We start from the raw sequence: 142,499 nt of genomic DNA, 5'->3' as shown, positions 1-142,499 counted from the left end.
CTTGTTTTTCTATCAATTCTGTATCTTTTCATTGGAGTATTTATATTTATAAATAAATATAATATACACTTGTTTTTTTACATTTTATACTTTATAAATATAAATGCTTATATTTAAAGTAATTATTGATAGATATGTACTTATTGCCATTTTGTTCATTGTTTGGGGGTTGTTAGGGGTTTTGGTTCCATTCCTTTTTTTTTTTTTTTTTTTTTTTGATCTCTTGTGATCTGATGACTTCTTTAACATTATCTTTGAATTACTTTATCTTTTTTGTGCATGTATCTATTATAGATTTTTGGTTTGTGGTTAGCCAAATCACATGAGGTTTATATGTAGCAATCTATATCTATATCCAGATAGCTAGACAGATATGTTATTATTTTAAGTTATTGATCTCTTAAGTTTGAACACATTTTAACAACCCTGCATTTTTACTCCCCCTCCCAAGTTTACTGCTTTTGGCATCCTATTTTACATACTTTTGTTTTGAGTATCACTTAATTACTTATTGTGTATAGGGATGATTTTACTATTTTTGTCTTTTAACCTTTCTGTTACCTTTATAAGTGGCTGATCTAATACTTTTGCTGCATATTTGCCTTTTCCAATGAGATTTTTTCCTTTTGTAATTTTCATACTCCTAGTTGTGCCCTATCCTTTCTATTTAGAGAAGTCCCTTTAATATTCCTTGTAAAGCTAGTTTTGTGGTGCTGAAATATTTTAGCTATTGCTTGTCTTTTTTCTCACCTTCAAAGCTGAATAATAGCCTTGCTGGGTAGAGTATTCTCGTTTGTAGGTTTTTCCCTTCATCACTTTAAATATGTTGTGCCATTCCCTTCTGGCCTGCAGAGCTTCTGCTGAAAAGTCAGCTGATAGCCTCCTGGGAGTGGCCTTGTGGGTAAGTTGTTGCTTTTCCCTTGATGCTTTTAATATTCTCTCTTAATCTTTAATTTTTGCCATTTTAATTACAGTGTGTTTTGGCGTGGTCCTCTTTGGGTTGATCCTGTTTGGGACTCTCTATGCTTCCTAGACCTGGATGTCTGTTTCCTTCCCCAGGTTAGGAAAGTTTTCAGCTATATGTCTTCACATATGTTTTCTGCCCATTTCTCTCTTCTCCTTTTGGGACCCCAATAATACAAATGTTAGTATACTCGATGCCTCAGAAGTCTCTTAAACTGTTATCATTTTTTAAAATTCTTTTTTCTTTTTTCCTTTCAGCTTGAATGATTTCTACTACTCTGTCTTTCAGTTTGCTGAACATTCCTCTGTATCATCTACTCTACTGTTGATTCCTTTTAGCATATTTTTAATTCCAATTGTTGTGTTTTTCATCTCTATTTTGTCCTTTGTATTTTCTAACTCTTTGTTAAACTTCTCACTGTGTTCATCCAATGTTCTCCCAAGTTCTTTGATTATCATTGTGATCATTACCTGGAACTTTTTATTGGGTATCTTATATCTACTTCACTTAGTTCTTCTCAGATTTTATCTTGTTCCTTTGTCTGGAACATATTCCTCTGTTGCCTCATTTTGCTCTGTTTTTATTTCTATGTATTTTGTAGGTTGGTTATATTTCCCAGTTTTGGAAAAGTGTACTTATGTAGGAAATATCCTATGAGGACCAATAGCACATTCCTCTATGGTCATCAGAGTATATGATCCAGGGGTACCCTCTATGTGGGTGGCATGGGTCATTCTGTTGTGACAGGCTGTCTACTGTGGCTGGCTCCCAGTGCAGTTGGTTGCCAGGCCCTGCCTTGTGTAGAGGCTGCCAGCTGCTGGTGGGTGGCTGCGTCCTGTCTGGCTGGCTATAAGGACTTAGTGGTCCTGGGGTTGATATTCACCTACTTGTGGGTTGGGTTGTGGCTCAGGGGGTCTCAGGCTTGGTGTCTGCCCACTGGTGGGTGAGATTGGACCCTGGGTCTAGTGCTGACCCACCGGTTGACAGAGCTGGGTCCTGGGGTTTCTGGCTGAGAGGCCTGAGGCTCCCAGACTTTGTGTTTACCCACTGGTGGGTGAGGCTGGGTCCGATGGCTGGCTGTGGGGTCCCAGGGGTCCTGGGGTGAATGCTATCCAACTGGTGGGTGAGACCAAGTCTTGGGCCCTCTGGTGGGAGGGACTGAGTCCTGGGGCAGCTGACATCTCAGGGGGTCTTATGGCAGCTGACCTGCTGGTGGGTGGGGCTGGGTCCCTTCCCAGCTAGCTGCTTGGCCTGGAATATCCCAGGACTGGAACCAACCGACTGGTGGACAGGACAGGTCCTGCTGATAAGCTAGAGGAAGGATTCCAAAATGGCACTTGTTAGCACTAGTGTCTTCATTATGTTATGATCTCCCAAAACTGTCTGCTGCCCATGTGTATGTCCCCTCACTGAGTCCCAGCTGCATCCTGCCTCTCTGGGAGGCTCTTCAAAATCAGCAAGTGTTTATGACCCGTGCTCTTTTCACATTACTGCTTCTGTCCAGGGTCCCATAGTGTTTGAGGTTTTATGTGTGCCCTTTATGAGTGGACTCTTTATTTCCCACAGTCCTCTGGCTCTCCTGAAAGTAAGCCCCACTGGCATTCAAAGGCAAATATTCTGGGGGCTCATCTTCCTGGTGAAGGACCCCTGGGTGGCGTGTTCACTGTGGGGTTTGGACCCCTTGCTCCTTGGGGAGAACCTCTGCAATTATGATTATTCTCCCATTTCTGGGTCACCTGCTGGGGGTATGGGTCTTGACTATCCCATGACTCCACTCCTCCTATCCATTTTGTTGTTTCTTCTTTATATCTTTAGTTGTAGAAGATTTTTTCTGCTACTCTTCAGAAAAAGACATCAGTAGCTTCTCTTTAAATAGTTGTAATTTTGGTATGCACATGGAATGAGGTAAGCTCAGAACCTTCCTACTCTGTTATTTTTGCCAATCCCTGAGGAATTCTATTAAATCTATAAGTTAATTTGCAGGCCATTTTTTCTTTACAAATTGAGTCTCCCAATTATTTTCCAGATTTTCTCTTATTCCTTCAGTAAAATGTCATAACCTTATACATTCCTTAATAGATTTGTCCCATAATATATTCTGCTATTTGTTTCTCTTGCAAATGGAATCCTTTTTTCCTGTTAGCTTTATGTGTGTGTTGTAAGGGTTATTGCTGATGTTTATGAAAGTTACTGATTCTTGCATGTTTATCTTCATTGAATTCTCTTGAACTTTCCTCTTACTTCTAATAGCTAGCAATGTGATTCTCTTGTATATGCCTGGTAGACATCATACACAAATAATGACAATTTTGTATTTTTTCATAGATTATTACATATCACTTTTTTTTCTTTACTTACAACCTCCAATAAAATGTTGAAGACTAGTGGTGATAATAGGCATCCTTTTCTTGTTCTTGACTTTAATGGGAGTGTTTCTAGTATTTCACTATTAAATATGATCCTTGATTAAATATATTCCTAGTAAGTCTATGGTGAACACATCCTAATGTGACTCCTCAACACACACATACAATAAGTCACACCTCTGTATCATCTCCATCCCTTGAGTATGCATAGAACCTGTGACTTGCTTTCAACCAAAAGAATAAAGCAAATGAAATGGGCTGTTTCTCTCATAATTATATTATTTAAGACTGTCTTCATGGACTATGGAAATAGAGATTCTCCTGCCAGCCTTGAGGAAGCAAAGTTGTGAACTGTCTATGTAGAGGGTTATGTGGCAGAGAACTGCAGACAGCCTCTAGGACATGAGGGCAGCTTCCAGTCTCCAGCTTCAAGCCAATAAAGAGATGAGTCCTTCAGTCATACAAAAACAAGTAACTGAATTCTGCCAACTCTCTGAATTAGCTTGGAAACAGATTTTCCTCTAGTCAAGCCTCTAAATGAGAATACCTTGATTGCAGCCTTGTGAGACCCTGAGAAGAGGACCCAATTAAGCTGTGCCCAGACTCCTGATCTATGGCACTTGTGAGATAATAAATGTTTCTTTTTTTTTATTCTCTATTTTTAAAATTGAAGTATAGTTGACTTACAATGTTGTGCTAATTTCTGCTGTACAGAAAAGTGACTCAGTTTTACACATATATACATTTTTTTGTATTCTTTTCCATTATGTTTTATCTGAGAAGATTGGATGTAGTTCCCTGTGCTATATAGTAGGACCTTGTTGTCCATCTATTCTAAATGTAATAATTTGCATCTACTAACCCCAAACTCCCAGTCCTTCCCTCCCCTCCCCCCTCCCCCTTGGCAACTACAAGTCTGTTCTCTATGTCTGAGAGCCTGTTTCTGTTTTGTAGATAGGTTCATCTGTGCCGTATTTTAGATTCCACATATAATTGATATTATATGGTATTTGTCTTTCCCTTTCTGAGTTACTTCACTTAGTATGATAATCTCTGTTTGCATTCATGTTGCTGAAAATGGCATTATTTCATTCTTTTTTATGGTTGAGTAGTATTCCATTGTATACATATATACCACATCTTCTTTATCTGTTCATCTGCTGTTGGGCATTTAGGTTGTTTCCATGTCTTGGCTATTGTGAATAGTGCTGCTATGAACATAGGGGTGGGTATAATTTTGTCTAGGTATATGCCCAGGAGTGGGATTTCTGGATCATATGGAGGTTCTATTTTTGGTTTTTTTGAGAAACCTCCATACTGTTTTCCACAGTGGCTACACTAACTTACATTCCTACCAACATTGTAGGAGGGTTCCCTTTTCTCCACACCCTCTCCAACATTTGTTATTTATAGATTTTTTAAATCATGGCCGTGCTGACCAGTGTCAGGTGGTATCTTGTAGTTTTGATTTGCATTTCTCTAATAACTAATGATGTTGAGCATCTTTTCATGTGCTTACTGGCCACCTGTATGTCTTCTTTGGAGAAATATCTATTTGTTGTTGTTGAGTTGTATGAACTGTTTGTATATTTTGGAGATTAAGCCCTTGTTGGTTGCATCTTTTGCAAATATTTTCTCCCATTCCATAGGTTGTCTTTTCTTTTCTTTTTTTTTATGGTTTCCTTCACTGTGTAAAAGCTTGTAAGTTTGGGGCTTCCCTGGTGGCTCAGTGGTTGAGAGTCCGCCTGCCGATGCAGGGGACACGGGTTTGTGCCCCGGTCCAGGAGGATCCCACGTGCCATGGAGTGGCTGGGCTTGTGGGCCATGGCCGCTGGGCCTGCACGTCCGGATACTGTGCTCCGCAGCGGGAGAGGCCACAGCAGTGAGAGACCCGCATACCGCAAAAAAAAAAAAAAGCTTGTAAGTTTGATTAGGTCCCATTTGTTTACTTTTGTTTTTATTTATATTTCCTTGGGAGATTGACCTAAGAAATTGTTGGTACAATTTATGTCAGAGAATATATTGCCTATCCTCTCTTCTAGGAGTTTTATGGTTTCATATCTTATGTTTAAGTCTTTAAGCCATAGTTTATTTTTGTGCATGGTATGAGGGTGTGTTCTAACTTTGTTGATTTATATGCAGGTGTCCAACTTTCAAGCACCACTTGCTGAAGAGACTCTCTTTTTCATATTGTACATTCTTGCCTCCTTTGTCAAAGATTAACTGACCATTGGTCTGTGGGTTTATTTCTGGGCTCTCCATTCTGTTCCACTGATCTGTATGTCTGTTTTTGTGTAAATACCACACTGTTTTGATTACTGTAGCTTTGTAGTATTGTCTGAAGTCTGGGAGAGTTATGCCTCCCACACTGTTTCCCACCCCCCTCAGGACTGCTTTGGCAATTCTGAGTCTTTTATGGTTCCATATAAGGTTTAGTATTATTTGCTCTAGTTCTGTGAAAAATGTTATGGTAATTTGATAGGGATTGCATTAAATCTGTAGACTGCTTTGGGTAGTATTGTCATTTTAACAATATTAATTCTTCCAATCCAAGGGCATGGGATATCTTTCCACTTCTTTGAATCATCTTTAATTTCCTTTATTAATGTTTTATAGTTCTCAGTGTCTTTCACCTGAAAGACTTTCACCAAGTCTTTCACCCCCTTGGACAGGTTTATTCCTAGGTATTTTATTTATTTATTTATTTTTGGGTGCAATTTTAAAAGGTATTTTTTTTTACATTCCCTTTCTGATCTTTCATTGTTATTGTAAAGAGATGCAACCAATTTCTGAATGTTAATCTTGTATCCTGCTACTTTGCTGAATTCATTTATTAAATCTAGTAGTTTTTGTGTGGAGTCCTTAGGGTTTTCTTTATATAGTATCATGTCATCTGCATATAGTAACAATTTTTACCTCCTCTCTTCCAATTTGGATACATTTCATTTCTTTTTCTTGTCTGATTGCTGTGGCAAGGACTTCCAATACTATGTTGAATGGAAGTGGTGAGAGTGGGCATTCTTGTCTTGTTCCAGATTTTAGCAGGAAGGCTTTCAGCTTTCCACCATTGAGTATTACCGTGGCAGTGGGTTTGTCATAAATGGCTTTTATTATGTTGAGATATGTTTCCTCTATACCCACTTTGGTAAGAATTTCTATCATGAATGGATGTTGAATTCTGTGAAATGATTTACTGAAGTTGCTAAATTTAGATAAAAGGAAATCCTGCTGTTTACAACAACATGGCTGGACCTTGAGGATATTATGCTAAGTGAAATAAGTCAGATGCAGAGAATCAGGGTATGTGATCAGCTTGTGCTCAATTCCCTGATTAGCTGATGTCTTGGAATCTCAATTTTCAGTTTTCTGGTTCTAACCAGTCTGAGGGTTGCATGCTGAGGGCATACTGATGCAGGTAACTTCTGGTTAACTTACCGTTAACCTGGTGGGGGTTTTAGTATCTTCAGAACAACTTACGAATGTGCTTCAGACTTATCTTTACCTCTGAAACAGAACTGGGAGTCTTTGTGACTGAGTTATTATGTTTAACTGTTTAAGTTACAGCCATAACTGCTTAAGTTACGGCTACTCTTCTGCCTGTATCTCCTATATTTGTTTCTGCATTCTTTGCTTCCCCAGACATTAACTGCTAAGGGCTATTCTTTGTTCTACATGGAGGGTCTAGGAGGTCATGGTGTATTTCTATAGCTGCTTTTCCCAATCAACAATTAGCAGGGACACAAAAGATTCTGTCACTGGGAAGGTCCCGCAGGGTCTTTCTCAGTTTCAATGTGGGAATTACATGTTCTTCAAAGGCTTAATAGAACATTTTTTGTTTGCAATTTCTTTCCCAAAATTAATTGATGAATTTGTTTGTTTGCTTGGTTTTGGGGATTTGAACTATCATTTATTATTGGTTTATAGTTTTATTATATTGGAATTTATTGAAATGTTATTTTTAGCTTTCCGCATGGTCAATTTTGTGATGGCCCTGTATATAGTTGAGATGTATCTTTTCTATATCTTGGATTCAAAGTTCTATTTAAACATATTTACCAGCTCCTTAAATGTGATAGTCAAATCCATTAAATCCTTGCTTTTTCTTTTGCCTACTATATCTACTGATTTTTCAGAGAGAGCCAGATAATTTAAAAGTCATTTTGATTACTCTGTATGCAGTATGCAATTTTTTCAATTGTAAGTTACCTCAAATCCTTTTAGATTTAGAAACAAATCTATAGAATGTAGTCTTCTGTGAGTTTAAATGAGAACTGGAGGCTTTCCCTCCTCCTTTTCCATAGTTCATAGGTTACTTTGCAACCAAACATGCTTCTATATGTTCTTTCAACAACATCAGAGTGATATCTAAGGAGTCAATACTGTACCAATTAGAAAATGACTCAGAAAACATTAGTTGGTCAACCTCAGCCTTTTTCTTCTCTTAAAAGTATGGAGGGCTTCCCTGGTGGCGCAGTGGTTGAGAGTCTGCCTGCCGATGAAGGGGACATGGGTTCGTGCCCCGGTCCAGGAGGATCCCACATGCTGCGGAGCTGCTGGGCCCGTGAGCCATGGCCTCTGAGCCTGCACATCCGGAGCCTGTGCTCCACAATGGGAGAGACCACAACAGTGAGAGGCCCGCGTACAGCAAAAAAAAAAAAAAAAAAAAAAAAAAGAATACCTTATTTAGAATATAATGAAGGTAAAACATCTGTCTGCCTTACTCTCTTTTAATTATGGGCAGTGTCGTGCCTTTATGGGTATAGGCATTTAAATGTGCCACACACACACTGTGGGTTTAACCCCTGTGGGAGCAACACTTTAATTATTTTTGCTGAACAAAGAAAAATAATACCTGGATTTCATATTACAAACATGAAAAATGACTACCTCACACCAGTCTATAGATGCATCAGGGCTGTTGCAGAGTTTCCTGTAAAAGCATTTCACATCATGATTCTTCACTTCTGGACCAAAGAGTTCCTGTACTGTCACATAAAACTTGTCATAATCAATTGCATCTGCATTGTAACAAAGCACAAGAACATTGTCATAAAATTCAAAGAAATATATTGCATTTTTCAGCTGCTTTTTTCCCCATTTTCTAATCTATTTCATTATTTCAACCTATAAAAACCATATTCTTCTAAAGTTTAAAGATCTTTTCATGGGAACATAACTAGGCTCTTGGCTAGAATATTACTTAGAAGAAAATATTTTACTTTGGTGTTTAGTATCTCCTCCATAGATTTTGTCTCAATTACTTTAGGCATTTTGTTCAGGAATACAAAGATAAGAAAGTGAATTACTTCTTTCCTATTGGGAAAACCTTTTACTAACAGGAGTGTTTGCTAGAGCTAATCTTGGGTGGAAGATAGAAGTGAGCAAAGACCAATTCTTTTTTTGTTGTTTTTCTTTTTCTTGCCAAAATTTTATTATTTTACTTTTTACACGATGTCTTTAATTCATCTCAGCATATTTTTACATATGATGTAAAGTGAGGGTGTTTCATTTTGGATTTTCTAAGAAGCAGACCCCAAAACAGACACAGAATTGCAAGAGATTTATTGGGGGGGAAACTCCTATGAAAAAAGAAGAATGGGAGCAGGAGTAAATGATGAGAGACTTCAGATCATAATAGAGTTCTGATACATATTAAGGGAAAGATAGGTGAATTCATTCAACCCAAGAAAGACAGGTCTCCATACCAGTTTTCAACAGGACGCCCAAAGACCCTGAGCCTTCACTTGCTCCTTACTCCTCTTAGGTCTCAGCAAAGATATTGTTACTGGAAGTGGTGTGGTAAGAACCTACCTGCAGGTTCCTTGGTTCCTAGGATTCTCCTGCCCCTACACCCTTGTAATTCATCATTTTCCACACTTTATCTAGATCCTTTTAATGCAGAGCCTATTCAATAATGTTCTTCATATCTACTGTCATTGTTTGGGTACCTTCCATCTTTCTCTTTACCATTTGAAATTGTACTGTAATCTTTGAAAGGCTCCAATCTCTTTTGCACTATCTCTTCTAAAATCTTTCCCCTTGAAATAATTTTTATTAATGTCAAATTTCCTAAAGCCTTAGATAATATCCGACTTTACCTGACTTTTTATCACTAGCTGCCATATGCTAGACAGAGTAAAAAAAATCTGGACTCTAGCTTTGTCAATTACTGATTTTTGTGAGTCACACTGGTAACTTAATATCTCTGACTTTCCACTTTCCCATCTGTTATATGGGCAAAATTACAATCACTACAAAGAACAATTGTTGATTGATTCTTTGACACTGTAAACAGACATGCACACAAACCACACCATTGACTGAATATTGATTTTGACAAATTTTGTGATTCACTGGGGTATAGCTATTGAGTCTCAGGACCAGAAGGAGTTAGACACAAATATGCATTAAGCAACTGTTATGTGTCAGAACTGAGCTAGACAGTGGTCTTAGAATGGAAAACTAGATAGACAAGACCCCTTCCTCTGTAGTTTACATTCTAGTGGGAGAAACAGAAAATCAACAAGTGAACAAAATATTTACAGATTGTGACAGGCAAGACTAATTACTAGAGATAGACGTTGGATTAGTGGTTATCTGTGTAAAAGGGCATGAGAGAACATTCTGGAATGATAGAAATATTTTGTCTTGATCCGGTTGCTAACTACAGGTATATTAACATATGTCCAAATTTACCGAGTTATACACTTAAGATTACTGCTCTTTCTGTACTTTACTGTATGTAGGCCATACCTTAGTAACAACGTGAGAATCATTAAGTATAGAGTGAGATAAGTGCTCAGAAGGAAACCAATAGAGAGCTGTGATAGAATTATCTAGTGCTGGTGTGTGGGGGTGGACCTGAGGGAATCCCTTTCTAAGGACAGGTAAAAAAAATAAAGCTTAGACCTGATAAGCAAAAGGAGTCAGCCATGTGCAAAGGTAGACAAGAGGATTTTAGGCAGAGGCTGACAAACACAAAGACACTGAGGCAGGAAAGAGCTTGGTGCATTCTGGGAAGGTCAGTGACATGAAGTATAGTGAGGACTGGGGAAAGTACCATGAGGTGAGATCAGAGAGGAAGGAGGGCCAAGCTAGAGTTAGAAGTTTGTATTTTATTCCAAGCATAATGGTGAGCTATCACTAGAGAGTTTGAAAGACACTGGTGGCTGTGAGGATAATAGTGAAAGCTATAAAATCACTGAGGGGCTAGTGCATTTAACCCGGGTTTCAAATGTGGAGGCTTAGGCCCAGATGATACTGAGGGTGATGGTCCATTCTGAGCTGCCATGGAAGTCTCGTTTATGCCTGCTTTCTCAACTTATTATTATTATTATTATTTTTAGGCCATGCCCTGCCACATGTGTGATCTTAGTTCCCTAACCAGGGATCAAACCCATGCCCCCTGCATTGGGAGCATGGAGTCTTAACCACTGGACTGCCAGGGAAGTCCCTCAACTTAATTATTAATAACACCCCCTTTCACTCTTGAAAGTGTCATCAACTGGATGATAGTGGTATAGGCATCAAAGAGATAGCACTGATATGGTGAGATATGGTTGGAAGTAGAATTGCAAAGACTTGCTAATAGCTTGGAAGTTGTTGGGGACCAAGTTGTGATTGAAGGACAGGCTGGATTCTATTGTAATGGTTGCCATTCGGAGTGTTTGTCCTCCCTCTCTCACAGGGCTATTTGGCAACGTCTGCAGACATTTTTTGATTGTTACAACTAAGGATGGGGGTGCTACTGACACCTGGTGGGTAGAGGCCAGAGATGCCACTAAACATTCTGCAATGCACAGGATAGCCTGCCCCACCCCCGGTCTCACACACATACACATATACAGAACAAAGAATTATCCAGCCCCAAATGTCAATGGTGTCAAGTTTGAGAAACCCTGTTCTAGAATGACACTCAGGTTTCTAATTTCAAAACTCAGCAGATGTTGGTACTATTTACCAAAACAGGGGCAAATGAATAAGGACCATAATTCTTAGGGAAAATAAACCATTCAATCTTGGTCATATTAAGTTTGATATTCATATGAGAGATCCAAATAGCTTAGCTGTTTTAAATTCATACCAACTAGTACAAGATAGGTGTTTCACTCTAAATGCCACTGGATGAGTGTTATAAGACTTTCGTTTCCTGGGATGATTTTCATTCTATTGGGTAATTGACAAGCAGATTTAAGAACAATATTGTACAGATGAAATCCTGCAATGTACTTGGTATCATTTTTGAGGTAAACAACTGTTCCATTAGAAATGTTCTCTCTAGTTCTTAGATTCCTGCCTATGGTGAGAGGTAGACCCTATTGTCCTGTATTTATAAGGGAATATGAATGTATGCCAGTATTAGCAGTCTGATCAAAATTCAGATTACATTTCTCCCTTCTCAGCCTTTCAGTTTAGTCGCTGTCATAAAGGTAATTTATCTAGCAGTACTTGGTTTTGATCAAATCTAATATATATACATATACATATAAACTATACTATAGTACATTATAGTATAATTATAATATAATATATTATAAAATATATATCTATGTCTATAATATATATATATATGTTCTCTCTCTCTAAATATATATATATATATATATGTGTGTGTGTATATACAAACATATATACTACAGAAGAAGGAAATTTTCAGTGTGGCTTTGTAATTGCAAGCTTATAAATGTAAGCAAGATTAACTTGTTAATTTAACACACCTTTAAGGCATACTTCCTGGCTTCAGACTCTGGGCTAACCCTGGGGTTACAAAGCCTTCAAAGCACACACAGTTCAATGCAGGAAAGAAGGGGCAGGTATTTAATACTCACATGTATATAAATTTCTGCAGCTTAAGATTAGCAGGTATAGCCTTGTGATGCCAATAAAGTGCATCAAAAGTTCTAAGGGTGGCTTTGCTTAGGGAAAGTTTGGAAGTTTTTATGAAGAAGTGATATTTGATTTGGGTCTTGAAAAATGAGCAAGAGTTTATAGGCACAAAAATGTGAGGAAATGCACTACACATTGCAGGGATGACACGTGCAAAATCAGAGTCATTAAGAGTATGCCATGCTTGGAAATGCTGAGAGATTCATGTTAGGGCAGAGGTGCATGAAGGGAAGTTCCAGGAGCTGAAGCTGGAAAAGTAGGTTAAGGGATGACTGTGAATAGACCTGGATGCCAAGTTAACGTATATGGAATTTAAGGGTGAACTAATAAGCCAGGAATGTGGCAATTCAAAACAGATTTTTAAAGGAAAATCTCCCTGCAGAAGTATACAGAAAGGAATAACTCTTGGCAAGAAGACCATTATATCAAGAGGCTGCTATAATAACCCAAGAGTGAGATACCATAAAATAGTCAAAATTTATACCAAGACACCTGGCTTAGGAGACTAGGTAGATGATGTCTACGCTAGAAGACTGAGAGACAACACAGGCAAAGCTCAAGAAAAAAAGAGACAAAGAAAGAATTACAAGAGGAAAAAATAAGAAGAAAGTGGTGTGATGAGAGACACTGAAGGAGAAAATTTCTAGAAACAGTGGCAGCTAACTGTTAATGTAGTAAAATGGCCAAGTAAGCTGGAAAATATAAACAAGTTATTGAATTTGGCAGGCATATTAGGTGATCGAATACCTAGGTAAAAAGCATTTTTTCAGCAAAGTGATGAGGGAAGCCAGACTTGAGTTGATTGAAAACAAAGTGGTGACACTATGAGGAAATTTAGTGGAGAAGCAAAGGAAAGACATACAGCTTAAAAGGAAGAGAAAGTCAAGGTCAGGACCATGGTTATAATTTTAGTTTTAGAAGACATAGCCAGTGGAAAAGGAGGTTTTGCAGTTGTTGCAGCAAGGTGATAGCTCTGGAGGGGAGGAGGGATGGAAGAAAGTGGAAGAAAGGACAGGTGCTGCTTCAGGTAATTTAGAAGTGGAAGAAAAGGAATTTGAGAGAATTCTTGTCTTTTGGCTTTGCTTTCACTTATGATGTTGGAAGCTTGACTGAGCGGAGGTGAGTTCCTGTAGAGGAATCAGAAAAAGTGGCAAGGGTTTGGAAAATCAGTTATACAGAGAGTTAAAACAAACTGACTAGGGAAAAATGAAAGCTTATTGAGTAGTTTAGAAAGCCCAGCTAAAATTCTCTGTCATCTAACAAAAGCATATCTGAAAGGTCTGAATCAGCTGTAACACTTAGGAATTGAATGACTTGAGAGATGATTTATCCATACCTCTCATTTTTTAACAAATAAAACGGGGATATAGCAATAATAGTAATAGTTGTCTATTAGAATTGTTATGAGAAGTAATTAAATTATATTTATTAAAGTGACTTATAAATTCTTAAATACTATTCAAATAATACCATTTTGGGTTTGAACACCCAAAGTCAATATTTTCACTTATTCATGACTATACAACCTGGCATATTAAGAGGCTGGCCATGCTGACCCTTTAGCAGTTATGTGGGCCCTGCTTCTTTCCTCACAACAGCAGGATTTGTTCTGTTAGCCTTTTACTCTGCTGTTAAGCCTTGCTCTTCACTGCTGTCCTCAATGCTCTGAAGCTACACACTACACCACTTCCCTTCAACCTTGACCATGGAGCTGTACTTTCAGTTCTGTGTTGGTATCAGCTGCTAATAATCCTGGCAGACTACTGTTCACCACCTTTCCCTTACCTTCTCATGCTTGAAATTATTCTAGCTTAAAGACGTGGGGAGAGGCCCAGAGAGTGAATCATGGTGAGGTAGGAAACTTTGCCTTACTTATAGAAGTCTTCATGATCTTGTGATATCGTTAAGTAAAGAGATGTCAGGTGGCTCATGTGGCTTGCTAATGGTCATTATGCACTACTGAGAGTCCCAGGGCAATCAGTGAGCCACCAAACGGTAGATCCCACAGAAGAATGCTTAAATGTCATTTAATCCAACCCCCTAATTTTACACTTGAGTCAACTAACATTCAGAAAAATGAAAAGAGCTTCCTCAAGTCCACTTAGCTATTCAAGGACATATTCAGAATGAGGACTTGAGGGCCCCCATTCAATGTCTTTGCTATTAAGCTATGTTGCTTCTCCATGATGGCTTAAAGCTCTTCCCAGGTCTAATCAATGGACCCAACTGGACTGCCCTGTGATCACTGATCTTACCTTCTTTCTGGATAAAAAAGCCAGCTCTTTCATCTCTTTTCTGAGCTGCTATACGTTCAACCAATTTTTCAAACCCTCTCAAGGCTGTCCTGAAATTGCTAATCTGAAGTGCAAGGTTGAAATGTTTTTCTTCCCTGATATCCATAGGGACATAGGGAATCTTTTATTTCTGTCCAGAAAAACAATGTAAATTTGCCAACTTGGAAAACTTTCCAGTTGTTACAATGCCTCCCTGTTACCTCAGTTTTTGCCCTAGGTCTCATTCCTTTGATCTTAAAATCCCATACTGTGGGTAGGAATAAGAGTTGCTGCCACTAGGAAGTTAGCAGGGAGAAACACTGACTTTGGTCTAATGCATTTCATATAGGCAAACATTTCAGTAAAAATCCTGACCTCATAATTTTACCAGTGTCCTGCATATGGTCCTCATTGCATCATAATATATCTGTAACATCATCCTTCCTTCATAAGGAGGAGATTGAGATTTCTTTCCCCATAAATTGTGCGTGTGTGTGTGTGTGTGTGTGTGTGTGTGTATACACTGCCTAAGAGGGAAGAAAAATGGGTAAAGATCAAGTAAGGAAACTGGGAGGGATAAGTCAAAGGACAAGGGTTAGGGAGCTCAGAGAAGGCCTCATTAATAGAAAGACATCTGGGCACAGACCAGAGGGAGGTAAGGTAGCAAGCCATGTGGGTAAATGGTAGAAGGGAGTTCCAAGAACAGAAGGCATAAAGTCCTGAGATCAAAGTGTGCTTCACGTATCTGAGAAACAATGAAGAGATCATGTGACAAGGGTGATGTGGGATGGGGAAGAGAGGTGGGGAGATAAGGTCAGAGAGTCAGGGGACAGGGAGCAGATCTGTTGTAAGGACAGTCTATACAGTAATCCCTAATCTACTATTGAGTAGAATACTGATATGATCTGATTCACAATTGAGAAGGATTGTTTTAGCTGCTTTGTGGAGGTAAACTGAAGGAAAGAAAGAGTAGAAGCAGGGAAACAAATTAGGTGGCAATTTCAATAATCCAAGTAAGAGTTAATAGTGGTTTAGATTAGGATATTAGTGATGAAGGTAGGGCTAAGATGTCAGATTGCATGAGGGTAAATATGACAGAATTTGCTGATAGATTAGATGACAGTGGGATAGCAAGAGAAGGATCAGGAATAACTCCAGGGATTCTGGAAGGGTAGAGTAGTTACTCATTTTTGGGGAGCAATTCAGTGGGAGAAGCAGATTTGGGGGGAAGAATTAAGAGTTCAATTTGGGATGTGTTAAGTTTGAGATGTCTATTAGATAAACAATTGTGGAGATTGAATAGTCAGATATAGAAGTCCAGGGTTCAGGGGAGAGCTTGAGAATCATCAACATTTAGGTGGTATTCAGAGCCATTGGACTGGATGAGATCTCCTTGAAGAAGCAAAATAACTGAGAACCAAACCCTGAGCATGCCAGTGTTCAGAGGTCAGAGTGCCCAGAAAGAACCACTGACTGAGACTAAGTAGGAGTGGCCAGTGATGTAGAAGAGCCAAGAGAAAGGAGTATTTCAGAAACCAAGAGAAGAAAGTGTTTTGAAAAGGAAGGAGACATTGGAAGGACTATCAGTTTACTCAATAAAGAAATTGCATGGGAAGAAAAAAGAAGGAAGGAGAACCTGCAGGTTAAAAGGAACTTTAAAGATACACCAACTAGTCATAGTATGTGGACTGTACTTAGATCCTGACTCAACAATCAAACTGAAAAGTAATTCCAACATGTCTGAGATAATTGGAAATTAGAACACTGACTAAGATATTTGATGATACTGAGAAGTTACTGTTCATTATTTTAGATGTAATAATTATATATTATATTATATTACTGTTATGTGATATATTTTAGAGTGTGAAATAAAATTCATATTTTATGGCAAGACAATAAAAATTTAACAATAAAATATTTCTCTGCCCTTTGGCCTCCTCTGTGTCCTCTACTGTGCATTGTGTATCTGCATTCTGCATTGACCAAACCTTCCCCATCAGTAGAAATACCTGAAAGAGAAACATTCTCCTAGCACCAAAAAAACAGCTCCTTAAAATATAACATTCCTTTTTCATCTAGTAAGGGGCCACAGTGACACTTAGATCTGAACTGTGTAAACTGTCAATAATATGTCATTTAATGTACAGCCCTCTGTCTCAAAAAACTTCACAAGAACTGTGCCTTGACTTTTAACAGGCAGAAAAGTTCTTGGAGCTTTCTCAGATGCTGTTCCTGGGTTATAATTCTCAAATTTTGCTAAAATTGAAAATTTCCATTTCTTTCATAGATTGACTATTGATTAAATTTCATCGACAAGAGCTACATACTGAAGTATTTATAGATAAGCGTTAAAATACAAAGGAGTGGCAAACTGTGCCAAATACTGATGATAGGCTATATAAGGTGAGGACTGATGATTGACCATTGGAATGTGCATTATGGTGACCTTGAGAAACACTGTCTCAGTGGAATGGTGGATCAAAGAGAGAGTGGGAGGAGGGACAGTGGAAACAGCAAGTATAAATGCATATTATGGCAGTGGCTTTTGGGAACATCTTAGAAGTATAAGCTGGAACAATTCACAATTATTGTGGCCATTTTTTTTTTTTTTTTTTTTTTGTGGTACGTGGGCCTCTCACCGTTGTGGCCTCTCCCATTACGGAGCACAGGCTCCGGACGCGCAGGCCCAGTGGCCATGGCTCACGGGCCCAGCCGCTCCGCGGCATGTGGGATCCTCCCAGACCGGGGCACGAACCAGTGTCCCCTGCATTGGCAGGCGGACTCTCAACCACTGCACCACCAGGGAAGCCCTATTGTGGCCATTTTTAGAGCTACAGGATGCAGTGGTACCTGTATTTTCTCAATTGCAAAAATGACATAACCATCAGTTTAAAGAACTTAAAAGATATCACTCATGTTCCCACCCCTCTTACAAAATTATTGATTTTAGAATATTTCCTTCTAGTCTCAGGCCACATACTTTGATAATTGTATGCAGTTTCAATAGAATCATGCACATTATTTAAATATTAATGTATTCTTTCATAAATCTGTCCCCATGTTTCTAATAACCTTCATAAGTATATATTTTTTCTTTTCCATCTATTTTTCTCAACCAAATATTTAATTATTTTATTAATTGCTTTTTTACATATAAATAATTGTGAAGGTGATTGATATAAAAATTCAGAAGCAAGCACACATCTAGCTGTGTAAGGAAAGAAATAATATTGCCACTCTTAGAGAAAGGGTCTAGTTAAAAAAAATAGTTGGAATGATTTCCCTGAGCTATTTGGCTTCAGCTTCTATGAGTCTTATGAAATCTTGTGTGTGGAAGTCAGTGGCCAAGGCCATGACATAAAGCCCATAGTTAGGTCCTCAGCTGGTCTGTGACGTGGCCCAGGCACCAGCTATCTGATAGTAATCCTGCCAGGAGCAATAGGTTGCTCTGCTTTTTCTGCTTCTGAGTTCACCCTAGTCAACTCTAGTTATCAACATAAGTAAGTGAAGGACCCCTCTGGCATGAAATGAGGATTCTTGACTGGTGCGTGTGGCAGGGCAGGCAGGAGCTTCAACACTGCATGATGTTGGCCAGTCAGGTACTGCTAAGAATCTGGGCCATGTTCACCCAGGTATTTACAGGATAAAAAAATAATACAAGAGCAGAAGATACCTTGATAACTCTCTTCTGCATGTCTGTCTCTTGAGTTACAATGCTACAGTCAAAACCGATGTCATATATATCAGGGCATAGTTGTCATACTGTTATTTCCCTTTGCCATCACTTTGGAAATTCCCTTATCTTTTCTCTTTTATCCTATATCTTACTTTTCCAGGGTTTATTTCCTCATTTTGGTGGCTTGCATCCAGAAATAATTGCCTGGAAGATAAATTTTTGATAACTTACCCATCTGAAAATATTCTTAATCCTCTTTTGCATTGAATGATATTTGGGTAAGTATAGAATTCCAGGCTGGAAATTGCTTTATTTCAGTGTTTTGAAGATAATATTCCACTGTCTTTTTGCTTCTGGTGTTGCTATTAGAAGAAGTCTATTTTGATCAGATTTTGTTGCTGATTATAAGCTCTTCTGATCTCTGATCCTTTGTACATAACTTATTTTATTCACAACGCCTCCACCTCAGGAAACCTATAAATGCTCTCTTTGTCCCCATTGTACCAAAATTTCACTATAATGGATACTGCTGTGGAGAATATATGTAGATATAGCTATAGGTATATATAGACATATAGATAGAGATATAGCTAGAGATAGATATACATTAACCATAACTTCACTAACCAGTTCCTTTAAGAAATTGAATGATTATTCTTCTATAACTCCTTTGTCACCCAAACTCTGCTTTATAGAGCAAGATTATAAATGAGATTCCATTTCTTAAAAAATACTAATTAATTTTTTATTTGGCTGCATCAGGTCTTAGTTGCAGTAGGCAGGATTTTTAGTTGCAGCATACAAACTCTTAGTTGAGGCATGTGGGATCTAGTTCCCTGACCAGGGATTGAACCCGGACCCCTTGCATTAGGATTGCAGAGTCTTAGCCACTGGACCACCAGGGAAGTCCCAAGATTCTATTTTAAAACAAATGTATGTATTTGGGGGGAGGGGAATGTGGACAGATACCCAATTTTCATTAAACTGATTCCTACATCTCACACATCTGAAAAGCTGTATGCACAAAGAGAAATTGACATTCAGAACTTGAAGTTATGCCAGATTTTCTTTTTTGAAAAAGTTCAATATCATTCACTAACTTATGTTTCCTAAGGCAAGAAATTGTTCAGATATATTTGGCCAGATTTTCTTCAAGGCTTTTCTGCTTCTCACTAGGAATCAAAGTTCAGACATGTCAGGGAAGGATGAGTTCCAGCCCTTGGAAGGAGATTACTCAGTTGAGTAAGGGTCGAAGCGTCCTCTTAACTGACATGTGCATGACACAGAAGGCTAAGGGTTATCAGTGATTCCGAGCAAGAGTGGCAGATAAAACCTGTCTCCATTCACACCCTCATACTTTGTAAAAGGTTTTTTTTGGAATATGAGGGTTGTGATGATTTAATGCTCCAGAGTGGGAGAGTATTAAAATGGCCTTCTTTCTGTCTTGTCAGAGGCTCTGCTTGAGGAATCCCCCCATTCTAGAAAAAGTGTTATACAGCCCATGTAGGAGGATGGGCTGAGAAGTGGAGGCACTGACAAACTGATTCTTCACAGATTAGTCTATTCTCACCATCAAAACACTTAAGAGGAGGCAGGTTCATTAAGAGGTTGAGGAGACCCTTGGTGAGCACTTCCTTAGAGAAAAATTTTAGAGTAGTCAAGTGACCATAACTTTTATCCACTTCTTTCTACCCAACTGGCACTGAAGGGGACAGTCTGTGGCCAGTTCTCCAACAGCAGGCCACATCCAGAATTTGGTAGGGCAAGGATGCATATGTATTTCCAGAGGGCCAGATGCAAGACTCTGAGTAGAAGAGCCAAGCTGTGTCATCTTGGCACTGCCTGTATGGTCTAAGGGACCCTAACCAGGATCTGAGAGGGAAACCCAAGGAGCCAGCTGACAGAGACATTGCCCCTGTCGAGGGAATTGTGGGAGAGATATCTCCAGTGACCTCGGGTCCTCTAGAGATCCCACAAATCACCCCAGGAGAGAAAAATACAGCATTGAAAATCTGCTATAATCAGAGGGCACCAACATCAGATGACAACTTTATCAATCAAGGAAGATTTTTCCTCAAAATCTCAGAGGGCTCCAGAGCAGCATCTAAAGGTAGTGGTCAAGGAAATAGGAGAAGCTAAGTTTGTTGTTTCCTCAACCCCCCTCCCCAGAAGTTCTCCAGGCTACAGCAGGCTCTGTCTTGGAGGGTTGACAGATGAGTTTTCCAAGAGTTTTAACATTTCATTACTACAATGTTCTGGACTTTATATTACTTGAAAGTGAGCAGAAAGGCTTTGAGAACTGATAAAATGTCAATGAAGGGCAGTGAAGAATAAGTGGAAAGAATATATTTGAAATGAGTACTGCCAAAGACAGTAAAGTTTTTTGCTAGCACTATACTGAGTCCAGCTCACTCAGTAAATTGGTTACTTTGCAGACACTGTACTTCTCCTACTTCGAGAGAGTGAGATGCAGGAATAATTGGTATAAGCTTTTTATTGTGCTAAAATACACACCACATAAAATTTACCATTTCAACCATTTTAAGTGTACAATTCAGTGGCATTAAGTAATTCACAATTTTGTGCAACCATCACCACTATCCATTTCCAGAAGTTTTGCATCATCTCAAACTGAAGCTCTGTACCCATTAACCACTAACTCCCCATTCCTCCCTCCCCTCAGCCTCTGGCGACTACTATTCTACTCTCTGTCACTATGAATTTGCCTGTTCTAGTTACCCTGTATAAGAGGAATCTGTAATATTTGTCATTTTGTGTCTAGCTTATTTCACTTAGCATAATGTTTTCAAGGTTCATCTATGATGTAGCATGTATTAGAATTTCATTTATTTCTATGACTGAATAATATTCCATTGTATGTACATAACACATTTTGCTTATCCATTTATCTGTTGATGGACATTTGGTCTATATCCACCTTTTGGTTATTGTGAATAATACTGCTATGAACACTGGTGTACAAATACATGTTCCTGTCCCTGCTTTCAATTCTTTTGGCTATACGTCTAGCAGCAGAATTACTGGCTCATATGATAAATCTATGTTTAACATTTTGAGGAATGCCAAGCTGTTTCCACAGTGGCTGCACCATTTTACATTCTCACCAGTGGCACAGCAGGGTTCTAACTTCTCCACATCCTTGTCAACACTTTTTAGTTTCTTTGTTGTTGTTGTTTTTATTTTTTGATAATAGCCATCCTAGTGGGTGTGTGGTTTTGATTTGCATTTCCCTAATAACTAAAGATCATCTTTTCAAGTGCTTATCAGCCATCTGTATGTGTATCTTTGTAGAAATATCTATTCAAGTCCTTTGACGATTTTTGAATTGGGGATGTTTGGCTTTTTGTTGTTGTATTGTATGAGTTATGTGTTCTGGATATTAATCCCTTATCAGATATATTATTTGCAAATATTTTCTCCTATTTTGTGTGTTGTCTTCTTACTCTCTTGATAGTGTACAAAAGTTTTTCATTTTGATGAACAAAAGTACAATTTATTTTTTCTTTTGCTGCCTATGCCTTTGGTGTCATATCCAAGAAATCATTGCTGAACCTAATGTCATGAAGATGTTTTGTTTCTTCGAAGAATTCTATAGTTATAGCATATAAGTTTAGCTCTTTGAGTCAATTTATGTCAATTTATGTATGGTATAAGGTAAGGTTCTAACTTCATTTTTTGCATGTGGATATCCAGTTTTCCCAGTACCATTTATTGAAATGTCCTTTCCCCACTGAGTAGTCTTGGCATCCTTGTTGAAATCTCTATTCATTACATAGTCTGTCCTTATGCCAGTACTGCACTTGCTTTTTAAGTTGTAGTATTTTTGGCATTATCCTACGATTACATAATTCTGAAAATGAATAGAAACATATATCGTTACTGACAAAGTGAATAATATTTGTAGTATCATTACCTGTTTCTGTCAAGTATAATAAATAACCTTAACAGTTGATTGTATTATAAAAGTAAATCTATCAAAATTCTTAAACGTCTGCCAAAAGCCTCTTATTCCCTTTTTATTTCCTTCACTGATACTATTCCTCTTGCTTAGGCATTGCCCTGGACTTTAAAGCCAAAGTCCTTTTACTAAAATAGCCAAGAACCTGCATTATCTGGCCAATCACTGCTCACCTACTTCTCTGCCCTTATTTCATAATTCTCATTCCACTCCAGCCACATTGGTTTCTTTGTTTTTCCTCCAATATGCCAAGCACAGTCCCACCCCATTACATCTACCCTGTGCCTGCAGTACTCAGTGAGGCTATCTGTAACCACACTGTACAAAATAACAACCTCTCCCCTCCCTCCGAAATACCCTTTCTCTGCTTTACTTTTCTTTATGTCACATTTCACAACACTACATATGTACTTATTTGATAATCATCTGTTCTCCCAACACCACCAGAATGTAAGCTTTGTGAGAGCAGGGACTCAGCACCAATGAATGAATGAATGAATGCTTTAGGAAAAAATGAGTCCTTCGTTCATTCAACTAATATTTATTGAGACCTTACTGTAGACTAGTCAGTAAATGCATAAATCTAAAATACAAAATTAAATGAGTTTTTTAAAGAAGTGGGTAGGTCAGTCTCACAGACAAATCCAGATTGGAAGTCTTAGTGACAAATCAAGATTTTAAGGACGGAGCACACTGCCCCTCAGCTATTGCTCAATGCGCCCTGATGATTAGATTTTACCCCCCAAGGAACTTGTAATGGAGGTTCACTGAGGCTAGTCATTCTCTACCGATCTTTTGAATGGAGATGGGAGGAGGCACACACCTTCGTGGAGGGCAATTACTTTGCCCTTGCACAGACACTGTGCTAGCCAGCAGTGACCAGGAAAGGCTGCAGGTCTGGCTAGGGACTGCATCCCCTCGGGCCCTTTTGGGGCCTGTGCAGAGGCAGCATCGCGGCCCTGCAAAGACTGATCAGTTCACGGACCTGTGCTTGACTTGCCCTCTGTTTTCACTGTGTAAAAGGCCAGAGGAAATGTGCTGCTTCAAGTATAGCACCACTTCTGCACCTGCTAGATATGGTCTGGAGATTGAGGGCGCAGCCTGGGGGTCGCCACAGTGAGGGCCTTAGCGACAGTGTGTATCCACTGCTACTTCAGGGAGGACAGGAAGGGCAATATGGGCAGGGCTGGGGTGTGGCCTGGGTTTGCATTAAGTGTGCGACTCTGTTTGGCAGCGGGTCGTAACAGCTTCCTGGGGAGGGAGAAGCCAAGGACGGGGGTCCCTCGTGTAACCCCCTCATGAGCACGTGGTGGGCCAGGAGCCCATAAATGTTCCTGAATGAGTGGGTGGGTGGTGAACGCCAAGAGGCCTTCCAGCTGGGTGAGGGGGAGCTGCGGAGTGAGTAATCACGGTGGTTGATCTGCCTACCGGCTCTCACTGACTGGGCGGGTGGGGCCTGGGTACCGGAAGGAGGCGAGGGAAGGGGAACCTGAAGAGCAGGGACTCAGCTAAGACTGCGAGAAGGGGCGGGGCTACAAGGCGCGTCGCGGCAGGACTACAATGGCGGGAAGGGGCGGGGTTACGAGGAGCGCCGGGGGCGGGGAGGGGGCCCCGAGCGGCATCTAGCTACCCGCGCATTGGCCGGAGGGGGCGACGGGTACCTCGGAGCGCCCTGCGCCCCACCCAGAACCTAGCGCGCCGGCGCCCGGCTTGCACACGTCAAGGCACTGCGGCGGCGGCGGAGCCGGCTGGGAGGGCGGCGAGGGGCTGTGGCCTGGGCAGCCGAGGCTTACGCAGCCTGTCAGCCAGGGTGCCTACGAGCTCCTGGTGCTTCTACTTAGCTCCGTGGGACTGCTGGGCGTCTGCAGCAGCCTGCTGGTGCTCGTCCTCTACTTCAAGTTCCCGTGGCTCCGCAGCCCCGCCCGCCTCTTCCTGCTTCACGTCAGCCTCGGCAACCTGCTACCCTCCGTCCTCCGAGCCGCGCTAGCTTTCGCGTTCCGCCCGAGGGGCGGCGTGGTGGGGGGAGCCACGAACTGCGTGTGGGGCGGCTTCAGCAACAGCCTGTGGGGTGAGTGGCCGGGATAGACCTCCCGCTCCTGCGGCCTCCTGCCCCCGGCCCCGCCCCCTCCCGCTCCTGGACCCCAACCTCGCGGCGGTGCTCGCCTGACTTCACTTCCCCCTACCTCTATTCTTCTGATCTCACTTCCTGCCCTGTGACCTCACCTTCCCCCTGATCTCACCCGCTTCCCCCCACCTCTGCTCCTTCTCCGCCGACCTCTCCTCCTCCAGCACTCGCTGATCTCCCTCCCGCCCTGTGCTCACCAGGCCCCACGCCAACCCAAACCCCAGCCTGTCTGCAGCCCCATCTCCCCTGTGCCCACCTCCTCCATACCCCTTTCTGGCCGCTGTGCAGCTCATCTCACTTCTCTGCTTTCATTTCCTAATTTAATTCAACAGGGCACGAGACAATGGCTTTTACACTTTGAGGAAAGAAATGAGGGGCTGTGGAGTTAAGAGATTCAAAGAAAAAGTGTTTGTTTTGTGAAAGTTGGAGAGGGTGATGAGAAAAGATCTAATTCCTATATTACTTCCCGAAACTGAGAGGTAGAAACCTAACATAGTAGTAATGTGTAAATTCTTTTTAAAATTTGCCCATTAGCAGTTGTAAACCTTTGACTGCTTCCTAGGAAGTGAGATCGTTTTATTCAGGTCCTCAGAATGCAAATTGGCATGTGCCCTATTAGCTATTTTTACTATAATTTCCTCCGTATAGTTTCCAGCACACCAAAATCTAAGGTGCGTTTGCAAATGGCTCAGAGAATCCCATCTCAAATGAACAAATAATTAGCTGTGCAGCCAGTAGATGTCATTAAAGTAGAACTTGATTGTGAATACAATACTCTTAACCCGTATGGAAGATTTAAGTCTCACTGAGACTTGACATTTTGAAGGATGAACCAGCCAGTGTGTCACTGAAGATGTGATTTTTCTAAGATTGGGAAAGTATCTTTTTGTGTATGCTCCAGAATTTCATTTGTACAAAGATTTGAAATAGAAATGTATATTTCTCAGGTCTTAAATTTCCTTTAAAAAGAAAAGAATCCTGAAATCCATTGATAATTTATTACTGCCTTTATCTTGGCAGGTTTATGAGAATAAAATCTTTGTAGTGTTATCAAAAGTATTTTCTTATTCACCAACCTTCTATGTGGTGATAAATCCAAATATTATATTTGTTATGATTCCTTTTTTTATCTCTTGAGGGAAACAAGAAAATGCAATCGAGATCATAATTTTATTTATTTGATTGTCTCAATGATTCTAATATTCTAATACTACCTACCCCTTCCCCAATAACCCCTTATCTGAGAACTTCATTTATACAAATATTTGAAACTTGGGAGGGGGCTGTAGGTGTGTGAAGGTGGTGATATAGATCACACTATGGATTACACTCTTTGTATTAATTTAAATTACCTAACAGGCAATGTTTCAGGCAGGGCTAAGCTTTAAAGAGGGCAATTCAAGCCAAGCCCTAAAGTGTCATCAGTAGCAGAAATTGGGTCACAGACGTTAAAGTTCTTATCTTTAAGAAGTGTTTTATCTGTGCTGGGAAATTCAGCTTCTATCCTGACTCAGGTGCCTGGGAATTTGAAAACGGGTATATTGAGTTTTTTATTAGTACCAGCATTCCCCTTCTTCCTCATCCCTTCTATCTTGTGGCCCCACCCTGCTGTGTCTCCTTGTCTCTTCCATCCTTTTTCCTCCCTCGTCATCCCTGCTTGGGTCACACCTCAATCAGAAGGGATTTTCTAAGACTGCTAGAAATGTTCACCACACAGTATTTTGCCTGACTACTGCTCTTTCTCTGGGCATTTCTTTAGTGCTTTCAACAATGACTTTAATCTGTTTTGAAGTTAGAGGTGGAAACTCTGGGGCAAGAGGTTCTGAGTCTTGTTTAAGCCCTGGGAGACAAGTCAATAGTGGGTTATGGTGGAGCTGAAAAAGTTCTTAGCAAAGATTAAGAATTTCTTTGCCTGGGGTAAATTCCAAAGACTGTGCTTCTAGGTAAGAGTTAAAGATGAAAAGAGGGAGGGTGCTTCCCTCATTGTTATCCCTGAGCAAGAACTAACCAACCATGGAGTACTGAAGGGGCAGAACATTTTAAAATACCAAAAGTGGCTGCTTGCTCCAGAGGCTTCTGGAGAGGCTGCCCTATCAAGTGGAAAGACCACTGGCCTGATGGTGTGAGAGTGGGTCCCACTCTTGATCCTGTGGCTACCCATCATGTGGACTTTCCCAGTCACTTAATTTCTCCAGCCATCAGTTTTCTCATCATTTTTACGGGGTAGTTGAGCTAAATGTGTTAAGGTTGTCCTGTCCTGCCTTGTATTATGAGGACTCCTTTGATACCTATAGGTTAGAAGGTGCCTGGTTTTAGCACTTATAGCTTATATCCTCTCTCTTACTCCCAACCCTCAGCTGTATCCCCTTATAAGCTGAGAATAAGTACATACTATGGTTACACTTCTTCACATACCCTCATGGGTTCTGTCTTCCTCTGCACACCCTGCTGGATGAAAGCAGAATAAGTAACTCAAACGTACTCACATACTTATGTGAGTAGGCCTGGTAGCCACTTCATTCTGTGCTCAGTTCCTTGTTTCTGAGGGAATGTTGAAAGCAAGTGGAATCCCTGATATTCTTGAGGCAGAGACTTTGACTAGACAGGACTATTAAGATTGCCATCTCAAACTGAGCAGTCAGTTCAGTGAATTAGTCAATTTAATCTAAGTTCCAGTTGAATGGCTTGTTTTACAGATGTCTAAGGTAATTAGTCATCTTAGCTTAGGCGGACCCAATATACACTGATCTAGGATAATTAGTCATCTTAGCCTAGGCGGACCCAATATGCACTGATCAGTAAGTATAGTGGTAAGAAAAATCAGAGCTCAAGAAACTCACTCTTGTTGTGCAATGATGAATGACAGAAAGGCCACCTAACATGTATGTAATGCTTTAGCATAAAGACTTCCAGGTGAGTATGCCTTTCAACTCTTTGGCTGTTGCACCTCTGGCCATACCTACCACCACACAGGTGTTCTGCACATGGAGTATAATCAGGATGACGCTGGACAGGAGAGACTTTCTTCACTACCACCTCCTACCCCTTCAAAAACAAGAAAAACAAACAACGTGTTAATCTTGGCAGAGAGTGTTTGGACAGCCCTTTATCTTGGAAGACAGAGATTGAGGGTCTCAGAGCTAGAGTCTCGCAAAATGCAAGTCACCCTATGTTGACTTGGGTTTTAGAAATAGGTGTTATTTCATGTTAAGATATTTTAACATATGGACCCAGGACTTTTCCTTTTTAACTTATACCTAAAAAACACACCTGTGCGTATGTACATTCATATAAGGATTTCTTATAAAAATATTTTCCCTTCAGTAGACCAGTTCTTTCATATACCTAAATATTTTAAAATGCTAGTTGTATTATTGAATTCATCCTTTTTTAATAATCTGAATAGCTAATTCAGTTGAAATAGTCTCATGTTGCTCCCATAAGATTCAAATGGTAGGTGGGACATGGAAAAATCTTCTATTTGTCTGTCCTAGAAGCATCCACAGACTGTATTGTCACAGAAATATGCATAATCATGACAGTGTGCACATTGTATACAGTCTGTTTCCATAAACACAGTGGAGCCACATGTTACTTGCAATTTAATCTCGCAGTTGTATATCATTTATTCAGATATTTAAAAGCAAAAATTATAGAATTATGTTAATTCTTCTTTATTTTTGTGGGATGTTATTATATCTATTCTTCATTGTTGAATTGCCTGATTTGGAGGAGTCTATATCTTTTGTTCATTTTCAGGAAATTAGAAGAGATGTGAGAAAGCATTTAATGACTTGCTTTAGTAGAGGCTCATGTCCTAAAAACAAGTTGGGCTCCATTGGATTGTAATTTATTTTGCATGAAATTACTTTTCTCTTAATATTGTTCACAATTGTATTCTTTCTTGAATTTTCTTCTTTCAGAGAAGAGTTCCAGTCACAAATGCATATGTGATAACATTTTTGACATTCACTGCTAAGATGAAATGCAGAAGTGAACACCACACACTCGTTCTAGTATTCTCAGATATGATTAGATGTACTTTATCATGTTTTTATGCTACTGACCTATAAGAAAAAAATACTAAAAAAGGGTAGCAGTTAAACACCTAGTACCTGCAACTTCAGTACGTCTGGGATGATCTGGAATATCACAAGGAGAGATTTTATTACAGCATATTCACACCTTATCTGAGCCCTCAGCCTAGGTTCATACACATTTCCTTCATTAGAAGTTGTCACCAGACACTTTACCTCCCAGGATGGACAACAGTCTCCCAACAGAGTTTGATGTGGTTGTAATTGGGACAGGTTTGCCTGAATCCATCCTTGCAGCTGCATGTTCCAGAAGTGGTCAGAGGGTTCTGCATCTTGATTCAAGAAGTTACTATGGAGGAAACTGGGCTAGTTTCAGCTTTTCAGGATTGCTCTCCTGGTTGAAGGAATATCAGCAAAACAGTGACATTGGGGAAGAAAGTACTGCTGCATGGCAAGACATGATCCATGAAACAGAAGAAGGCATCACTCTTCGCAAGAAGGATGAAACCATTCAACACACAGAAGTTTTTTGTTATGCCAGTCAGGATATGGATGACAATATTGAAGAGATTGATGATCTGCAGAAAAATCCTTCCTGGGTAGCATCTAGTACCCTCATTAAGCCTCTGGATTCTACATGCTTGTCTGAAGAAATGCACCCGTTACATGTTTCTAGCTATGAAGTGCCTGCAAAAGGCACTCCAGAAAACAATGGAGAAGTAACTGATACGGCAGAAACCTTGGTGAAAGAAGAATATTGTGGATATAAAACTTATAAACACAGAGTTTCAGATGGTGCTAAAGACGAAATCAAACCTATATTGGAAGACAACAGTGATCCACCAAAGAGAAACAGGATTACTTACTCTCAAATAGTTGAAGAAGGCAGGAGGTTTAATATTGACTTGGTATCAAAGCTGCTTTATTCCCAGGGACTGTTAATTGATCTTTTAATCAAATCAAATGTTAGTCGTTATGCAGAATTTAAAAATGTCACTAGGATTCTTGCATTTCGAGAAGGAAAAGTAGAGCAGGTGCCTTGCTCCAGAGCAGATGTCTTTAATAGCAAAGAGCTCACTATGGTTGAAAAGAGGATGCTAATGAAATTTCTTACATTTTGTTTAGACTATGAACAACATCCTGATGAATACCAAGCTTTCATGCAATGCTCATTTTCAGAGTACTTAAAAACCAAAAAATTAACCCCCAGCCTCCAACATTTTGTACTACACTCAATTGCAATGATGCCAGAGTCATCTTGCACAACAATAGAAGGCCTTAAAGCAACAAAAAACTTTCTTCAGTGTCTTGGAAGGTTTGGCAACACTCCCTTTTTATTTCCCTTGTATGGCCAAGGAGAAATTCCCCAGTGTTTCTGCAGGATGTGTGCAGTTTTTGGTGGAATATATTGTCTTCGCCATAAAGTACAATGCCTTGTAGTTGACAAAGAATCTGGAAGATGTAAAGCAATTATAGATCACCTTGGTCAAAGAATAAATGCTAAATATTTCATTGTGGAGGATAGTTACCTTTCTGAGGAAACATGCTCAAATGTGCAGTACGAACAGATCTCCAGGGCAGTGCTCATTACGGATCAGTCTATACTAAAGACAGATTCAGATCAGCAGATTTCCATTTTGATAGTACCTCCAGAGGAACCAGGAGCATGTGCTGTTCGAGTCACTGAATTGTGTTCTTCAACCATGACGTGCATGAAAGACACCTGTCTGGTACATCTGACCTGTTCATCTTCCAAAACAGCAAGAGAAGACTTAGAATCAGTCGTGAAGAAATTATTCACCCCATATGCTGAAACAGAAACAGACAAGGAAGAACTTGCAAAGCCAAGACTCTTGTGGGCTCTTTATTTTAACATGAGAGATTCCTCAGGAGTCAGCAGAAGCTCATATAATGGCTTACCTTCCAATGTTTATGTCTGCACTGGGCCTGACGGTGGACTAGGAAATGAACACGCAGTCAAGCAAGCTGAAACACTCTTCAAGGAGATCTTTCCAAGTGAAGAATTCTGCCCCCCACCACCAAATCCAGAAGACGTTTTCTTTGATGGTGATGATAAGCAACCAGAGCCTCTTGGAGCCAATACTATAATAATAGCCCAACTAGAATCCTCCGACGGAAGGAAAAACCTAGGAAGCTCAGAGAAGCACCTTCAAAATTAGAAAAAAGCAAACTGGAAATGCTACTTTGGGCCTTCATCCAGTATCAGAATATTCTCATTTAAAGGACAGTTTCCTATATGAGTAATTAGAATTGGTTATTTGATGAATGCCATGCAGATGTTGTCTGTAATTCTCTTTGTGACTTTCAGTTATTGGATGTATTTGTTAACCTATCCATAACTGATTTATTGGTTATTGGACTTCTTTTTGTTTCAGAATGGGCTCCATGAGCCAGAATCTTAAACAGGGTTAGCTTTATTTTAGTACTGGGTATATATGTGAGGGTTCCATATTAGCCATAGTGCTTAAAGGAAGATGGCATTGTATCTGCTGATCTTCAGATTTTATTATTGTCTACAGAACAATAGTATCTAAGGAATATTTTAATTACTTTTGTAGCTATTACAGTTGCTACCACCTCTAAATAGTGAAACACACACAGAGGAAATTATGTGGGTCTTTTGTTTATAAGATAAACATAATATATTAAGTATGATCCTTTATTTGTGAAGGTGATGTTTACAATACATCTTGCAGTTTAATTCTCCTACTTGACCCTTGTAACCAATGAGGCAGTGACGCCACCACAGTCTTATGCATTGCAAAAAGAGAGAGTTCATTTGTAGTTGAAGAGCTCATTCTTGGGAGGTTCAGTCCAAAGAAAATATAGGGGAAAAGATTAGTTCTGGTTTAATACTTCAGAAAATTTCTGAGGAGCACTGCTCTGGCACCTAAAAGAAAAGAACAAAGTAACTCAGGCTAAAGAAAAAATAAATTGCTCCAGGAAAAGATATTTCAGAATGCTTGTTCTGAAATTGCTAAGGAGAAACTGAATGAAGCATTTTTAACCTGGGATTACATATGGTTTTTAAAATCCATCTGTAAATAGATTTCCCAAGGTTTCTCAGTGAAAGTGAAGCATACAATCTTGTTGGCTCCACCACTTTAATTAGTAACACTACAGTTGATAGGAGTGAATCAAAGGAGGGTTACCATGTCCCTTTGGTTGTGTCCCACCCCACAAATAATGAGGTAAATGCCTTCATAATCGACTCCTTCCTCTTAGCTGTTATCTAGAGGATAGAAAACATTTTTTTCCAGAACTACCAGAAGTCATAAAGCAGGTTATACTGTAGCAGCAGATGCTTGTGGAGCTGTCAAAAGAAATAAACTTCCTTCCCTTTAGGTCACTGTTTCCATTCCTCAGACAGAGAATGATAATCCTATAGGAAGGATTTAGGAAGGGATAGGAAAGGATATAGGAAGCCCTTTTAATTAGAGTTCTTGTCCTGGAACAGAGCATTTGCTATGTGCTAGGCACTTATTGTGCTCTCTAATTACAGTTTCTCAACAACCCTGTGAGGCAGATATTATTGAATACATTTTCAAAGAGGAAATAAAGACTTAATAATTCTCTCAGTCTGGTTTGTGGAAGAGCCAACATTGGAATCCAGGCTTTCATGATTTCAAAATCTTTCAACTGATGTTAACTGTTAGAAGAGTGTAGGTACTGTAGGAGAAGGAAAAGATGCTCATGAAAACCAGTCTAGCATTGCTAGTGAATCAAAGTAGACAGACATCTCTTGGCTTATTACTGAGTCAGAGAAATATGAAAATAAAGATTAATTAAAAATAAATATGGCTTAGAGCTGTGGATCTCATTGAAGCAGAATTTGTTTTAACAAAATCATACTTTTTAATGTATCTCTTGATTATTGTGTTATAAAAAGTAATGTTACTAGGCCAAAATATGCTTTGAATAGTTTTTTGTTGATCTTCTATATGTGAGGAAAATGAAATAAGAAAGATTTAAGTAATTTTCAGCTTACTGAAGGAGAGAAGTCATGAATTGGTATTAATATGTATGTTTTGAATCTAGCAGATCTATTATTGGGTGGGTTCTAAGGCTTAAACTTATCAAAACAACTGAAATGTCTGAAATAGACCTAAAAATTAGTTATTAAAATGTAAAAGAATTTAAGATGTTAAGTGAAATGGAGGTGAAGGTAATCCAGACCTATTGAAAAATTTTTAATTTCCATATCATGAATATTTTTATTCATAAGAATTTGAGAAGGGTAACGAGAAGTTGCAAAAAATGATAGAACCAAAGATAATGGAAACAGGAAAATGTTAGATTATTGATAAAATAAGGGTTTTAAAAACTAAGAAAATGAATATATTGGTTTCCTACTTGAATGCAAATAAATTGGAAATGAGAAAAGTTATTACCAATAAAAAGCATTTTAAAAATTAGAGGATATTATAACCTAGTATAATTTTTTGACAAGTTGGAATTTTACCCTATGGGCTTATTGATGAACTTTTTCAAAGGTTCAAAGTATAAATAATATGTGTATCAAAAGATGATACAATATTTGCATTTTGAGGTTAATATTGCCTCAATGCTAGGAGTCAAACATTTTGAAAAGGGTCTCATTCTGAACAAATGCAAAATATTAGCAAATGATACACAACATAAAAATAATTATTTACTGTGACTCAGGATTATAAGGTTGGTGTCCAACAGAATAACCATTAAATCAATATCAGCAGAACAAAATAGTAAAAATGCAAAGTATTAACTACAGGTAACTTTAAAAATATGAATAAAATTCATTTTATTTAATTATCTCTGGTAATGATTTTTTTGGTTTCTCATTGTGATAAGTAATTACTTAAAACGAAGAACTAACATCATTCCTATTAGGAAAGCATAAGAAACATTTCTCAAGCAGAAATTAAATAATCTTGGCACTACTTTTATTTATATATAGTTAAAAAAGCTCATCGTTGTAATAAATCATTAATAAGTATTCATAAATGAGAAAGATAAGGAAAGAGCACAAATATTTTCTATTGACATGGCTTTTGAACTAGTGAAACCTGTAGTATAAACATGCTGACAATAAAAGACTAATTCAGGAAGTTGCAGGATATATAACTTATTAAAATTAATCTTATTTCTAGATTCAAACAGTGACAAACTACAACTTAAAGTGTTTGGGTATTAACATACACAAGCCATTTAAAGAAAGTTATACAACTATGTTGAGATAAGAAAGATGCTTATATAGAAGCAGGTTACAGGAACTGCATCCTAGTATAATGAAAAGGAAGTAAATAGGAAATCTGAAAACCAAAATTAGTGTCCTCACTTTACTACTTACAAGTTGTGTAATCTTGGGAAAATCGTGCCTACTTTCCATTTCACCATCTATAAAGTAGAAATAATGCCTTGCAGAATTATTATGAGGATTAAATTAATGTAAAAGAAATTATGTCCAAAGGACTGGAAATAGGGTGAAGTTAGTATGTAGATTTACTACACTTCCACTTAACGTTCCAACTGGATGCTTTATATAATTTGACAGAATTGTGATAAATAATTCAGGAAAATAAGCAAGAATATGTCTTCTTAACTTGGGGGAAAAAGGGAGTTTCGCACTTCAGATCGTTAAAACATGCTGTTAAGCATCTTTTCTAAATACACTATGGTATTGAGTAGAAAGTTAAGACTAATAAACCAATTGGAAAGAAATATATAATAACTGCTGGTGGAAAGATTAGCTGGAGGTCAGTATAAAAAAAGAAATTAGATCCACTTCACACATAACAGTTTGTTACAGATTAAGCTCTTCAGTAAAAAGGTAAATATAAAAAGACTACAATTCTCATCCCAGTAATTTTGCAAAGGAAACTTTATGGCAAAGAAAAATAGTGACAAGGTAGATGAGATCAACTAAGAAAAATGAAAAATGTATACTAAATAGGAAGAAGACAAAAGAAATGGGGTAAAAGCCACTTGCATTACACAAGGATAAAGTACCCAATATTTTTTAAAAGGTAAGTGCAAATCCATAGGACTTTGTGCTCTTTACTGGGCAAGTTTATGAAAGAATTGAGTTCAAACGAGAAGATAGAAATAAAACGGTATTCAGATTTACTAATATTAAAAATGCAAACTAGAGCAACTTTGACTTAGTTCATGCAATTATATTAGCAAAAAATTTTTAATTGCATGTATCCTCATACCAGTAGCATTATTATATTAATATAGTTTTTTTTAAGAACTATTTAGAAGAATATAATAAGAACTCTATAACCAATCTGTCTTTTGATAGCTCTAACTCACTCTGAGTAGCATATGTCCAGGAAAATATTTTAAAAGAAAAAAAAGTCTATTTGTATAAAGGTATTTCTAGTGATTGCATTCATTTGAGTTTTAAAAAAAGCCCAGTAATTGGGAACTGGATAAGTAAATTTTCATGTATTGGTATTGCTATCATAGACTGTTATATAGCCATTAAATAGTATTGATATATGTAAAACCATATGGGAAAATGTTTAAATGAGACTTGAAAGTGTTAAAACATAAATTACTGTATTTACTGATTGTGTAAAAATTTAGGTCTATTCATTGGAAAGAATCCGAAGAGAACATTGTAATTAGTTTAACATTAAGAGGTTCTTTTTTCTATAAAATACTGATGTGTGAAATAAAAAATAAAAGATTAATTGGTAAAATGGTTTACTGAATTGGTGAGAAAATTAATTGATTTCTAAACTTCTAGATTTCTCCTTTAAATTAAAAAATATATTTAAATGTTAGTGTCAAAAGATAATCTCCAAAAACATGGACAGAAAGTTTTCCGACTCTTGATGAGAAGAAATTCTTGGTCAAGATGGATTTTGTATCTTTTCTCAGTTGCCCAACATTAAGAAATAAGGTATATTGTGATGATAGGTAGGTAGGTAGATAGATAGATAATTTTTTAAATGGGAATTTCAGAGCCAGAGGTAGAAATAATAGAAATGATACTAATGCATTCCAGGACATCAGCATGAAGACATTATATACTAAAGTATGGCCCCTAATCCAAGAACATACTTCATTTTGGAGTCTTGGAGGCCAGGGAAATGAAGGTTGGGTTTGGATTGGTAGAAGTGGCCAAGCCTGGGTCTGAGGAGTGCTTTCAGGGAGACCAGTGTTAGGGACAGATCTCAGGTGACTGAGGATGCTGACAGACCCTTTCTTGTCAGTCTGAGACATCCAAATCAAGGTGATTTAATTAAAACATCAGTTGAACATCAACTATGGGTTATGAATTTGCATTATTCTAGGGATTAGAAATAGAAATATAAATGACAGATCCTCTAGAGGATGTATGTTTTATTTTATCTTTATGAGACCTTAAGGTGTTTTCTATCCATCATACTCCACATCATAACCACCTCCTTTCCCCCGCACCCCCTCCCCACCAAAACAAAGAAAAGAAAACAAAAGAGAAATCTGATTTGTGGTGCATGGCATTCCTTTAAAGGAGTACCAAGACCTTTTATTATGCAGATGCAAACAAGTAACTTAATAAAAGTTAAAAGGTAGATCAGTTAATACTTTATGAAATCTATTTCAGCTAACATTCAGTTAATTAAGAAGTTTCTGACATTAATCAGAAGCTTTCTGTCTTTCCTGTGGGAAGGAGTGAAGAGAAGGTACAAGAGATTGGGTCCCAGAAGCCCCAAACATTGAGAGCTCAGGGAATAGAAGTATAAAGAAATCAAAATGAGAGAAGCAGATCATAAAGTTTCAAAACAAAAAATTCTGATTAGGATTAGATTAGATTTACCTACCTTTGTCTTGCCAGGACAGATAGAAGTCATGCTTTTATTGCGTTGAGGTAGTTGCTTCCTCTTTGAAGATTTATGCATTTTTATTTCAGTATTTTTACTCATAAAGAGGCATTGTTTCCAGTATACTTCTTACCCTTTTAACCAACAACCAGATGTATTCACATTTCTAAAGCAGGGGACACAATACCTCCAGCTTTATGTAAGCCATGAACAAAGATGCTGAGTGATTCAACTGAAAGAATTTGACTCTAACATGAATATTTTGACAGCAGTTCTGCTACAGCATTTGTAGGATTTTTTCTCCTGACAACTACATTTTTTTATATGAACCTCAACTACATAAGGTAAGAAAGCAGGTATTTATATCCATCTTACAGATAAGACTTGGAGAAATTAAGTGATTTGCCTGGACTCTATCCTAGTAAGTATTCAGATCCATTAATTAGAATTGATATGTAACTTCTGCCTTACCTTTATCTCAAGATGATTATTTATTGCATGTAAGAGTGCACAGCACATAAATCACTATTTTAAAAGTGGTTGCTTCTAGAATTTGAGAGTACTTTTTTTTTCAACAAATAAATCATCCTATAAATTAAAATCTGTATAGTTCAAGTGGGCTGACTAGAATTGCAAGAAGGAGAAGGGAGTTTAAGCTCACACCTGAAATCAAAGCAAACTTTCTCCTGGTTTTTATGTCAAGAGCTTCATTTCTATAATATAGTATTTTTATTAGTTCCTGTTGATGTCCTATAATTTTGACATTTGCTTGTTGCTAAATATATATTTAACCCTTAATACACTCTGAACAACATGAATAAAGGTATAGACATCATCAGAGGAAAAGGAATGACTTTGGATTCGGAGGTGCAGGGTTGACAAAGCGTAGTAGGAAGATAAATACCTGTTTGTAGTTCAATCAGAAGGAAATACATATTTAGGCATTTTATAAGTTTTAAAGAAAAAGGAATCCTAGGGGATACCAGTGCAGTAGGATTAAGGCCAATTCTTTTGATTATAGGTCATATAATTAAAGCCCTTGAGCACCCAGTTCCTGTTTGAGACTTTTATTCATTTATTTTTTCATCTCATTTAAAAATAACATTATGAATCAGTATGAGTAAGTTAATTTTACTTCATGATAAGTTAATTTCATTATATGTGTAATTTATAGTTAAAGTTTTTGTACCAATTTCAGTATTCTTATTGCCCATTATAAAGAAGAAACCTGGGGGAAGGGACTGTTGAGGAAGAGCAGGGAATCTTGTTTTTAGGCAATTAGTTGTTAAGTTCCTAAATGATTTAATTGAAGTATTAAAGAGAAGTGAGCTTTATGTCCTTCTGTTCCTTTAACAATTCCATTTTATTACTGCATATAACATTATTTGTAATGCCCTCTGTTGTTGAAACATAAATACCAACCAGGTGTTTACTAAAAGGAGAAAGCAAAAGACAAGAACTGCACTGGAAATAGTTTGTCATGAGATTGTAATCTCCTTTAAAACAAAGTCTGTGTGTGCTGTACCTCTGTATTCCCTACAGTGTCTTGCACTTCATAGGCATCCAGAAAAAGATTTGCTAAATGGAAGACGAACTAGCAGTTTCCAGCACCCTTTTTCTTCCTTCTAGGTTCCAACCGACGAACCGAGTACAGAGGAACAATCTGGGAAAGTGTATCAAAATTATAGTGCTGAGTCTTTGTATTATTAGTACAGGTAGTTAGTTTTAGGATAAACCTATGTGAGTGAATGAAACTACTTTAAAAAAAGGGAACATTTAAATCTATGAAATGTTTCATCTAATCATTTTACCAATTTTCTGCCATCAAGGCAGTAGTTCTCAAACCAGGGTGATTTTGCCTTTCAGGGTACATTTGACGATGTCTGGAGACATTTTTGGTTGTCAAAACTGGGAATGGGCTGCTGCTGGCATCTAGTGGGTAGAGGGCAGGAGTTCTGCTAAATATCCTATGATGCACAAGAGAGCCTCCCCACAAGAAAGAATTATCCAGCCCAAAATGTCCATAGTGCCAAATTGGAGAAGCTGCATTAGAGTAAAAGTTTTGAATATTTATAATGAATCTGCTTTCTTTTATGCTCCCCACTTTACCTTTCTTCCTCAACATCTTCTGACTCCCTCAGTGCTTCTTCAAAAGGGTCACTGTTGGTAGAAACTGCTGTCTGCTGCTTCCTTACATAACACCTCCCCACTCCTTTATCTCCTTTCCCTCACAAATTAGCAATGGCTTCCTTCTGAAGGTTTATGATAAACTTCAAAACAAAATTCAGAGATTTAGTGAATATTTCTCATCCTGCCCCAATTGTCAGGTACAGACTAGAGATTTTGTGGGGTTTTAAAAAAATCATTCATCTCATTCAAAAATAGAATAACTCTGCAAAGCAGTTATAGAAATGAAACTATGATATTTTTATATTGTTTTGTTTTAGTGTTTTTTTGTCATGTTCTCTTATTATCTTTTTAGGTATCTTTCTATACACTGCAAACAACTACATCAAAATCAATGTAAAAATATTTTGACATACTTTTTTTTGGAGGGGTATTATTTACTTGACAAGCTATGGGCAAATTAATCAAATTACATGTATATGACAATATCCTATGAGTTTCAGAGAAGCCAATACAAGACTAGATAAACCATCCATAATTGAATCATATTCACATTTACACTCACTAATTGTTCACCAAGCAATGAAATAGTGCAGTAGCTTGACATTTTATAGACGGGGGTTAACTAGAAAATACCTATAAAATGGAATGAGTAAGGGAATGAGTCAGTATTCTTAATGCAGATAAGAATCTTAAGTAGATTACTCTGCAAAGTGAAACATAGGATTCGATACAATGCAATATTTATTGAGCACTGTGCCTCAGTTTCTGTGCTATAGAGTCTGGGAATACAGAGAATAATTGTATGTAACACTGAGCACTTACCGTATGCCAAACACTGCTCTGAGTGCTTGCTGCATTTACTTTATTTAATCCTCATAACAGCCCAGTTGGGTAGGTGCACTTATTATGCCCATTTTGCAGATGGGGAAACTGCAAAGAAAAACTTGACCAAGATAACACAGCTGGTATGTGGTAGAACCAGGCTTCAAACCCAGGCACTCTGACTCTATAACCCACATGCTATGATTGCAGTGTGGTGTAGTTTGTTCAGAGAGATGTCATATTAATTCCAGGAACAAGTAATTACTTATGTGCCAGGAACTGTCCTGATTTCTTTATATATATATATCAATTTTTAAAATAACCCTGTGAGGTAGGTATTAATGTTTCCATGTGTAGATGAGAAATAAGACTCAGTAACTTTCCCAAATTGGTAAGTAGTAGAACTCCCAATCCATTGGGGCTGACATTGATGCACGATTAACCACTATATTAACCAGGCTATGATCATTTCTGTGATATAGGTATAAATAAACTTTAGTGGATTCACAGAGAAGTTATTTTAAGTCTGGCTAGGGAAATCTGGGAGGACTTCATGAAAGAAAAGGCCTGGGCCCTGAAGGTTGAAATGAATTTCTACAGACTGATGTGAAGAGCAACATTCCATATAAGGACAACAGCAGAAACAAAGGTATGGGGTCATCCAGGACAACTGTCTGATGGCTTAGATCATGGAGTGCACTGAGCTAGAGTGGAGAGGTGGGACATGTGGGATAGGGTCCAGGGTATCAGTGTCATATAGACCGTGAGACTTCTATTCAATGTATAGTGAGGAGCTGTTGAAGGTTTTTCTAGATCAGGCTTATGTTTAAAACAGTCTGGTGTAGTGAGGAGGGAGGCCGGAAAGAAGGTGCAGAGACTGGATGCAAATGAGAATGGTAATGAGAAAGTGAGTGGTAATGAGAAAAAATATGATAAGGCTTGGGTGGGCTGGGAGATGGAAATGAAACAGGCAGAGAAAAATTTGGAGATAGAAACCTAGAAAATGACTGTATGTTACGGATAAGGTAGAGAAAGGAATTGAAAATGATTAAAACTTCACCTTAGGTACTTGAATGAGTGTAATAGGTTTTAACCAAGATTGGGAACAGGTTTTGAAGAAGAGCAAATGGGTTTGGTTCTGGTCATACAAGGTGATCAGGAGATGGTTCTAGAAGGTCTCAGAGGGTTGTATGCTAAAGAGTTTTGACTTTGTCCTAGTGTAGCCCCACTTAATGTATTCAACAAGGAAATGGGTTGTATTTGGATGTATAACCCTGGTGTCTGCATGGAGGACAAATCCAAGAGAGGCAAGAATGTAGAAAGGAGACCAGACAGAAGGCTATTAAAATGGTTTGTCAAGAGATGATGAGGGTCTGAATTGGGACAATAGTACTTAGGAAAAAGGAAAGATTTGAGAACTACTGAGGAGATTAAATCAGCTGAGTTAGTGATTGATTGAATGTGAGTGCCACAAGAAAGGAAGAGAAATCAGGAAACAACAGACAAAGAGCTAGTAGATAGAGACGTGTTATGAATGCAAATACGGTACCCTGCCCGTTTTAATGCAGTAAGTGACCCCCTGGAGTGTCCTGGATTGTCCTGGATTAGGAAAATTCCCTTCTAGGATTCCTAGATATACACTTTTTTTCCTCCTGGAGTTGTTAAGCCTCAAGGATATAAATCAGAGGTTGCCAGTACCTTGATTGCCAAAGAGTCTGTCTGAAACTTAGGCCAAATAGAGAGCAACCAAACCAGTGATGGGAGGAGAGAGACACAGCCCTGATGACATATTTCAGGTCCCTAACTTATGTGACTCACATTATATTTCTACTGGAAATACAAAACTGGAATAGAAATAGGAGATGAGGTAGGAGAGGGGTTATAGAAGCCAAGGGGAATTTCAAAAAGAGCCTGTTCTAAACTGTTGATATTGGAAATGTTTTCTCTTGATGAAATTATAGAGCAATGGTTTTAAACTGAAGAGTTCTTATGATTCAAATGGGAATGCCTTTAAAGTACAGATTACCAGGTCCCACTCCTGTGTTCTGGGTCAGTGAGTATACAGAGGGCAATTGCAGTTGATTGTTGCATGGGTGGTGGGTTGTCATGCATCATGTCATAAGTAAGAGGTAATAAAGCAAGTATTTTATGGTATGGTAGTTGGTATTTAGTTTATCTTCTGGTGGGTATTTTAGAGAGTTGTACTGAAAGCATTAAAATTTTATACACCTTCTCACCTAACAATTTTATTGCCAAGAATTTATCCTAAGGAGGTAATCATGGATGTTTGTAAATATATAGCTAATGGATTATAATATCCATGGCTAACACTTATTAAATGTGTACAATATTCCAGGTACTATTATAACTGCTTTATGCATATTAATTAACTCAATCTTCATCCTGATTCTGCAAGGTAGTTATATAATATACTATTACCCCATTTTACAGTTAAATAAATTAATGCACCAGTAGATTAACTTTTTCAAGGTCACATAAAAGTGGAGGATATGGAATGTGAACTTAGCGCCCTGTGTTATACTGTCTCTCTTCATAGCACTGTTAGAAGAGTGAAAAATTGCAAGTAGTCCAAAGATCCAGTGTGACATCTGAGGGAGCACATGTTCCAGAAATCAACATACCACTGAGCAAATCATTCAGAACCCAGACCCTGGAAACATGCTTTACCTCCTCCTGACCCCCCAAAAGATGATCAGAACAATCCCTGTCATACCTCACATCCCTGCTGAGGTCAGTCTTTGCCAAAAGGGAAAGCTCTTCATCGGCCATGACTGCACTCTCTTGATATGGTGCAGTCCTGAGCTGCACCATATTGTTTATTTCTTGATAAATTATTATTATTTCTTGATATGGTGCAGTCCTGAGCTCTCACCATGTGTGCTCAGAGCCTCCTCTCACAAGCAGTAAACTCTCCTATATCTTCAACATCTTCTCAACATTTTCTCTACCTCCTTTCTTTCCCTTAACCCTGGCTGCCCCCAAGGACTCTGATTTCCCACCTCCAGGCAGAAGCTGTTTTTTTTCAGATGGTGAGCTGAAGTTTCAACAACAGACCATGAGAGAAACTGAAATAGAGTTTAGCACTCACAGTCCTGGAGGAGGACATGGCACACCTCAAGGGGTCACACAGGGAGGTAAAGGCAGAGTGCACAAAAAGAAGGCAGGACCTGGGATGCATTATGGTCCATGGGTTGAGCGCTTTGGGGTTGGTGGACTAAAGATGGATTGTTCAAGCCAAAAATAACAGGGTTTTGTTAAATTCCACAGGGGCTTATCTAAGGGGTACATAGCAGGAAGGCCCTGGGAAGCAGGTGATAGTCAGGGTTGTTGGGGAGTCATATCAGGAACTTATGTTTGCTTGTTACTCTGTGGGCTGCTATCAGGGGCATGTGCTTGAATGAGGGGTTAGTGTTAGTTCAAAGTCCTCCAAGCCTCTTGTCCAAATAAAATAGATTTTGAGGCAGTAATACCATGGAGTAGCTTAGCTAAACTCTCAATACACTGCATATACCCCAGAACCACGTAGTTGAGTAAATGCCCCATTGAGTATCACTGCTGCTTCCAAAGCATTACTCCCTACTTTTCCTGTAAAACTCTTTGCTTCATCAACACTCACCCGACAGTAAGGTCACAAACTTGAACTCATGCTATCACAAGATGTGCAGGGCATATAGAGCTTATATGGCTCTTGCCTGTCTCATTTGCAGTCTTCTTTCTCCCTCCTGGATAATTCCCATCAGTTTACAGTCTAGCCACTACCTCCAATTGTCCCTTGACTCATGGTTGTCGTTTTCTATTCTTTGTTTAAAGAGCCTATCTTCTGAATGTCTGTTACTTGCTACCTCCATATCCCCAATGAAATTTTTTGTTTTGTAAATTATTTAAAAGATTTTAAATATAGAAAAGTGCAAAGGATAATATAATACATGTCTATGTACCACCCAAAGTGAGCAGAGGTTAATATTTCTATATTTATTTTAATCTATCTTTAAAGAATTGAAATATTACAGATAAAATTCACATCTATGTATTTCCTCTCTCTGGTCCATTCTACCTCTTCCCTTCCAGAGGTCACTGCAGACATGAAGTTAATGTGAATCCAAGCAATGCTTTGACCCTTTTGCTCATGATATATTTACCCATTTCCCCCTTTTGGTGGATGCTGGGTTAGTTCCTATAATATGATAAACAGTGCCTCAAAGTATATCCTCATATATATCTCTTCCTATCCAATGTACAAGAGTTTCTCTAGGACTGTGCTGTCCAATCTGGTAACCACCAGCCACATGCCTCTTGGGCACTAGATATGTAGCTAGTCTACATTGAGATGTAAAATGCACACTGTATTTTAAAGACTTAGTATCAAAAAAATTATATAAAATATTTCACTCATAATTTTATGTTTATTATAAGTTGAAATAATATTTTAAAGATGTTAAGTTAAATAAAATATATTATTAAAATTAATCTATCTGTTTCTTTTTACCTTTTAAAGTGTGTCTACTAGAAAAATTTAAATAACATATATGGCTCACATTACATTTCTACTGAACAGTACTATTTTGGAGTATATAAGTAAACCTAGAATTCTTGAGCCTGGTAAATGCTGGATAAGTATTCAAATTGATTTTTTCAGTATCCTCAGTCTCACTCCTTTATATAAAGCCCTTCCATTTCCCCCAGTCTTGGTGATCTTTCCTCTCTCTAAGCACTTAGGTTTGTATGTCTCATTTGATAGTTCAAATACAAATTTTGTATTTTGGTTTGTCTTTTTATGTTGCCTTTTCCCTTTTACATCAGGGGGTCCCTGTATCTTGGGACTTTGCTTCCCCAGCACTAAGCTCAAGGCCCTACATGTTAGAGCCACTTAAATACTTCAGGAAGGTTTAGAGAGTCCTGTCATGGTCTACTTTAAGTTGTGATTTGTCCTGGATCAGTTTTATCTTATTTACGTAGAATATGTCTTAAGTTTCTTGTGCATCCAGGCTTCATTTTGCTCTCCATAATATGAGAAAATTCCTTAGGAAGTAACATTAGTCTTCCGGCTGATGAAACTGCTGATATCTCCCCAACAAGTTTCTCACTTACTAGTGGGTTCTGGAGTTTGGATAACTAGACCAGGGAGAACCTCACATGTACAAGGCCAATAAAGCTCCCTATTCAAATGACACCACCTTCAGACATGCTGCATCTGGTTCAATAAAACATGGCATTATGATAGCTAATTGGAATATAAGAAGCAGCAGAATTGCAAAAGTCAAGGGAATAGGTAGAGAAGAATAAAACTAGAAATGAGTAAAATATTATGAATATTAGATCTGTCGATATAAACTTGACAAGTTTCCCCTTCCTCAGAGCTGGAGCTTTGTGCATGACATAGCCTTTGGTGTCCCTGTGGAATACTGTTTTGTGAAATGTTAATTCAAAGGAATAGTTATGTTCAGTTTCTCTTAGGTGGGGGCAATTTACAAATTGCCCTGAGCAGCAGATAGGAATAAAGGCAAGCAAATTTTAGAGCCCAGAAAGACATTACTGGGAAGCTAAGGGATGTGAGTGTTGATGTAGAAAAATAGCTAAAGAATAAAAGACTGCAAACATAAAAGGCACGATAACACCAGTTGAAGGGTATGTGCTATTTCCCTGCCTGGGGTGATCCTCAGTTATATCTGAAAAAGCATACATTATACTGGTCTCTCTGCTGTTGGCATGAGCCATATCTCATTATTCTCTATTTCCTAGAGATGTAGAAGAATTCTTAGGATGAAATATCCCTGATAATAATAGTAAATGAATCAAAAGACAGATAAGCAAAAAAATATAACATAAGAAAAGAAGAATTCTGGAGAGGGTGTGGAGAAAAGGGAAACCTCTTGCACTGTTGGTGGGAATGTAAATCGATACAGCTACTATGGAGTACAGTATGGAGGTTCCTTAAAAAACTAAAAATAGAACTACCATGCGACCCAGCAATCCCACTACTGGGCATATATCCTGAGAAAACCATAATTCAAAAAGAGTCATGTACCACAATGTTCGTTGCAGCTCTATTTACAATAGCCAGGACATGGAAACAACCTTAGTGTCCATTGACAGATGAATGGATAAAGAAGATGTGGCACATATATACAATGGAATATTACTCAGCCATAAAAAGAAATGAAATTGAGTTATTTGTAGTGAAGTGGATGGACCTAGAGTCTGTCATATAGAGTGAAGTAAGTCAGAAAGAGAAAAACAAATACCGTAAGCTAACACATATATATGGAATCTAAAAAAATTAAAAAGGTCATGAAGAACCTAGGGGCAGGATGGGAATAAAGACGCAGACCTACTAGAGAAGGGACTTGAGGACACAGTGAGGGGGAAGGGTAAGCTGGGACAAAGTGAGAGTGGCATGCACATATATACACTACCAAATGTAAAACCGATAGCTAGTGGGAAGCAGCCGCATAGCACGGGGAGATCAGCTCGGTGCTCTGTGACCACCTAGAGGGGTGGGATAGGGGGGGTGGGAGGGAGGGAGATGCAAGAGGGAAGAGATATGGGAACTTATGTATATGTATAACTGATTAACTTTGTTATAAAGCAGAAACTAACACACCATTGTAAAGCAATTATACTCCAAAAAAGATGTTAAAAAAAGAAAACTTTAAACTGCTGAAGCCATATGATACATGTGAAAATCTCAAGAGAATCATTCCATAGAACACTAAAATCTGTGGATATATTTCCAATACTGTGCTATTGGTCGGACAAAGAGACAGATGGTGATGCTGTTTCTCTACTGCAAAGGATGGAGGTCATGATGGGAAGACTTCAGGAGCTGAAGAAGAAATGGGTAGCCTGCAGGGTTGGTGTCAAAGGGATGAGAGGGCTATCCCTCCATGCTGACTGACGTGGGTGCAGATGACGCAATCAAAAGAGCTCTGCACTGCATCTCTTGGTGTGGGACTGAAATTGGAGAAGTCAGAGACTTCCACAGTGGTTTCTGGTGTTTCTCCACTGGTCATTGAGCCTGTGGAGGAAAACCTGGAAAATGAGCTAATAGCCATATAGGGAGTATATTAAAGGAGATTTGATTTTAATCTAGATCAACCATTCCTGAAGTCGGAATCATCAGGGCAGTCTCTTAAACATGCAAATTCTCAGGTTCTGTCCCAGGCCTACTAAAGCAGAATCTTCAAGGGCAGAGCCTCGGAATTGGCATTTTAAATAATCTCCCCAGGAAATTCATTAGTAGCTATTTCAAAAGCTAACATTTGGAATCACTATTCCTACCAAGGGAGAGAGACTTGCTGCTCAGATCTAGAGGGTTTTAAATTGAATATCAAGGAGGAGTTATATCCATGTGACCCCAATTTGACAGTGTCAGGGAGAAGCTTGAAGCAGTAGAATCAGAATGGACCTGGGAATCAGCCCTGCTCTAACACCCACTAGCTTTGCTTTGTGGCCTTAGGCAAAATACTTAATATTTGTAAAGCTTGCCTTTCCCACCTCCAATTTTTCTTTAGCTCTTCTTCGTTTGACATTCTCAGCTCAGGATAACTAAGACTTTCATGATATTTTCTTGTCTATCCAAATTGTCCCACACTAGTCAAGCTCAAGATGGGCTTTACTGTACATGATACCACTTCACAAATGTATATTTTAAACTTCAAGCATTTTGTCCCAGCATTGTACTGCCCAGGCTATAGCAATTATGTTTTTCTTCAACACATTCTGACAAGCTTCCTATCTTCTTTTCCCATTCTCCTTTTATGGTCCTGTGGTATCTCATATCACATTATTTAGTCGACTAGTTACTTGCACACACACACACAAACACACACACATCCATAATTATAATAGTGTGCTATATTCATTCTTGAGAGAAAAGGGACACTGGCTGTATTTTAATACTCTCCACTTGACTTAAAATGGAACCAGTGTGTTACCACCTGCTCTAAAACCTAAACTCTGAGCTCCTTTGAGAGCTTTGTAAATTATAAAGGACTAAATTAAGATTTAATTTTGTACCTCTGAGATGTCCTCATATTGTTAATTTGCTCTTCCAAGGTATCTCAGATTTTCTTCACTTGGTGCCAGGTTAGTAATCCAGGAAGGAACACTTAGAAATTAGAATTGTCATTGCAGACACGTGGTCACATGGCTATCCTATAATGTATTCATGAGTTGAATTTTTTTCATAGAGTTAAAAAGACCTCAAGATTCTCTTCATCACAACCAACTCGCTTTATCAGATCTTTCCAGGGAGAATCCAAATAGAGCTCTGGACTAGCAGTCAGAAGACCTGGGTTCTCCTCCAAGCAAAACTTTACTAATCTTGTGAACTTAGGTTAGTCACTAATCTCAGCCCCTTTTCCCCACACTCTTATCCAATGGTGATAATGAGCCTTTTCTGCTTCACATGTCTAAGAAGGTATGATGAGAAAAATATATGCAATGTACTTTGAAAAATATAAAATACCATATGAAATAAGGTGTAACAATTTATTATTGTGTTTGGAGAACAAGAGATGACAAATCTAATGAGAATACCATTTGACTTCCCATCATCCATAAAAATGAATATTTTACAGGGTCTTTTTAGTAGTCAAAAATTAAATTGTGCTAAGTGTCAAATAGTGTTTCAAGCTGAAAAGGGAATCCCTTAGGGAAAAGTGCAGGAAGTTGGTTTGTTTTATTTTTCCTAACTTATATGTTGCTACTTTCCATTAGGAACATTTTTCCTTTTCATTGAATTTGGACTGTGACTATTTCTAAGCATAGGTGACAACCTTAGTGTTTGGTTAATTTACAGGGGTGACCATGGTTGCTCCAGGATTTTTATTCTTTATTTGAGAAGACACATGGTATACATAACTTTTAGCATCAATAAATATATGATAATACCTTGGTAACTATTCCAGGTGCCAAGGAAGATGTCAGGATACAAAAGACATGGTCCCTTCCTATCAACACCTAAGGATGTTGATAACTTGATTGCAGACATGGGTATATATTGAATTGTACCAAAATATAGTAGGTAATAAACAGCAGCCATGAAGGTATAGTCTGTTTGTGTTGTGTATGAGCAGAGTGTAGCATGCACTAAGGAAGTTAGAAACGGTGAAAGAGAAAGTTGACCAGATAGTGGAAGCAATATGCAGAGTTCCTTGAAAGCAGAATGTTAAGCAAAGGGAGCTTTGCAGATCATTATGCTACAGAGAACCTTAAGATGATTATCTTAGCACAAGTTTCCCAAAATAATGCCTAAGGCAAAGCATAAGGACTAATGATTTATTGGGGATATATTCCCAGGGTCTCAAGAATGAGAGAATAGAGGAAGAGGCATGGAAGAAAGGCAGTCAAATATGAAAAGATACAACGTCAAGCTGGCCACAGCTTCACAAAAAGAGCTGATTGCTTCATCTTGCAGGACATCTTTGGAGAGGCTGTATGAAACCCATGGAGTTAGAGGAGAGTGCAAGCAATTTAATTTCAGTCCTTCCTGTCTCCTGACTCATATTCATCCGAGTCTGCTCCATTATGTGTTAATGTCCTCTTGCTTCTGGGTTGGGTCAGCTGAGTCCAGGCAGCAGCTAGGGAAGCCAGAGTCTCTGTGGGTCCAGACTAGTGAGGGCAAAGATACAGGTTGGTACTGCAAGTAGGTCTATGGTGGTTACAGCAGTAGGAGCTGTAGCTTGGTGACTGTAGTCATGGAACCACCATTGCTTTAAAGCAAGGCAAATGTTCAAGGCCCATGGTTAAGAGAGAGGCTTGTGAGCTGGGTCAAGGAGATGTAGCATGGCACATAAACTGAGTCCAGTCTCAAACTGGTATTTAGTGCACAAGAGGATGATAGAGGTCAGGCAAAGAAAAAAAAATCAATGAGGAAATCGGTCAGAACGATCAGCTGTGGGATGTGAGCCTGCACTAGAATAATGGGAGTGGTATGAAGCACAGAGATGAATATAGAAATATTTCAGAAGAAAAGCCTTCTGTTGGTGTTAAATGAAAATATGAGATAGGGGAAACACAGAATGAAAATTAAGCAAGTAAACATGTTCCTAAAGTGGGTCAGAGTCAAGGTCCTACGAGCAGAACATTCTCTGTTACAGTTTTCTTGAGTACATTGTGGTGAATTATCATAAAATCTAGAATGCTGTGTTCAAGGAGTAATTTTGATTGAATGGTTAAAACTAAGTGTATGCCTCCCATTTTACCTGTGGTACCATACCCATTCTACAAGTGCAGTTGAATTAGGATTAAATGCACAACTGAGATATCAGAATATATCAGTGTTTCCATCTGACTGTTTTCCAGACCTTTGTCCCACCGTTGCTTGTGTTTGTCACTCTTCTGAATCTTAAGTAATATGACAGAGAAGTTACTATATATTCAAACTGTTCTTTTTCACTGGACTTGTAGACTGGTCACAATGGGCATTTGTTGAGTCTCTTAGTGTAGTAATTATCCCATTTCCCCCACTGTGAGCTATTTTATTCAATGTCCTCCCCTGAGAAGCAGGAACATAAGCATGGAGTAAGTTCTAATGATGCCCTATCCAAAGATAGGGCACTCCTTTCCTTTCGTTATGGTGAATGGAGTTAAGCAATTACCGGGGGGGTGGGGGTGGGGGTGGGAACAAACCTTAAATTCAAATAACAGGCAAAGGAAACAGTCAAAAATTGGATTATCTGTCCAAATGGGACTGTAGGAAAACAAGGAGCCAAATTTGAAGCCAGAAAGGTCAGAGGCCGAGAAGTGATGATATTGAATGAATCAAAGACTTCAGGGCAGAGGAGCCTGGAATGATTTACAGGCTACAGTGCAGATGCCCAAGGTAGCCCAGGAGGAAGGGACACACACACAGACAGTCCATTGTGTTTTACCACCTGCATCAACGACTATTTCCCCCTGCCTCCCCTATTTAAAAAAATATCACTAGATTTAATGGGGAAAAAATGCACTCCCTTTTTCAATATATATGAAATACCACTATTCATGAAAGGGGGAATTTCCCTCCTCTACCCGACTCGAGTTGTTGTGGCTGGACTAACAATCAGGTTGACACAAAATGAATTAACAGAAGAAAAAGAAACAAATTTAATCATTTACATAGAGGTCTCATAGAAATGAGACCAAGGAGTGGCCCAAGCAGGCAGCTTTTTAGACAAAGAAACAAATTTGAGAGAAATTGAGAGGACAAAGTTTTGGGGTGCCCAATAAAGTGAAAAATCTAAACACAGTTTGGTCTGGGGGTAGTAAATGGAAGAAGTAACAAAGTTTGTTTACACAGTCTTCTTGGCCTGAATTCCCTATCTCTGGTGGCAAGGTATGCTTCTCCCTCTAGATGCAGGGAGCACACCTTTCACATGAGAGATTTATGTCCTGCTTTCAGGAAGACAGAGGAGATGGTTAGAGTGTTCCTCTTGTGTTGGCCATCTCTTAAGTAACTTTAGTTCAAAATAATCAATGTGCCATTGAGGCACACTTTGGTGTGGCCCTTCCTGAACCCCAACACAGTGAAGGGTTGCATGAGTGAGGACAACTGAGACAATAATACAGACATTTAAACAGTGGGAAGCTAGTCCACAGACCACAGTCTGAGACTGCCGTGTTGAATCACTCTCTTCTGAGGAGTCATTGGCCCTTTTGGTGAGGGTGCTCCCAGTTCTTAATGCACAGCAAGCATTTGGTGGCTACATGGCAGTCAAAAGTAAATCTCGGTTAAGGACTTCCCTGGTGGCGCAGTGGTTGAGAGTCCACCTGCCGATGCAGGGGACACGGGTTCATGCCCCGGTCAGGGAAGATCCCACATCCCGCAGAGCGGCTGGGCCCTTGAGCCATGGCCGCTGAGCCTGCGTGTTTGCCCCATTTTATAGGTAGAGAATCTGAAACACAGACCACTGAGTGATTTGTTCAAAAATCACCAGAGAGGGCTTCCCTGGTGGCGCAGTGGTTGAGAGTCCACCTGCCGATGCAGGGGACGCATGTTCGTGCCCAGGTCCTGGAAGATCCCACATGCCACGGAGCGGCTGGGCCCGTGGGCCATGGCCGCCGAGCCTGCGCGTCCGGGGCCTGTGCTCCGCAACGGGAGAGGCCACAACAGTGAGAGGCCCACGTAACGCAAAAAAAAAAAAAAAAAAAATCACCAGAAAATCCATGACGAAGTGCTTTATCCCGTAATCATCTTCTCTCCCAAATCTATCTCTCTCCAATTTCCTCTCCAGATCAACTATCCATCATTTGATTCTTCTTCATTCATTCCCACATCCAACAAAGATTCACATCCATAAAGTTTATGGACACTTCTCATCTCTTCTTCTTCAGTGTCACTGTATTAGTTCCGTCCCCCATCACTATGATTGTATTGCTCCAGTAGGTTTCTCAATTACCAGACTTGTCTCTCGCCCTAAGCCTTTTTCCATAATGCAGTCAGAAAGAACTTTCCATAAGGAAAATCAGCAAAAGCAAAGCCAAAAGAAAATAAAACAAAATTCTCTAGACTTGTACAGTGGTAGAAGAGAACAACAACATTTTAATGGCTCCTCAGAGCCCTCAGGATACATTTCAAACTCCTCGCCTGATGTTGAAGAGTCTTCCTGGGAAAGTCCCTTCTCTTTCACTTCTCTCTTATTAGAACTCTTTTTCTACCATATTGAATTATTTGTAGGAACCCAAATAGTGTAAGTTCTGTCAGGTCTCCATGTGTTTACATAAACTATTCCCTCTTCCTGGAATACAATTGACAGTCCTTTCCCCCAGCCCCTCCTTATTTGCCTGGTTAAAAGGTATTCATATTCAAGATTCAGATCGTGCCTGCTTCCCAGAGAAAAGTCTCCTGAATTGTATGTATATTCCTCCTCCTACTATCACACTTGGAGTTTCTTCTTATACCGCCTTCAAGGAGCATGAGCTCCTTGAACACATGAACTGTGTCATATTAACTTTATCTACCACATAGGAATTAACAGATCTGGGGCATGATTAAACAATACCTGTTCTAAGCACTTATTCTATTTAGTGTAAACTTGCTTACCCAGAGTCTAGGCCATTGAAGCTGTTCAATGTGGACATCTAGTGGCCAAAGAGGGAAAATGACTTGGTTCTCAGCCTTTGTACATATTTTTAATAAACTCGTATTTAAGCTCCAGAGTTCTACACACTCCTGTGCCTTCTGACAACTTTCTACCACTTAAAGCAATTTTGCTCCCAGGTACTCAACTATTAAATAATAATACTTTATATGCTACCACTTTACTAACTACATTTATATTCTCGCTTAATACACACACGCACACACACAAACACACACGATGAGATAGTGTTTTGGTAAAATTATTCCTATTTTACTGGTGAGCAAATTGAGGTTCAGAAATGTTAATTAATTTTCCCAGAGTCATGGTAGTTATGTATAGAAATTGGAATTGAATCCAGGACTTTGGCCTCAAAAATATTCCTCTATCATAGAACGTATCAAATTGTTTCATAATTATTTATTCCTCTGTTTATAATTTGTCTTTGTTTTTCCATTGCCTAGCACTGTGCCTGGCATATTGTGTGTGAATGATGTATGTTTGTTGATAAATGTTGTAAATAGTGCATAATCAAGTTATATCACAAAGAACTTTACTGGACTCAAACTGATGCACGGAGTTAACATTTGAATACCTCTTTTCATGTCCATGCTTTTGTATACACTATATCCTTGGCCTTGAAATATCCTCACCCTTGTCAGCTTGATAAACTCCCTCCCATACATCAATTCAAATATTGTTTTCTCTTAAAATCTTCCCCAGTATTTCCCCTGACAAAGAGATAATTACTTCCTTTATTGCATTTTCCAGCTCCCCAGACACAGCTCAGTTTTAGCACTGATCACATTCTTATAATTATTTGTTTACATGTCTGTCTTCTCCTTCAAACTATGAGATCTTTGTCAGAATTGCAGGCAGAGGGAACAGCAATATCAAAGCAGCCAGTTTTTGTTTTGTTTTGTTTTGGTTTTGGGTTTTTTTTAATTTTTAATGAAATATAGTTGATTTATAATATTGTGTTAGTATCACGTATACAGCAAAGTGATTCGGTTATACATATATTATTTTTTTCAGATTTTTTCCCTTATAGGTTATTACAAAGTATTGAGCATAGTTCCCTGTGCTATTCAGTAGGTCCTAGTTGGTTATTTATTTTATATATAGTAGTATATATATATTAAACCCAAACTCCTAATTTATCCCTCCCCCCTTTTCCCCTTTGGTAACCATAAGTTTGTTTTCTATGTCTGTTGGTCTATTTCTGTTTTGTATGTAATTTCATTTGTATCATTTATTTAGATTCCACATATAAGTGATGTAATATGATAATTGTCCTCTGTCTGGCTTACTTCACTTAGTATGATAATTTCTAGGTCCATCCATGTTGCTACAAATGATATTATTTCATTATATTTTATGGCTTTGTAAATATGTACCACATCTTCCTTATACATTCATCTGTCGATGGACATTTAGGTTGCTTCCTTGTCTTGGAGATTGTAAATAATGCTGCTATGAACATTGGGGTGCATGTATCTTTTCAAATTATGTTTTTCTCTAGATATATGCCAAGGAGTGGGATTGCTGGATCATATGTTAGTTCTATTTTTAGTTTTTTAAGGAACCTCCATACTGTTCTCCATAGTGGCTGCACCAACTTACATTCCCACCAACAGTGTAGGAGGGGTTTTTTCCTCCACATGCTCTCCAGCATTTATTATTTGTAGAATTTTTGCTGAGGGCCATTCTGCCTGGTGTGAGGTGATACCTCATAGTAGTAAGCAGTCTTGATAATATGACAATGAGATTAGATTTTATAATCTGTTGTCTTCAAATTGGAGTATGCATACGGCTAAAGGAATATAAACTCTTTCCAATGGCTCTGCAAGGATAGGTTTATGAGAATCAGTTTCTAAATTCCCAGCTTCCATTTGTATTCTTCCTAGAAATCATACTTACTATCCAGGCACTCCCTTTTTCAATCAGCTTTCTCCCGCTTTACACAGAAAGGCAAGCTCCTAACCTTTCTCAGATAAACTTTAACTGTGGAGTATTAACAGCAGGGGGTGTGGCAGGAAATTTCAGGATGGCAAACAAAGGGACAATTTAAAATATTGATGAAGATCTTGATGAAGTGAATGACACTCAGGTGTTTCCAATTATTTGTTTTAATAAAACTGAATGGTAGTTGGTAAATCACTAAAAATAATTTTTGAAAATAAACACTGATTTTTGGCACATAAATTCAGAAGAGTTTAAGTAATTCAATATAGAAACATATTCTTAAAATTAATAAAAATTGACTATAACAAAACTTCCATTACCATCTGGATTTATATATGATCAAGAAATCTCGCAACTTCAGAAACAAGAAAAATAGGAGGAGAATTTACCTTACATTATTTTAGCATGGGTAATAATAACCTATGGATATATATATTCTTTGCAGTGAAGGAAAGCTGTATTTATCATTTTGAGATATGTATTGGTAATTTTTTCTTTTTAATATTTAACAAAATATTTTGATCAATTGTATGCTAATATAAACTGTAGTGAAAATGTAATCTATAAGACAGATTTTCTTAACACTTAGAGGCTTACTATCCAGAAAATTTTAAAATCAATTTCCAAATATATTTTTGTTGAAAAAAAGAATAAGGGAAATAATTTAAAATCTTTCACCATACGAATATGTATTACACTGGGATAAAAATTTTAGGGGAGAAGAATATCAGAACTGCTGAAAAATCATCAACTGGAAGACACTAGAACTCACCAAAAAAGATACTCCACATCCAAAGTTTCAAAGGAGAAGCTGCAGTGAGATGGTAGGAGGGGTACAATCACGATAAAATCAAATCCCATAACCACTAGGTGGGTGACTCACAAACTGGAGAACAGTTATACCACAGAATTCCACCCACTGGAGTGAAGGTTCTGAGCCCCAAGTCAGAGTTCCCAAACTGAACATCTGCAACAGAAGGAGGAATTCCCAGAAAATCAGACATTGAAGGCTAGTGAGATTTGATTGCAGGACTTTGACAGGACTGGGGGAAACAGAAACTTCACTCTTGGAGGGCACACACAAAGTAGTGTGCACACCAGGACCCATGGGGAAGGAGCAGTGACCACATAGAAGACTGAGCCAGACCTACCAGCTAGTGTTGGAGGATATCCTGTAGAGGTGGGGGGTGGCTGTGGCTCACTGCAGGGACAAGGACACTGGCAGCAGAAGTTCTGGGAAATAATCCTTGTCGTAAACCATCCTGGAGTCGATCATTAGTCCCACCAAAGAGCCAGTAGTCTCCAGTGCTGAGTTGCTTCAGGCCAAACAACCAACAGGAAGGGAACTCAGCCTCACCCATCAGCAGGCAAGTGGATTAAAGTTTTACTGAGCTCCGCCCACCAGACCAACAAACAACTAGACCCACCACCAGTCGCCCCCATCAGGAAGCTTGCACAAGCCTCTTAGATAGCCTCATCCACCAGAGGACAGACAGCAGAAGCAAGAAGAACTGCAATCCTGCAGCCTGTGGAAAAAAAACCACATTCACAGAAAGATAGACAAAATGAAAAGGCAGAGGACTATGTACCAGTTGAAGCAATAAGATAAAACCCCAGAAAAACAGCTAAATGAAATGGAGACAGGCAAACTTCCAGAAAAAGAATTCAGAATAATGATAGTGAAGATGATCCAGGAACTTGGAAAAAGAATGGAGGCAAATATCAAGAAGATGTAAGAAATGTTTAACAAAGACCTAGAAGAATTAACAAACAAACAGAGATGAACAATTTAATAACTGAAATGAAAAATACACTAGAAGGAATCAATAGGAGAACAGCTGAGGCAGAAAACAGATAAGTAACCTGGAAGACAGAATGGAGGGAAATCAATGCTGCAGAACAGAATAAACCAAAAAGCATGAAAAGAAATGAAGACAGCCTAAGAGACCTCTGGTGTAACATTAAATGCACCAACATTCACATTATAGAGGTTACAGAAGGAGAAGAGACAGAGAAAGGACTAGAGAGAATATTTGAAGAGATTATAGTCGAAAACATCCCAAACATGGAAAAGGAAATATCCACCAAAGTCCAGGAAGTGCAGAGAGTACCAGGCAGGATAAACCCAAGGAGAAACATGCCAAGACACATAGCAATCAAATTGACAAACATTAAAGAAAAAGAAAAATTGTTAAAAGCAACAAGAGAAAAATGACAAATAACATACAAGGGAACACCCATAAGGTTAACAGCTGATTTCTCAGCAGAAAATCTACAAGCCAGAAGGGAGAAGAATGACATATTTAAAGAGATGAAAGGGAAGAACCTACAACCAAGATGACTCTACTTGGCAAGGATCTCATTCAGTTTCAACAGAGAAATTAAAAACTTTACAGACAATCAAAAGCCAAGAGAATTCAGCACCACGAAACCAGCTCTACAACAAATGCTAAAGGAACTTCTCTAAGTGGAAAACACAAGAGAAGGAAAAGACCTACAATAACAAACCCAGAACAATTAAGAAAATGGTAATAAGAACATACATATCAATAAATACCTTAAATGTGAATGGATTAGATGCTCCAACCAAAAGACACAGGCTTGCTGAGTGGATACAAAAATACGACCCATATATATGCTGCCTACAAAAGACCCACTTCAGACTTAGGGACACATACAGACTGAAAGTGAGGGGATGTGAAAAGATATTCCATGCAAATGCAAATCAAAAGAAAGCTGGAGTAGCAATACTCATATCAGATAAAATAGACTTTAAAATAAAGAATGTTACAAGAGACAAGGAAGGACCCTACATAATGATAAAGTGATCAATCCAAGAAGATGTAACAATTATAAATATGTATGCACCCAACGTAGGAGCACCTCAATACATAAGGCAAATGCTAACAGCTATAAAAAAGGAAATCAACAGTAACACAATAATAGTGGGGGACTTTAACACCTCACTTACACCAATGGACAGATCATCCAAACAGAAAATTAATAAGGAAACAGAACGTTTAAAAGACACAATACACCAGATAGATTTAATTGATATTTATAGGACATTCCATCCGAAAACAGCAGATTACACTTTCTTCTCAGGTGCACATGGAACATTCTCCAGGATAGATAATATCTTGGGTCACAAATCAAGCCTCAGGGAATTTAAGAAAATTAAAATCGTATCAAGCATCTTTTCCAACCACAACACTATAAGACTAGATATCAATTACAGGAAAAAAATGTAAAAAACACAAACACATGGAGGCTAAGCAATATGTCACTAAATAACCAAAAGATCACTGAAGATATCAAAGAGGAAATCAAACAATACCTAGAAACAAATGACAATGAAAACACGATGATACAAAATTTATGGGATGCAGCAAAAGTAGTTCTAAGAGGAAAGTTTATAGCAATACAATCTTACTGCAAGAAATAAGAAAAATCTCAAATAAACAATCTAAACTTACACCTAAAGGAACTAGAGAAAGAAGAACAAACAAAACCCAAAGTTAGTAGAAGGAAAGAAACCATAAAGATCAGAACTGAAATAATGAAATAGAAACAAATAAAGCAATAAAAAAAGAACAATAAAACCAAAGGCTGGTTCTTTGAGAAGGTAAACAAAACTGGTAAACCTTTAGCCAGACTCATCAAGAAAAAGAGGGAGAGAACTCAAATCAATAAAACTATAAATGAAAAAGGAGGTACAATGGACACCACAGAAATACAAAGCACCATAAGAGACTACTACAAGCAACTTTATGCCAGTAAAATGGACAACCTGGAAGAAATGGACAAACTCTTAGAAAGGTATAACCTTCCCAGACTGAACCAGAAAGAAATAGACAATATGAACAGATCAATCGCAAGTAATGAAATTGAAACTGGGATTAAAAATCTTCCAACAAACAAAAGTCCAGGACCAGATGGCTTCACAGGTGAATTCTATAACATTTAGAGAAACACTAACACCCATCCTTCTCAAACTCTTCCAAAAAATTGCAGAGGAAGGAATGCTCCCAAACTCATTCTGCGAGACCACCATCACCCTGATACCAAAACCTAACAAAGATATTACAAAAAAGAAAATTACAGACCAATATCACTGATGAATGAAATGCAAAAATCCTCAACAAAATACTAGCAAACAGAATCCAACAACACATTAAAAGGCTCATACACCATGATCAGTGGGATTTAACCAGGTATGCAAGGATTCTTCAATATACACAAATCAATCAATGTGATACACCATATTAACAAATTGAAGGATAAAAACCATATGATCATCTCAATAGATGCAGAAAAGGCTTTTGATAAAATTCAACACCAATTTATGATAAAAATTCTCCAGAAAGTGGGCAGAGGCAACCCACCTCAACATAATAAAGACCATATATGACAAACCCACAGGAAACATCATTCTCAATGGTGAAAAACTGAAAGCATTTCCTCTAAAATGAGGAAGAAGACAGGATGTCCACTCTTGCCAATATTATTCAGCATAGTTTTGGAAGTTTTAGCCACAGCAATCAGAGAAGAAAAAGAAATAAAAAAATACAAATTGGAAAAGAAAAAGTATAACTTTCACTGTTTGCAGATGACATGATACTATACATAGATAATCCAAAAGATGCCACTAGAAAACTGTTAGAGCTAATCAATGAATTTGGTAATATTGCAGGATACAAAATTAATGCACATAAATCTCTTTCATTCCTACACACTAATAATGAAAGATCAGAAAGACAAATTAAGGGAACAATCCCATTCACCATTGCAAAAAAAAAGCATAAAATACCTAGGAATAAACCTACTTAAGGAGGCAAAATACCTGTACTCAGAAAACTATAAGACACTGATTAAAGAAATCAAAGATGACACAAACAGATGGAGAGATATACCATGTTCTTGGATTGGAGGAATCAGTATTGTGAAAATGACTATACTACCCAAAGCAATCTGCAGATTCAAATTACTAATGGCATTTTTTACAGAACTAGAACAAAAAAATCTTAAAATTTGTATGGAGATACAAAAGACCCCGAATAGCCACAGCAATCTTGAGGGGGAAAAAAAACGGAGCTGGAGGAATCAGAGTCCCTGACTTCAGACTATACTACAAAGCTACAATAATCAAGACAATATGGTACTGGCACAAAAACAGAAATATAGATCAATGGAACAGGATTGAAAGCCCAGAGATAAACCCATGCACCTATGGTCAACTAATCTATGAAAAAGGAGGCAAGGATATACAATGGAGAAAAGACAGGCTCTTCAATAAGTGGTGATGGGTAAACTGGACAGCTACATGTAAAAGAATGAAATTAGAACATTCCCTAAAACCATACACAAAAATAAACTCAAAAGGGATTAAAGACCTAAATGTAAGACCAGGCACTATTAAACTCTTAGAGGAAAACATGGGAAGAACACTCTTTGACATAAATCCCAGCAAGATCATTTTTGACCCACCTCCTAGAGTAATGGAAATAAAAACAAAAATAAAAATTTGGACCTAATGAAACTTAAAGACTTTTGCACAACAAAGAAAGTATAAACAAGATGAAAGACAACCCTCAGAATGGGAAAAAATATTTGCAAATGAATAAATGGACAAAGGATTAATCTCCAATATATATAAACAGCTCATGCAGCTCAATATCAAAAAAACAAACAACCCAATACAAAAATGGGCAAAAGACCTAAATAGACATTTATTCAAAGAGTACATACAGATGGCCATGAGGCACATGAAAAGATGCTCAACATCACTAATTATTAGAGAAAATAAAATCAAAACTACAATGGGGTATCACCTCACACTGGTTAGAATGGGCATCATCAGAAAATCTACAAACAACAAATTCTGGAGACAGTGTGGAGAAAAGGGAACCCTCTTTCACTGTTGGTGGGAATGTAAATTGATAGAGCCACTATGGAGAACAGTATGGAGGTCCCTTAAAAAACTAAAAATAGAACTACCATATGACCCAATAATCCCACTGTTGTGCATATACCCAGTGAAAACCATAATTCAAAAAGACACATTCACCCCAATGTTCATTGCAGCACCATTTACAATAGCCAGGTCATGGAAGCAACCTAAATGCCCATCGACAGATGAATGGATAAAGAAGGTTTGGTACATGTTTACAATGGAATATTACTCAGCCATAAAAATAATTGAAAATGGGTCATTTGTAGAGACGTGGATGGACCTAGAGACTGTCATACAGAGTGAAGTAAGACAGAAAGAGAAAAACTAACATGGTATATTAACACATATATGTGGAATCTAGAAAAATAGTACAGATGAGGCTGTTTGCAAGGCAGAAATGAGACACAGATGTAGAGAACAAATATAAGGACACCAAGGGGGAAAAGTGGGGTGGGGAGTGGTGGTGGTGGTGGGATGAATTGGCAGATTGGGATTGACATATATACTCTAACATGTATAAAATAGATAACTAGTAAGAACCTGCTGTATAAAAAAAATAAAATTAAAATAAATAAATTGCTATAAAAATTTTTTAGGGGAAAAGCAGAAGGGAAATATTAGTTTAAATGATTGATCATCTACACGTGTGGGTTTTTGTGCATAGACATGTAAGTATATATATGCAAATATAGATACAAATATGTTTATGGAATTACTAACATTTATGAATCATTTGATATATTTAAAGAGTAAAGTAATATATTTTTCAGTGTTTATGTTACTGAGTCCAAGCTCCTACTGCTCACCGCACAACAGACCAATAAATCGAGAGATGAGTTGTTGGGACAAGAAATAGTGACTTTATTTGAAAGCCAGCAGACTGAGAAGATGGTGGACTTGTGTCCCAAAGAACCATCTTGCCTGAGTTAGAATTCAGGCTTCTTTTATACTAAAAGGGGAGGGAGTAAAGTCAAACCTTTCCTGGTTCCAGTCAGTCTCTGGAGGGGATGTGTTAATTTCTTCCTTCCTGCAGTCATTCACAGGTAGGCCTAGTCAGGATGTTTCCTGTGAGCTTAACAAAGTTATGTTAGTGTAATGCTCATTACCTGGGAGTCAGTGTTCCCAGAGATGGGTCATTATGTATTGTTTAAGCTTATAGGCAATATCCCTTTAGTGATAAACTTGTAATAGAATACAAAACATTCTTCTCTATTAAAATTATATTTACATTGCATGACTCTTTAAACTTAAGGTGAAAAAAATTTAAATATTTCTCTTTAAAAATGTGAGAGTATACATAGTTTCTCAAAATTCTATTAGGAAAAACACTAGAAAAAAAATTGAAGACCCCTGCTGTGGACCACAGACAGCCACAGAAGGCATGGTCAGATGTGTACAAGCCTGGTAACGACTAACATTTCTACCTCTCCACATGTCTGGAGTCTTAGAGGTTCTTACACGAATTCAAAGAGGATTGCTTTACCTTTGTAGAAGTTCTCCTTCCAGTCAGAAATGCCCTCCCTGATACTTTTTGTTTCTTAACACCTAGTCCATCTTTTCAGACCCAACTTAACTTTTACCTCTTCATGAAGCCATCCCCAAAAAACAATCCAGTGGGATTTCATTTTTCTGGTTTTTTGTTGCACAATAAACTTAACATATGATTATGTATCATCTTACATTGCCCATCTTACATTGTCCTTAAATGTTGCATATGAGTTAGTCTTGGCTTTATAAGCATATTGTAGTCCCCTTGAAGGTAGGGACCACATGTCTCTGATTTCTCCTACAAGACCTACTCAGAAGAGTAAGAGGCACTTAATGCATACATGATCAATTCACAGCTTTATAGGGGGAGCAGGGACATCACACTAGCCCTATAGAAGTTGTGGGGTAATAGAAGTTGCCCTGTAGTACAATAGGTTGTGTAACAACAAAATCGAGTTTTGAAGTCAGCCCTGGGTTCTCAAAACTGTCTCCACCATCTCTTACCCTTTGGAGCCACGGACCTCTTTTTCCAAAACAAAGGAATACCATACATAGAGTGATTACCATGGGGCTTGACACATAACTGATACCCAGTTTGCAACAGTCATCTTCCCCTTTCCTGCCCATAGTGTCATCTGGAATAGAGAATTAAGCTTAACATCAGTTTAAAAGTACATGTAACATAGTTGTAAGACTATCCATGCATTTTCATCCTCCTGGGGTGTGATCTGGGAATCAATTAGAATATAGAAAGTAATTTGGACTCAGGATTGAAATTCGCTAGTAAAAAAAAAAGAGGCTGACATATATTTTACAACAAAGGGATGTAGTTTAGGTCAGTTCAAATGGGTCACCATCCAAGACTAAGTCAGTGTGACTAGGCCTGCTACTTATATATACCCGTGCTGTTGGGAGGGCCTGAGGAATGCAAGGCTTGCTCTTTCTAGGTCTGTACTAACTGGTCATGGTACTGAATAATAGCAACTGAATTCAGGACTTGAAGCCCATTGTGCTTGCTAAGACACAGTTATGGTCAAAAAATATATTATATTTTTTAAATTTCTTATTGCTTTGAACTAAATAATAAGAAGGGAAAATTCAGTAAACTCCTGTGTTCTGACATCACAATGTTGGCTCCCTATTTCAGCTCTGAGCACAATGAGGTTTTTCCTGACACACTGTCCACCTTTCCCTTTATGCCCTCTCCTGCCTCACCTCACATTATTCTCTATCTCTGCACCGTCTCATCCCTTCATAGCACTTCACTAATTTACTTGTTTTGCTTTTTGGTTTGTTATTATCTCTTCTCTTTTACCCACTGGACTGTAATAAGTTCCACAAAACATTTGTTTCACTCACCACTTCACATCAATTTTCTAGCGCCGTGATTGACACATGCAGTTAATGAATAAACGAATGAATATATGAAAGTTACAATTATACCAGTTTATTGTTTTAACCATAAAAGCCCATTTATGGATCTGTAAGGTATACTGAGATTTGCTAACCTACAACATAATTATTTGCAACAAGTTTCCTTGACTGTAAAGAATTAAATCATACTCAAGGTAAATTAACTGAAATTGAAGGTCAAACTAAGTTTTAATATTTAAAGGCAAGTATATAATTAAATGTCATTATATTTAATAAGAAAGTTCATAAATTAAATAAAACCAACAGTATTTTATTAGTGTCAATTTATTATGTCACTCTCTAGATTTTTAGTTTTTCTTCTATGAATATACTCAGTTAAAGTAAAGATAATATCAGTCTTTCAGCAATAAATGTAGTAGGGTGAAAATAGCTTGCTAGCTCTGAAGACAACATATCTAACTTGATATTTTGCTTGTCTCCAGAATTTCTTATTATATTTAAATTTAAATCCATTATTTGCTATTATATCACTATTTTCTGAAGTATTTCCTTCTACCATATGCCAAAACTTAATCTTCCAGTCACTTACGTATTTACTAAATACTCACTCATTTATTCAATGAGCATTTATTTAGCACATGTATCAGACACTGGGAATAATATTGTCCCTGTAACAAAAAATTTGTCATGATATAAATGAATATTAACTCCTTTCTGCCAATTGATTTCTAAGTCTAGGAACTCTTCACTTCACACTTTTATAATTGTAGAGTTACAAAACTTTGTAATGTGAAGGGATTTTCAACTTTATAAAAACAATAATAAAACTGAGGTCTAAAGAGATGTTATGAATTGCCCAAAGTTAGAAAGCTACTTAGTTGGGGGCTGGGACTCACTCCCAGACCCCTTGAAAACCTATCTGCCACACTCCTACCCATTCTCATGACACGAGTTTTACTTTCATTCTCCAACAGAGTCACTTTTCCTAGAACCACTCTTGATTCACTCATTTGACAAATTTTTATGCCAGTGTATTCTAGGGATCTCACAATTTCATTTTCTCCCCATATCTACTCATACAATTTGTAGTAGTTTTTATCTCCATTAACTACTCATTACTCATCAGACAGGTTAGAAATCTCCAAGTAATTCCTGACTCCTTTCTCCTCCTCCCTCTTCACATTCAAGAAGCTGAAGGATTCTGTTGATATTAATTGCTAAATGTCTCTGGAATACAGACTTCACTTTTCATATCTATAAAGGTATCCTAATTCAGGCTCCATCATATCTTGCCTGGACTATTGCAATAGCCTGCGAGATGGTCTCCATGCACTGGACTGTGTTTCCAGTGACTGTCCTTTCAGAGAAAAAGAAAGGAGGAGGAAAAGGAGAACTTAACCATTGTCACTTCTATGCTTAAAAAACATGACAGTGTAATGGATTTATAATTTACTATTTTGAACAGGAAAAGGTTAAAAAGGAAAAGAAAAATTGGAACAAACAAAAAAACTTTAGCAAGAAATTAGAAGTCTTTCTTACTATGGCCTCATCTGCTCTTTCTGCCCTTACCTTTCTTTTATATCCTCTGAGCCCCAGTGTCTTTGAATCCTCCTCATTTTTAGACCATTTTGTGTCCTTTAATGCCTCCATATTTCAGTGCATAATTCTTCATTCTTCTGGAATGTGCTTCTCTTGCCTTGTTCACAGTGCCTTTTTCTAGGACCCCCACAATATATTATGTCAGAATTGTAACCTTTATATCCTGTATGGTTTTACAGGTGTTTAACCCATCTGCCTCCCTTGCAGACATCTGGAGTTCTGAGTCTCCATCATCATTGAACCTCCAGTGTCGGCAAAGTGCCCAGCACACAGCAGGTGCTCAATAGGAGCTTATTAAGTGAATAAATTGCTCTCTTGGGAGAGGCAGAGAACTAAATGAATAATCTTGTTAAAGCCTATTTGTTGCAAAATAAAAGTATGGATGAAGACACGGGAGCACAGAAGACTTCCATCTCTGTCAGCAGTCTTGCATGTGAAAGTTCATAGGCTGACAGTGCTAGTAGGTAGGTTAGGACAGCTCTTGTGTAATTTTACCATCACTTTGGTCAGTTCACATGTGTGGAACCCACTTTGACTTTATCTCTGTAGCTGAGTCAGATACCTGAGAGAAGTCAAAACCAAAAGAGACTTTTTTTTAGTGACTCTTTCTGAACTGCTCTAGAGTTTCTCTTTGGCAGAAAATTTAACACAGAAGCTGTACCATTGGGCTAGAGCTGATTTTAGAGCTTTTATTTTTGTCCTGCTATAACTCACAAGCCATTTTCCATTCCACAATTTCTTGTATCAGTAAATATGTTTCCAACTGAGTTTCCTGGGGACTATGAGGCATTATCTCTATTAAGATATTTTGGCTTTTAGAGCACCTTGTTGGTTCCAGATACTCTGTAAGGTATTGCCAGCAGAGAATGTATTGCTCTGTTCTGCCTGTCTTCTCCCACAACCCCACAGTGCCATGCTATGCTGTCCCACTTTCTCTTCTTGCAGGTATTGTTTCCATTATCACCCTAACTATGCTGGCCTGTGAACGTTATATTGGCACGATCCATAACAGAGTGATGAGTTTTTCCTGGGCCTGGAGGGCCATTACCTACATTTGGCTATACTCACTGGTGTGGTCAGGAGCACCTCTCCTGGGCTGGCACAGGTACATCCTGGACGTGCATGCACTAGGCTGTGCTGTGGCTTGGAAATCCAAGGATGCCAGCAACTCCTCCTTTGTGCTTTTCTTATTTCTTGGCTGCATGGTGGTACCTGTGGGTGTCATTGCTCATTGCTATGGCCATATTTTGTATTCCATTTGAAAGGTGAGTTGAAGACTATGAATGCCCCTCCTCCAAACTGTGCAGGGTAGAAAATTTTCTGTGAAAGAAAATCATACTCTCCCCCACAGCTGGTACAGCTCTAAGGGACGTCCCACTTGATAAAATTTTGCACTGTGAGTCACTCTCTGAAAAGATGAATGAGGAGTGGCATTTACTCTCCCTTCATAACTCTTTAAACTAGAAAAAGGAAGGAAAGGGGTTCTGGGCAGACAAAATCAATAACAACCCAAAAAAACCCTACATCCTCAAGTATTCTTAGAATTTAAGAACTCTAATAAAGGGAACTCCACACTTCCCATAATTTTATTCACCCAACAGTCACATAAACCTACTAGAGAATGGTACAGATATTTTGTCTGGAAATCAGTTTTGAGTCATAAAGGACAAGAACTGACCACAGCAGGTTTCCTGTTAGGTGCTAGCAAGAAGACATCTGAAGTAACAGACTGGGGCACACTTCATATTCCAGTTTCTAACTTCAACCATGTACGTTTTCCTTACTCACTGCTTCTTCCTACTCTTTTCTCTCATCAAAATTCTCCAGTCTCTTGCTCACTCTTCCAAGCCCCTCTAGCTTTCACCTCTTTTAAATCACTTAGCCACATGCATTATTTTAAATCATGCCCCATTATCCTCAACTTTCATGTTCCGACCTTTTTTATGCACATTCATTTTGAAAAAAATCAAATCCCTGGTTCAATCTAACTCTTTGTTTTCTGCATGCCTGTAGCCAAACTACAATAAATTGAAGAAAAACATTGGATTCCCAGCACCCATATTCAGCCAGCAGTGAGATATCCTCTTAGCAGTGTCTAGCAATCTTCGGATCCCTAGATGGTCCACTCTCTATGCAATTGCTATTACAAGTCTTCAATTCTCATTTTACTCTCTTGACTTCTATCCTCCCCGCCTTATTCTTATCAAAAAGTCATGCTTATTGTTTGTTTAGCAAAATAAAGCAATTACCAAGAAATTCCTCTGCCTCCCTTTATACAAACTTCCAGGTTCCTACTCATTCTTTATTTTTTTAAATATATTTATTGGAGTATAATTGCTTTACAATGTTGTGTTAGTTTCCACTGTACAACAAACAAGGTGAGTCAGCTATACATATACATATATCCCCATATCCCCACCCTCTTGCACCTCCCTCCTCCCCTCCCTATCCTACCCCTCTAGGTGATCACAAAGCACTGAGCTGATCTCCTTGTGCTATGCAACAGGTTCCCACTAGCCATCCATTGTACATTTGGTAGTGTATATATGTCAACGCTACTCTCTCATTTCGTCCCAGCTTCCCCTTCCCTGCTGTGTCCTCAAGTCCATTCTCTACAACTGCATCTTTATTCCAGCCCTGCCACTAGGTTCATCAGTACCGTTTTTTTAGATTCCATGTATGTGCATTAGCATACAGTGTTTGTTTTTCTCTTTCTGACATACTTCACTCTGTATGACAGACTCTAGGTCCATCCACCTCATTACAAATAATTCAGTTTTGTTCCTTTTTATGGCTGAGTAATATTCCATTGTCTATATGTGCCATATCTTCTTTATCCAATCATCTGTCAGTGGACATTTAGGTTGCTTCCATGTCCTGGCTATTGTAAATAGTGTTGCAATGAACATTGTGGTACATGTATCTTTTTGAATTATGGTTTTCTCTGAGTATATGCCCAGTAGTGGGATTGCTGAGTCATATGGTAGTTCTATTTTTACCTTTTTAAAATTTTATTTTATTTTTTTATTTTATTTTATTTTATTTTTTTGCAGTACGTGGGCCTCTCACTGCTGTGGCCTCTCCCATTGTGGAGCACAGGCTCCGGACGCGCAGGCTCAGCGGCCAAGGCTCACGGGCCCAGCCGCTCCGCGGCATGTGGGATCCTCCCGGACCAGGGCACGAACCCGTATCCCCTGCATCGGCAGGCGGACTCTCAACCACTGCACCACCAGGGAAGCCCTATTTTTACTTTTTTAAGGAACTACCATGCTGTCCTCCATAGTGGCTGCACCAACTTACATTCCCACCAACAGTACAGGAGTGTTCCCTTTTCTCCACACCCTCTCCAGAATTTATTGTTTGTAGATTTTTTGATGATGGTTATTCTGACCAGTGTGAGCTGATGCCTCATTGTGGTTTTGATTTGAATTTCTCTAATAATTAGTGATGTTGAGCATCTTTTCATGTGTTGGCAATCTGTATGTCTTCTTTGGAGAAATGTCTATTTAGGTTTTCCACCCATTTTTATATTGGGTTGTTTATTTTTTTGATATTGAGCTGAATGTGGTGCTTGTGGATTTTGGAGATTAATCCCTTGTCGGTTGCTTCATTTGCGAATATTTTCTCCCATTCTGAGGGTTGTCTTTTCATCGTTTATAGTTTCCTTTGCTGTGCAAAAGCTTTTAAGTTTCATTAGGTCCCATTTGTTTATTTTTGATTTTATTTCCATTACTCTAGGAGGTAGGTCAAAAAAGATCTTGCTATGATTTATGTCATAAAGTATTGTATCTATGTTTTCCTCTAAGAGTTTTATAGTGTCTGGTCTTACATTTAGGTCTTTAATCCACTTTGAGTTTATTTTTGTATGGTATTAAGAAGTGTTCTAATTTCTTTCTTTTACATGTAGCTGTCCAGTTTTCCCAGCCCCACTTATTGAAGAGCCTGTCTTTTCTCCATTGTATATCCTTGCCTCCTTTGTCAAAGATAAGATGACCATACATGCATGGATTTATCTCTGCACTTTCTATCTGTTCCGTTGATCTATATTTCTGTTTTTGTGCCAGTACCATATTGTCTTTATTACTGTAGCTTTGTCATATAGTCTGAAGTCAGGGACTCTGATTCCTCCAGCTCCATTTTTTCCCCCTCAATATTGCTTTGGCTCCTAGGAGTCTTTTGTGTCTCCATGCAAATTTTAAGATTTTTTGTTCTAGTTCTGTTAAAAATGGCATTGGTAATTTGATAGGGATTGCATTGAATCTGTAGATTGCTTTGGGTAGTATAGTTATTTTCACAATATTGATTCGTCCAATCCAAGAACATGGTATATCTCTCCATCTGTTTGTGTCACCTTTGGTTTCTTTCATCAGTGTCTTATAGTTTTCGGAGTGCAGGTCTTTTACCTCCTTCAGTAGGTTTATTTCTAGGTATTTTATTCTTTTTGTTGCAGTGGTAAATGGGAGTGCTCCCTTAATTTGTCTTTCTGTTCTTTCATTATTAGTGTAAAGGAATGCAAGAGATTTGTGTGCATTAATTTTGTATCCTGCAACTTTACCAAATTCATTGATTAGATCTAGCAATTATCTGGTGGCATCTTTAGGATTCTCTATGTATAGTATCATGTCATCTGCAAACAGTGACAGTTTTACTTCTTTTCCAATTTGTATTCCTTTTATTTCTTTTTCCTCTCTGATTGCCATGGCTAAAACTTCGAAAACTGTGTTGAATAACAGTGGTTAGAGTGGGCACCCATGTCTTGTTCCTGATCTTAGAGGAAATGCTTTCAGTTTTTCACCATTGAGAATGATGTTGGCTGTTGGTTTGTCATATATGGCTTTTATTATGTTGAGGTAGGTTCCCTCTATGACCACTTTCTGGAGAGTTTTTATCATAAATCGGTGGTGAATTTTGTCAAAAGCTTTTTCTGCATCTATTGAGATTATCATAAGTTTTTAATCCTTCAGTTTGTTAATATAGTGTATCACATTGATTGCTTTGCATATATTGAAGAATCCTTGCATTCCTGGGATAAACCCCATTTGATCATGGTGTATGATCCCTTTAATGTGCTGTTGGATTCTGTTTGCTAGTATTTTATTGAGGATTTTTGCAATTATGTTCATCAGTGTTATTAGCCTGTAATTTTCTTTTTTTGTGACATCTTTGTCTGGTTTTGGTATCAGGGTGATGGTGGCCTCATAAAATGAATTTGGGAGTGTTCCTCTCTCTGCTATATTTTGGAAGAGTTTGAGAAGGATAGGTGTTAGCTGCTCTCTAAATGTTTGATAGAATTCACCTGTGAAGCCATCTGGTCCTGGGCTTTTGTTTGATGGAAGATTTTTAATCACAGTTTCAATTTCAGTACTTGTGATTGGTATATACATATTTTCTATTTCTTCCTGGTTCAGTCTTGGGAGGTTGTACATTTCTAAGAATTTATCCATTTCTTCCAGGTTGTTCATTTTATTGGCATAGAGTTGCTTGTAGTAGTCTCTCATGATCCTTTGTATTTCTGTGGTGTCAGTTGTTACTTCTCCTTTTTCATTTCTAATTCTGTTGATTTGAGTCTTCTCCCTTTTTTTCCTGTTGAGTCTGGCTAATGGTTTATCAATTTTGTTTATCTTCTCAAAGAACTAGCTTTACTATTGTTTCCTTCATTTCTTTTTCATTTATTTCTGATCTGATCTTTATGATTCCTTCTGTTAATTTTGAGGGGTTTATTGTTTTGTTTTGTTCTGTTCTTTCTCTAATTCCTTTAGGTGTAAGGTAAGGTTTTTTATTTCAGATTTTTCTTGTTTCTTGAGGTAGCATTGTATTGCTATAAACTTCCCTCTTAGAACTGCTTTTGCTGCATCCTATAGGTTTTGGGTCATCATGTTTTCATTGTCATTTTTTCTAGGTATCTTTTGATTTCCTCAGTCATCTCTTGGTTGTTTAGTAGCATATTGTTTAGCCTCCATGTGCTTGAATTTTTTACAGTTTTTTTTCCTGTAATTGATATCTAGTCTCACAGCATTGTGGTTGGAAAAGATGCTTGATATGATTTCAATTTTCTTAAATTTCTTGAGGCTTCATTTGTGACCCAAGATATGATGTCTCCTGGAGAATGTTCCATGTGCAGTTGAGAAGAGACTGTATTCTGTTATTTTTGGATGGAATGTCCTATAAATATCAATCAAGTCCATCTGGTCTACTGTGTCATTCAAAGCTTGTGTTTCCTTATTTATTTTGTGTTTGGATGATATGTCCATTGGTGTAGGTGGGATGTTAAAGCTGCCTAGTATCATTGTGTTACTGTTGATTTTCCCTTTTATGGCTGTTAGCATTTGCCTTATGTATTGAGGTGCTCCTATGTTGGATGCATAGATATTTACAGCTGTTATATCTTCTTCATGGATTGATCCCTTGATCATTATATAGTGTCTTTCCTTGTCTCTTGTAATAATCTTTATTTTAAAGTCTATTTTGTCTGATACAAGTATTGATACTTCAGCTCTCTTTTGATTTGCATTTGCATGGAATGTCTTTTTCCATCCCTCGCTTTCAGACTGTATGTGTCCCTAGGTCTGAAGTGGGTTTCTTGTAGACAGCCTATATACAAGTCTTGTTTTTGTATCCGTTCAGCCAGTCTGTGTCTTTTGGTTGGGGCATTTAATCCATTTTCATTTACGGTAATTATTGATATGTATGTTCTGATTACCATTTTCTTAATTGTTTGGGGTTTGTTTTTGTAAGTCTTTTCCTTCTCTTGTGTTTCCTGCCTAGAGAAGTTCCTTTAGCATTTGTGGTACAGCTGGTTTCGTGGTGCTGAATTCTCTGAACTTTTGCTTTTCCTTAAAGCTTTTGATTTCTCTGTAGAATCTGAGATTCTTTTTTTTTAATTTTTAATTTAACTTAATTTATTTATTATACATCAGGTTCTTATTTGTTATCTATTTTATACATATTAGTGTATAAATGTCAATCCCAATCTCCCAGTTCATCCTACCACCACCCCCATCCCCACCACTTTCCCCGCTTGGTGTCCATACATTTGTTCTCTAAATCTGTGTCTATTTCTGCCCTGCACACTGGTTCATCTGTAACATTTTCCTAGGTTCCACATATATGCATTAATATACAATATTTGTTTTTCTCTTTCTGACTTACATCATTCTGTATTACAGTCGCTAGATCCATCCACATCTCTACAAATGACTCAATTTCATTCCTTTTTATGGCTGAGTAATTTGAATGAGATTCTTGCTGGGTAAAGTAATCTTGGTTGTAGGTTTTTCCCTTTCATCACTTTAAATATATCTTGCCACTCCCTTCTGGCCAGTTGAATTTCTTCTGAAAGATCAGCTGTTAACCTTATGGGGATACCTTTATATGTTATTGTTGCTTTTCCCTTGCTGCTTTTAATATTTTTTCTTTGTGTTTAATATTTGTTAGTTTGATTAATATGTGTCTCAGCATGTTACTCCTTGGATTTATCTTGTATGGGGCTCTCTGTGCTTCCTGGACTTGATTAACTATTTCCCTTCCCGTGTTGGGGAAGTTTCCAACTCTAATCTCTTTGAGTATTTTCTCAGACCTTTTCTTTTTTTCTTCTTCTTCTGGAACACCTATAATGTTGGCACACTTAATGTTGTCCCAGAGATCTCTGACTGTCCTCCATTCTTTTCATTTTTTTTTCTTTATTCTGCTATGTGGCAGTTATTTCCACCATTTTATCTTCCATCTCACTTATCTGTTCTTCTGCCTCAGTTATTCTGCCATTGATTCATTCTAGAGTATTTTAAATTATAGTTATTGTGTTGTTCATTACTGTTTGTTTGTTCTTTAGTTTCTTCTAGTTCCTTTTTAAACGTTTCTTGTATTTTCTCTATTATATTTATGAGATTTTGGATCATCTTTACTATCATCACTCTGAATTCTTTTTCAGATAGTTTGCCTATTTCCTCTTCATTTATTCGGTCTTGTGGGTTTTTATCGTGCTCCTTTACCTGTAAGATATTTCACTGTCTTCTCATTTTGTTTAACTTACAGTATTTGAGGTCTCCTTTCCCTAGGCTGCAGGGTTGTAAATAGCTCCCCTTGCTTCAGTTCTCTGCCCTTGGTAGTGGGGTTGGTCTGTTGTCTTGTGGGCTTCCTGATGGGAGGGAAGTGCCTATGTTCTGATGGGTGGAGTTGAATCTTTTCCCTCTGATGAGCAGGGCCATGTCAGGTGATGTGTTTTGGTGTGTCTATGAGCTTAGTATGACTTTAGGTAGCCTGTGTGAAGATGGGTGGGCTTGTGTTCCTGTCTTGCTTGTTGTTTGGTGTGAGACGTCCATTGCTGGGAGCTGCTGGCTGTTGGTTGGAGCTGGGTCTTGGATTCAGATAGAGGCCTCTGTGAGAGCTCTCAGTAATTAACCTTCCCTGGGACCAGGAATTCTCTAGTGATCCAGCATCCTGGACTCGGTGCTCCCACCCTAGAGCCTCAGGCCCGAATTCTGGTCAAGGGACCAAGACTCCACAAGACACTCGTCCCGACAATAAAGGTAATTAAAAAAACAAAAGACTAACAAAACCCCAGACAAATGGTGAAAAGTAAAATAAAACAGAAACAGAAACAAGGAAACATGCACACACACAAAAGAAACAAAAACAGAACCAAATAAATCAAAAAGCAAGAGAACAAGCAGACAAACAAAAGAACACAGGCACAAAATGGAGCAATTAAGAAGAAAGCTGACAAAAACACAAAACCAAAAAACAAAAGCAAAGCAGAGTGCCAACTGAAGAATGAAGCAAAGAAACAAAACAAAACAACAAAAAGATTTTTTCTTTTTTTTTTTTTGTTTGCGGTATGCGGGCCTCTTACTGTTGTGGCCTCTCCTGTTGCGGAGCACAGGCTCTGGACGTGCAGGCTCAGTGGCCATGGCTTATGGGCCCAGCCGCTCTGCAGCATGCGGGATCCTCTCAGACTGGGGCACGAACCTGCATCCCCTGCATCAGCAGGCAGACTCTCAACCACTGCGCCACCAGGGAAGCCCAAACAAAAATGATTAAAAAAAAAAAGAAAGGAAAAAGAGAAAGGGGAAAGAAGACAGATCAACAGAAAAGCAATGTAGAAACAGAAATATAAAATAAAATAAAATAAAATGCAAAATTAAAGGAAAAAAAGGACAAAAACCCCCCCGAGAATGGTAAAAACAGAATCAAACAAACAAAAGCAGAGACAAGGAAATGCACACACATAAAAGAAACAAACACAGAGCCAAATAAAACAGAAAGCAAGAGAACAACCAGACAAATAGAAGAGCTCAAAAACGAAATCAAACAATTAAGATTAAAGCTAACAGAAACACATAACCTAAAAACAAAACCAAAGCAGTGTGCCAACTGAAGAATGAAGCAAGGAAACAGAACAAACCAATAAAAATGATTTTAAAATATAATAATAAAATGAAATAAAAAGGGAAACATCACAGGACAACAGAAAAGCAAACTAGAAATGGAAATATTTAAAATATATATATACATATATATATATTGAAGAAAAAGAAGAAGAAAAAATAAGGGAAAAGAACACAGAACCACAGAAAAGCAAAGTAAAAATAGAAATGTATAAAAAAAATTTTTTTAAGTATGTTATGAAACACAGAGATCCCAAGAGACTAAATTAAAAAAAGAAAAAAAACCCTAAAACACCACCACCAAAAAAACAAAAACAAACAAACAAACAAAAGCTAGAACCAGCAACAGAACGAATCAAAACATAATAAAATTAATAGTAATAACTATGTTTCCCTGGGGTCTCCACTGTAAGTGTCCTTGCACATTACATGAGCCACAGCCCACCTCCACCTCCCAAAGAGGCTCTCCCATGCCTCTGGGCTGGTCTCTGGACCTGCTGTGGGCCCTGTGGGGACCATTCAGCCTCTGATCTAGCCCAAATCTTGCATGTGCTTACCCCAAAAGTCCACAGCTGCGAGGGCTAGACCGTTTTCATTTGTGGGAACACTCATTGTCTACTCAGATATTCCATAGACGGTGGGTCTACCTAGCTGATCATGGGGATTTAATCTGCAGCTTGTACAGCTGATGGAAAGATTTTTGATCTTCCTTAGTCACCACGTCCAGCTTTAGTTTTATCCCCACCTCTGTGTGTGGTCCACCCACAGGAGTCTGGTCCTGAGGCTGCCTTGGAACCCTTGGGTCTGCCCCTGTGAGGACCGGGCACAGAGGTGGTATGTCTGCTTGGATCACAGGAGCCCCAGTGGTGCCAAATGCCCCCACTCATTCTTATATCCCTCTCTTCAGGTGCAAGGGAATGGGACAGGTCTCTCAGGACCAAACAGATCCTAGATTCTTGTTTTCTTCCCTACCTCATTCTCTGCCTCAGGGACCTCTCTCAAGTAATAATTTTCTCTTTTACTCATATATTCAATCTCTCCCTCAGTACTGGCTCTTTATCTGTAGCATATAACCATACTAATTTAATTCAAAAGCAAAATATACTCTCAACTCCCTCTAGCTATCACTTTATTTCTCTCCACATCACTGTTAACTCAAAGAACCATTGGTGCCTTTTGGTGCTACATCATCACTCAATAAGCATTCATTTGACCAATATTTATTGAGCATCTAAAATATACCAATTATTTACTGTTATGGGCTGAATATTTGTTGTCTCCCCAACATTCAATGTGATGGTATAGGAGATGGGGCCTTTGGTAGGTACTTAGGGATATATGAGAATGGGATCACGAGGGTGGGGCCCTCATGATGGGATTAGTGCCCTTATAAGAAGAGGAAGAGAGAGCAGAGCTCTCACTCTCTCTCCACTGATAGGAGAACATAGAGGGAATTTGGCTATCTACAAGCCAAGAAAAGAGGCCTCACAATGAAACCTACCTTACTGCCATCTTGATCTTAGACGTCCCAGTCTCCATGTCTGTGAGAAATAAGTTTCTATTGTTTAAACCACTCAGTATTTTGTTATGGAAGTCCAAGCAAAGGCAATTACTAATCTCTAAGGATACACAGTAAATAAGATATAGCCACTGCCTCAGAGAGTCTGTAGTTTAGTAAATTCACATATTTATTCCTCAACCCATTGCAAATTGGTGATTCCTTCTTCTACCACACTCTCACAGAAACAATCTCATTAAGGTCATTGATGATCTCCCAAATGTTAGAGCCAATGGACACATTTCAGTTTCTTTTTTTTTTCTGGCATCTGTGGCATTTAGACTTGTGGCATTGTTGACAGCTTCTACTTAATTGTGAGTTTCTGCTCTCAGTGTTTCTAGGACCCCATTCTCTTTTATCTTTGTTGCTGACTCTCTGGGCCCCATTGTCTCATGTCTCCTTCAAAGGCTTCTTTTCCTTGGGCCTCCCCAGCATTCTATGCTTAGCTCTCATCTCATACTGTTACTGACCAGGGTTCTTGGCCTTCCTTAATCAATAGAAATTGATCAGAGGCCAGATAAGAAATTCAGGCAAGGCTTTATTGGGGTCCCTGCTGCAGCAGGGAGGAGCAAAAACAAGTAATAAGTTCCCTGGCTCACTCCCTGAGGTGGGACCATCTGTTTATTTATATGGCGTGAGGGTAGGAGTGGGCCCAGGGATGGGTCAAAGGTGTGGTTTAGGTGGTTTGCCCACCCCTTTGGTGGTGTTGTGTGCAGAGGGCGTGCTTTTGCTCTTGACACCCTGCTTTTGCTCCCAGCTGTTCAGAAGTAGCAGTTGGATTTTTGGTCTTTTTGTATCTCATTGTCCATAATTTGCCCCAACTGCACATGCACACAGTCAATTTTAGTCCCTTATAGTTTCTTTGTATTTTGCTGCTTGAGGAGATGTGTGTCCAGGTGCAAGCACTGAAGCAAAGGGTCCTGGGTCCTGGGTCCTGGGTCCCAGCCTGTCTCAATACTACACAATAGACATGGGCAATCTCATATATTGGCAGTATTTTCCTTCTAACAATAGCATGGTGACTTTGAAATCTCTACTTCTGATCCAGGTTGCTCTTCTGACCTCTATCAGATACTCATAGTCAATTGCCTATTGAATACCTCCATGTGGATAGTCCACAGACTTGTCAAATTCAACATGTGTGAAGATGAATTGGTCATCTTTCCCCCCAAGTCTCTACTCCTCCATTCCCTCTCTTAGTGAATGGTCATCACCCCTATCTACCTAAGCCAGAAACTAAGGAGTAATCTTTGATTATTCTTCATCCATGTCTCCCTCACACCCAAACAATTATCAATTTTTATCTATCGAACCTCAAATATTTTTCCATATATCTATTTTGTCCTCTCAATTTTTTTTGCCTGCCAGACTCAATTCAAAAGGATCTTAGTTTTCCTTTCTTTATTCTTGCCTTCCTCTAATTCATTCTATTTATACTGCCACCAGATTAATTGTTCTCAAATGAAAATTTTTTTATGTCACTACCCAGCCTAAAATACTTTAAGGTTTCCATTGTTCTCATGATTAAAAATAAGGCCCCTGAACTGACTATCAGGTCCTGTGTGGCCATCTCTCATCTACCTGTCCAGTCTCATTTTTTTACATTCCCTCCCTCTTGCCACCTCAAGCTTCAGTCAACTACAGTATTTCTTGTCCCCAGAAATTGACATGTTTACCTCTTTGCCTTAACACTTGCCTTAACATTCTGTCTCTCCTCCTTGTCTAAACTCCTCCTCACCTTGGAAGGCTGAGATCAGGATCTGTTTGCTCCTATCTACTTCTGAATTTGTTACCCCCCCTGCGTATTCCCATAGCCCTCTCTGGTCACCTCCCTCATGGCATGTTATCACCTATGGAAGCAGTATATTTATGTGCCTGTCACCCTCACCAAAGAGTGAATTCCTCAAGAGAAGAGACCCACTCTTATTTATTTTTTCACCTATAGCTGGAACAGTACCTACATGCAATAGGGACCAGTGACTATTTTTGGAAAAAATTTACAGAGGGCATAGGAAAGGGGAGTGGTGAAAGTACAAAGAGATTTGACTACTGACTGTGTTATAAACTCAACACAAAGCTTGGTGCAAGGAATTGCTTCTATTTCCTTATCCAGAGAGGTTATTTGTAATAGCAATAGAGACATAGTTACTCCTTTGAGAATAAGGACTCACAGTAAAGTCTTTGAAAAACCTACAGGTGTCTGAATCACCAAGCACTAGGCATTGCCATTACACCATTAGAGGTAATTCTGGGGAGTTTGTCTTAAGTTGTCCCTCCTTTAGGACAAATTTGTGCATGTATCAATACTTTTGTTTCATCCATAGCAATTTTGAAAACTATCCTCAAATGATTGGATAAAGGGGGCAAGACATAAAGTAGAGCTCTTTATTTGGAAAATGTTGAATGAGCAGAGTAAAGGAATAGAGAATGATGAAACAAAGAAGCCAAAAAGAGATAAATGAAAAATAAACATGAAAATGTCACATATACAAACCCAAATAATCTGAAACATTAGTCAGATCTTTTCCTTATACCAGAGGAACTGGGGAAGCATAAACCAATATTTTCTTCAACTAATTTCTCCAGTATGCATGTAATTCCAGAATGAGTTCTCTGCTTTGATATGTGGTGAGAAATGATGGGGACTGACATTGTCCAGAAAGTGGTACAGATAAAATTGTTGGGCCCTAGATAGTGGGGACTTGGGGCACAGATCATTGACATGTGGTGTATTACTAGTTAATTGAAACTCTAAGGAGTCAAAAATCATGATTCTTAATATCCTATATTATCATAAAAGTGCATATGAATAAGTATGGTTGTTTCAAATATAATTCAAATATAAATAAATAATCTCAAAAACAATCCCATAAAGTCATATGTGTGGAACTGGGACTCAACTTCTGTTTAATAAGTTACACATTTTAACCTCCTTTAATCTTTACTCTTAGAGAAGGTCATTGACTTGCTCAACATCACACAAGGAGCAAAAGTGGTGAATCTGGAATATGAACCCAGATCTTTTAATTCCAAATCTAAAGTTTTTACTAGAACTCCACAACCTTCTTAAAATCTCTAGGGAAAAATCCTCCCCCCACCAAAATCCTGTTCTGAAAATAGAATAATCTCCTATCACTTTAAATAAAATAGTTTCTTTTAAAATAGAATAGCACACACAGATAATAATAGTACCAGAAATTTAACACTCACTACCATACACACATTTCCTCTACTCTAGAAAAAAAATCAACCATTTTAATTATCTATGTTTTCTTCTATTCTCTGTCAATATGAATACATAATTTAGTAAGAATATAGTTTCTTAAATAAAGTTTAGATGACATCAGTGATTTAGATATATCAATTCAAATATATTTTTAAATACTATAAGCACATATTTTAACAGATTTCTTCAGAAAATTTTTCCTTAACTTTTATGATAATGCTAAAAATAAAAGGAGCACTTACAGTTTGTTGAAATGCAATAAATTTCCCAGGTTAAAATTGTATATTAAGTATCAGTGGTATGCCAGATACCTTTTCTTATATCAATATATAAAGCATTTGTATTTTTGTAGCAAAATTAGCTTCTTAAGATGTCAGAAATATCCATTTTATTTATGAATATACTTTTGATGTACAGGAATATTCTCCCCCTATTCTTAATAACACGTTTATCACAATAATAGGAGGAACTTCTGTTACCAAGTCCAAGATTGTTCTGCCAGCCACATGACAGGCCAACAAATTGGGAGACAAGTCTTTGGGGCAAGGAATTAATGGCTTTATTTGGAAAGCCAGGAGTCTGAGAAGATGGCAGACTAATGTCCTAGAGAACCATCTTGTTGTTGGGGTCTGGATGCTAGTTTATTTTATAGAACAAAGAGGGGCGAGGTGAGGAGGTAAAGTAAAAAGGCCATAAGTTGTTGCAAATATTTCCTGATTTCAGCCAGACTTTGGGAAGGGATATGGGATATGTTAATTTCTTCTTTCCTGCAGCCATTTGACAGGTGTGCTGCATCAGGATGTTGTGAGCTGAACAAAGGTATTTTGATTTAACATTCAGGCATGGGGGCAGTGTTCTGGATATGGACCATTATGTATACTTTCAGCTATTGGCAGCATCCCTTTAGTGATTAACTTGTAGCAAAAGCAGTAGAATACAAAGGTTAAAGGAAAAGAAACAGATCTAATATGGAGTCAGATTCATTATTCCCCGTTATACTTCTAAAGAGTTTTTATCTGAGAAAGTCAAAGAACTTTCAGACTATAGGCCATTATGCCTAAATACTTTTAGTGGGCACAAACTAGGAGTAAAACTAGGAGTAAAAAGTTCTCTAAAACGCTGATTTTAGAGGAAGTGGGCTATCTGGGTTTTACCGAGCTCTATCCTCTGCAGCTGAGTCACTGATGAAACAAACCCAAGCAAATTGCTCATCAAAACCCCACTTTATAGTCATTAGCTGTAAAGTGGAAGTTACAGTAGTTTCCAGGAAGAATTTATTTAGGACTTAAGTTTTCATCAAGACCAGCTGTAGGCTTTAACATGTAGAACTACTGACATCACATTTGCTGCCTGGTTTGAGAATTTGGGGATTATACTCTAGATAAAAGATATTCCAGAATTATGGAGAATTTTTTTTCCAATTTATCATGACTTTTAAAATATTTATTTATTTGGCTGTGTTGGGTCTTAGTTACAGCACATGGGATCTCCATTGCAGCATGCAGAAGCTTTCATTGTGGTATGCAGCCTCTCTCTTGGGCTTGGGCTCTAGAGCACACAAACTCAGTAGTTACAGTGTGAGGGCTTAGTTGCCAGTGGCATGAGGGATCTTAGTTCCCCAACCAAGGATCGAACCCACATCTCCTGCATTGGAAGGTGGATTCTTAACCACTGGACCACCAAGGAAGTCCCTATCATGGCTCTTTCAGGCTGTCTTTTAGCGACTTGAAGATCTAGGCAAAATAGTTCATTTTCTTCTTCTTTAAACAAATTAGAAAACATTAAAAACCGTTGAAGGACCTAAGAGACTATTTAGTTCAATATATTATGTTAAGGTGAGGAGACTGAGGCCCAGAGACTTTAAGGGCTGGGCCCAGCTGCAGGTCCTGGATCAGATGCCAGCCTCCCAAGGTCCTATTCAGTTCTCTTTCCATTAAGGTGGGGCCAAGAATTGTGCCTGAATATCTATTATGAAAACAATGAACAAAAATGATTTTTTCATTTTCACCCCTTTATTTTCCTTCTCCTTTCTGCAGCTCTGCTTTGTTGAAGATCTTCAGACAATTCAAATGTTCAAGATTTTAAGATATGAAAGAAACTGGCCAAAATGTGATTTTTCATGATATTTGCCTTTCTGATCTTTTGGATGCCTTATACTGTGATTTGTTTCTTGGTGTTTAATGGTTATGGACACCTATTCACTCCTACAATAATATCTACTGTTTGATATCTCTTTGCTAAATCAAACACTGTGTATAATCCAGTTATTTATATCTTCATGATCAGAAAGGTAAGCTTTGTAATTAACTGATCATTTTCACCATGTTGGTGGGATTGTTGGAAAATATAATACTTTTATAGAGATTATTCATAGCAGCTTCAATGATAAAAACCTAAATCAAGCATTTAACAGGAAAGTAGAGGGTTCAAGAAGAAATGTAGAATATTCCTGGAGAAAATAATAACAATTCTAAGACCTACCAATGGAGGTTTGCACTTGTTAGGTAAAATTCTATTAAAATCAGTATTTAACACATCAGAAAACCTTTTATGTTTAGTAATAATAACTACAATCAAAGTTAATAATTTATTTAAAATTCTTACTGCACTATGCAGATTGTATCAATTATCTTTACAAAACTCCATGAAATAGGCACTAATAGTATCTTATTTATGGATTATGAGATAGGTTCAGAGAAGTTAAAGGACTTGTTTGCTTCAGGACGTGTTGGTGCCTGGATTTGAACCTGGTTTGCTGTTGTATATTTTCACCAACTGATTTGTAATCTTGATCCAAAAAAAAAAAAAAATCTTAACCTAATTAAAGGAACATTAGTGAGTACACCAAGCTGTAAACTCTACCAGGAAGGGCCTTGTCTGTCTCTGCTGCCCACAATATTCCGAGATTGTAGCACAAATTTCCTCACCTCATAGGGGCTCATTGAATATTTGTGGAATGAATTAATGTTCAAAATCCCTTAAGGAAACACATCTAGCTGCCTGCATGGAAGATTCATGCAACTTGAATCTATGGCTATTATAAGGTATTGAAAGAGACCTATGTGGTAAAGTTAATAAGAATTATAATAAATAAAAGACATTAAACTCCAGGCTTAAGTAGATCTGAGCATTACCACCTAACTCCACATCAGCTAACAAATAAAAAAGAACAACCCAAATTAAATTTACCTAATTTTCTTGAATGTCAATCCAAACTTTTACTTAATATTCAACTTTATTTTCTCCCTGCCCAGTTTCGAAGAGCCCTTTTGCAGCTCCTATGTTTCTGACTGCTGAGATGCCAGTGACCAGCTAAAGACCTACCAGCAGTTGGGAGTGAAATGCAAATTCAACTCATTGTGATGTCACAGAAAGATAGGGACAGATCGGGCTTCCCTGGTGGAGCAGTGGTTGGGGGTCTGCCTGCCGATGCAGGGGACGCGGGTTCGTGCCCGGTCCCGGAGGATCCCACATGCCGCGGAGCGGCTGGGCCCATGAGCCATGGCCGCTGAGCCTGTGCGTCCGGAGCCTGTGCTCTGCAACGGGAGAGGCCACGGCAGTGAGGGGCCCACGTACCGCAAAAAAAAAAAAAAAAAAAAAAAAGATAGGGACAGACCAAAGAAAAAAGTGACTTTTAACTGTTCTTCCACCATTTTTATCATCACTAATGATGAATTACTATCAGTTGACAGTGACAGAACCGTCATAGGTCAATGTAATCCAAGTTTGTCCTTTATAGGAAAGAATAATTATAATGAAAGATGGGGCTTTAAATCAGATACCACTTTTAGACTACCATTATAAGGACTGTTTTGGAATCCCCATTCTATGTAATATCAACAGAACTTTTGTGGTCCAACAGGAAATCTGAATTGCTCTCTGACCTCGGGAGTAAATGAGCAAGACAAATTCTTTTAATTCAGTGGGTGCTTTGTATAATGAAAAACCACTTGTGGCACAAGGTGGGCATCAGGCACCATCAACTTCTAACATATTGGAAGTTTTCACTTCAAATGTATATTTCTAAAAAACTGTATTTTCCAAGGCACATAACATATTTCTCAAAAATACTTAGCTCTTAAAATAACTTTGTCTCATGCACTTGTGTGAAATAGCTAGAAAATCTTGAATTTTCTGTAGTGTTGGGTCCTATTCAGTGTCATGTCAAATGTTTGCTCAATCAAATTTATCAAAGAGACAATTCCAGGATGAAAAAGAAAATCAATTCCTTAACTTTATGTGCAAAAAGAGACTATTGCTCTATGTATAATATGATAAAGAGGAGCTTCAGACCAATGTGCTGCTGAGCAGGCTCTAGAAGATACCATTAGAAAGAAACACAGGAAAGAAAATAGAATGTCAAGGTGGTCAAGGTTTATTGGTAATCATATATTAGCAGAGGATGTACATGGTGAAGCTGATGTTAATGGCAGATAGGTGTCTGCATCTATTTCATTTCAAATGTGAACATGGCAGGATTAGCCTCCCCTCCTAGTAATTTCCCACAATTTTGCCAAGAATTCTATTGATAGATTTAGAAAAGGAGTTCCAGCAAAATCCAAACAAACCTACATTTGAGGAGAGATGAAAATAAGTGTAAAACTGTATTCACAAAATGTGAATATTAAATAAAAATATATGATCTTTATTGCTCTTCAATCAATACACTGGATAAATAGTGGTCAGTGTTAGTGAAGAGACCATTTTTCCATGAATCATTATTTAGTCTAAACATGGATTATTAGGACTCAAGAATTTCCTTGACAATATAGGAAAGAAAGTGAAACATTTTATTTCCTAATTTTTATTTCTTACATGACTGTTCTACTAGTGTTGCATCTTCATAATTAATCACATTTGAAAGGCTTCTAAATGATTCAGTTGGCCTATTGAAGAAGGAAGAAGTAAGAAAAAAGTTTCACTAAATGAACATTTAAACATCAAGTTTGTTGCTAGTTTTGCAGCATATAGTTCAAGAATGTTAGTAAATTGCTTCTGAAATGGAATAAAATACAGCTTCATATTTCTATGAAAATTGTCTCCCCTTGTTTCCTTTCCACTCTTTTATGTATATAGATATTTAGTTTATAAATAAAGCTCTTCCTATCCTTCACTTAGTGTGGCTTTAATAGCCTTTAAAAAAAAATCCTCAGAAGGTAATGTTGCCTTTTGAAGACTGGGAAATAAAATCAATTCATTTTGAACTCTCTCAAAAGCCCCCCAACCCCTCATTTATACTTCTAGTTTTAGCAAGGAAATCTGAACCCTGTGCTTAGGTAAGTTCCATCCAGGTAATGAAAAATGCAGTTAATATATTAGGCAAATTGTGACTTTTAGTCCCAGGTGTTAAGTCAATCCTATCATGACTTCTATTATGTCCTTTAAAGAAAAGGGTTATCAGTGACTTCCTTGAGGTCTCTAGGGCCTTACTTTTTGAGAAGTGAAAGAGATCTTAGCCACTGCACTTTTATATTTAGAATGATCTGACCTAAGCATAGTGCTGTGGGGGAGCTGAGTTTTACTGAAGGTGGTGGGTTATTTTTTCAATAATTTCAATGAGCTCACAGAGAAATTCTACATTGAATTTAACTATAAGCTGATAAATATCTTCTATTAGTGAATTAAATATGATGATGGAAACATGATTTTAATCCTGTTTTGTTTACAGAGAAATCTAATATTTGCTACTTCAGGATTGTTTTATCACTTGCTAATGACATTGGGAATTTGTTCTAGTGACTCCAGGGAGTTTACAGGGAGACATGCCCTGTATTCTGGAAGTAAGTGACCCAATCCCATGGTCTTCTCAAGTAGTCCAGGGGTCTCAGTGACTTGCAGCGCATAAGTAGGTAAGTACCACTGACAACTATCAGTGTTCCAACGAAAAAGAGTCCTTTGTGTATCACCTGTAAAAAAGAGCAAGAACTTTCACTTTATTTGTACAGTGATTAAAATATTGCAAGTAGACTTCATTTTTAAATGACGTTTTATACAATTTCCTCTTTGTTCTTTAAATTGAAACAGTGATGTAATTGCATGACCACTAGGTGAAGTCCTGCAATACCTGGCAAGGTCAAGAATTTGGAGCTTCCTGCCTCCCTCTCTCCCTCCTCCCTCTCTTCCCAGAAACTCCTGAATCTATGTGTTCTGTATAAAGAATTCTTAACAGTTAGCCTTTGTCCAGCCATAAAAACATTCACAGTTGAAAAAACAAAGAACTGTTAACTCTGTCTTGAAAGAAGCCACAAATGATTCAGTCATTGCTCAGACCCTGCACAAAGTGTCCCTGAGAAGAGTGATGGGTTCAGTGGCCTCTGTGACTTGGAAGACACACATTCAAAGACTTAAACATGCACCTTCACCACCTACAGTCTATCAATCACACGAGCTGAGGCTCAGTCTAGTCTGGGTGTGTGCACTCTCGTATCATCCTGGTCTCTTTCACTGCACTTATTGTCCTTCATTCTAACTGCCTGTCACTGTCTCTTTCCCCTTTGGACTTTTAGTTCCTTGAGGGCAGGGACCTTATTTTATTCACCTCTGTATGAATAAATCTTGATTCATTCCAATCTAGCCTCTAAATCTTTCTAAAATCCACACCTGAGACTATGAGCTGCCTTTGTCTTCCTGTTTCCCTCAAAATAATATTCAAGATGTTTCAGGTCCTACTTACTATTCCAGCTCCACCTCTAGCCATTTTCACACATATGTGCTTCTTCCAGGTCCACTGAAATACTTGGCATTCACATTCTGAATGTGTGGGAGGTTTCTTCAACCTCCACGCCCCCCTCCCTATGCCCATGCCCATTCTCCACTAGGGCAGTGCCTCTTCACTGCAGGTGTCCATTTCCCCCACTAGTCTCTGAGCTATGCAAAGGGTAGGGGCTGCTTTATGTTCATCACCATGCCCAGCTCAATGTTTACATACTATTTGTTTAGTGAGTGAAGTTGTAAAGTTTCCACAGTGGAAGATCAGGAATCTGAATCTCCATTTAATGGCATCTGTGAGTCAACTGCCCAAAATTAATGTGGAAGAGCATTACACTAGAATTAGACTGTGTTTTATAAGTGATTTGATTCTGTCCAATTTTGTAAATTAAACCCATAGGAGTATTGCATGAAGCAAAAGTCAATTGCTAAATAAAAGTAAAAGGTCACATTGTTAAAATAAAGTAGAAAGTTTAGAAATATTAGCATCAATTTCTTTTTTGAATTTCTTCTCCTCAGGGATTGCCTCTTCTTTGTAATTTTGTTCATTAGGCATTCTGCCACCTGTGTTTCTAAGACATTTTTGAATTTGGAAGGCAAACATCTAGTGTATGTCACATTATTTCCATATTTGCCTGAGGTAAACATAACCATAACACTGTGAACTTCAACACATCAGATTAAAATTAAGTGTAATCTGTTCCAACCTTTTTTTGCCAATGCCAACGCAGCACTGCCTCATGGTATCTTATTCTGGAAAAGGTGACCTGTAAGAAAATTTTAAAAGTATTCTTGTGTATTCTTTAATGGCTAAACAGAATATTAAAATGAGGAAAATTCTTAAATCCAGACCTTACCATGGTGTAAAGAGGGATAAAAGTAGATGGCATAATAGCATGAAGAAATCTCTCTATGTTCTTTTGGAAGAGGAACCACCTTGAGTTGACATGTGCTCGCATCTGCAATAATGTAAGGAGTCTCAAAGAATACCTTGAACAAAGGACCTTTAATTGTTTACTGCAACTTTATCACCCTTCATTCCCATTCACCACAAAGCCAGACAAGGTAGTCAAATAAATTCTTCTTTCCAATTCTTCTCAGTCATTTCTAATCCTTTTCAGTCAATGTCAGAGAACAATAACTTGAAAAAGTAGAGCAATTATGCAAAAGCTGTTAGAGAACTCTATTTTGCTCGGGAGCCAACTCTATTTCAGTAAGAGTTTTTGTTTGTATGGATCTGCAAGTAGTCTGTGAGCCCAAAGATTTGACTAATTTCTGTTACTTCCTGGTCAGTTTGGAACGTTATTTATGGCAAGAAGAGATCTGTTTAAAACTAGGCCTGTCTTGATATACTCCATATTCAGGATAAATATTATGTTGTAGTTGTCTTGTTTTCAAAGACAAGGCAAAATACATCAGTGAGACTTCCAGTATCTTATAGAACTTCCTTCACCACATATGAAACAATTCTGCTCGAGTTGAAGTCTACTTTATTTCTCTCTGTCTTCAGGAGAGATGGAAAACAACTATACTCTTTTTAAAATTTTTATTTTGTAAATTTTTTCATTTGATTATTTAAAAACTATAACCACAACCATTTACTGTGAGCTTTTCATGTGACTGGCTTAAAATGGAATTGTGTTTTTCTTCTGAGTAGTAATCTATTGACTATGAATTTCTTTGGTATTACATATTTCTTTCAGTGCAAAAAACTCCGAAGGATATTCAGTGCTAATTTAAGTTTGCAGCTTATAATGTTAAGAATGGAAAAGTTATTTAATATCTCAAATTTTCCAAATATGTTAACTCATATCAAAAAGATGTTTTCATTAAAATAGCATATTACTACCTCTACTAAATGTCTAAGTCTTGAGCCTATGAATTATCAGATATTGAAACCAGACATTTTGTCATTTTTGTTACCTCCTAAATGTCCCTGAAATGTAGATAGAGATGATGTGTGTGGGTCATTATCACTGTCTTTATAGTCAAAGTTCAACTATGTGTAAGGAATGCTCTGTGTGTGTGTGTGTGTGCGTGTGTGTTTTCTCTTGGCACCTATTCTTATGCAGCATGCATAAGACGGGGGTCAAAGAAACAAAAGCAAAGAATGTTTATTAGAGTATCAGTGCATTATCTCATTGAATAGAACGAAACTTTCTCACTTGCCTCTATGTAATTGTACATGGATAGGTCTGAAATTGCATGGTCATCTGGAATTCTTAATCTTGAGAATTCAGGAAGGCACATACCTAGAAACCAAGTTAAATAATATGTTTTTTTCCCAAAACAATCTGTAAACAATGTGCTTGACTCTACACAGTTCAAATGAAATGGTGTATTCTCTAGCAATGGTCTCTACTAACCTTTTAAAACTCTGGACAAGACTGTATGACCAACAATCTATGAATACTGAGCAATAACACATGGGCATTTCCCATTGCCTATGATTTAATAAAACTTAGATAAAGTTGTTATAATATATACTAGATTAGTAAATCATTATTTTTGTTTCACAAATGGAAAGCAGTTCATATAAATGACTGTAAATGACGCCAAATCCTTAGAATTTGCTACTCTCCTTTTTGTTCTTCTTTGCTACCCCGTATACATTTGTTTCATTTGTACCTAAGCCACCTTATTAGCTTAAACATACCCTGTTATTCTGTTATCTCCCAGAGGCAGGACTCATGTTATATTCATGTTTGAAAACTTAACCTGGTATAAGGTAAACACTGAATAAATATTTGATAAATTAATAACTAACATAACTTCACAGGGCCTAGCAACTCTAGTTTTGAGGAAGCCATTTCTAAAGTCAGAGAACATGGGTGCTAGTCCCAGCTTCACCACTTCTAGCTACTTGACTTTGGGCAAGTTACTTAACCATCTCTAAGCTTAAATTTCCTCAGTTGTAAAATAGGGACAAGAATAGTACCTATGCCCCATGTTTTTCATGAGATAATGTGATAAAAAACAGCAAGATACCCAACACACATTACATGTTCAGTGATGTTAGTTATTATTGTGATAATTATTGTTCAATCTTCATTCTCTTGTAACTAAAACCAGTATTGACAGTATGTTCTGTTATATGAGCCCTCCCTCTGTCTCCACCATTGTCATTATATGCTAACCAATCACACAAGGGCTAAGAAGGGAGGAAACAAAATACTTCTGGATCCTTAGCATCTGAGTGAGATAACTGGGAAAGAAAGGAAGAAAACCAGAAGAAATTTACCCTGGAATCTATAATCTCTTCAGATTCAGACAGCACAGTGTTCACTGACTCCCTATAACACTATAAAAAAAAATTTTACTGTGAACTTACTTTGTTCCAGCCTTCTTTTTTTTTTCTTCATGTATAGTTGATGTACAATATTATATGAGTTACAGGTGTACAACATAGTGATTCACAATTTTTAAAGGTTATACTCCATTTATAGTTATTATAAAATATTGGCTATATTCCCTGTGTTGTACAATATATCCTTGTAGCTTATTTATTTTATACCTCATAGTTTCTAACTCTTAATCCCCTTCCCCTATCTTGCCCCTCCTCCTACACTTTTACCCACTGGCAACCACTAGTTTGTAATCTGTGGGTTAGGCTTTTTTTTAATAAAGTTTTCCACAAATCATTTGATTTAACCTTCACAACTCTCTGAAGTGGTATTATCCCCACTTTATTGATGGAAAAAAAATCTTGAGACTTTAAAAAGATAAAGTGACTTGTTCAAGGTCAAAGGGCTAATAAGTCCACAAGTCAAGACTGGAATCTGGGTGTAGATTTAAACCTGGTTCTCTAAGTCTATCCCTTACCTGAAACAGGTTTAAATTCAGAGGTGACCTTTGAGAACATGTAATGCTGAGAAGCAGTAAAAGTTATCCAGTTCTCAGGCTACTATTTGCAATTTCTTTTACAGATGAAAATTATGTACATTTAATTTAACTTACTTTCAGAATTATACATAAAGTTTAAAACTTCAATACTTGTAAAATTAATATATTTCTGGAATTAATTTTAATCAAAAGGCAAATGGGGGCTTCTCTGGTGGTGCAGTGGTTGAGAGTCCGTCTGCCGATGCAGGGGACGCGGGTTCGTGCCACGGTCCGTGAAGATCCCACATGCCGCGGAGCGGCTGGGCCCGTGAGCCATGGCCTGGCCGCTGAGCCTGCGCATCCAGAGCCTGTGCTCCGCAACGGGAGGGGCCACAACAGTGAGAGGCCCGCATAGAGCAAAAAAAAAAAAAAAAAAAAAAAGGCAAATGGAAGTATCAGATTCAACCTTTGATAAGGCAAAAAGCAAGAAAATGCTGGAGCTTCTAAAAGTGTTTCTGAGGGCATGCTGTAGGGATTATAGGCATGGGGGTTAACTAGGCTGAGAGGGAGGGAAAGGAGTATATCTTTGCCAAACTTTGGTGCTCGGAACTTTTATCTTTGTACTGATCAATGCATAGACCTCCATGTAAAACTTAAAAGAAACTATCTTTTCCTCTCTGGGTGTTCCTTGTCTGATATAAGCAAAAACAGTGGCATAGACTGTTAATAGAAAAATTTATAATCCTGAACAGGAAATATGCATCATGGTTTGTAATCTTCCAGTATCAGAAATAGGTGTACAATTAATCAGCAAGGCTAGTCCATGTCCAATTGAGAAATTTTACTTACTAAGGTCATTATTGAATTTATCCATTAATTCATCAAATACCAAGCAGTCTTCAAATCCCTAAAACAAGAAAAAATAAACTGTAAATAATAAATCTTAGCAATTTTGAATAGACTTTTCATTGGTGAGTATAATTCGCAGGATGTTTACTCTCAATCAGCACATAACAGCCAAATAGTCATGCTTAGCATTGAATTCTGATTAAAAAGACAATTGACTGCATGTTTGATGGTTTTGTCTTTGCCCGATTTATTCATATATATATATATATATATATAATTTAGAGTATGATCAAAATTTTAAATTACTTGTAATTTTGACAATTCCATTGCTTCTTCAAGAAGCAAAAATAATTATGTTGTTCTACCATGAGCATTAGAATAATAGTTAAACTATTCAGGGCTTTAAGATTCACATTTAGAGCAATTTAACAGGACAGAACTTTCATATTAACTTACTTTCTATAAACCAAGATTAAAGCAAATTTCCAATCAACAAATCCACAAAATTAGTAAGGTACTATGCTAAATGTAGTAGGGAGAAGAAAATAAAAAGCTATGTTTCCTGCATCCTAAGAATTCAAACTATGGTTTTAAGACAATATAAAAATATGTAAACATTAAGAAATAAAATATTTCTATATCAATTATACATATCATACCTGAAGCAAATAAATTTGTCAATTATATAGGCTGTTAATGCTATAGGAATTTAGAAATGAGAGATACCATATAAGGATGAGATAACACTCTTAAATTCTTTATTTAATTAATTCATTTATTCCTGGAGAATTCTTATGAGATAGGTATATTAAAATCTGGGGCTTCTCTGGTGGCGCAGTGGTTGCGAGTCCGCCTGCTGATGCAGGGGACACGGGTTCGTGCCCCGGTCTGGGAAGATCCCACATGCCTTGGAGCGGCTGGGCCTGTGAGCCATGGCCGCTGAGCCTGCGCGTCTGGAGCCTGTGCTCCGCAACGGGAGAGGCCACAGCAGTGAGAGGCCCGCGTACCTCAAAAAAAAAAAAAAAAAAAAAAAAAAATCTGAATTTTACAGATAAGGAGGTAGAGATAAGTTAGTTGCATGAGAACATATTCTAATAAATCATGAAACCAGGCTTTGAACCAGGTAGTTCTAATTATCCACCATGCTAAAATTGATGTCTCCTTACTTTTTTAAAAATTTAAGTACAGCTGACTTACAATATTATATTTATTTCAGGTATACAACATAGTGATTTGATATTTTTATAGATTATACTCCATATAAAGGTATTATAAAATATAGGCTATATACCCTGTGCTGTATATTACATCCTTGCATCTTATTTATTTTATGCCTCATAGTTTGTACCTCTTAATCCTCTTCCTCTATCTTGCCCCTCCCCCTACCCTTCTACCCACTGGTAACCACTAGTTTGTTCTCTATATCCGTGAGTTTGTTTCTGCTTTGTTATATTCGTTCATTTGCTTTATTTTTTAGATTCCACATATAAGTGAAAACGTACAGTATTTGTCTTTCTTTGTCTGACTTATTTCACTAACCATAATACCATCCAGGTCCATCCACATTGTTGCAAATGGCAAAATTTCATTCTTTTTTATGGTTGAGTAATATTCTGTTGTATATACATAGCACTTCTTTATCCATCCATTGTTAATGGACAGTTAGGTTGCTTCCATATCTTGACTATTGTAAATAATGCTGATATGAACATGGGGTGCATATATCTTTTCGAATTAGCATTTTAATTTTCTTTGGATACATACCATGAGTGGAATTTCTGGACCGTATGGTAGTTCTATTTTTAATTTTTTGAGGAACCTCCATACTGTTTTCCTTAGTGGCTGCACCAATTTACATTCCCACCAACACTACTAGAATTCCCTTTTCTCCACATCCTTGACAACACTTGTTCTTTGTTGTCTTTTTGACGATAGCCATTATGACAACTATGATATGATATCTCACGATGGTTTTGATTTGTACTTCCTTGATGATTAGTGATGTTGAGCATCTTTTCATATGCCTGTTGGACATCTGTATGTCTTCTTTGGAAAAATGCCTATGCAGGTCTTCTGCCCATTTTTTAAATTGGGTTGTCTGTTTTCTTGACATTGAGTTCCATGAGTTTTTATATATTTTTGATATTAACCCCTTATCAGACATTACATTTGCAAAGATCTCCCATTCAGTAGGTTGCCTTTTCCTTTTGTTGATGGTTTCCTATACTGTGCAAAACTTTTAAGTTTGATTAGGTCTCACTTGTTTATTTTGCTTTTGTTTCTTTTGCTTGAAGAGACAGATACAAAAAAATATTACTAAGACCTATGTGAAAGTTTTTGTTTTCTTCTAATAGTTTTATGGTTTCATATCCTATGCTTAAATCTTTAATCCATTTTGAGTTTATTTTTGTATATAATATGAGAAAATATTCTAATTTCATTCTTTTACATGTAGCTGTCCAGTTTTCCCAACACCACTTATTGAAGAGACTGTCTTTTCCCCACTGTATATTTTTGCCTCCTTTGCTGTAGATTAACTGACCATATCTGCATGGGTTTATTTCCGGGCTCTCTGTTCCATTGACCTATGTGTCTGTTTTTGTGTCATTACCATACTGTTTTGATGATTATAGCTTTGTAGCATAGTCTGAATTTAGGGTCCATGATACCTCCAGCTTTGTTCTCTTTTCTCAAGATTGCTTTGTCTACTGAGGGTCTTTTGTAGTTCCTTACAAATTTTAGGATTTTTTTCTAGCTCAGTGAAAACTATAGTGAAGATATTGATAAGAATTGCATTGTTTGTAGATTGCTTTGGGTAGTATGGACATTTTAACAATATTAATTCTTCCAATCTATGAATACAGGATATCTTTCCATTTACTTTTATCATCTTTAATTATCTTTATCAATGTCTTATAGTTTTCAGAGTATAAGTCTTTCACCTCCTTGGTTAAATTTATTTCTATGTGTTTTATTATTTTTGGTGCAATTCTAATGGTATTGTTTTCTTGCTTTCACTTTCTAATAGTTCACTATTAGTGCATAGAAAAGCAACATGTTTCTGTATATTAATCTTGTATCCTGCTACTTTACTGAATTCATTTATTAGTTCCAATATTTTTTTGGTGAAGACTTTAGGGTTTTCTATATATAATATGTCATCAGCAAATAGTGACAGTTTTACTTCTTCCTTTCCAATTTGGATGCCATTTACCTCTTTTACTTGTCTGATTGCTATGGCTAGGACCTCCAGTACTATATTAAATAGAAATGGTGAGAGTGGACATCCTTATCTTGTTCCTGATCTTAGAGAAAAAGCTTTCAGCTTTTCACTGCTGAGTATGATGTTATCTGTGTGTTTGTCATAAATGACCTTTATTATGTTGAGATATGTCCCCTCTGTACAAATTTTGTTCAGACTTTTTATCAGAATGGATGTTGAATTTTGTCAAATGCCTTTCCTACATCTATTGAGATGGTCATGTGATTTTTATCTTTTGTTTTGATAATGTGATTTATCACACTGGTTGATTTGCAGATATTGAACCATACTTGTACTGCAGGGATTAATCCCAGTTTATCATAGTTTATGATTCTTTTAATTTATTGTTAAATTTATTTGTTAATATTTTGTTGAGAATTTTTACATCTATACTCATCAGAAAAATTGGTCTGTAATATTCTTTTATTTTTTGTAGTGTTTTTGTATATTTTGGTATCAGGGTAATGATGGACTCAGAATGAATTTGGGAGTGTTCCCTCCTCTTCAATTTTCTGGAAAATGTTTGGTAGAATTCATCTGGGAAGTTATTAGTCCTGGTTTTGTTTGTTGAGTGTTTTTGATTATTGACTTAGTTTCAATACTAATAATCAGTCAGTTCAGATTATCTATTTCCTCCTGTTTCAGTCTTGGAAGGTTGTATGTTTCTAGAAATCTATCTGTTTCTCTCAGGTTGTCCAATTTGTTGGCATATTCATAGTATTCTCCTATGATTGTTTGTGTTTCTGTGATAATGGTTATATCTTCTCCTCTTTCATTTATTATTTTGTTTATTTGGATCCTCTCTCTTTTTTTCTTAGTGAGCCTGGGTAAATATTTATCTGTTTTTTGTTTATCTTTTTAAAAAACCAGCCCTTGGTTTCTTTGATTTTTTCTTTTTTTTTTTTGAGGGGGTTCTCTATTTTATTTATTTTCACTCTGGTCTTTATTATTTCCTTCCTTCTGCTGACTTTGGGCTTTGTTTTTTCTTCGTTTTCTAATTTCTTCAGATAAGATAGGTTGTTTACTTGAGACTTGTCTATTTTCTTGAGGTAGGCCTGAAATGCTGTAAACTTCCCTTTTAAAACTGCTCTTGCCATCCTGTAAATAACTATTAAGTCCACCTGGTCTAATGTGTCATTTAAGGCCACTGTTTCCTTTTAGATTTTCTGTCTGGATGATCTATCCATTAAGGCAAGTGGAGTGTTAAAGTCCTCTACTATTATTGTATAACTGTCAATTTCTCCCTTTATGTCTGTCAATATTCACTTTATATATTTAAGTACTCCTATATTCGGTGCATATATGTTTACAATTTTTATATCCTCTTCCTGTATTGACCCCTTTATCATTATATAATGCCCTTCTTTTTCTTTTATTATAGAGTTTGTTTTAAAATTTACTTTGTCTGATATGAGTATTTTTACCCAGCTTTCCTTTGGTTTTTATTTGCATGGAATATCTTTTTCCATCCCCTCACTTTCAACCTGTGTGTGTGTCTTTAGCTCTGAAGTGAGTCTCCTGTAGGCAGCAGAGAGATGGATATTATTTTTTAATCCAATCAGCCACCCTATGTCTTTTGACTGAAGCATTTAGTCCAATGACATTTAATATGGTTATTAATAGGTATGTACTTATTGCCATTTTATTATTTGTTTTCTGGTAGTTCTTCTTTGTTCTTTTCTTCTTCTTTTAGTCTCTTCCTTTGTGGTTTGATGATTTTCTTTAGTGTTATGTTTGTGTTTCTATCTCTCTAATTTTTGTGTATCTATTGTAGGTTTTTGATTTGTGGTTACCATGGAGTTCATATATGTTGACCTAAACTATACCTATTTGTTTTAAACTGATAGACATTTAAGTTCAAAAACATTCTAAAAGATCTACTTTTTTTATTCCTCCCCCATGGTTTGTGTTTTTTATGTCATATTTTACATTTTCAGGCTTATCCTTTAACTGTTTATTGTAATTATACTTGATTTTACAGTTTTTGTCTTTTAACCTTTGTTCTAGCTTATTTAAGTGGTTGATCCACTGCTTTTACCATATATTTGCCTTTACCAGTGGGATTTTTCCCTTCTTATTTTTCTTATTTCTTGTTACAGCCTTTTCTTTTTTACTTAAAGAAGACACTTTAACATTTCTTGTAAGGTCAATTTAGTAGTGATGACCTCTTTTACTTTTTGCTTGTCTGGGAAACTATATCTCCTTCAATTCTGAACAATAACCTTGCTGGGTAAAGCATTCTTAGTTGTAGGTTTTTTCCTTTCAGGACTTTAAACATATCATTCCATTCCCTTCTGGCCTGCAAAGTTGCTGCTGAAAAATCAACTAATATGATTGCCTTATGGGCGTTCCCTTTTTTGTGACTCTTTGTTTTGTTCTTGCTGCCTTTAAAATTCTTTCTTTAATTTTGTCATTTTCATTGTCTTGGTGTGGGTCTTTTGGGGTTCATCTTGTTTGGAACTCTCTTTGTTTCCTGTACCTGGATATCTGTTTCCTTCTTCAAGTTAAGGAAGTTTTCAGCCACAATTTCATCAAATACATTTTCTACCTCTTTCTCTCTCTTCTTATTCTGAGACCCCTATAATATCAATGTTAGTATGTTTGATATTGCCTCAGAGGTCTCATTTTTAAGAATTTGTTTTTTTTTTTTTTTGCTGTTCTGATTTTGTGATTTCTACTATTCCTTCTTTCAGATCACATATGCATTCTTCTCTATCACCTAATCTGCAGTTGAATACCCCTAGTGTATTTTTCATTTTAGTTATTATATTCTTTAGCTCTGATTGGTTTTTTCTTATATTTTCTAAATCTCTGTTAAAGTTTTCAATGAGTGCTTTCATTCTACTCCTAAGTTTGGTGAGCATCTTTATGACCATCGCTTCGAACACTTTATTAGGTTAATTATTTATCTCTATTTCATTAGGGTATTTTTCAAGGGTTTTACTTTGTTCTTTTGTTTGAAACATATTCCTCCATTTTCTCATTTTGTTTAACTTTTATGTTTGTCTCTATGAAATTACGTGAAAGTTACCTGTCCTGGTCTTGAAGGCATGTCCTATGATGTCCTATTCAGTCTGCATGTGCCCACTGGCTTTGGTGGGAGAGCTGCATCTGAAGTGAGCATGGGCCACACTTTTCCCTAGGGTATGCTGGCAGCCACCATTTTGGTGGGAAATAGGATTGTATTCAGAGGGACTAGAGCCAGATCCAGGTGCAGCCAGGGCTTCTCCTAGGCTCAGTGGCAGTCACTGCCCTATGGGGTAGGATTTGAGGCTCAAGGGACTGGAGTAGAAGCCCTGAGGGTGGTGGGTTTCTGTTGAGTGTGATGGCAACCTCTGCCTTGGTTGGGGGCATGGCCAGGTTCCTGAGGGCTTGGAGCCACACTTCTAAACTGGTTCTGCTTTTTCCCCAGGTGTACACACCTTGGTTAGAGGCAGGGTGGGGGCTGGAGGGGTTGGAGCCACACTGCTGAGCTGGTTGCATTCCTTCCCTGGTATGTGCATGCTCATTGGCAATAGCAGCTTCCACCTTAGTGGGGAACAGCGCCAGAGTAGGAGGTGCTGGAGCAGGAGCCCAGTGCAGGCTGGGGGGCACACTAGGGCAGCCCTGGCAGGCCATCCAGAGCAACCAGAAGTTGTCAGTCTGCTGCTTCCATGCTGGGATTGGGAGCAAGCAAGTCTGTGTACATGCTCTTCAGGAGCAGAGTATCAGTTTCTTACTGCCCCCTAGTAAGCCACACTGGTTTTCAAAACAGCTAAGGAGTCTCATTTTCCTGGCCTTGAACCTCAGACCTGGGGTGTCTAATATGAGGCTCAAACTCCTTGCTCCCAGGGAGGATCTCCAAATCTGTGATATCCCCCTCCTCTTCTGGGTCACACACTAGGGGTGTGTGTCTTGACTAGATCAATTCTCCTCCCCTCCTACCAGACTCCATGTGATTCTTTCTTTATAGCCTTGGTTGTAGAAGAGCTACTCTGCTAGTCTTCAGGCTGTTCACAGTGAGTTTCTCTATGTGTAGCTATAGTTTTGATGTGTTCATGAGAGGAGGTGAACTCAGGGTCCTCCTACTCTGCCAACTTGATCCCATCTCTCTTTTTATGTTTTTGTAAAACAAAATGTTTATGACTACTTTGCTCAAAATATAATTGATTAGATTCATAAGCTCTTTATTCTTGGACTATGTCCCATTCACCAAAACAATATAAGACTATGGTTATAAAACTATTAGTAATCAAACACACATGCACATAAAATAATTGTTTGTCTAGACAATTATTACAGAATTCCTTAAAATTAATGTTCAATATTTGAACACTATTCATTTTCTGAAATATTTTTTAGCCAGAATGGTAAAATTTCCATGAAAGCAGTAGTATTCAACATCTAGTCTGTTTCATCATTTTATTTAACTCTATCAATTGTGTTTTCTTTTCCTTTGGAATGAAAAAGCAGAGGGAAAAAAAGATAATTTGGGATATTTTTCTTTTTTGATACTAACATTATAATCTCTAGAAAAAATATATTTTAAAAATTAAGTCTTGAATTGCTGACACTCAAGTTTCCAAATTTCAAGTCATCAATATATTTTCTAACCGAACAGAAAACTATCTTATGCTTTTTTATACACTAAATTACTGCATCAAGTAATCCAAGAATTGACTATATTTAGAGATCAATCTAGTTAAATAGCTGGTATGGTTGTTGAGTTGACTGTTTTCTCAGAGATTATGTGGGGATAGTTTTAAGCATGATTTTATTTAAGACTTTTTAGTCGAGACTGACCCAGAGAAACTTAAGGGACTCACCTACAGAAAAAGAACTTACCGCATTCATTCCCTGCCCAAAAAAGGGCACTATGGCATGAGCTGCATCTCCCATCAACACACAGTGTGATTTAAAGTGAAAAGAAGAGCACTTAACGGATATCATGGGCTGGGCGGGCAACAGAAAGAAATCTTGTGCCAGGGTTTGCCTTTAGAGGAAAACAATAAAAATGTAAAAATGTTAAGCTGGGTATTAAATATTGTGTAATTCTTTCAGATTTACTGGCTTTGTTAACATAATATTTCATTGAAAAGTACGTGAGAATGCCAGGAAGAAAACAGGAGAGGGAGAACTGAAGGTTCTTCTAGTTCCCAAATTCCACTGTTCTGTTTATATTCTTAATTTGCAACAGTTTTAATCACATCCAAAAAGAACAAGTTTAGCTGCATTTGAATAACTTGAAATATGCCTGTGTTATATGTCATGAAAATTTTATTATCAAGCACACAGATCACACAATTTTCAACTACGTTGGAATGTTTTAGGTTTCCTTGGAAAAACTTGAGATGTAGTTGTGCATTTGATTAACACACAACAAACCAAAATTAAGTTAATGTGAATCCATGTGTATTTGGAAATGAACAACTGTAATCAAGCTAGTATCTGTTCAAACATCTACAGAGGTTTTGTGGAAGCTATAGGTAGAGAAGTAGTACATACACTAGAGGATCTTAAATCTAGTGCGAGAGGCAAGAAAGAGCCACAGAACAAATTCTGAAGTAGCTAAGGGCTAAATTTTGGTGTGCAGAGATTTCCCTTCAAAGTCAGAGAAGGAGAAACCAACACAGGCAATTGAATTGTTCTGCAGGAAAGGATGAGAACTGACAATTTTTAAAAGATCTGCTATGGGTGGGCAGTGAGCTATCCCTTTTATATAATTAGCTCATTCAATTTTCAAAATTGCCCTAAAAGTTAGGTATCCTGATGTCTATTTTAATGATGAAAAATCTGAGACTCAGGTAAGTCAGGGACAAGAGCAATATTAAAATCTTGCTCTTTCTGCAGTATTGTGCTGCCTCCATGAAGACATCGCTGGAGATAGAAAGTGAACTGGATTCCAGGACGGAGTGACAGTGGGAGAGAGGCACTGAGTGAGACCAAATGACAAGGTCCATATGGAGGCGAAGTTGATATGGGCCAGAGGAGCTGAGACTGATAAGCCAGACAGCTAATACAATTAGCTATCAATTTGGGGGAACTTTATATGTGCCTGGCCCTGTGCTGAATGATTTATAAGCATGATCCCCTTTACTCCTCACAACAACCCTTTGGCACAGGTACTACTATTATCACCATTTTACTGTGAGGGGCGTGAGACATAGGAAAGCCTGTACAGCTAGCAACTGGTGGACTTGAGACTTGAGGTTGCCAGCTATTTCTGCCTTGACATAGATTTGTGTTCCCAACAGCAGAAGGAAGCACAGCCAAGACCTAAGGGGCCTGAGCGCCTGCTCAGAGTACATAGAAGGTCCAGGGACATTGGTGACTTGTCTTTCCCAGGGAAACTGGCCTGGCCTGGATTTTTTCAGAATTCCTGTTCACAGCACAAGATCCTCTTGGACTTTTGCTGTAATCTAGGCTTCCTGTCCAGGTCACTGCATGATTGGTTATGTTTCACAAAAATGGAAATAAGTACATTAGCCTTTATTTGAACTTTGAATAATTCAAACCAGTGGGGTAAAAGGCACAATTGTACATCTTGAGACTTACTTTCCAATTAGAGGGATAGAATCCGGAAAGTACTTCTGGAAGAAATTCAGCACATCACTACTAGTTAGCAGTTTTTCAAACTCTTCAAAGGGCATGAACAAAGTACACGTGAAAGATTTGTTCTGTAAGAAGAAGAGGAACAGTGTGAGAGAGATCAGGGGGCCAGGCAATGCTGGCACTAAGGCAGATCCCTAAATCACAGACCGCTTGCTGTGGCTCAGGGGCCTCTTGGAAGAATGTCCAAGCAGACAGGAAAGGCACACTCTCTTTCTTCCCTCACTCCCAAGGAAAAGCTCCGTCAAGTCCCAAGGTGCTCCCCAGCTTCTTGGTTATCAGGAGAATTTTATACTGTAAACTCCAGATATTTTCACCAAGCAAACATTACACTTCTTAGATTATTAATAGGTTGGTTGGATTTGATTTCTCCTCTTTTTATTTGCTTTATTGTTGTTCCATTTAAGATGTTAAGATATTAAGGCATTGGGCCCTAGGACTGTTAATAAGTGAAGAAAAAAAAATAAAGTAAAAGACCAACCAGAGAAATATCAATAGGTATATCTGTCTATATTATCTATATAGATAATATAGATAATACTAACTATATATATGTATATATTATATATTAATATAGCAAAAAAGTTTATTTGTAATGAAAGAACAGCCATGCTCTTTTGAGATAATGTATATTCCAAGGTTTTCCTACAGATATTAAAGGATGAAAAATACTTCCTAATATATAACCTAAATCTCTTTGGCTTTATTTGGGGACCATTTCTCCCTATGCTGTCTTGGGGGAGGTGGCAGTCAGGTACCACCACACATAAACCCCCATTAGTCATTCATATATGTTAAATATCCTCTCCAAAGTAAATAATTTGGATTCCTTCAGGTATTTCCTCAGTATCCCCAGAGTTTCAGATATAATCACTAAATAGATTAAACAATGATGAAGTTGATTACATTCATGCATACAGAATATAAAAGTAAGTAATGAAAAACATTAATTATATATGCAAAATGACAGTTGATAAGAAATTTTACACTACCATGTTAGGAAGTGCAATCATCATAAAGGTATCTCTAGGCCAAATATGTAGATAATTAGGTTCCATGGCATACTGCAGGGAAAAAAAGGTATATATAATTAGTGTATTAATGTAACACATCTGCATTAACAAATTAAACACGATGATTCTGTTTATGTTATAATTGTTTCCACAGCAATTTAAATCAGTGTCATATGCATGGTGATGTGCACATCCATTGCTACGTAAAGCAGAAGTTTTCTTAGAAAAGACTTTGTGTTCTGTCTTTATAAACTCAGGCTTAGGTGAGTTTTTGATACCATGTATAATTCAAGATTTGAGAACATGCCATAAGATATTCATTTTCTCTCTCTCCTCTATTTCCATGGACACACGCACATATATACACATACACAAATATGTACACATACATATATAAAATATATATTATATACACACATAAGCTGTGGATGTGTGGATGTGTGTATATATGTGTAATATTTTTCTACTTTATTTTTTACCTTATTTGGGTACTTATTTGTATAAACAGAAAGGTCCTAAGTTTAAATTTCATGGACAAAACAAAATTTTACGAACAAGCCTCTTATCATTTGTTTACTACAACATAAATAATAGGGAGAAATGTTCCCTCTTTAGCAAAGCTACTACAGAGCAATAGCCGCCTGAGTAGGTATGTATGGCTTGGGCACATGAATTGACCCAAAGACCCAAGTGACCCAAAGCACTGAGGTTCCTAGGGGTATTACATACATAAGAATATGCAATGTTTCCCAACTATTTTAAGTTTGTATTATTTTCTATAAATGTTTAGAGAGCACCTACCATGTATATGTCTTATGGTAGTAAAAAGATGACAGAAAGTACATCTTAGTCTCCTAGCTAACATTTTCACACTTTTTTAATAGTTATTTGTGTCTTAGGAGATGAAACTGTTTCTTCCCAGCTTTTTTGTCCCCAGAGCCCCAAAGAAAGCCCAATACATAGACAAAGAGATGAATAAGTGAATAACACTTTGACACCAAAGATCTCACAAAGCAGTTGAATAGGCAAGATATATACATGTGAAAAGCTCCCAAAAACTTCTCTTTAACATCAACTCAAGTGGTAGAGAGACAAAATGATTTAGTGCCTAGGTAGAAGTTTAGGAAATAAAAGCTGTTCAGGTAAGAGGATTGTGGGGCTAGGATGGCTGAAACAAGGGATTGGTAGATTAGATAGTAGTGAAGGACAGTGGCTGCTGGTGAGGGTGAGCACACTGAGCAGCGTGGAGGAGGCACAAATGAGCAAGGCGGCTTAATGGTAATAGGACACCAGCCTGGATGAGGTGAGCCTCCTTGTTTCCCTCTTGCTATCTTTTGACCTCTTCTACATGGTGTTGATAAAGCAAGTATGATACCAAAAATATTTTGATATTCATACATATTTCATAACCCTAGAGAACAACTCTTTAAATTTTCAGGTTCTTTATTCCAAGTCACGCTCTCAATAGATATCCTTATGCAACAGCGGTCCCAAGGTCAGGTTCATCATAATTCCCATGGGTCTTCTTACTACAAGTCCCTCCACACATAAAGTCTAAGCAAGACAGTTTGCTTGTTGTGCAAAAACAGCTTTAAGATGAGCTCCCACATAATTCCCAAAAGCACTCCCCTAATATTCACCCAACTCTGTCACTCATCCAATCTCTCCCTCCTACTCCACCTGTCAGAAATGGAGTGAAAATGTCTGCTACATTAGAAAAAGAAAAAAGGAAGGAAGAAAAGGAAAAAGAAAAGTAAGGAAGAAAGAAAGAAGTGGAGAGAAAGTTTCATAGAATTGTTTTTGGGCCATGTCAAAATATTCCCATGTCTGGTCACATTACTATGTCAAAACAGCATTTCTTAAAACAGTAAAAACTTTCTATAAACCACCAATCATTACTATTAAATAGGAACACCTTGTAAATAAATGGCTATCTTAAATCTACATTAGTAGGCATGATCCCACTCAAACTTGGGACAATTTTTCAACAGAATCCTATAATCCAGAATTATCAGATCCTGGGCCATTAGAATATGACCCACCTGAAGACCATAAAATATCATTGAAGAATTAGTAAATCCATTTTTAACCAGGAGGAAGAAGTAGAAAGACAACAAAATGTTAAAATATGGATTTGACTGGCTGATAGTTTAGTATATAAGTGGTATATAATACCACTATCCCAAACTGACAAACTATTTCATAGATGTCTGAATTTCAAATAGTATAGACTAAATCAGTACCTTAAAAATGTATGTTTTATATGCAAATCAAGAATTTAACTAATGCTGTTTACTTTTCATTACTGATAAGCCAAGATCCTCATTGCTTCTGTTGGTGTTTTAATTTTCCTTATTAAATTCCTACATTTATTTGCTTATGACAATACACAATATACATACTACATATTTCCCTCCGGCCACATATGGTTTAACATGGGAAGCAGGGAATGAGAAACATGCAATACAAATCTCTTTGCAACAACTTGCTGTTCGCTTTATTTAATAACTTTTTCATTTAATCATGAGTATGAGAACTCTGGATTGTCAGTATACATAGTTGATTCCCAACCCAATTTTTTTCTCCCAAGAGATAATAGAAAAATGATATTATTGTGTAAGACAAATCCCCTGTGTGTTTCCAATAAAGTAGTTGTAATTCCTCTCCTTTCTTCCCCATTCAAGAAAACATATCAAAAGGTAAGGGAGTGAGAGTGATATTATTAAAGAGATACATGTACATCCAATTTATTATTAATTACAGAATACTTGTGGCATGGATCAAGATATGCTATGAGAACAACTGCACTAGAATATGCTTCTATACTAATACGGGGCAGGGGGAGGAGGAGAGCTGTAGAAAGAAGAAAAGAAAGGGAAAGGACTTACATCCCCATTCTTAGGTGGAATAGTCAATTCCATGAACCCATGAGGAATGTATTGTTGACTGTAATCAAAGCGGGGTTTCTTCATGAGGTGAGTTCTGACAGTGGAATAGGCTCCATCACATCCTACAATGAGGTCACAGTTGACATCTTTGGGAACTTCCTCATGTCTGAAAAATAAAATAAATCATCAAAAAAAAAAGTCTAGTGGTGAAAATGATGAAGTACCTCTATTGGGTATAAAAAGTAGTGACTTAATGGGACCACTACTCACTTTTACTTATCTGATTTAGAGCTTTGAGTGGATAGCTATAAAATGAAGATAACAATTGTCCCAGTCATGGGTTTGCTTATGAGAATGAGGATAACACACAACCATACTGATTAATAAAGACATGCTAAGCCACAGAAGCATGACTAAGAGTTGAGTTCCCTGCATGAAGGAAGAGAACCTTGAAAAGAAAGCAAAGTGTTTCAAACGGAGGGAAGGTATGAACAGCCACAGGGATGTGACCAGAATCTTCTAGGAGCAACACATTTATCTTGAACAGAGGGGATCAGAAGATGAATTTAAGAAAAGAATACAGTTGGGAAGGGAAGAGAAGAGAATTTTGAATGTTAAGACAAAAGGTTTAAATACATTATTCTGGCAAATGGGAGAAAACAATTTTTTTCCATTGGGGAGATAGTGTATAAAGAGTGGTAATTTAAAATAACTTACTTAGGAGTGGAAACATTGCAGTGGAGCCAGAGTGCAGATGGGAAAGAAATAGGGACAAGGTGACTGTAGTAGCCTGCATGTGTGGGGATGAGAGCCCAAGGATTGTGGTGCTCAGGAAGAAGGAAGACATAGGCTCTGAGGCAAACAGAAGGTATGAATGATTGGTGAATGTTTATAGGTCTAGTGGGAGAAAATAAGGAAAGGCTACATCAAGGATGATTTTAATTATTTGGGTAATAGTACTAGGGAAGTCAGGAATGGGAGATGCTTGGTGACAAATAGATGATCAAGGTTTTAGATGTGTTTGAGATTATGGCAAATAGTTGTGAAGGTGTTTAATGAGAAATTAATATTGATTAAGATTGAAATAAAGATTGAGAATGAAGATAAAGGCCTGGCCTGGAGATGTTAATCATAGAAATGTGACTTTACAAGTAGTTGTTGAATGAACTGTGAATCCATGACATATCCCACGAGTGGGATGTGAGGCTTAGAACTCTAGAGGAAATGGAGTCGGCCAAGGGGAGGCAGACAAATAGTATTCAGAAAGAGGGGAGGAGAAACAGGGCAGCGGAGGGTCATCTGTTTCAAGGGAGGAGAGTGTTTGAAGCAGAGTATGGTTACTAGTGTCAAATACTATAAGAAGATGAGTGAGCAGGAGAATCAGGAGGAATCGCTGGTGCTAGTATTCAGAAGGCATCTAAGACCTATTTTCAATATAAAATTACTTGATTCTAGAAACTATTTGAATTACCCTGTTAATCATTTAATTCTTTCAAAGGAGCCAGAGAACAAAGTTTACAGGTACAATTCTCCATGTCAACCCTTCACCTCTGAAGTCAAAAGGCTAACTGGTGATTACCCAAGAACTGTGATCGTTCCTTCCTCAGGATTACATTTCAACAGTCTGTGGCCAAAGTGGACCTTTGCATTCGGATATTTCTCAATAGCTGAGGAGACAAAGAAAGACAACTAATAGAAATGAAATTCCAATTCTTATTTCACTTAATCAAATTGAAATATTAATCAATTTCTGAGAACAGTGTGATAGATATACTTATTCTTACCAATGTAAAAATGATTTAGTTAAAAGGTAATTTGACAACAATTGGGCAAATGTTCCAGGATAATTTGGTAGCAAAATAGATAAATAAAAATCAACTATCCTCATCTCAAAAAAAAAAATCTAATTCCATTATGCAAATTCTTATATCACTGTAATTGTTGGCACCCTAGGAAAGAAGCTGTCATCATATATTTTTAAAGTTTTCCCCAATTTAAGGTTTAATTTGTAATTGGAAATATTCAGTCAAACTTCCTTTTTCATACTATGTCTGACTTTATATTTCTTTTTAGCAAGTCCTCTAGACTTCTGACTCAATTTGTCATAAATATAGATTATTGATACTAATTCTTTTTGTAATCAAACACTGCAACAGTTAGGGGAAAATGAGTAATAAGTAGACTCAAATTATTTGTGTTTTCTTTGCCTGCTAACAATCTATAGTGTATCTCATTTTCTGAATTATTAATTATGTTCTTATCATAATAGTAAACTTATTTTTGTTCCTATTAATTCTCATGGGCAGGAGGTATATAATTAGTGGTTATTTTATTTTATTTTTTTTAAAATAAAACTTCTTTAAAGCACACACAATACACAGTGTTCATCATCGGAAGTAGAGTATAAGGCAACGTTCTCCATAGAAAAAGAGGGGAATCAGGGAGTCCGTGGGTAGCTTTACTTTTTAAATAGAAAGTTGGAATGTGCTGGAGGAGAGCTGGGGTGGGGCAGGGGCATGTGGAGTGGAGGCGGCCTCTGGAGCCTCTCCGGAGGTGGAGCTGGATGCCAGTGGTGCCCTGCGTGCAGGGCCCCGGGGCACCCGCGGTGGCTGAGGGGGCCAGGGAGGTGCAGGAGAGGGAGGGGCATGGCACGATGCGACTCCGGCAGTGTCTGGGGGAGGGGGGGCTCACTTTGCTCCTCGATGGAGTGAAATTCATGTTTTTCCTTTGGAAATAAGGGTTCCCACTCGTCCTGGTTTAGAACGTCTCATTGGGCACGGCCACTGTCCACGGTCTGGGCAGGCTGGGAGCTTGTGGTGAGAGGGGAGGGCCGGGGCGGAGCCAAGGGGCTTCAGAAGGAGGTGAGTATGGGGGCAGTAGAGTCCCTTCCTGCGGGGACAGTCGCAGAACCGGAGGGAGGGGCGAGGGCGGGCCCAGGGCAGCAGTGGGCCTTCTTTCCTCCAGGGGCCCAGGCAGGACACGGGCAGGGGTCTGCAATCCGCGAGGCCTCCCGCCTCCGTTGGCCTTACAAGTTCTTCGTGACCAGGTGGGTCTTGTAATGCTTGGTGAGGTGGTCACTCCTCATGAAGCGCTTCTGACACTGGGCGCACTCGAAGCGTTTGTCCCCTGTGTGGGTGCGGGCGTGCCGCTGCAGCTCGTCACTCCGTGTGAACCTCTTCCCACAGAAGAACCAGTTGCAGACAAAGGGCCGCTCGCCCGTGTGCAAGCGCACGTGAGCCCGCAGCAGGGACGTCTTGCGGAAAGTCTTGCCGCAGTCAGGGATGTGGCACACGTGCTTCTTCTTGCCCTGCTCTCCAGACCTCTTGTCCCCGTCCTTGCAGTTGGGACATGTGCAGGCCATGCGGCGCCACTTCTCCCCGGGCTGGGCCTCTCCAGCCAGGGCCTGTTCCATCTGCAGCTGGATCTGGGTGGGGCTCAGCCCACTGATGGTCAGGTTATTCCCAGAAACATTCTGCACTGTCAGCTGCTGCTGCCCTGGGGCCGGGGGCCTTCCCTCACCGCCAGTATTGGTGATGGTGACGGGCACACCCTGGACCTGGACACCGTTGATGTTGATGGTCTGCATGGCCTGGGCTGCCGCTGCCAGCTGGGCTGCGTTCAGGCTGATGATGCTCCCGGCAGGGGCGATCTTTGGCAGGGGACGCTCTTTCCGGAGAATTGCAGCCGAGTGCTTTTTGCTGGTCCCGCTCAGATGGGCAGCACGGGATGGAGGGCTGCTACAAGTGGTGGTGGAGGTGGTCGCAGCTGTTGCTGGGGGGCCATCCTGGACAAGGACAGTCTGTACCTCACCAGAAGGTGTACGGATGTAGACCTGAGGAGGCGACGGCTCAGCAGCCTGGATCTGAAAGTTCTGGGAGGGCTTCTGGGGGACGGTGGGGAGTGTGGCGGATGCCGCCTGCACCACCCGCAGGGCCTGCTGGGGGATCTGCACTACCTGCTGCTGCTCTGCCTTGGGGGGCACCACCTGGACCTGCTGGACCACAGCGGGCTGGCCCCCACCAGGGCTCTGAACGATGAGCAGGTTGTTTCCTGCCTGGATGATGTTGTCCGCCGTGGTCTCGATCAGCACCGTCTCCACCTGTTCGGTCACGGCCACGGGGGGCTGGGAGGCAGGAAGACTCTTCTTCCTGGCTTTCTTGTTAGTCTTAGACAGCGGGGCCGGGGGGCTCTCCGTGAGGAGCTGAGCGGGGGCCCCGGTGTCGCTGGTGTTCACGAGGTTGTTGACAGGCAGAGTAAGTGTCACGTTGCCTCCTCCACCTGTCAGCTTCACCACATTGGCCGCGCTCTGCACTGGAGTGGTGGTCGTACTCGACTTCTGGACAGGGGCCGGCTTGATGGGGACAGGCTTGTGACTGGATGGTGAGGGGGTGATGATGGCTTGGTTGGTGCCAGGGATGATCTGGATCTGGTTGGTGAGATTGGGCTGTACCTGGATGGTCTGAGAATTGCTCGCCTGAATCTGAGGGACCGCCTGGTACTGGATACTGGTATTCGATCGCGTCCCTTTGTTGATCATGGTTGGGTTCTGGATAGCGAACACCAGCTGCCCACCAGGATAGGACGCGCTCAGCTGTGACCCCTGAATCTGAAGTATGTTTCCTTTGGAGGACAAGATTCCAAAGCTATTCTTGCCGGGACTGAGAGGGAGAGGGGCAGGTTTGATAGGGACGAGTTTCCGTGGTGCGGGCTGCAGGGGAGCAGGAGGCGTCACTGCAGCTTCAACAGCTGGAGGGCCAATTTTGCTACATGTTGCAGCAAGCAGGGCTAAGGGAGAAGGCTGGGAGTCCTGGGTGGTGGCGGCGGCAGGCTGCAGGTAGTCACTGGGACTGACAGCGGCAGTGGCAGCCATGCTGGTCTGTGGATCGCTCATTACGACATCTTCCTCCCTGGCCTCCGCCACCTCCGCCGCCACCGAGAGCCTCAATTAGTGGTTATTTATTGTTCTTAAAGGTACAAATTAAAATGCAGGTGTTAGAGCTGGAATGGACCTCAGAGATGATTTATTTCAAAACTCTTCATCTTATATATGGAGTAACCAAGATCCTAGAGGGAAAGACGAGATGCCTGATATCATACAAAGTAAAAAAATTAGGAAAAGTAATCCAGAGAACTGACTTTCAATTCAATATTCCTAACTGTACTTATCTCTCCTTTTCATCTCAGGTTTTGTCTTTTTTTTTTGTTCTGCTTTGCTTGAGTTTGATTTGGGGTCTGAAGACTTTAAGATTCTTGGACATGGGATTAGAAGCTTTAGAATATTGAAATCTGAGATAAGCCAAAGACTGATCTATGTTTAAGAAACCTTTTGACAAATAACTTGGAGAAGTCAGAGTTTACCTGAACCACTATGGGTGTCTTTTATCAATACAAACACAAAATGTGTTTGTGGAATCAACCGTTTTGTAAATTAAATTTTATTTTATTTTCAAATTAGATGTATAGTAATATATCCCAAAGAATTTTCCATGGAGCACTAGTCCTGTGATATGCTCCCCAAAATAATTGTTCTGTGGTCAGTCATTAGAGAAATGCTCATACTCTGACCCTCCTGGCTGTGCTGTCCTGGCCTCCAGATATATGTGGCTCTAGAGTGCTTGAAATGCGGCTGGTCTGAATGGAGATGTGATGCACCCACTGGGTTTTGACTACTTAGTACCAAAAAATAAAAAGAATAAACTGTCTCATGAGTAGCTTTCTTACATTGATTGTACATTGAAATGATAATATTTTGGATATATTAGGTTAAATATACTATTAAAATTAATTTCACCTATTTCTTTTTAGGTTTTCTAATGTGGTTAATATAAAGTTTTAAATTATACATGTGGCTGGCATTTGTGGTCATATCTTAGACAGCATTGCTCTAGAAAACCCACACTTCAGACTAGTAGAATAAAGGCCCTGAGAAGTACTGTAAGAAAAGACTTTTAAAACTAAGTTGATGCAGGGTTTATCAAATTTACTTGACCACATTTACTTTTTCTGTTTGTTTTACTTAACAATTATTAACAGCCCGCCAAATAGTAAACTATGAAACAATCCTACATGAAAAGCTGATTCAGGGAAATGATTTAGTTACAGTACTTTCAGAGGTGAGGCTCTTCTATTAGAAGGAATGAGCGTTTATCTGTGGAATGGGTGGCTCACACATCTGATGCCATGTAAAGGAATAAGATCTGTGTAAAAGAACTTTATATGTCAAACAAACTTTAGGAGTCAAGAGATTCAGCATTCTTTTTATCAACATATTTATGTCATTTATGAAATTGCATGCTGTGCAGTGCATCCCTAATGAAAACCAGGGGAGCATGCAAGATTGGATCTCCTTATTATTAGCAGGTGTTTCATATATTATATATAATACTGGAGGCAGTGACTGTAATAGTTAAAAGCATGGACTTTGGAATAGATTGACTCAAGTTCAAATCCAGATTCTACTACTTATTAACAGTGTAATCTGCTGTTCTGTGGAGCTCTCCAAGCCTCCTTTACCATCTATAAAACTGAGGTAAAAATAATTCCCACTTCACAGAGTTGTTTGGAGGGTTATACAAATTGATGCAATATAAAGCAGTTAATATAGTGCCTGGTGCATCAGTGAATATTTTCTATTATTTTTATCAATAAATTCATAGGATACCCTTAAAAGATTATCTTAGGTCCACTATGCTACTTTTTCAAAAAGCTGTTTTGTAGTTTCATTTCTTAAGATCAACATGAATATACCAAGCAACCTAGCCCACCCCCACCTATCTACTCATCCAAAAGTCAGTCTTACAACTACAAGTAAAGAAATGGAAATAAGAAGAATACTAAGCCCTATTTCTTAAGTACCTGGTGAATCAACTAGAGTGACCTTCCCTATCACTCCTCCTCCCAGTTGAGTTCAATTCAACAGATATGTTGCAAACTCACCCTGTGTAGGGAACTGAGGAGAAACACAGATAAATAGTTGGAACCTCTGCTCTCCAAAACTCCAAGGCTGCTGGAACACATTGAGGGATTGATTGATTTAAAAAAAAGTAGAAATACTAATGGCATGCTTTGCATGGAATGAATCTGTTTAGTACAAATGCTGAAGAAAAGAAAAAACTATGATAAAAGGCTACATGGAATGTGATTGGATTGATTATCCAAGCTACAAATTTAATTTGCAATCCAGGGGCTTTTCAGTTAATAGGTAGGTCTTTTTAGTTACATGAGAATCTTCAGGCTTATATACACCTTTCTCTTTCTGAGCCTCCTAACCCTGAATCTGTTTTGTCTCCTACAAATATCTTGAATCTACACTTCCGCCCAACCACTTGGCTATAGCTTTAGTCCAGGGCCTTGTTTTTGCACACAGGGATTATCATAATACTCTAAAAACTGTAGCCCTCTATCAGCCTTCACACTATTGCGTTTCATCTTTCTGATAAAAAAATCTAATTGTCTCTTTGAAAATTGTTACATCTGTATATCTGTTGTTCCACTGGACCATGAGTTCTTCACTGAGGAGTGAGCACTTTCATTCAATCCAGTGCCTAGAAAACAATAGAAATTCAATACACGCTGAACAAATGATTTTTATTTAGACCACTGATAAAGTGAAAAAGAGAAGCTGGAAGATGCATCACCACTACTTTTAAATAAGCACTTTGTATTGTACATAGTCTCACTCTTAATAACCCCAAAAAAAGGAATATTAAACAAATCTCAGTAAATCATGTGACAATCATTAGTCTCATGTGCTTTAGAGAAAATGACAACTGGTGAATAAAGCACTGGACTTACCAGTCAATAGATCCTTGTTTAGATTTTCTCTGCTTATAGAAAGAATATACTGCAAGAAAAATATAGTAGATACTGTTTGTTTCTGAAGAATGGACAAATATGCTTCTATTTTATTTACTCAGCAACAGGAAATATTAATCATTTAGCAGAAGATTGCAAGCTCAGTTTTATAACCATTTAACTAAGTAACCTTTTCTCTATAAACGCTTTAATCAAATACATGTTATACAATGTTCACATTTAAACTTAGGTTCGATACTACAGAAATCAAACCTTTTTCTGGTAGCAAGAACATTATTTTCACTAAGATAGTTTTGTTTTAACAATCAAACATAAATCTCATATATTCATCTTAGGTCTCCAAATTGAGCTGTGTAAAAAACTTCAGAAATGACAGCATTACTAGAATAAATGTACTATTTCCCAAAGAAACTACTTTGAAAGCTTTCATTTCAGTGTGAAAGGCTGTGTGTGTGTGTGTAGTGTGGTTGTGGTGGGGTGAGGGTTGCTAGGAGTAGGTGGACCCCAGCTGGAACATGTGTTGGTTGTTTCTGACTTCATAGGGCCGACTGTTCCATGAGGCATGGTCAGACAGTACAGAGGGCCCACGATATTTTCAGGGATTCATGAAAATATTTTAATTTTAGTTTATTTTAAAATCAGGAGAAAAAATAAATACAATGAGTATATATAAGAATGAATCCAGTCTGGATTATATTAAAGATTAATATAATCTTTATATCAATGCACTCATACAATCTAATTTTCAATATTCATTGTTTTATAGAGAAAGGGTCTCACAAAGGCAAAAGTGCCTATCTAGAGCTCATGAAAGTCATAATGCAGTCTTGTAATTCAGGACAAGTCTATTGCTTTAAAATTTTAAAGCATATAATTTTCCAAATTATGGGACATTACAACATTTAACACAAATATGGTAATTTATTAGTCTTCACCTCATTCAAATATAGGCTTTTTAAATTAACAGCTAAATCTATACATGGTGTAAAAATAACTTGGTCATGCTACAGAAGCAGTGACTGTAGCACTGCTGAGGAGGAGCTTCCTGTGTCTTTGCTATAAATTAAAATTAACAGGGATGTCTTCATTCTCTGCCTCATGGCTGTTTTCTAGGCTTCTACATTATTAATCATTGCATTTCCATAGAAACCACACTTGTTATTCAAAGTATATTAGGAAACATTCAAATTATGAAGGCTTATTAATGTGAGGAAAATATTCTTTCCCTTTCAGTTGATTCCTATCAGGCTTGTCGGTCCTGCAGGAAGGCCAGGGAGAGTCCCGGTCTAATCTACTCCATATCTTTGGGCAGTATCCTGTTATAACCAAAAGTTAGAGTCACTCACATCAAGCTTCACTTCTCCAATACATATTCTAAAAGGCTTATCTTGTGAAGAATAAGTAAGAATAATATAAGTAAGTAATATAAGTAAGAATAAGAACAAACAAGTCAAGAGCTATAAAGTGGCCCTTGTAACCAAACCTAAAAGAAGTAAGATAATCTCCTTTGGAGATTTGTAAAACGATAGTTGCAGGGCTGACTTTTTCAAATATGCTAGGAAAAAATGTTTACATTCTAGTCCTGAAAGCCTTCAAATGAGAATGTTTTCTAGTAAGGGGGCACCGTTTCTGTATTTTGGGTATAGGAGTTTATCAAGAAGAATTGGTGGAACTCTGACCTGCTCTGTATATTGGAGAGTATTTTGATTTTGGCAACTGGGGAGGGAAATGGGAGGAACCAGTAAGACAGTCACCACAAGGGAGAAAGGGCAGAGAAATAACAGCTGGGGGAGGGAGGCTCAGAGAAGGGGGTATAGAAAGGATTTCAGAGGTCAAACTGTACACACTAGAGATTTATAAATTGTTTGCTGGGCCCTGTGCAAGGTGGACCTTCCATGACCCCCAAGTCTTCAGCATATTCATGTGTATTTTGAGTGAGTGCTTTTTGTGTGGAAAATGGTGAAAATGGTGAGTTTCATGTGTGGCCATCATGGTACACAGCCAATACTAGAGGAGAGGGAGTGGACACCAAGAAGTCCACAGGACAGTAGGTAGGCTCCCTGAGCATTCGAAGAAATCCTGGGGTCATGGGGATGGCTTTGCACTTCCACAGTCTGTGGAATCAACCAATTCAAAGCAATTTTATATAGTTCTTAAAAGATAAGGAGACCACACGTTCGACTCCAGTATAAAGACAGTGATGCAAAGCTATAAATTTAGCATTAACTCAATTGTTAAGAATTGAGAAATGGCAAGATTGATGGGGAAGGATCATTTCCTCCTTCCATATTGAAGGCCCCGAAATGAGAACTCCCACCAACACTTTCAACTTCCTGGGGAGTCATTGGTGATGAAAATGCTCCTCTCTCTCTCTCTCTCTCTGTCTCTCTCTCTCTCTCTCTCTCTCTGTCTCTCTGTGAGGGTAAGGAAGTCAATTTTAGCCTCAGGTCCAAGTCACTCTTTTCATCTAGCTTCCCTGTTATTTTTGAACCATATCTTACTCCTTGATCTATTCATACTTTATTGCTTCAATCTCTGGGGAAGGGATGGATATGCTGAATTGGACCTCCTCAGCACAATGTTAATCCAAGAGAAAGGTGGGATGACTATTATGAGTGGCTCTCATTTTAGCAAAAAGAAATAGTGCAACTAAGCAGTACTACCAGCACTCCTCTGAGTGCCTCCTACACCATGCCCACTGGCTGTTGTCTGTAAGGAAACCTGTCTTGTTTCTCCCTTGCTGCTGACCTCATGTGATCATGCAGCCTGTTTCTTTCCCCAAGGTGGTTGGAGTCAATGCATCTAAAGCTGGTGATCACTGTGAGATTCTGTTATTCGAAAGTGTAGTTGCAAGTTTTCTCATCATTGGACACACGTGACACTTAAAAATTTACATTTTTTAGAAATTTGGTCTCACCCAACGTCCCTCCATAGATAGACTGTCATTTGATTGGGACAGTGCTATTTTGCTGCCAATTTAAGATTTAAACAAAATGTCTGTTTCAAGCCTCACCTTCTCTTCTCTGAAAATGAAAGCTTTCCTCCCTCTCTGAACCATATAGCTGAGTGCTCCTGCCATCGCTCGGGTGAGTTCTTTTCACAAGAACTTTATTATTATGTGTCCTCCCCAGGTTGCAAGCTCCTCTCCTGCTCCTCAGCAACTAGCACAGGGCATGGCTAGCATAGCACAGGAGGACAATTATTGCTTACAGAAAAGATACATTTAGTTAGTAATAAAGTTTATACTTGACTTGCATGTGTAAATCTTACTTGCCTATCAAGAAGAGGCAATTCTTTTCTTTCTTATAGCACCAAGCTCAATTTGGGGCCAATTAAACAGGACATATTAATTATCTGAAGACATTTATCTGACTATAGATGGTCAGTGGACTTTCCCTTCCTTCCCCTGCCAGGCTCATGTATTAAGACTCTGTACCTAAGTTTTCATAATGCCAAAATAAGCAGGTTATTATTTCTAAAAAGTCATTAAATAGAAAATTTTAGTCCTTCCCCACTACCCCCTCTTTCCCACTTAGTCGTTGGAATGTTTTACTTTTCAATTACTTTTTAAACGCACACAAAATTTGCCATCTTAACCATTTTTAAATATACAGTTCGATGGCATTAAATACATTTACATTGTTGCACTACTATCAGAACCATCCATCCACAGAACTCTTCATCTTGTAAACCTGAAACTCTGTCCCCATTAAATAATAGCTCCCCATTCCTCCCTTCCTCCAGGCCCTGTCAACCACCATTCTTTCTCTTTCTATGAATATAACTACTCTAGATACCTTACATAAGCAGAATTATATAGTACTTAACATTTTGTGACTGGCTTATTTAACTTAGTATAAAGTACTCAAGGTTTATCTATGTTGTAGAATATCAGAACTTCTTTCTTTTTCAAGGCTGAATGGTATTCCTTTTTATGTTGTATAGAAAACCTACACCTCTGCTGTGTCTCTCTCCTTTACTCTCATACCATTACCACACTCACCACACTTCTGACACCATACATGTGGGAGTTTTCCTCAAACCAAGCAATTCTCTGCAACTCCAGGGGGGTGTCCTGCAGTTTATTCTGACACTACTAACTTGGAGATGGTGTCAGATTCCACAGGTTAAAAGCTCAGCCCTACAAGACCATTCCCCTCCTTCATATGCCAATTGCAAATTCAGTTTGTCACCTGTGCTTCTGACTAATCAGCTATAAATCAGAAGTTCCCATGATCCCTTCTTCAAGTTCAATCAATTTGCTAGAGTGGCTCACATAATTCAGGGAAACAGTTTACTTACATTTACCAGTTTATTATAAAAGAATATGATAAAGGATACAGATGAACATCTAGGTGGAAGAGATGCATAGGATAAAGTATGTATTTGCCATCTCTGGGTGTGCCACTCTCCCAGTACCTCCATGTGTTCATGAACCTGGAAGCTCTCTGGACCCCATACTTTTGGGATTTTTATGGAGGCTTTATCATGTAGGCATGATGGATAATTAACGCCATTTCCAGCCCCTCTCCCCTCTCTGGAGAATGGGGGTTGGGTCTGAAAGTTCCAAGCTTCTAATCATGAGTTGGTCTTTCTGGTGACCAGCCCGCATCCAGGAGTCCATCCAGAGTTACCTGGAAAGACACTGCTGTCACCCAGGAAATTCCAAGGGATTTAGAAACTCTGTGTAAGGAACCAAAGACCAAATATTATAACAAAAGATGCTCCTAGTGTTTTTATCACTTAGGAGATTACAAGGGTTTTAGGAGCCCTATGTCAGGAACCAGCACAGAGACCTGTATGTATTTTTTCTATTATCTCACAGAAGTATATACCACATTTTGTTTATCTATCCATCCATCAATGGACATTTTGGTTGCTTTTACTTGTTGACTACTGAGAATAATGCTGCTATGACCATGGGTGTTCAAATATCTCTGCCAGACCCTGCTTTCAGTTCTTTTGAATATATACCTAGAAGTGGAATTGCTGAATCATATGGTAGTTCTATTTTTAATTTTTTGAGGAACCACCACACTGTTTTCCACAGTAGATGCACCAATTTACATTCTCACCCACAGGGTACAAGGTTCCTATTTCTCCACATCCTCACCAACACTTATTTTTTGATAGTAGCCATCCTAATGAGTATGAGGTGCTTCAGCTTCTTTAATCAGCACAAGATCCACAAAGACCTTACTCCCATGAGCATATGTGCTTTATTTCTTGCTACCCAAAGTGTGGTCCATGGACCTGCAGCATGGATACCACCTGGGTGAATTTGGTTTGTAGAACCTCAGCCTCCACCCCAGCCCTATAGAATCAGACTCTGTATTTTCACAAGATCCCAGGTGAGTCTGAGAAGTACTGATCTACCTACAATGGATACTCTGCAGAGTATCAGAGACTCAGAAGAATATGAACCTCACTTGGGCTCTGCAAAATGAGGCATTGCTGGATAAAGCAAGCTGGGGTTTTTCTATGGTTGATAGATTTATGGTACATTCATTCTCTCTCTCAAAGAAATAAACATAGAAAGAAAGTGTAATCAGATAAAAATAAATACTTTGCCCAACTCTGTACATTACTATTTCAAAGATAAGAAGAAAAACACAAAGCAGGATAATGGATTTTCTTTCTTAAACACTACATCATCATCTGGCCTCTGTTTGAGAAATTATACAATGCTGAAACATTTCCAGTTCATTCTATAAATTCTATTATAACTAGAATAATAATAATTTGAGGCAAGAGAGTCAGGGGGAGGCAATAGCATCATAAAACTTAAGTTTGCATAGCGTTGTTCTTGCATAGTATGCTTAACAATAAATACATGGTAATCTCTATCTAGTTGAAAGGAGATGGGAGGGAAAGTGCATCCCAGGCCAGTATGAGTGAAGCATAGAGGCATAAAACAGCCTAATAGCAATAACAATAATAACCATTACTGAATGGTTATTAGGGCCTGGGCCCTTTCTAAGCATCTCATATGAATTAACTAGTATATGTTCTTGCATTCTAAACAGGCAAGCAATGTCAAAGATAGGGTTAGAGAAGAAAGGCAGGGCCAAGAAGCAAGTAGCAGGTTCCAGACATTAGACTCAGTTATTACCATTTTACAAAAAAAGTATCTCCAGGTAAACCTACCTGTGACTTTGTCCCATAGGGAATTGCAGACTTTTTTCCTGAAAGAGAGTGAATCATTCTTGCTCTCATGGGGATACCTTGGGATACAATCTGAAATAAAATCAGAAATATCAATTTCAATTTCCATAATGTGGCATCATGCAAATAAGATAGATACCAATTTTAAAATGTGATTATTCAAGTATTTTCCAAAAATCAAAAAATGTAAAGGTCCATGAGAACACAGTATGGTAGAAAATCAATAAAAACTATGTTCTTGCAAATTTTACTTTTTAGATTTTTTTTAACCTTTAGATTTTAGAATAGACGTCAAGTTTATTTGGTCTAAATCAAATATTACAAGCGAAGAAATGGTTCATTGTCAGAGAGATTAAGTTATTTTTCTCATGATCACAAAAGAGAGTAATGCATGAGGAGTAAATCCCAGGATTCCTGAAATCCAGTGCAAAGTGTTTTCCTACACATGCCTAAGAAAAATGTGGAAATGCAAATGGCAGTTATATTGACTTATATATCATTTCAAAGACACACTGTTGCAAAAATACTATCAATAAAAATATATTATTTCTCTTCACATTTCCAAGATACATGATAGTGATAAGTTTGGCAACATTGAATCCATATAAGGAAAATCTGCAACAGGCACACAATCCAAACACTGAGAGCTCATTGGTTTCCGAATTCAGAAGTTTTCAAATTTTAGATAGGCAATGTAGTGCATATGTGGTTATTATATGACACACAGAGGAGTCTAGGGCACTGCCCCATAACACAATATTTCTTTAGTAAAACACATTCACACGAAATGAGATTTTTTTAAAAAGGCTGTAAAAAGCCTCACATCAGGTCAAGTTTTCTGCTGAGTGGGTGATGAAAAAGCTTTCTAGTCCCAGAACTTCTGGAGTACAGAGTTGTGGATAAGAGATTATGAGCCTAAGTAGTCAAAAGAATGGAGTTCGCCTGCCTACTTGCACCCTGGATGCCATCTCAGATCACACTTCTGTAGGCAGAGGTTCACGATACTGTTGAGAGCCCAGTGTCAGAAGTGATGATCAAGTTCCCACCTGATACAGTATCTGCCTGCCCCACAACCTGCTCTGGTCCCCCCAGGTGCCTCAAGTGTGAAATGTTCACCCTGTTGTGAAATTTAGAAATTTGAAAACCTTTGTAAAATGAGCTCTCATGCAGAGGTTTTTTTGGCATTAAGTGGTGCTTTGACCTAGGAGAAATCAAGACCGTGCAGTTGTTGAAAAACAGCAGGTGTTATTTTCTAGAAGGAAAATGCATTAACAAGGTACCTGATCTTCCAGGCCAATGGATTTCAAGGCTTGTCGTCCTCTATAAGAAAGGGCCAAATTAATGCTTCTTCCACGTGCAAATTTAGTCACTCGGATATCTAAGATATTGGAAGTAAACCCCATGTTACACACACTTTCTTATATCCTAATACAGGATGAGCATAGAGCACCTGAAAAACTGGTGCCATCTGGGCCAAATTAAAAGACCTTGTTAACTCTTTTAAAGAAAACATGGATAGTAATATATTTGCATTAAATTAAATTTAGATAGTTGAGGTTTTTAATGAAATCTAACAGTGCATCTTTTTAATTTTTTTTCTTTTTAAAATCTAAGGAGTTGCCAACAAACAAATGAAAGGATGCTCAACATCACTAATCATTAGAGAAATGCAAATCAAAACTACAATGAGGTATCACCTCACACTGGTCAGAATGGCCATCATCAAAAAATCTACAAACAGTAAATGCTGGAGAGGGTGTGGAGAAAAGGGAACCCTCTTGCACTGTTGGTGGGAATGTAAATTGATACAGCCACTATGGAAAACAGTATGCAGGTTCTTTAAAAAAACTAAAAATAGAACTACCATACGACCCAGTAATCCCACTACTGGGCATATACCCTGAGAAAACCATAATTCAAAAAGAGACATGTAGGGGCTTCCCTGGTGGCACAGTGGTTGGGAGTCCGCCTGCCAATGCAGGGGACATGGGTTCGAGCCCTGGTCTGGGAAGATCCCACATGCCGCAGAGCAACTGGGCCCGTGAGCCACAACTACTGAGCCTGCGCGTCTGGAGCCTGTGCTCCACAACAAGAGAGGCCACGATAGTGAGAGGCCCGTGCACCACGATGAAGAGTGGTCCCCACTTGCCACAACTAGAGAAGGCCCTCGCACAGAAACGAAGACCCAACACAGCCATAAAATAAATAAATAAATATTTTTTTTTAAAAAAGAGAGAGAGACATGTACCACAATGTTTACTGCAGCTCTATTTACAATAGCAGGGACATGGAAGTAACTTAAGTGTCCATTGACAGATGAATGGATAAAAAAGATGTGGTACATATCTGCAATGGAATATTACTCAGCCATAAAAAGAAATGAAACTGAGTTATTTGCAGTGAGGTGGATGGACCTAGAGACTGTCATACAGAGTGAAGTAAGTCAGAAAGAAAAACAAATACCGTATGCTAACACATATATATAGAATCTAAAAAAAAAAAGGTTCTGAAGAATCTAGGGGGAGGACAGCAATAAAGATGCAGATGTAGAGAATGGACTTGAGGACACGGGGAGGGGGAAGGGTAAGCTGGAATGAAGTGAGAGAGTGGCATGGACATATATACACTACCAAATGTAAAATAAGTAGCTAGTGGTAAGCAGCCATATAGCACAGGGAGATCAGCTCGGTGCTTTGTGCCCACCTAGAGCGGTGGGATAGGGAGGGTGGGAGGGAGATGCAAGAGGGAGGGGATATGTGGATATATGTATATGTAAAGCTGATTCACTTTGTTATACAGCAGAAACTAACACACCATTGTAAAGCAATTATACTCCAATAACGATGTTTAAAAAAAAAAGAAAAAATTCTAAGGAGGAAGAAGTCAAAGAATCAGAACAACATCTCACATTATTCAGTATTGTCTTACCTTCTCTAGCTTCATATACATTAACTTGGAAATTCCTCTTGGCAAGGAAGCATGCATTTAATGATCCAACCTAGGAATCAAAGAAATTTTTCTCATATTTTTATCTGATTCCACAAATACAGAGAATTTTTGCTGGCTAAATGCAACATCTTGTGTGGTCATAGCCTCAGTCATCACACTGATTTACTCAATCACTACTGGAAAACACCATTTGCAAAAATAATGGGATTAACTCAAGATTAAGTGGTATAATTTTCAAGGAAGTTTTGGTTTTTCTTTTTTTTTTTTACTTTTGTATGATGAGATATAACTTTCATACAGAACAATCATAAACCATGTGTACAGTTTACAGAATAATTAGAAAGTGAACACCCGTATAGCCACTCTGATCAAAAAGTAGAACATTGCCAATCTCCTATAGCTCCCCCAAACTCCTCCCCAGTTACAATCCCCAAACTTTCACCTAGAGGTAAACATTCTGACTTTTGTGATAACCAGTCTTTGCTTCTTTATAGTTTTACCACTTAGGTATACCTCCCTAGGCAATATAATTTAATTTTGTCTGCTTTTGAATCAGATAATTAGAATCACACTTGTGTATTTTTTTTGCAGATGCTTCTTTAACTCAATAATATGCTGATGAGATCCATCCATATGATCTCGCATAAAATTCATTTTCATTACTGTATGATTCTTCATTATGTGAAATCTCACAGACTATTTAACCATTTTACTGTTGAAGGACATTTGAGTTGTTTCTGTCCTGAGAATATTATTTTTTCCACTTTTATTGAGATTAAATTGTATAAATTTAAGGTATACAGGGTAATGGTTTGATATATGTGTATACTGTGAATTAATGGCCTGGGTTAATTAACAATGCTGTAAAGAACATTTCTGTACATGTATCCTGGTACACATGTGCATGATTTTTCTCTAGGGTTTTATGCACAGAAGTGGAATCCCTGGTCAAAGGTTTATGTATCTTCACCTTTATTATGCCAAACTGTTTCAAAATTTTATACTAATGTGTTTTCCTACCTGCAGCTTCTGAGAGTTCATCTTTGCCAGCATTTGGTGTTCTCAAACTTTTAAACATAATAGTGGTTGGGTAAGGTGAGGAGGAGTATAGGTTTAATTTACATAAATAGTTACTAATAAAGAGATTGAACACTTTTTCATATATTGATTACCTATTTGCATCTCCTCTTTTGTAAAGTGTCTGTCTTGCCCATTTTCAGTTGAGCTGTCTGTTTTTTCTTCTATCGATCATTTGAGCTATTCAGAGATCTGAGTACAGGGTCTGTCATTTTTAAATGTTGCAAATATCTTCTTCCATTCTGTGGCTTGCTTTTTAAACTATATAGTATCTTTAATGATGAGAATCTATTTTAATGTAGTCACATTTAAGAATCTTTTACATTATCATTAATGTATTTGGTATCCTGCTTAAGAAATCTTTCCCTACTTTGAGATTATAACAACTTTTTGTTTATTGTCTTCTCAAAGCTTTATAGTGTTGCCCTCCTAAATAGCTTTATATAGGTTGCAGTGATTAATGCCTCACCACTAGCAACTTAAATTTGAGAACACCATCTATATTTAATTATCACACTCGAATTTTCAGCAGCATTCAATACTGTTAACTAATCTTTCTCTTTGAAACACTAAATTTCCTTCATTTTCTGTTTTTTTTCCATACATCTCTGGCCATTTCCTCTTTCTGTCTTTCACCCTTGCAAAGAAGGACAATCAAATGTTGGGGCTTCTTAAGCCTCCATCCTGGTCTATCTTCCACATCCATGGTGATGCACAAACTTACATCTCCCACTCAGATCTCTTTTTTGAGCTCATGCATATAGATGTTTAATTGATGTACCTTTTTAAATGTCTCAAAGCACCTCAGAATCAACAGATACAAATTGAAACTTGTGATCCTTGTTCCAAATTGTGTCAGTTCTCTTCACATGGGATGGATGGGGTGTCTCAATGAATGACATCTCATCCATCCAGTTGCTCAAGCTAGAAATCTAAGAGTCATCTGTGACACCTCTCTCTCTCATTCTCCACATCCAATCCATTCCAAGTTCTGCCAATTCTACCCTGTAATGTTTCTCCATCTATCCATCTCTTTTCATTTTCACCATTCTGCTGCTAGTTATCATAATCATTGTGTTTGATTAATGTCAAGTTTCCTTTTTATTCTACCAGCATTCATCTGACTTCTTGACCATTGATTCTCTACAAGCAGCCATTTGGTGTAATAGTGAAACAGGTCATTTGAATGAAATCTTCTGCTAAGAGAAAAAGGAAGCCCAGGCAGGTGAACTTGGCATTTGGAACAACATCTAGGGTTATGTACTGATTACAGGGGAGACAAAGAATTTCAACAGAATTTTTGATAGATTCATGAAGTTAGAAGGACAAAATCTGGAGTTTAGGACATGTACCCCAACCTCCTGTTCAGGAGGGTTTAATAAATGCCCAGGCTTTGGGTTAGGACCCTAACCAGGTATATCTTAGAAGTATGGTAAACTGGAAATAAATCAATGATCAAAAGGACCAAAGTAGGCTTAGGAATCATCTCTAGCCCTGATTGGATTATGTTCATCTGGGATTGCTGGTAACCACAGCCACCTGACAGAAGCAAACATAATCTTCTCAGAGAAAAATGACATCATTGTAGGCCTAAGATTTTCTCCATAATATTTTTACGTTATGGAGATCACATCACTGTTCTGCCTCAGCTTTGCTAGTCTTCTTTCAGCTGCTTGTACTCATCATGCTCTCCCTCACCAAAAGATTTCTGTGGCTAACAATCTTCTTCTCTTTCCTCTTTTTCTAGTAAATGCCCATTCATCTTCAGGTCTCCACTCAGGTTTACTTACTTAAGGAAGCCTTCCTCAACCACTCTAACTACCTCAAACCCCTTCTTATGAGTTCTCATAGCGCTACAGACTTTTCCTTTGAGAAATGTTAAGGGTTGAATTGTGCCCCCCCCCCAAATTCATATGATGAAGTCCTAACCCCAGTAACTCAGTGTGACCTTATTTGGAGACAAGGTATTTACGGAAGTAATTAAGTTAAAATGGGGTCACTAGGGTGCCCCCAAATCCAATACAATATGATGGGAGTCCTTATAAAAAGGGGGATTGGATACTGAAACATTCATAGAGGGAAGATGATGTGAAGAGACACAGGGAGAAGACGTCCATCTACAGGCCAAGGAGAGAGACCCGGAACAGATCTTTCTCTCACATCCCTCAGAAGGAGCCCACCCTCTTGACAACTTGATTTTAGACTTCTAGCCTCCAGAACTGTGAAACAATAAATATTTATTTTTTAAACCACTTGTTTGTGGTACTCTGTTACGGCAGCCCTAGGAAACTAATACAAAGTGCTTATCACAATTGAAAGTTTACATCCTTAGGGTGATTCTGTAATCAATATCTGTCTACCCCACTAAGCTGCAAACTGTTTTTGTTCACCATTTTATCCCTGGCCAAAACCACTGTGTTTGCAACATAATAAGTACCTGATCAATATTTGTTGAATGTATAAATGAATGGTAGAGATTACATTTTTAAATAAAATTTGTAACCAAACCAAGACAAATTATATTGAGCATCTGTTATGCATGACTTAATCTGCTAGATTTTAGGGATCTGAAGATTGTCAAGCTAAGTACTCAGGCCCACTGACACGTAATTTAGTTCAGGTGTCAATCTAGTTCAATCTAGTTTAATCTAGTTCAAGAAGAGACAAACATAAACTAATCAATGTTTAGTAAATTTTATATAAAAATTTTGCAGATCCCCCACAGTATCTGGATTTCATATATGGGTTGGTTAAAAAAATATATAATAAATTTAATCATAAAACATTTATATATACTTTTAAAATAATTATATGTTTTAGTCATATAATTTTATTCCATTTACCCAATGTTTTGTGCACATAGATTGAGATACCTTTCCCTGCAAAATAATTCTCGGCCCAGAGGTGGAAATCAATGTTAAAAGAAAGAAAAAAAAAAAAAAGGAATAAAGGAAGTCTTACAGAACATACAAGAAAGGGATTAATTTTGCCTTAAGGGATCTAGCAGATTGTATTTTTCAAAGATGGTCATAACAATACCTCTTCTGTTATTTGATCTCAACACTCCTTCAGCAAGAAATGGAGTTTATTTCTTCACTTTTTTGAATCTAGGAGGGCCTGTGATAGCCTTGATCAATAAAATGCAGTAGAAGCGACACCTGAGCCATTTCCAGGCATAGTCCTTAGCTGGCCTGGAAGCTTCTGGTTCCTGACTTTTGGAAGCCAGTGATCATATAAGAAGAGTACCTATCTGGAGGCTGTTATGTGTGAGAAACCCAAGCCACATGGACAGTACCCATGCAGTTGCTCTAGTTAAGAGCCTCAGCTGAGCGTTTCACTCATCAACAACCAACACAAACTGCCAGCCATGGGAGTGCGCCATCTTGGACATCCAACTTAGTCAAGCCTTCAGATGACTGCAGCCCCAGGCACATGGCAGAACACCCACAGAACTGTGAGGTGTAATAATAGATTGTTGTTTTAGGCCACTAAGTTTTGGGGTAGTTTGTTACACAGCAATAGATAACCAGAACAAAGGGATTGGTAAAAGCTCCCTGGAGAAGATTATTTTTTAGTTGAGTTGCAGAATGAGGCTATTTTGACATGTAGAGAAGAAGCAAATTGATAAAGAGTATGAATCCTTCGGAATTTTAAAAACAACTTTCAAGAGACATAGAAAAATGATTATTTGAAAAATATTTATTGATTCCTAAGTATTACAAGAATCTTTGTTAGGCATTAAAAGTGATCCAAAGATAATACATAATGGCTGCCCCAAGGGAGTTCACAGTCTTGGCTGGATCTTCATTTTTTCAAATATTATCCAAGTATTTATTTAGCACATATATATTGATTTTTTCCTATGTGCCAGTTCTGTGCTAGATGCTAAGGATACAACTAAGAACAAGATATATCTAGATCTCTCAAGGGGATTACAGTCGATTATAACACAGAGTGATAAATAGTATGGTGGGGGAAGTACATCTATGAGAGTACGGAGAAAGGACCCTTAACCCAAATGTAGGGTTACAGAGTAAGATAGGGTATGACTTCTCAGAAAAAAAATGAAATCTAAGCTGAGACTGAAAGAATGAGTGGGAGTCAGCCAAATAAGTGTGGGTGGGTCAGGAGGAAGAGGGTTCTAAGTAGAAGGAACACATGATAAAGGTTAAAAATAACTACTAGAAAGAATAAAACAGAAATCCAATTAAAGAAACAATAATAATAATGTACAAACCCAACAAGAAGTTGTTATGTATCATTCATTCATTGCTCTAACTCATTTAATCTTCTCTGCAGCCATATGAAGTAGATACTTTATTATCTTGTTTTACAGATATGGAAATTGAGGCACAGAGAAGTTAAGTGGCTCACCTAAGGTAACACAGCTAGTTAGTGCTGGAGTTGGTATCAAGATTCAAATGGATCCCATCTGTCTCCAGAACACAGGCTCTTAATCAATAAAGTAGAAGTATGGGTGAATAGCATACAGCTGAAGATTGAGACCATGAATTAAGAGTGGCCCCAAGATTTGAGGTTTTGTTATATTTTTTCATTGTAACACTGAACAGCTTGGATTCTATGGAGAGGAAGAAAACCACTGGAATCAAGCAGAGTGGGATCCATCCATTTGGATGGAATAGAAAGCAAGGAGTTGAAGTATTATTTAGACTGATAAACAGTAACAATTAAGTTGGATGGGATGGAAGGAAAACAGAGAGGACTGATGAATGGGGGGAGTCGGAGTTCCCTGTGAAGAATAGATGTAGGAGAAACAACTAAATGAGAGAGCTAGTAAGTTAGGAGGCTTTGAACAGAGAGTCCTAAATCCAACACTATTATCGTAGATGAGACACTTCTGTGGAATGACAAGGTCGAGGTCCAGGATGTGGTCATGGGACTTGGAGACTGAAGTACGGTGGAGGTGGAAGGGATTGAAAGCACAGAATTCTAGGAACTAACAGGCTAGGGAATTGGTTAGGTCAGCAATGTAAACTTTGATAGTCACTCACTGTGATGTCAGGGCTGGGGTATAGAAAAAAGATTTTGAAGTCTTCAATATTGGGTAGAAGCGGCCTAGAGGTTGACTGATGACAACAGTGAGGGGACAGAGGTGATATAAGTAGTATAAGTAACCTCAAATGATTTGCACATAAAAATGGAGACAAGGCTGGAGGTTTCAGTGTAGAGTAAGGGTACCATGGCAACTCCCAATCTTGAGATACTTGAGTTGTGGGAGAAGGCTGCAAGAGAGCTGTTGTCCTCAGGTTTAAGCTAAGGCCAGGAGTCTGAGGGGAAATGCAATAAGTAAAGTGAAAACACTGGAAATTTTGCCTATCAAAAAACAGATCCAGTGGGCTCTGTGGAAGATTTTGGAAGGGAAGGGAGAAAAGAGAAGTTCAGCAGGGAGACAGGAATCACAGAGATGGATGAGAGTACACCTGCGAGGGCATACTTAACTAGAGGAGCTCTGAGATGTGAGGCTGGTGCATTCTCAGCAGCCCCCAGTGGATGTGGGGATTAAGGAGAGGGCCTTGCACCTGAGCAGTGTTTAGGGGACCTATTAGTACAATTGTAGGCACAGGAGGACCTGAGTCCTCTTCTACTAGTTCCTCCACATGAGTTTTTTTTCCCTCTGCTCCAAGGCAACTTAGCATCTAAGCACTTAGATATTCTTTTTCTTTATAATCTGATGGTTCAGGGCTTGTGTCTCCTCTCACCATGGATACTGCAGCCACCTAACTTTCTTCATGTTATTCATTTTCTGTAGACTGTGATGGTTATTTTGTAGTCAGTCCCTGTTTAAACCATTAAGTGTGTGGAAAGTTTAAAAATTTAATTTTGCAAAGTAATTCACATATTTAATATCCTGAAAGGCCAACCAAGAAATTCATGTTGAATTATTTTGTTAAATAAATATACTAGAGGTAAGGGGTGGTAAGTAGGCAGAACATAGAGGATTTTTAGGACATTGAAAATAATCTGTATGATACCCTAATTTTATACATTTATCGAAACCCACAGAATGTACAACACCAAGAGTGAACCACAAGTTAAACTATGAAATTTGAGTGATAATGATGTATCAGGAGATTGATAATGGGGCCAGAGGTATATGGGAAATCTCTGTATTCCCCTTAATTTTGCTGTGAACCTTAAACTGTTCTAAAATATATAGTCATAATAAATAAGTAAGGACTTCCCTGGTGGTCCAGTGGTGAAGAATCTGCCTGCCAATGCAGGGAACACAGGTTCGATCCCTGGTCCAGGAAGATCCCACATGCCGCAGGGCAACTAAGCCCGCCCACCACAACTACTGAAGCCTGCGCGCTTTAGAGCCCGTGCTCCGCAACAAGAGAAGCCACCACAATGAGAAGCCCGAGAACCGCAACAAAGAGTAGCCCTCACTCGCCGCAACTAGAGATAGCCCGTGCGCAGCAACGAAGAGCCAGTGCAGCCAAAAAGAAAAACAAGTAAGTAGATAAATAAATAAGCAAGCCATTTTTTTCCTGTGTAGCCACTACTTAATTTGAGAACACATTACTTGTTAACATTTGGTGTGTCTGAAGAGATCATTACAAATTGCTTCCCTCTTAATCCCTCAGTCTGAAGTGACTTCACCTTGTATTGTTGTCGTCATTTTCTCATCAGTGATCAAGCTATCTCAGCTGACAGTATGACTTGGTGCTTGGCATAAAAAACTGTCTTAATATCTTTTTCATGCCTTTCTTCACACCTTTCCAGCAAAGCCCTGGACTCTTTTGTGTTTCACTAATCACAGCTCCTTTGATCTTCTTAATTCCCTTTTTTCCTCCCCTGATTTCTTCCAGCTTATGAAAAGTTGCCTGCCTATCTTCCTTTCACGTGTGTGTTAAAGAATATCTAGTAAGGGCAATAGTAGTAAGTTGTATCAAGGAAAAGAAAAACTGTAAGCTAACTAAAGTTCATACAATAAAATAAATTTCTTCCAAAGGCTAAATTGCTCTATAGCATTAGGGAAAAAATAGAAAGGATTAAAGGCTAGATAGAATAAGTCTCATGGAAGGAAAAGAGAAAGGTTTGTGAAACTCCTCTTTCTTTCACAGTATTATAATCATAATTGCTTTTTTTATGTTTGTGGAAAGCAGGACAGGGGAAGGATATTGATCAGGAGACTAACTGGGTCAGGAAAGTTGGAATGAGGCTAGAGGAAATAATTTAGAAATGAGTTTTTCTTACTGGGAAAACAGGCCAGGGAGAAAGACAGTAGGATACACAAGCTACGATCTAAAGAACGAAAGATCAGTGAACTTAATATAGGGAAATGGTGTAACGGAGCAGGACCCTTTAGGGCCTTCCCAGGGCATGCCCTTCCGCCATGTCCTCTGCTTTCGCTGCTCTCTGAAGTACCTAGATAATAGTATCTGATGCACATTTCCTGAGTTGTTTTACAGATGTGAACCCCTCCCCCCCACCAAATGGAAGATGTTAAGTACTTGATGACCATGAGCACATAGCCCCCACACCTCCTGAAGCCTAAGGATTGATAATGTTAACCCCTGTGACACTGCTCTGTTACCTCACTATCAACAAACCAGAGAATTGTGCATGAGCTGATCACATACCCTGTGATACACACCCCTCACCTGGCCTGTAACAATGCTTTGCTGAAACCCTTCAGGGAGTTCAGGGTTTTCTGGGCACGAGCCACCGTCTCCTGGCATGGCCCTGCAATAAATCTTCCTCTGCTCCAAACTCCAAAATTTTGGTTTGTTTGGCCTCACTGTGTGTCAGGCAGACAAACTTGCCTTTGGTGACAATGACAGAAAAGTGGAGAAACTGAGATTCAGAAGGAAGAAATCCATTCATCTGTTTCCTGGGAATTCAACTTGAATTATAGAGTAAATGAGCTGTGACAAATGATGTACAAACAAGAGTCTCAGTGACTGGGTTCAGAAGAGGCTCAGTTCCAAGCCAATGGTGGGCCAATGGTCTACTTTCATGTGTTTGTTATGTACTTTTCTTTGACCAAAATTTGATTCCAGGATCTTGGGAGATGAAGCTGACTCAAGTGGAGATTCTCCTTCAATCCCTTCTAAGGTTGGAAGTGTTGATCCCTACCTCTCTAACACTTCTGTGTTTACCAACTGAGCATGTATAAATGGTTCCTCATGAGGCAGAGGGAAAAGAAGGAACCTCAGGTGATATGGACACAACAGGGTTAAATATAATCTTGGTTCATGAAAATATCAAGGGTTAGAGAGGATGAGGGCAAATAGGATCTCTTATGCATTGCTTGCAATGATCTCAAGTTGAGTATTCACATAACTGACAAATCAGCAATTCCTCTTCAAGGCATATACCCAAGAGAAACTCCAGGAGACACATGCCAGGATATCCAGAGCCACAGTTTTCATAACTAAAAATAAACAAAATACTGGAAGCAGCCTAAATAGCCATCACAGAGGTATGGACAAATAAATTATAGTATATTTACACAATAAAATACTACAATATGAATATATTAGTAACACTACAAGTAGAAAGAACATGTCCCAGATGACTTCATACTGCATGATACTCATATAATAAAGACAACTACAACTAAACCACAGATACATGTATATAACAATTTTTAGAAGTATATATTTTATAGAATTTTTTTTTTTTTGAGGTACGCGGGCCTCTCACTGTTGTGGCCTCTCCTGTTGTGGAGCACAGGCTCCGGACGCACAGGCCCAGCGGCCACAGCCCACGGGCCCCGCCGCTCCGCGGCACGTGGGATCCTCCCGGACTGGGGCATGAACCCGCGCCCCCCACATTGGCAGGCAGATTCTCAACCACTGTGCCACCAGGGAAGCCCCAAAAGTATATATTTTTAGAAGCATATTATTTATGTGTGTATATATATGATCAGCATATATCATATATACATAAAACTTTTATATATATAATATCAAGGGAATGATAAACACAAGATTCAGGCCAATGTAATGGGTGGGAGAGAAGCACAGAGGCTGTTATAAGTCATTCAATGTATCAATTCCAGGTTGAGTGGTGAGTTCAAAAGTACTGCTGCTTATTATTATTAATAAACACACAAAAGAATAAACAAAAATGCCTTCTCCAAGACCAGTCATAATAAGGTGTCCAATTCTGTATAACTAAGGTTTGAATAAAATTAAAAGAAAAAATATTGGTAGATGTTACATAAATTCAACTAGAAGGATTAGTAACATGGCTAATAAAGTACTTTTCAGACTCTAACTTTATTTCTACTTCTTACTTTGTGTAAAATGCACTTAATCAGGAATGAAGTGCCTTCTTTAGTTGTTACACAGGCAAAAAAGCTACCAAGACATAAAGATATAAATGCAAAGGAAAATGTGTGTACATCATTCTGAGCACACCACAAACTCTCGGTTAAGGCACAGCTGGTTCCTGTGCATCAATAGGGGAGGAGGGTGGTGAGAGGAGAGAAGAAACTAGGCAGGGTTAGACTCCTGGGAACAGTCAGCAGTTTTCATGCCAGTTCTTAGAGTTAAGCCTGGACAGAGCTAAGACAGTTCTACAAATGACATGGACAATTATGAAAAATCTCTATATTTCTTTTGAAACACCAATAGTCCACAATAGTAAACATTTTTGATCATAAAATAATTTGTAAATTAAATGTTTTATTAACAACTGGTCTAGCCTGTTTGCTTAAACAGAGCTCGGATGAGATTCCTGGGTTATGTAATTATGGATTTACCCAATGTATTGTTCTTCCATTTCTCTACTTCCTCTTGTCTTACTTCCTTCTTTAAAGGTCATATGCTTTGACCCCACCCTGACCCATTATATTGATGCCTAAGTTACAATTTAAAAGATAATTTGAAAATTTCTTTTATATAAATGTGAGTGAGATAAGCTTCTCAGGCATTCAGCAGGTGTGGCTTTTTGTAATAGGATTCATTAACTTTCTGCTGATTCCCATGTGACCTCTTCAGCAATGATTGTTCAAGTGTCCAATGATCATGAGAAAACTGTACCTTTTAATTTATAAATGCTGACTTTGACAGGAAGAGGCGACATGATTATAAACATGTCATACCTTTTATGCCTTTTAATATAATGTGTTTGAAATTAATCTGATAATGTAATGTTAAACATGTGTCAACTATGTCGACACATAGTGTCAACATAATGAAGCATATAAAACTCTCCCTAAGAGTCACAGAGTTTGTTTGTTTATGAGTCTGTCACCAAACAGACTTTTGTAAAGCCCTTCACTACCTCCTACTCATGAAACTATAGCTTGATCTCTGAAGAACTTGATCTTTGAACATAGCAATGTAATGAGAAGTACAAGACTGTTAACTGTACTTACTCTGAAATAAGCAAATAAAAGTGTCTTCAGGGACTTGCTTTGTGGTCCAGTGGGTAAGACTCTGAGCTCCCAAAGCAGGGGGCCTGTGTTCAATCCCTGGTTGGGAAACTAGATCCCACATGCATGCCACAACTAAGAGTTTGCATGCCGCAAATAAGAAGTCCACATGCTGCAACTAAAAAAGATCCCACATGCTGCAACTAAAGATCCCACATGCCACAACAAAACATCCCATGTGGGCTTCCCTGGTGGCACAGTGGTTGAGAGTCCACCTGCCGATGCAGGGGACACGGGTTCGTGCCCCGGTCCGGGAGGATCCCACATGCTGCTGAGCGGCTGGGCCCATGAGCCATGGCCGCTGAGCCTGCGCGTCCAGAGCCTGTGCTCCGCAACGGGAGAGGCCACAACAGTGAGAGGCCCGCGTACCGCAAAAAACAAACAAACAAACAAACAAACAAAACATCCCATGTGTCGCAACGAAGATCCCTCATGCCACAGCTAAGACCCAGCGCAGCCTAAATAAATAAATAATGAATAAATATTTTTTTAGAAAAGGTCTTCATACTTTGTAACTATTCCATCTGCTAGAATTGTGTATGTTATGCCAAATGTTGTTTTATTATTTAAGACTTACTCTGAACTCTCTGACCTGTATCATCTGAGTTTGGTCTCTAAGGCAGAGCAATAGTCTTGATTTTCCCTCCTTTGGTGATGATAAGATGAATGCCCCACACACTTTCAAGTAGGGGCTCTTAGGAAAGCTTGTTCATGACTTTTTCTCTGGCCTAGATCCTTCTCCAGAATACTATCACTGACTACTGAACCTCTCTTCCTGGGTGTCTTACAGGAATCTTCATCTCAACATACCTCATATTCAGCTTATTCCCACTCCTCAACCTTCAAACCCTTCTCCTCCTCTGTAGTTCTTAGTGAATGGCAACTCTGCCCACTATTTCACCCAACCAGGATACCTCGGAGAATAGTTAATGCCCCTCCCTACCTACCAATATACATTTAATTAGGTGACAAGTCCTATTTATTGCACCTCTTGAATCTCTCTCAAAAATAGATCTCCTACCCATACCTTCCACCTTCCTTATATGGGGCCCTCATTACCCTTCACCGGGACTACTACAAGTTTTCTAATAACTCTCCCTCCCCCCGCCAGTCTCTACATATTTAAGCCATACTTCCACCAGAGCTAGTTATCTTCTAAAACAGAAATCAAATGATGCATTTTCTTAAAATCCTTTAATGGCTCCTCATAAGTCCTTAGGAAAAAGTCCCACATTTTCAACATGGCATAAAAGACTTTTACATGGGAACCCAGCCTCTCTCTCCAGCTCATTTTTTGCTATTCCCTTGTACTATCTGTAAGAGGTATACCAAGGTCACTGTATATTTCCTGAATATGCCATGCACTTTTATACGTATGAGCCTTTGAATCTAATGTTCCTTTTGCCTGGACTATTTTTTTCTGCTTTAGCCTTCATTCAAGACTCATGTCCTCTGTGCAATTTCTCTCAGTATTTCTCCTACTCCAAAAGACTTGTCTTTTCTTCTTTAACTCCATGGATGTATATGTGTGTGTGTGTGTGTGTGTGTGTGTGTGTGTACATATGTATATATGTGTTTTAACATCTCTCATAATTAACTAAATTATTTATTTACATTCCTGTCTGACTTTCCCACCAGGCTGTGAGTGCCCAGGGAATAATGATATGTGGTGTATGGCTTGTACTTTATCAATCTTTCTATTTCTGGTACAGACCTGATACTTAGTAAAAAACTTAACATTTTTTAATAAAAAATTAGAAAATACAGATAAACATGAAGAAAAATGTAATCTCCCACAATCTTACCATCAGGGAGAACCAGTGTTAAGATTTTCTGTGTATGTAAAGCAAACAATATTTCTTTTAAAAATGGTAGCAGGATATATATTTTATTTCATAATTTCCTTTAAAAAATGAATAGTATACTGTGAATATATTTCCAAGTCATAAAATATTTTAAATCATAATAATTGATAATTGCAATACATTTCATTGTATGCAATGCCCTTATGTTTGTACATTTGAGTTATTTTAATTTTTTAGGATTATAAATGATTGCATGGTGCCCACTGAGTTCTTTTGATAAAATCACAGTAAGGAAATGGTCCATCAAAGCACAAGTCTTAGTGGCAGGGACCAAACTCTCAGAAACTTTTGAGATCTACACCCTCTTTCTGTCTGCCCCATTGGTTCTTAGGCCTTAGTACCAGGGAGGAATGGAATAAATATAACAGGGTAACGAGAAAGGAGGGAGAAGAAAATCTGAGATAAGTGGAGGGGATGATTTTGATTGCCTGGAGTATGGGAGGAGTTTGCTGTATCTTCTTTGGTTTTGTTTTTGGAATAGCTGCAAAGTACATGAAAGAGATTGAGAGTGAGTGAGATTTTTAGAAGGTTTTGTTACAGGTTTTGAACATACTCCAGATTTGGTGTGTTTGGGAGACCACGTTAAAGATTCTAATGCTTTTAATTCCCCTCAGGTTGAAGGACGATCGTCCCTCTAAATGCAGTGTCTTGTTGAGGCTGACTTCGAGAGAGAGAGCTGATGCTGCTTTCCGCAATTCCCCCCTATTTTTAAGACAATCAGCATGTATTTTTTCAAATTGTATTCCAGAAAAAAGTACCAATTTAGATTATCATCAACAGTGGAGGAGTGCTCTTTTCTCTTTGAGTGGACAGTTAGATGAATAGGTGGATGGATAGATGTTTATGGACAGATGGACAAACAGAGTATTTTGGAACCAATGAAAAGGAAAGCAAAACGCGTTCCTTGCAGGCAGTTAATAATACTTTGATCTGTCTAGAGTTACTGGTTCCATTCCAGGTACTGCTCATCAGGTAGCAAATGAAATAAACTCTGAGCAAGGAATTCTGTTTTATGTAGATGAGAGCAGGATTTATGAGACACCTTAGAAGTCCATCATCAGGATAGCAAAAAAAAAAAAAGAAAAATTTCAAAATGTTAGTCTGGTGTGTTAGAGAAATACAGATACTTCAGCGAGATAGCTGAAAGAAAACTTGTTCGGTGGGAGGAAATGAAACACAAGCAAAATTACAAAAGAGATTGAGGAAAGCTGGTAGAGTGAAATGAAAACTTATCCCTAGCTATTGAGTAAATGCAGGATGACATCTGTGGTTCCAAAAAAAATCCACTCTACTTCTGTTTGTAGAAGTTGCTAGATATCAGGGCAGTAATAAAGGTTTTTCATACACAGGTTTTAGTGCCTGAAGAGCAGAAAACAAGAGTGGAGTGAATAGAGTTTTGTTTATTTTAATATTAATAAAACAATGATAATAATAACGGTAATTAAGTTATTTACATGGTTTGTCTCATCAATATGTGCATAAAATAAAAAGTAAATACTTGAACCAACTATATATAGACCTATATATGGAACTATATATAGACCTTGACCAAAGATTATGAAACATTTGATGGTTTATATGTGTCTAGAATATTTATTTTGTAGAAAGTAAAAATTCTGGGTGACATTTGATTTCTGTTTTTACGAAGACTACATTGAGAACAAAGCTAACGATCTGTGAGTGAGGAAGTATGAAAAAGAAGCAGCATAATTGTAGAATTAAAAGACCTATGGACCGGCACATATATACAATGGAATATTTCTCAGCCATGAAAGAAACGAAACTGAGTTATTTGTAGTGAGGTGGATGGACCTAGAGACTGTCATACAGAGTGAAGTAAGTCAGAAAGAGAAAAACAAATACCGCATGCTAATACATATATATGGAATCTAAAAAAAAAAAAAAAAAAAAGATGGTCCTGAAGAACCTAGGGGCAGGACAGGAATAAAGACGCAGACGTAGAAAATGGACTTGAGGACACGGGGAGCGGGAAGTATAAGCTGGGAAGAAGTGAGAGAGAGGCATGGACTTATATATATCACCAAATGTAAAATAGATAGCTAGTGGGAAGCAGCTGCATAGCACAGGGAGATCAGCTCAGTGCTTTCTGACCACCTAGAGGGGTGGGATAAGGAGGGTGAGAGGGAGACACAAGAGGGAGGGGATACTGGGATATATGTATATGTATAACTGATTTACTTTGTTATACAGCAGAAACTAACACACCATTGTAAAGCAATTATACTCCAATAAAGATGTTAATAAATAAATAAATAATAAAAATAAAACAAGTAGGGAAAAAAAAAAACCTAGGGACCTAGTTTTAGCCCATGATGAAGAAAATGAGATGCAGAGAGGGTAAGATTTCTTGGGCTTCCAGCTGGTTGCAGCCTCTCCTCCTCCTCTTCACTGACTTCTGCTCTTTCTGTCCAACTGAGCTGAGTGAAGAGTGAGCTCTGAGGGGAAAGATCCTAGGGAGAAAGGGCAGAAAACACCATCTAGGGCCAATTTGGCATCAGGACGATTTTGAGCCTATAAATCTGTGACAGAATTATCATCTATAGAAGTGAGACACAACCTCTCATAGAATCAAGGTCAAGCAGTTTCAAAGGCAATGACTTGAATACTAGGGGAGAGGGCACAATTAACCACAGTAAGTCATAAAATGCACAAGTCTCCTTACCCTGATGTTTTGAATGACTTTACCCTCTAAATAGCTCTCAATGGAGAATTTTGCTGGGTCAAACATAGGGAGAATGGAGTGGTGTTGCTTCTCAGCAGGGGAGACAAAAGAATTGCTTCAATATTGCCCAAAAATACATCTTCAAAGTGTGTGCCAGAGCAATGCACACATACTTCAACAGAAGGCTGCAGCTAAGGCTGGAATGCTTAATAGTCCTTTCAGCTAAAACTCTTAAACTTCAGCCAAAAAGTGAGGGCTCAGTAGCTGTAGTTGTCACTGAAATCTCTGGTCAATTTTATCATACCTGTAAACACTGAATATAGTCACCTCAGAAGCAGCATTTCTGAATACCAAGGACCTGAATACCTACATATCTTAAGGATACATGTGAAGAATAGATGGCCTTTCTTTTGACTTCTCTGGCTTGTCACTTTGTGGAGAAAACACATCTCACTGTAACACAAAGTAAGGCAGCTTGTGTGGCAGTTTTTTCCCCTAGGCCAACTTGTTAGAATTGGAAAACTGTAAAACTCCTTCCAGCCTGAAAAGTAGAGATTGTTTTTCAAACTAGTCCCTCAAAGGACTGCATTCCTTATGATTCCATTCTGATGAAAAATATTGTCTTTCTTTTAACTGCCCATAACTTCGAAGAGCATGATCCCCCATTTTGTTCTGAAAGCAAACTCATGCACACAAAATATTTTAGTGTGTTTGACAGTATAAGGCACTGGGATAACCTTCATAAAAGGAAAGGGAGCAGGACCCAAAGATAAGAAAATCTTTAGACTCATGAAGTTAAAAACCTTCTATGGGGAATACACTATGCATATCTATAACTTTCACAGAATGCAGTCTGTGAGAAAGGCAAGCAAAGCTCTATGCGCATTGCAGGGGAAGAGGAGGTAATCACCATTGCAGGGGAAGGGGTTGGGAGCAGTGTTTCACACAAGGAGGAAGATAACTAAGTCAATACAGTCATTTTGCTAAATATCCAGATTAATGTTCTTGAAAAACTGTTTTAACATCTTTTTCCACTCTTCAATAGCTCAACTTTCACCAATTTATGACCATGGTTTACAGTTTCTTTCACCTTTAGTTTCTGAGTAAGATTCTTTCACTGATCTATTGGCTCCTTCTGACCTTTTGGACTTGACATGTCTTCAAAGAACAGAAATCAACTGGTTAATCACAGAATCAGATGATCACTATACTAGAGCAAAGGCAAATTCTAAGGGTAATCTTTCACTAGGCAAGGCACCATTGGGGAAAAAAATAAGTTCACTATATTCTTTGGACTTCTGAGTAAAGGTTCTCAGCTCCATTGCATTTTTTCCCCTGGGGCCCAGAGAGAGTCTTTAATGTAGTAGACAGTATGAAGAACTAGGATCAGTCCATGGGGAGGAAGAGTATGGGAAAGGTGGGGGAAAAAATGCAAGGGGGCTTCCCTGGTGGCACAGTGGTTGACAGTCCACCTGCCGATGCAGGGGACACGGGTTCGTGCCCTGGTCCGGGAAGATCCCACATGTCGTGGAGCGGCTGGGCCCGTGAGCCATGGCCGCTGAGCCTGCGCGTCTGGAGCCTGTGCTCCGCAGCGGGAGAGGCCACAACAGTGAGAGGCCCACGTACCGCAAAAAAAAAAATGCAAGGAAGTAGATGGGCAAGAAAGTAATTTTCTCCTTTTTGTATTGAATTTAACCTTCTTGAATTGCTCTATTTAATCAATGTTTTTTGTTCTTAATTTCCTCAATATTCAGACTTCCATCCAATATGAAATTTCTTTTACCTTCATATCATTAAGAAGAGTTTTTCATCCCTCTCATTCATTCATCCATCAAATACCAACTAAATAATGACATTAAGCAATGTTAGGCATGGTTTCAGCCATAAGAGTCTATATCCTAGTTGGAGTAGATATTTAATAAAGAGTTTACCTTTATTTACCAAAAACAAATAAAGTGTATAAGTTCAGATACTGATAAATAATACAAAAAAACAAAAAATAGGGAAAAGATGAGGCCAGGCAGGTAGACAGGCTCAGTTCCTATAGGGCCTTTGTTAAGGAGTTTGGATTTTATGTTTTTGTAATGGGAAACCACTGGAAGGTTTTAAGCAAACAGTGATAATTATCACACTAATGATTTAAAAGTGGATGCTGTATGACTGCCTGTGGATAAGAGTAGAAGCTGGGAGACCACTTAGGAGGAAATCAGGACTATGGTTGAAGGATGATGATGGCCTGGACTAGGATGTTAGCAATGGCCAGAATTGAAATATATCTTGGATATAGAGCCACCAAGGCTTACTGGTAGAGTGAAAGAGGAATGGGGTTTGCATAAAATGAGAAAAAGAATCAAACATGATTCCTAGACATGGACCTGAGCAATTAGGTAAATAGAATTCCTTTGCAGAGGAATTTTAGTTGCTTGTTAATACACGTGTATTAATTCATGTCTTCTATTTTCTAGCACATGTATGTATGCATGCACAGATAATGATGTGTTTACCTGATGAAGAGTTCAAGTGTTATTCAGGGAGAAATCTGTGGATGATACCCACATTTTTATGCCTTCCAAAATCATATATCCAATCACATATTTGTTATCTCCCCTTGGACTTCTAAGAGACATTTTAAGATATATCACTCCTGTCACCCTGGTCCAAGTCTTGGACAAACACAACAGCCTCTTAACTGGTGTATCTGGTCTTCTTACAATTTTCCCAACTCTTCTCTACATAACAGCCTAAGGAATCTTAAAATTGCAGCTTGCTTTCCTACCTAAAACCTTCCAATGGTTTTCAGTTGTGTCTAGGATAAAATCTGTCTGCCTTGCCCTCTAAGATCCTAGGATCTCTGGCTATTTCATTCTCCCCAGCCTCAGCAGCTACTCTTCTCCACTCTCATTCTTTCTGCCTTTCTGTCTGCTCCAAGAAAGTGCCCAGCCCATTATCTATCACCTCAGTGTTTCTCTTCAGACAGTCGTTCATCTACCCAAAATGCTCTTTATGTAGCCCTTCGCATGGTTGCTTCCTTCTCATTATTCAGGTCATATGCCTCCTCCTCAGAAAGGCTGTCCCTGAGCACACTCTAAATGGACACCCATTAAGACACTACAGCATTACCCTGCTTGCATTTCTTTCATAGTGCTTAGATCTCACCCAATTTATTTATTCGTTTTCTTCTCCATTGTCTTCCTTCTCCCTGAATGCTCACCACTGTATCCCTAGTACCTAAAGAAATGTTGGCACATAGCTGGCACCCAATAAGGTTTTGTTGAATACATGAATTCTCATTTTATGCAAAATTTAGAAAGAAAGAAACTGGACTGAAGCCTGGTATGAAGTATGAACAAATGACGACACATGTCACATGCATTGGCCAACACGGCATGTGGTAGCCTACCTTAGCATTTTGAAATTTAGAACCAGAAAAGTTAGAACTGTCATCGTACTTTTGGGAAAACACAAGACAGAAGGCAAAACAAAAGTCGGAATTAGTACAAACTGTATAACTCTATGTGTGATATAAAATATACTGATCTATATACAACCCAGAACAGTGTCTGGCACATATTAGGCCCTTAACAAATTTTTGTTGAGTAAATGAATGAATGAGCTTAAGGCCTGCAAATCATTAGACCAAAAGCAAAACCAAAATGATTAAACTTTAACTAATGGGGATATTTTTACTCCAAAATAGGAGTTCTGCTAAGGGAGGGGAAATACAGTTTAGCTGAGGCAGCCCCACGTTAAGCAGAGCGAGCTTTCATATAATAACGCCAGAGCAGAGGAGAGTCCCCTCCTACATCTTGCTAAATGTGGGCCATCTCAGCCCCTTCATCTCACCGGCTCTGTGAGAGAGGAGGCCTAACTTCACCACCCTAGGACCAGCTCCACTGCGGCAGCCAAATAAGGTGACTAAACAGGTTTTACTCCCAAGTACTCAGATAACTAGTGAACATTCAACATGATAGTTTTGCATTAACTTCATGTTTCTTGATCCTTTTATTCTTATTAGACAGTATAAACTGAGTTATTAACCAAAGTGGGGCAAATGTTTTGATTAAAATGACTATTTACACTAATAATCTGTTTTTAAAGAGTAGCCAATTTGGGGATTAATCAAATTCGATTTGCTTTGTTTTCTATTTTTTAAAATGCTGTACTCAAAAAGCAAGGGAAAACAGACACTTCTGTATTTAATGGAAATAAAACCGCTTTTCTAGAAAAGAGCAAACTAAACTAATACCACATTTTAAAAAGGTGTATTTAAATATCAGAAAAGTTTCAAAAGAAAGTGAACAATCCTTACAAGTGATTAGTAATAATCATTAAAATACGTGAAATAGGTAAGGAAGATTAGAGGTACAAACTTCCACTTACAAGATAAATGAACTGTACATCATGAGGAATATAGTCAATAATTATATAGTATCTCTGTATGACAACAAACATGTGGTCAAAAAGTACAAACTTACAGTTATAATGTAAATAAGCACTAAGGGTGTAATGTACAACATGTAATTAATACTGCTATATGTTATTTATGAAAGTTAAGAAAGTAAATCCTAAGAGTTCTCATCACAAGGAGATCTTTTTCTTTTATTTTGTATCTGTATGAGAAGAGGGATAATGTTCACTAAACTTATTGCAGCAATCATCTCATTTTGTATGTAAGTCAAATCATTATGCTGTACACTTTAAACTTATACAGTGCTGTATGTCAATTATACCTCAATAAAACTGGAAGAAAAAAATTAAAGAAGTTAATCTCTGATAAACAAATAAAAAAGAGTAATGATAATTAATATAATACTGCTAACAGGAATAATATATCCAAAGAGATTCTTACCAAGCCACCACCAATGACAGCTATATTTTTCCTTTGAATATCAGAAGAATCCATCACTGCCAAAGTGGTTTCCATAATTTTTGCTGGTCTTGTCACGGAGAAAACTGTCTCCTACACACTGATTTCCTCCGGTCTTTACTCTGCCCAAAGCCCTCACAAATGTGAGCCAGCAGCATTATTTGAGCAAGGCTAATTTTCCTTGAACTTAGAAGGTAGCATTTAACCTGTTAGTTGCCCAGTGGACAATCAGCTCAACTTTAGAAAAAAAGGGAATTCATTGCAATAATCAAATTTTGAAAAATCCAGACAAGTGAAGCCACTCACTATCTTATGTGTAAAACAGAATTTTTAAAGCACGGTTTTACAGCTTTTCTTCTTCCTTTTCTAAACCGTGTATTCTTACTTTCATTTTCATCCATGACTAACCATGAATGAAACTTCCTTGGTCTCATGTCCCAGAGCATCTTACACTTTTCTTAGGAAGATGGAATGGTTTCATAATTGATCTGTGGATTATTCTTGTTATTAAGACTGGTCAGGAATTTCAGCTAAATGGTCCTCATGGATTGTCTTTTTTTTTTTGCATCAAATGCTAGAAACGTTAGAATCTAATTTGTGCATTAACACTAGGGGAGATGGTTAATATATGCTTTTTGTAAATTTATTCATGGCTTCATATTATCTTTCCACTTCTTTGTCTTCTTTCACCCCATTTTAAAAGCATATTTTAAATTTTTTGTGCATATTTTTGAATTGAGGGTTTCTTAAAAATGGAACATGATGTGTAAAATAAAGTAAGAACGTAAGTGAAGATGCTTTCTCCCTGGTGAGAGCAGACAGACTTCAGAACGGTTT

At 38.1% G+C, this 142,499-nt stretch overlaps 6 protein-coding genes across 6 annotated transcripts in view; 3 read left to right on the top strand and 3 right to left on the bottom strand.

The window, feature by feature from the left end:
- WDR64 (WD repeat domain 64) overlaps window positions 1–14,616 on the bottom strand; it is a gene marked incomplete at both ends in the record, with an annotated part of 83,013 nt that extends 68,397 nt beyond the window's left edge. The window contains 2 exon segments of the mRNA XM_081257762.1: window positions 8,218–8,348; window positions 14,472–14,616. Of these exon segments, the coding sequence (XP_081113888.1) occupies window positions 8,218–8,348; window positions 14,472–14,616 (276 nt within the window).
- An 8,707-nt stretch (window positions 14,617–23,323) lies between these two features.
- Window positions 23,324–28,278, top strand: LOC308629651 (opsin-3-like; the record flags this gene model as incomplete). Its single annotated transcript, XM_081257750.1, has 3 exons — window positions 23,324–23,434; window positions 23,795–24,215; window positions 28,196–28,278. 3 exons carry the CDS (start codon window positions 23,324–23,326, stop codon window positions 28,249–28,251), a joined length of 588 nt encoding a protein of 195 aa, XP_081113876.1. The 3' UTR covers window positions 28,252–28,278.
- A 247-nt stretch (window positions 28,279–28,525) lies between these two features.
- Window positions 28,526–34,980, top strand: CHML (CHM like Rab escort protein). The gene has a single exon (XM_081225715.1). It carries the CDS (start codon window positions 28,534–28,536, stop codon window positions 30,487–30,489), a length of 1,956 nt encoding a protein of 651 aa, XP_081081841.1. The 5' UTR covers window positions 28,526–28,533; the 3' UTR covers window positions 30,490–34,980.
- Window positions 34,981–48,428: 13,448 nt separating this feature from the next.
- On the top strand, window positions 48,429–82,529 carry OPN3 (opsin 3; the record flags this gene model as incomplete). The annotated part of the gene is given in 10 exon segments (XM_081257735.1): window positions 48,429–48,729; window positions 65,482–65,795; window positions 65,799–65,801; window positions 80,740–80,811; window positions 80,817–80,927; window positions 80,931–80,993; window positions 81,958–81,990; window positions 81,994–82,008; window positions 82,012–82,088; window positions 82,318–82,529. Coding segments are annotated over 10 exon segments (1,179 nt in total). The 3' UTR covers window positions 82,508–82,529.
- A 470-nt stretch (window positions 82,530–82,999) lies between these two features.
- On the bottom strand, window positions 83,000–141,769 carry KMO (kynurenine 3-monooxygenase). Its single transcript, XM_081225716.1, has 15 exons — window positions 141,645–141,769; window positions 120,742–120,811; window positions 119,094–119,191; window positions 117,796–117,885; window positions 111,628–111,676; window positions 105,413–105,500; window positions 103,834–103,999; window positions 100,925–100,996; window positions 99,879–100,000; window positions 98,169–98,316; window positions 90,083–90,140; window positions 87,581–87,663; window positions 86,269–86,370; window positions 86,119–86,178; window positions 83,000–84,609 (listed from the first exon to the last, which is right to left on the bottom strand). Exons 1-15 carry the CDS (start codon window positions 141,717–141,719, stop codon window positions 84,454–84,456), a joined length of 1,437 nt encoding a protein of 478 aa, XP_081081842.1. The 5' UTR covers window positions 141,720–141,769; the 3' UTR covers window positions 83,000–84,453.
- LOC308612391 (transcription factor Sp2-like) lies at window positions 106,186–108,769 on the bottom strand. The gene has a single exon (XM_081224872.1). The coding sequence runs from the start codon at window positions 108,722–108,724 to the stop codon at window positions 106,859–106,861; it is 1,866 nt and encodes a 621-aa protein (XP_081080998.1). The 5' UTR covers window positions 108,725–108,769; the 3' UTR covers window positions 106,186–106,858.
- Window positions 141,770–142,499: the final 730 nt, after the last annotated feature.

Source organism: Mesoplodon bidens, assembly GCF_964165515.1.
Source record: "Mesoplodon bidens genome assembly, chromosome: 2".
Lineage (NCBI taxonomy): Eukaryota > Metazoa > Chordata > Mammalia > Artiodactyla > Ziphiidae > Mesoplodon > Mesoplodon bidens.
Note: the sequence above shows the minus strand (reverse complement) of the source record. Positions and strands in the feature narration are given on the sequence as shown.

Coding starts and splice junctions, on each gene's coding strand:
- LOC308612391 (XM_081224872.1), bottom strand. CDS start 108,724: ATGAGCGATCCACAGACCAGCATGGCTGCCACTGCCGCTGTCAGTCCC.
- CHML (XM_081225715.1), top strand. CDS start 28,534: ATGGACAACAGTCTCCCAACAGAGTTTGATGTGGTTGTAATTGGGACA.
- KMO (XM_081225716.1), bottom strand. CDS start 141,719: ATGGAAACCACTTTGGCAGTGATGGATTCTTCTGATATTCAAAGGAAA. Junction 100,001..100,924: donor TGATTGCACTTCCTAACATG/GTAGTGTAAAAT, acceptor TTCTTCTTACAG/AACAAATCTTTCACGTGTAC. Junction 90,141..98,168: donor TTGGGCAGGGAATGAATGCG/GTAAGTTCTTTT, acceptor TTCTTGTTTTAG/GGATTTGAAGACTGCTTGGT.